Source organism: Diadema antillarum, unplaced genomic scaffold, assembly GCF_040938485.1.
Source record: "Diadema antillarum isolate AM-2024a unplaced genomic scaffold, OU_Dant_1.0 seq00000704_RagTag, whole genome shotgun sequence".
NCBI classification, from domain to species: Eukaryota; Metazoa; Echinodermata; class Echinoidea; order Diadematoida; family Diadematidae; genus Diadema; species Diadema antillarum.
In genome coordinates, this window is record NW_027271609.1 from 966,209 (window position 1) to 1,110,387 (window position 144,179).

Here is a 144,179-nt window from a genome sequence, read left to right on the forward strand (position 1 = left end):
TTCCCCGGAGTGGTGTGTTTATGGGTGATGTCATCATTCCAAAAGTAGCCCCAAAGACGATTTTAAAGGCCTTCTTTAAGCAGCCACAAACCACAGATGAATGTTGCGACACAATTCTTTTGAATGACTGATATCGACCGATACCTTGTTCCACTCACTAGGAAACAGTAACGATGGGAAACACTCATTACATCAGCTGGGACTTATATAGCTCCATTATCACAGCACATCAAATAGGATACTGATTATCTATTTCCACACACTACACTCTCTCTGTAGATGTACTCAATTTGCATACTGCCTCAACTTCTGATTTTGTTTTTGTTTTTGTTTTGCAAAGCATGCCTGCTGCAAAGCATTGTGGGATACTGCCTGTCTGCTTCTGAACTCCAATGCAAGGATGCGTGCCTACGCCAGCAGAGCTGCACAGCTTGGAGCGATACTTCAAACTTCCCTGAGTTGTAAGTCTTGAGAAGCAATAGGGTGCCAGCAAACTTTGGACCGTCCGTGCAATACACTCGTCAGCTCATTGACCTTCATTGACCTCTAACACTCTAATATCCATCTCACCAAGATGTCGGGGAGGGTCCAATATCAAAATCCAGCATTTCCGTCACTGCACTGTCTCAAATTATTTAGCAGAGGAAGCCTCATTGGTACCAATTAGAATAACCTTAAGTCAAGGTCATGACCTCACTTGACCTTGTGTGGTGGTTTGAATCACAAGTACAGGTTAGGAAGGGGATCACAGCTAGATATAAGTAGTCTCATGATACAGCAGTTTCGCAGGAGGATCACTCGGGTTGAGCCTCATGTTTTGAACTGGTTGTAGCCTTCTGCCCCAGTCACTATTACGTCCATCCATATGCGCATACTCTCTGGGGAGGGGGCAACAAGGAAGTAAGTCCTCTCTTTGGTTTTGATACAGAAGGTCAGTGTAGGGTTGGGGCTCTTGTAGGGTCGCAGGTGGTCAAAGTAGACGTCCTGGATGGCCTGGAAATACATCCCGCCCTTTGGCCGTGTCTCGTCACGGTCGCTTGAGTAGTAGAGGAAGGAGCGCTTGGTGCGGGAGAAGACGAACCAGCGCTTGCGCCACGTCTTGATGCGGCCGCCCATCTTGATCATGTAGCCGCGGCACGTGTTCTTCGTCACGTTCACGTGTGGGCAGGTGTCCACGCTGTGACCGGCGGTCTCTATGTGTGCTCGTAGGTCGAAGTCTTCAGATGTGATCGGCAGATACCGTGTCAGAGGTCGTGACTGGACAATGAGAACAAGAATGAAAGATAGCAGTTTATACAGATGACAGGCTGATATATTTTGCTTACAAAATTCTCAACAATCAGTATACTTGCACAGCTGGGTGGCTTCTGGACAGATGAGTTTATAACACATCTATCTGAATCATTTAGTCCTATCACCTTCTTAGACTTTGCTAGGGAAAAATAAAACAGCCTTTTTGAGGGTCCTACAAAATGGCTGGATGTTGCCACATGCCCCACTCATCTGACTTGAATAAAAAACTTACATCAGGCAGGGAAAGACGCAAAGACATTCATTTCATCTTACAGGAGTCTAAGCTTTCACTATCTTGTTTGTTCATGATCAACGAGGGAATCATTCTTGAGGGAAAAGATTGTTTTCTTTTTCTCTTTTAAGAGAAAGCCTCTGTGAAGAAGACTCTTTTGCAGATCATTTGCAAAGTCTTATCTGGAACACAGTGGGGCGTGATGTGCTATTTTGATACAGTTCTATCAACCTAAGACAAGTTGCTGTTAACACCACTTCCCCCTTTAATGGAGACATCCTTCATTACACATTTAGCTCTCAGTGATGACAAGTGTTTCCCTGTGTCACGATGAAGAATCACGTGTGAACATGTTAAAGGGATGATACAGTTTCAGTTGAGATGGGTCTTCAGGTTTCCAAATTTTTTATGATGATTTCTTTTTTTTTTAGATAACGAGAAATATCTTTTGAAATATGAAAGAGCACACCATTCTAAGAGGAATTCAAATATTTTTTGGTGAAAATTTGTTTCGAAATGGTCGAGTTCTCCAAAACAAAGTAACACTAATCGCTTCATTTTTTTTGTTGATATCTCAGCCATTTTAAAACCGATTTTCATCAAATACACTTCGAATTTCTCTTTGAATTGTATGCTCTTTTACATTTTGTAAGGTGATTTCTAAGTATTTCTAAGTAAGTTAAAAGCTGAATCCTCACCTCAACCGATACTATAGCATCCCTTAAAAGGAGCTATCATGCTTTTGCAAAACCTTCCAAGTATTCTGACATTTTCTTCAGTACATTGCAGGGAAAATAATAATAACAATTGACATTTTGTGTAGTGCCTAATGCGCCAGTTTTCCTTTTGAAACCTCAATACAATATGATACATATATGTAACAGATATTTCTCATACTGTAAACGTTGATATTTTCACGAGATTAATTTTTCTCGCTGAGTGGCTCAAAAACATATTAGAGGGTTCTTGAATAAGTGCTGCGCAGTGGTCAAAATATTCAAAATAAGCAGAGAAAATTGTGAAAATGTTTTTGTGGGTTTTAGAATTTGTGCTAGCCAGGAAGTAGCGTGAAATACGCGAAAACTAAAGCGTTCACAGTAGTATCAAATCATCAATTCTTTGCTGTAGCATGACATGGATGTAACAGGCAATCTGTGTTGGGTGACCTTCAGGGCGTAAAGCAGATTTAACTAAAGTCTGCTTGGAACTGGAGCAAGGTCTTTTGAAGTCTCATCTCCATTGTATTCAGAAAGCATGTCCAAAATCTGCTCCTCAGTTTCCCCTTAGGACCTCATTGTCTCATCTCACAACTTTCTTCCCTCAATTACCCCATGAAAGCTAACTGATCTCTACCTTTAAATATGTGTCTATGTGTCTAAAACAGTAAAAAAAAAAAACACAGTCAATATCACAATCAAATTGCCTGAAGATACTAATCCTCTTTGACGAGCACTCCAAAAGTCCAAATTTTTCATCTCATGGTGATAAGTCTTTTCTTCTCTCTCTCAATCTATCTCTCTTCTATCTATCTATCTATCTATCTATCCATCCATCTATCTATCTATCTATCTATCTCTCCGTCTATCTATCTGTCTGTCTACCTATACATTCATCTTGCTATCTTTTTATTTATCTTTCTATCTTTCTTTCTATCTATATATTCATTCATCTATCTTTTTTATCTACTTATGTATTTATCATTCTATCTGCCTCTATCTATCTATCTATCTATCTATCTATCTATCTATCTATCTATCTATCTATCTATCTATCTATCTATAACTTGAGTTATACCTACAATTTAACCTAATCTTGGGTGGGGAACAAAACCAACTTTAACTTGATGCTTTAATACCCTCTGTGAGCATACAACACATCTTTCACGTGCAATTGAAGAAGAACTTGTAAGAATAGCATACACCTGTGCAGTATATCTGTAATGATACAACCTTCAACGCCATCTTGCATTACACATTTCAACGTATGTTGCCAGTATGAGTTCCGTTATTGATTTGCATCCCACAACATATTTCCCTCTTCTTATATATTCCCATATTTCAAGATGTACATAGCAACCAAGATGATATATTTTTCTTTTGGCTATAAAATGGCTACAATTGTCTTGCTATTGTCGCATTGTACCTGCCCTAACATTTACTAATCTATCATTATATTTTTGGGGTCAGTATCTCTGCCAACACATATCCATTTAAATGGGATGGCTAGTAACCAGTCAGTGGGAATCAGTGGGAATGCTGAGGGATGATTGTTCCAATCCTTGTGGGATTCATTTAAGAGTACATTATATATCTACTGTTGTGTGAAAATCATTTGCTTCAGAACGGTCTCATATTCAAGTAATGTGCAGTTTAATGCCCCATCACTGACCAGGCACGCTAACCTGGAAACATTAAACTGCACATTACTTGAATATGAGACCGTTCTGAAGCAAATAATTTTCACACAACAGTAGATATATAATGTACTCTTGAATGAATCCCACAAGGATTGGAACAACCATCCTCCAGCATTCCCACTGATTCCCACTGATCAGTTACTAGCCATCATCTTAAAGTTGATTCATCTTATAAAACGTCAGTGGAAAATGCTTGACTAATACATGTCAGTCTTAACTGTATAACTTTCGCGATGTACGTGACTTTTCCACTTATTCCTTTCTTCATCTACAAGTCATGGTCCCCCAAATTACGCACCATTATTCATAATATCTTTTATCAAGTTGATGAAAATGTACATTGGCTTTGACGATGTCACTTTGGAAGTGATGAATCCTTGAGTCTGCTGTCTCTCTCAGTAATTAGTACGGTGCCTCGTTAGTGAGTCACGACGTTAACCACAAACGTCTTTCCTCTCATCTCCCACCCTTGTTAATATCAGCCTGCTAAATTAACTGCCCTAGATATCTTATCAAAGACAACACCAACAAGGAAAATCTCAAACCCTAAATGTCTACTAACAGGAACAGATTTTTCTCTCCAGTAAGATAGACACTTTTGCATATTCACGCATCATTCATAATCACTAATAATATTGCTACTCATTCTGCCCCTCTTCACATGCTCCTCTTTCTTTCTTCTATTTCTTCTTTTCTTCCTCTTCTTCTTCTTCTCCTCCTCCTTTTTCTACTATTTGGATTTCTCCCAGTCAATCATGGTATCCTTGATGGGTCGTGCAGAAAGGGGGCTGCTGAGTAAGGGAGGCTCAAAGGGGTACCACATTTTGTCTAATGCTCAGAGTAATTGCTACTAGTAGTAGTTTCTTATCAGTATAATCATTAGCATAATCATTGTGATTTTCCTATTCAATTATTTGTCTTCTTCCTCCTCCTAGCAGCAGCAGCAGAAGCAGCAGTAGTAGTAGTATCCTATCAGTAATGTCATTATTGTCATCATTATTACTATGACTGCAATTAAAAAAAGAGACCTACAGAATTTAGATTTCCTTTCCTCTGCTTATGTCAAAAGAAAATGCAAGTTTTACATGTATTTCATCAAATAAATTAGTTGAAAACATGTTTTAAATTTGCTCTCATGCACCAGTAACATCAACTAAAGACTGAAACGACAAATTGCCATCCCTGCTTGCAAGTGAGAAAGACTCGCTTGGTATTCCAGAGGGGGTGTGCGCAGTGGTTGTAGGCACTCACCTGTACACACTTTGCCTTCTCTCTCAGTTTGACTTGCTCCATGACCAGCTCATCCCTCTTGAGAGTTTCCTCCTGCAGCTTTTTCTCCAGCTCTTCTCTCCGGAGGACCTCCTCCTTCAAAGCCTTTTCCTCCAGCTGTTTCAACCTCTCCTGAAAAAAAGATAAAAATGAGAATAAGGATAATAATAATAATAATGATAATGATAATAATAATAATAATAATAATAATAATAATAATAATAATAATAATAATAATAATAATAATAATAATAATAATAATAATAACAATAATAATGATAATGATAATAATAATAATAATAATAATAATAATAATAATAATAATAATAATAATAATAATAACAATAATAACATCATCAACAACAACAAAACACGACAAAACAAAAAAGGGAAATCATGATACAAAATTACCCCAATTGAGAAAAAATGTGCAGTACACATTCTTAAGCCTAATACAAACATCGTTGTGTCAAAGTTCAACCCAGTTTTGTGGCACTGAGCCCCAATGAGCACATCATGAATCATTTCAATCGTAAGGAAGTTGATTGAAACATTACATCAGTTAATACCTATATGGCTGGGCAATTTACATTCATAGCCTTACATGTGTTATTCTTCTATACGCACAGAAGATGAATATCGCTTTTGCAAGGTGATGTGTTTTTCTTTAGTCCCGCCAACATCAACTGCACTGAGATGACTGTACAAACCTTTCAATCGATTACGTTCATTTTCAAGAAGCAAACAAAACCATTCAACAATCAATGCCTTTTGAATAACTCTCACTGGATCAAGTCCCTAAGATCCTATCAAGACTGTATAGAATCATGTCGCTCATGGGATCAAAGGGGTTAAAGGCTGATTCTCTCAAGAGCCATCGTGTTGACTGTCTGGCCCATTGCATCTCTTTACCCGTCACATGAACTTGAGTGTCGGTAATTCACACGTCAGAGTTTTGCCATTCATACCACCAAGCGTATAGATTGTCGGAAATAATTTCCCATTTCCTTCACCAAACACGCATACACTGAACATGCAAAGGCTCTGATGGATATTAAAGAACTTTGTATGTGCAGATACATGCTTTAACAACCCCGACCACATTGTCTATTTAAAGACATGTGTCAAAATTCATCACGTCTAATCAAATGCATACATACATATTTTTATGCACAGGATATCTATTTTAAAGCATAACAAATGTTGAAAACTCAAATACTGTTGACCAATCATAATCCCCACAATACATTTGACAGCCCCTGGGAATTATAGTAGGTGCAATTTTAGTGATATTGGCTCATATCATGATATGTACACATGACAATCTTTGAGACTTTTTGACTGCCTCAAATTTGAATTGACTTTTCCATTGAGTGTTTTTACAACCCCTCCCCCAAAAAGTCATTATAATACATCTATGCAGAAATATGGGAAATAAATGCTACCAGAGTGTTAATACCTTAACACGAAATGTGGCCCCCCCCCAAAAAAAAAAAATCATCCTTCAAATCAAAGACACTAGCTCTCGGAAAGCACTTCCACTACAATACAAAAGAAGGCAAACTTATTTAAATCAATGATTTAATGTCAATTTGTCTTAATTGCAAATGATAGACAAATTGCCCTACACTGACAAAAGCAAACACTGATTATTCAGTGTTTGAGTAGTAGCCATGATTAAAACAACTGAGCATGTGTAGTGTATGTCCATGATTTTGTATCATGGCTCTTACTCAAACACTGAATAATTGGTGTTTATCTGTCACGGGGGCAAATTGTTGATCAGATGCAAGAGGAAGGTACCAAGCTTGTACAGTGGACTCCCATTATAATGAAGTCCTCAGGACCAGCTGTTTTCTTTCGTTATACCGAAATTTTTTTTATAACAGAACAAATAAATAATAAATAATAAAAATACATAGAAAGGATTTTTTTTACTTTGTTGTAACTGGAATTTTGTTATAACCGTGTGCGTTACAACGGGAGTGCACTGTACTTCTTGCTTTTGAGCAAAGAGAAGAATGGTAACTCCCATTGATTAGACAATGATCCGAGCTGACAAATGGCACTTACCTGCTGTTCCAGCAAGGCGAGCTTCTCGGCCTGGGCATCTCGTAGCGCTTTCTCCATCATCAGTAGTTTATCCCTCTCCTCCCGGGACATGTTGACGAAACTGGAAGCGAGAAAACGACAAAGATGTTCGCGAAAAAAATGATTAGAGAAATACTCCTTTTTAAATGCCCCATTTCCCCCCACTGCTCCGTACGATTACACGCTGACAAGTGTGTTTCACTTTCTGCCTGGCCTCTGGTGCTATGTATACATCCGTCCCCATACGCTGTTGTGCAAAAGTGGCAGACTGAGGGATTATGCGGTTGAAATGCTGGAAGTTGTGGCTTCAGAGCTTAATCTCGTTGTAATCCGATTTATTTTTTGGCTTCATGTGCTGCCTGGCTTGTCTCATTTCCATACATTAGAAAGAAAATATCCATTAAAATACAAAGTTGATAAAATGGAGTGGGTACATGACTCCTGGGCTCTAGTTCTGCTTTTCCTAATCGTTATCGTAGTTGTGTAATCACACAAAATTGTCCTGAAAGAAATCTGGGGAAAAATAAGATGTCTGAAGAAATTTAAATCTGAAGGGAGGTGACAAGTGTTGTTCTATCACATGGGCAGTGACCACCTCAAATACAGACATGGGTCTGGAAGCAAGACTACACCTTCACAACATGTTTGCTAAATGTAGTGCAGTCCATCAGCTGATTGATGGCTGACTTCTAGTTTAACAAACATAAAGTAGACAGATATTTTAAGACTATCCCAATTTGGCGATGAAAGAAGTAAAAGAAGTACAACAGTTCTGCTTCATACAATAAAGATAACAAAAAGGAAAAAAAAAAGGAAGACAGTTTCTGCTTGGGCAATCAATGTAGACAGAGCATAGGCATTCACATTTTGCTTTCACCTTGCCCCCAATATCTCTGCCCTTGCAAAATGACTATACCCCAAATCACTAGTTTGTGTGCGATCCTCAAAGTGGCAACTCCATGACCTGGGATGTGTGATTTAAGAAATGTACATGTTTCATTCAACTGAGTTATCTTAATCTATAAACCGTCGCTCTGAAAGACTACAAATAGTTGCTCTGAAGGTGACAAACCAAATACAGTTGAACCTCTCATATCCGGACAAGTCGGGACCGGGGCTCATCCGGATAAGGGATTTGGCCGGATACGGGAGACTCAATGCTTTATACACGTACATATACATACACATGTACTGATGTAGCCCATTGTAGTACCACATGTAGTAATGTGTATGCTGCAACCTTTTCATTGTTACACTCAGTAACAGACCCCAAAATAGAGGTTCATGTTTGCAAGAATGAAATCATTTTCTTTTATAGATTCTTGGGATGATTTACCTAAATAATTATTAAGAAATGTATCAAGTATATGTAATTCATGTGTGTTTGTGTATATAGGAGTTCTCAAGGAGTTGGGAATCCCCCTTTCCTCCCGTAATTATCAAAAAAAAAAAAAAAAAAAATCACGGCGAGATTGCGTCCGTATAATAGAGAGATCCGGATAAAGGGAGGCCGGATAAGAGAGGTTCAACTGTAATGGGAATATTATGTTGCTACAGTGTAGAAAATGAGGAGGACCATTGTTGCAACAGAAAAGAAGAAGACCAAAGAGAATATATGAAATAAATGCACAAACATGACATATGGCATCTTTCTGTTAACCCAGATAGTACACTTCACTCTATATTTGGTTGTTTTGTGAAAATTTCTTGAAAACATCAACAAAAATTCTAAACTCACAAAATGATACCTCTCCCTCGAAAAACACAAACAATTAAACAATAAACAAACAAGTAAACAAACAAATGAACAAACACAAAAAACATCCAGCAAATCTCTTCAGTAGAACAGAAAACATGGTGACAAACATATAATCCAAGGTTAATACACTGGAATTGCTATAATCAGCAATCATTATTATCCCAATAGGAGCCCCACATGACTCACTATACCTGGGGGCTAGCCCACACTCAAACCATGTCACATACAGATCAAGATTAGAGCAGTGATCACCAATAACCTACAAATATTCAAGTTCAACGCACAATGTATGACAAGCTGCCAAGTTTTTTTTGTGTTTTGTTTTGTTTTTGGTCTTTTCAACACTATCTTCCCAACTTAAAGTCCTAGAACTATTTCTAGCATCATAGGTGACAATAAGAATGGTGATTAACAAGTGAGGAATTTTTATTTTTTTCTCCCCAAGTTATACTTACAGAATGCAAACGAAACAGCGGTCGAATTTCATCACGCACAAATGCTTGTACATATTTGAAACGGTGATCTCTACATGTTACCTGGGCAAAAATTGCTGCAAATTAAGAATCCAATCTGCTGGTATTTAAACAGGTTTCTTTTTCTCCTGACTGAGTCTGTAAGAACTTTTAACAAAGTTGGCCATAACAGCAAATTTCCTCCCGTTGGGTATACTCTGCGTGCAAAGATAAATGTTGTCATGCCATACACAGCATGTTTTTTCCCCCTTGTTAATGGCAGTCGGTGAAAAAGCCACAAGGAACAGCAAATGTCTTGTGACTCCAGCCTGCATGTGATAGTAACTTTCCCCTCGCTGTGTTAAAGGAACCGCGATGCTGGGATCAACGGCAGTATGCATGGGGCAATACTGGAGGGGATTAACGGCTGAAATACAGCCTCATCATTAAATTCCTGAATGCGTCGTTAATTTTGACAGTGCAAAGTGAAAGTTACACCTATCTTCAGAGGCGGAAAGAGAAGAAAATAAACAGAGAGAGAGAAATAGACCGTAACTTTCTCACAGTGGCTTTGAATTCTCTTTTCGCCATATGAATTACACTGACAGTGTTGACAAGACGAACTAAAGAATAATGATAACAAAGAGAATAATAAAAACAACGACAAGTATCAAAGCTACACCGGGGTATACAACCATGGATGCAAGATGTCAAAGAACTTTTAAACATGTGACTCACTTTTAGTAGTTTTCAGACATGTTCTAAAGAAAGAAATAATCCATCCTTACTTCAATTACATTGCCATGACCATCAAGGAAAGTCAATGCTGTCACTCCTGTGGCAGCTTGCTCATAAGCACTTCAACCTTTGTGTGCTTTGAGTACTAATTGGCACAGGATATTTAAACTTCATAGGATTGCACACACTGTCCACAGGCCCTAGCATAGTAAGGGTAAAGCGCTACCCTTCGTGGGTATGCAAAATACAATGTACATCTCGACACATAAAGATTTCAGAAATTGCTGAACTTGACTCTCAAGTGTCAAAGCATGAAATATTTCATTACTGAATCGATCATCAACTCGGGTTCGAATGCTATCAATACCAACTGTTGTGCACACTAAGCAGATGAGAAAGATAGTCAGAGGGAGAGATTGTTCATTGTAGCTTGTTGGTGGAGGCACCTTACAAAATTGTGTATGCACTCAAACACTTATATTTCCTTCTCTAACAATGAACATCAAGAAAAATAAGAGAATTCTATGCATTTTCCCCTTAAACAAAAATGCAAAAAGAAAATATTGCCTATACATTAAAAAAAATCCAGCCACAAAATTCCCCACTATGACACCACATTGCAACACTACAGTGAGAGTTTTTGCAAGTTATTGCCAAAAGTCCACAATCTTACAGTCGAGTTATGCTATACCATTCTACAAAAAACAGCGGCACACAATACTGCACAATGCAAACATGAGAATACATTCAATTATTTCTCAGACGCAGATATATCCCACCACTGAGAAAGAGAAAAAGGCAGAGAGACTGCATATATAATACTCACAACACGCTGCGATATATTTGGCTAGACATGCTGCTATAATCCAACACGTAAGCACTGACGATATGCCTGGCTCTTTTAAACTGACGACTCACGCTTCCCAAACTGTCTCTGCGTCTGCATGCGTGGGGGTACAGCTGTACCTCAACTTTATTTTCCTTTTTTATTTACGTCGTCTCGAGGTGCATCACCAAACTCCCCCCCCCCCCCCCATGCCAAAGTTTGAGATAAGAGTGTGAAAACAGACAGAAGGACGCATGATTCAGTTTGCTACTGGAGGGTGTGTAAGTGTGGAGGCTGCTTACAAAAAAAAAAGTGGGGTGGGGGAGTGTCTGGGTGTACTCTAATATAGGGAGAGATTTCTGGATGCCTCAATTTCCTTCTGCAGAAATGTCATCGACAGGAAAGAGGGCAAGGTCTAGCGATGGTAGAGTGTGGAGTGGGGGTGGGGATGGTACCCAGTGGGGAAAAAAAGTGTTTTTAGGGGTGGTAGTAGGGGGGGATATATGGGGGTGGGGAAGGCTACTTTTAAAGAAGGGAAAACAGGTGAAGAGAATTACTAGTAGGTGGGGTAACAGGAAGGCATGACAAGGTGAAGCAATGTTTGTGTGGGGTGGGGGGGGGGGATGGTACCCAGTGGGGAAAAGGGTGTTATATCGTGGTGGTAGTAAGGGAGGGGGAGGATAGGGTAGTGGAGGTTACTTTAAAGGAAGGGAAGACGGGTGTACGGAATTAGGTAAGGTGACATTAAGGAGGGGCAAGATAAATCTATGGTTGCATACAATATAGGGTGGGGGTGGGGCTGTTACCCATTTGGGATAGGGGTGTTTGTAGAGGTAATAGTAGGGGAATGGGGGAGGGGAGGTGGATGGGGGTCGGGAAGATTACTTTCAAAGAAGAGAAAACAAGTGAACAGAATTACATAGGGAGACAGGACAGAGTGACAATGTCTAGTATATGAGGGTTGCTTGTGGGGTGGGGTAGGGATAAGTACCAAGTAGAGAAAGGATACTGCTAGTAGGGGGAGGGGGTAGGATGCAGGTTGGGGATGGGGTGGGGATTGGGGATGGGGGAGATTGCAGGAGGGGAGGAGAGAACAGGTGAATAGAATAAGGAAGAGTGACAGGAAGGAGCGACAAGGTCTAGCGAGCGTTGAGGGTGACGTAAGGTAGGGATGGAGAAAAGCTGCTGGTTAGGTGAGAGGTGGGAATGGGGCTGGAGAGATTACCTTATGGATGGGGAAGGCAGGTGAATATAGCGAGGGAAAGTGGACAGATTGGGGGCTTGCTTAATATCAAGGATAGCCAAATACTGGTAGGAACAGTGACGCTGTCATGATGCCGTAATTCATATGACTACTCACATGATTTCAACATTGGCAGTCGCTAATTTTACATTTCCTCAAAAATAGTACATTCCTCCTCAAACCTGCTAAAGATACACCACAGTAGACTAAGAAAAACTTAAGATATGCCGAACTAACCTCGAAGTGACTTTTTATATACTTTTGGGGTTTTACGTGGTATGAAGCAAAAATAGATGATAATGAATATGATGACGCCATCATATGATTAAGATAAGTAGATTAAGGGACTCATGCATGTAGTATACCTTTATGTAAATAGGCCAACTGAATGGTCATGAGCGTGGTGACACAAGATTTTGTACAGAGTGAAGTGTACCTGCTGAATACAGTAAGAGATTGACATCAGTGAATTCATGCATTTTGGCAAATGTCACGTGATGAGCACTCGACCAATCAGATAGCAAGAATTTGCTTAGGTGTTGAATGAAAATATTTGTATGGCTGTTCAGAGAATTACACAACTCTTCTAACAAGCAAATACTGGATTTCATTGTAATTTTTCTTGATGTGTTGCTTTTGCTTCACTTCCCATATCAAAGTCAACTTCTGATTGAGGGAGCAATCCCTTGAAAGAAATATTGCCACCAAATGATTAGTTACAGCAAAATGAATCTGGTATACATTTCTACTTTGTCTGATATCTTAAGATGCAAAGGTCTCAGTTCCAATATAGCTGCGAAATCTAAACCAGTACAATTCCTAACACGTCTCCTCCAACTAATATCACACAATTTGCATCTTCCGTTTGGCACTGTGCTGAAAGAATTTGATATTCAGGAAACACTCTAACGTCTTTTTGCCAGACCAGATAATATTCCATTTTGTCCTGAACACTAATATATTTTTTCCTGAAGAAAAGCGCCCTCTACAGATGATTTACAGTGGAACTGAGAAAAGCAGACAGCACAGCATACCATGAATGCACAAACAGATGCTGCGATTTCCTCTGCAGTAGAGAGACATAGTTTTACGGATTTCCATCGTAACCCAGAAAGCAAGAAAGGTGGAACCGAGCGGAAGTCGCATGCGTGTCTCCATCGATCCCACTCGGGGGGCAAAACATTGTAAAAGTAGGTCAAAACGATGACCTACATGCGACAAAGGGGGAAATGTAGTTTGGATCCGTTGGAGTCAGAAGCAAAGCTCTCGACGCATCTGGGGAGTCTGGCAGGGGAGCGATTGGTTGGCATTGCCATGGACAAACAGTAAATAGAGATGTTTTGCCAAGCTTTCGGAAGCCGTACCGCAATGGGGTGGCACAAAAATAGTACACTGCGAGGATACATCCTTACATCTATTGCACTGCACTGACCCATCAAAGCCTTCTTTCCCACTAAAGACACAACAGCCAAAAATATACCACAGCATATAAAAAGAGTGGAAGAGAGATATAGAAGCTGACAGACTATATTTCAACATCTCAATTATTTATTGTTAATTGTTCATAAAGTATAGTGAAAAAAAAACAACATTTTATTTGAGTCCTCCTGTGTTGTTCAAATATGATTGTTTGTTTTGGTTGCAAAAGTATTAGAAAATCTTCTTAAATGCCATTCATACCTACTTCTTAAATTGGCAAAATATCATACAATTAAAGTTCCTGTTTCTCTCTGATACCAAAATCTTCTTAAATGCTATTCACAGCTACTCCTTCAATTGGCAATAGGGCCTACATTTCATAAGATTAAAGTTCCTGTTTCAGTCCGAAATTGGCAAATTCATATAGATTTCTCTCAATGTGCCACTTGTAACTGATTTTACCAGTTCCATCTAATTTATTTTTCTGATGCAAGGTAAACATTTAAATTCAGAGGTGTCAAATTAATGACAAGATGATGTGAGAGGCGACATACTATCAGAACTTGGCGATACATATGCAGCATCAAGGGGTACATAGAATGTTATCTTACTGCTGTTTCAACCAGCGCGCAAAGAAAAAACACAGATAGAGACTAACTTAGCTGTACTTACTAGACTGTCTGATAAACACAGATATAATTGCCAAGAAGACAGGATGACAGTGGATAGGCAGAAAAACAAGATAGCGGATATCTGGGAAGAACATATTGAGTGAGACAGGACATTCAGGGAGCTCTGTGTCTATGTGCTTATGTGATGTGCATATATGTGATGGTGTGCAAGTGTGTGCTGTACATATGAATATCATGAAAAAGTGTGTGTGAGTGTGTGTACATACATTGCTTGTATGATTTCCACATTACTGCTTGAAATTCTAATGAAAACTACGCAAAAAAGAGCATGTACAACTTGTACATGTATGTGCGTATTTGTGTTGGTCTGTGCATGTGTTTGTTGTACACGTGTGTACAGAAAAAAGTATGAGAGTAGGAGTGTGTGTGTGTGTGTGTGTATTTGTGTGTGAAGAAGTTTGTACAGGTTGATGTGTGAGGAAGTGAGCATGTGTGTGTGTGTGTGTGTGGGGGGGGGGGTGGTATTGATGGGTAAGGATGGAAATGGGGGGGGGGAGGAGAAAGTTACAGGGGGTGGGAAGGGAAGGTAAACAGAGTGCTTCAGACGGAGGGGGGAAAAAAAAAACACCCAGGCTTTGCCAGCCACTTTGCACCTCCTTCGTTAGCACTCTATCAACAGGATACGTCCATGTCAGAGCGCCCTCGCCTACCAGGCACATGACAGCTTCCTGTGTAGGATTAAAGGCACCGCACAGCTCTGGGATGTCGTACAGTTATTAACATCCCGCACTCAAGGAAGACGTCACATTAGCGAATATCTGGAGCTAGACTCTTAGAGCCATTTCCAACACTGCACCATTGACAAATTCTCTATTCTGTTCACAGACAGCAAGGTATTATGGGGAGTTACTAGAATGCTACCTGACTGACAAAACTTGCACATGTATTTCCCTGAGAACCTTATAATAATGGTATTTGATTACACTGTACCTGCTGAATACAGTAAATAAACAGAGAAAACTGTTATCATTATTGTCTTCCTTAAGTCTGTCAAGTGTTATCAAACTTTTCTAGCACAATGAGCATCATTGTTTGATGGGATGTGTCTCAATATAAGAGGCAATCATTATTTTCATTATATTATTATAGGCATATCCAAGGAGCGCTTTGTGTATGACATTACTGCTATGTCCGGCAAGCAGGCCACAATATGTATATCATGCATTCACCACAATCTTATGCCACACCTTAGTAATTGCGGATCTTGTTACCAAGTCAGATCAGTGTATAGAATCCAATTTGCACATATTTCTTGTTGTTACATCAGACAAGTCTCAGCGGGGCTTGCTGGTTGTTATTAGCAGCCTTCATTACAATGCTAGGCACATGAATACGATTATAATGATTTATATTGGCCAGTTTACTCATGTATTCAAATTTATGAATGTAAGATTTCTTTTTTGGGCCTAGAGAAAAAGCAATACCACTAAACTGTTTCTCATGCATACACTCAAAAACTTGGGGGTTTATAATGTGATGATTCATCTCTCTGATCCAGATCACTTCTTTGACCTTTTACAGAAGAGGACAAAAGCTAGCCACTCAAATGTAAAGGTTGGTTGAAGCCCTTATATCTTTTATGATGAATAAATTCTTTTGAAAGTCTAAAACCACTTCATACCTATCTGTTTCTACATGAATGGGCCCCTCTTTTTCTAAAACACAATGTTAGATTATGCACTTGCTCATTTTCTCTTTCTGCTTTCAAGTGTATGTGTATGTATCTTGTGCCACATTCATTGTTTGTTGGAATTGTTGTATCTGTAAGAATTTATGATAATGGAAAGAAAATTTGATTTGAAATTTGAAAAATGAGATAGTAGTGAGGGTGGGAGAGAGAGGGGTGCGTAAGCTCACCTTCCACTGAAAGTTCGTGAAGGAGTACTGTGACCCGAGCGACCTCCGAAGTCGAGGTGGCCCTCGATGCTCTCGAAGCTGGACACGCTGGTGCAGTCGGAGTAGCCCAGGGAGGTGGGAGACTCCAGTCGATGGGGGTGGTGGAGGGGTGTGTGGGTTGGCGAGCTGATCGAGTTGTGAGGAGAGGTGGAGGCAGGGGAGATGGAGGAGGTGGTGCTGGTTGCCGGGGGTGACTGCAGCATCTCGCGCTGCTTGCGCTCCTCCCACTGCATGCGGGCCTCGTCGCCGGCTTTCTTGCGCATCTCCTGGAGACGCTGCTTCTCCTGTTCGATCAGCTGATCACCTGTGGGAAGGGATATGAAATGAGGAGCAGCGAAAATGATAAGTTTGCGTTAACACCCCAGCAATTACAATTGAAGAGTTTGTTTGCAAAAACCGATAAGTCCATTTTTGAAGATTTTGAAGTACGGTCTCTGTCATAAAGCAAAAAATAATACCTTTAAATGATATATTGGTCACTACATATAAAGGTACATTTTTGAAGTTATGGTCAAAAGAAGCAAAAATTTTCTTATTATTCTCTGTATTTTTCTTGACCTTTAATCGTAAATATCTCCATTTGGCAAATATGGACTTATCAGTTTTGTGAACAAACTCTTCAATTATTCCAATATTTGATCTGATAACGTGAATAAGTGGATGCATGCTAAAATTGAGACTGCATGCAAGCATATATCTACACCATACAAACAATGGTACATCACACACAGACCTGATTTTGCTTTTACATCACTGAAATTACATGTATGAAGAAAAGTTTAAGATATTAACTTTACCCATCCTGGTATACAAGCAAGCATGATTGTATATTTCACGAATAAGACGTACTTAGGGTTATCTGTTACCTTCCCACATTATGAAAATAAAAAAAAAATTATCCATTGATCATTGACACATCTCTTACCATCCTCTTTTTTGAGCATTATTTGCCTATGAAATTCACCTTGAATTATCCAAGCCGTCAATATCACTCCTTCCAAACTTTATCTTTTTTTCCCTCCATCTAACCAAAACTACTATATATTATGTTGACAAGTTCATGCCGAACTCCTCCTCTTTATCCCTGGTGTCTGTCATCCCAACCTTGCCAATATTACTGTTAACTTGACTAGTTTGTTTAAAAGTCATTTTTTTATTTTTCCTTTCACTGTCAAATAACTTTGTCAGTCTGACAAATCCACTCCAAGCTCTGTTTCCCCCCTTCCAACCAGTCATCACTCTTTTCCCTGATGCATTCAAACCTTGCCAACATCACTGTTAGCTTGACTAGTTTGTTCTAAACTCATGTTTCCCCCCCTTCCAACATCCAACCTAGCCAATATAACTTTGCTAGCCTGGCAAATCCACTCCAAACTCTTACTTCTTTCTTCAAACTATCCATCAATCTTTTCCCTGATACATTCCAACCTTGACAACATAACTGTTAGCATGACCAGCTTGTTTTAAACTCATCTTTTTTTTTCTCTTCCATCATCCAACTTAACCAATATAACTTTATCAGCCTGACAAATCCACTTCAAATTTCTTCAAAAAAACAAAAACAACTATCCATCAATCTTTCCTCATCTGTTCTCCATTCAACCCTTAAAAAATCCCTTTTACCTTGCTCTTCCAGTGCAATCTTCCGGTTCCTCTCAATGTCTAGGATGGTGGTCCTGTTTCTTGAGAGGGTGGTGGTAGAGGAGGCGGGTGAGATAGAAGGGGGCGCCTCCCCGTCCACCTTGGGGACAAGGTTGGGGGGCAAAGTACCAGATAATTTCCTCCTGGATAAATACTCGTCGCTGAGTGATAAATCAGGGGAGAGACGCAGACGCCGTTCAGCCATCTCTCTGATCCTTCTCTGTTCGGGCAGAAAAAAATTAAAAGATATGGAATAGAGAAAGAGATGAAAATGTGTAAAAACAATGAGAGTATTTTACTTTATTTAATACATCAGACTTGCATTGTACAATCCCTCTTCTCACCTCCGCAAAAACATACTGCGTAGTATCAATATCCACACAAACAAAAGGATGTTTAAACCTAAAAAGACTGGGCTATTTTGATGCCTCGTAGGACTGGGGGGGGGGGGGGGGGGCTCATTGGGCCCCCCCAAGATCTTGGCCGTTGACCGCATGATCGCAAGGAAAATTGGCATGCGCGTCACCCACAAGGTAATCTACAAAACTGAATAGGTAATTATTTCACAAATATTCAAATTTATTTTTAATGAATTAATCATGCTAATTTATGCATGAATTTAAAAAAATGGCTGTAAATCTGTAATCAAAGGTCCAAAACTGCTGATTTTTGGTTTAGGTACTCTGTGTAAGATTCTTATTGAATGTACATAAAAAAATGGCGGTATCAAATTTTTTTAAATGTATTTTATTGTTTTTAAAAGGTCTTATGTATTTTGTTGTTTTCGACTTTTTGTTTTTTATTGTTTTTTTCAATGGAAATCACCAGCGACACTATTTCGATCATAAACAACATGAAATTAATTGACTTTGATCAGTAAAAGTAAAAATAATGATACATTTATGAATTTGGGTCAGAAACAGAATTTGCATTGGATTTGTACATGAAATCACATTTTTGAGTAATTTCGGGTCTGACATGCACTTACAAAATATTGCGTAACTTCAGAACCGCATACCTAGGCATCGCGAATTTGGTCTCAAAAGTTGCGCAAGACTTAAAAGAAAAAAGTCATAAAATGTCGTGGTGCGAGATTTTTACGTTCCAGATTTATCACAAAAATGTCGAGGGGGGCCCAAAATGTCCCCCAGTCTTTTTAGGGTTAAGGAACACTTGAAGGGTTTGTTTGCAAAAACCGATAAGTCCATTTTTGAAGATATTGAAGTACGATCTCTGTCATAATGTACAAAATAATACCTTTTAAATGATATATTGGTCACTACATATAAAGGAATATTTTTGAAGTTATGGTCAAAAGAAGCAAAAATTTTCTTATTATTCTCTTTATTTTTCTTGACCTTTAATCGCAAATATCTCCATTTGGCAAATATGGACTTATCGGTTTTTGCAAACAAACTCTTCACTTAAATATCTTACACCAAACCCACGAAAAGCACAACAAAAAAGTTTGACACATTCTACACTGTGGTTTTCTTATCCAGCAATGATGGCACTGACACTTTGAAATTTTAAACTATCGAACGGATTGTGCGATATTCCAACCTGTGGAGACCATACACAAAGTGACTGATAGAGGCATAATTGTCATGGTAGGAATTTCGAACATATAAACAGCACGAACCGTCTGCGCTCACTACCGCTTCCAGAAAGCTCTTAATGTTGGTGACCCTTTATACAGAATTTAGAGCGCATCAGGAGCACTTCTGAAGCAACTCTCCGGAGGGGCGTATCTTCAGAGTGCCTCAGGGCCTGACTGTATGTTCATACAGAGTTTGGAGTGCTTTGGGAGTGCTATAAATGCTCTGTATGAATGGGGTACCATACAAATGGAAATTTTCTTTTGAGTAATTTTGCATGCTTGGCCCTGTAAGATGCATTCGGCTTTCTTTTTTTTTTTCAATTCTGCGGAATCAAAATATGAAGCAGTATGACATATAACAACCAACAAAATCTGTGTGCTATCATTTTGCACCAGTTTCATGTCAAGCAACATGCAAACGCAAAAATTTCCACTTTTACATTAGTAGATCACTTGAGGACCCAACCCTTTGTTCATAGAGTTTTGAGCAATTCTGGAGCGCTCCTGGAGCCCTCTAAATGCCCAGTATGAATGGGGTATCACTCTCACTCACCATCTCTGGTGCCTCCTTCTGGTTGGGTAGGATATGTCGGGAGTAGTAGAGCACCAGGTTGTTGTACTGCTTCTCAATGCTCGACAGCATCATCTTTTCCTGTCCAGTCAATTTTTTGGTTTGTTTAAAAAAAAACACACACAAAAAAGTTTGTCAGCATTCAGAAATCATTACTTAAGATATGGGGATTTACAATTGACGTTGATTCTTTCACATTCTTATTATTCTCATCTTTGTTTTTATATAGTTAGGGATGTCGAATACTTGCAGAAAAATGTCTGAATAGATCTGAAACTTATGGAAATAAAAGTCTGCAGTGCATTCAACTATGAACATTTTGATACATTTGAACGGCAGAAAAGTCCGAAAAATGGGTTTTGGGCAGAGTAAAAAGTCTATAATACAAGTAAACTCTAAGCTCTCACATCCCTGTATAAATCCATACAATATCCATCTGAAAAAGAAAATTAGCTAAATGGACAAAGAGAATAACAGAAGAAAACACAAATAATTGATTTCTAGAATTTGCTCTCTTGTTTCAGGGATGTTGCATGGCGGGAATACAATAATTACTTCCTTGTCTATGAAATCTTTATGTTGATAAAAAGAGAAATCATAACTAGACTATGCACAAAGGACTGAAATTATCCTCTGGGAAACGAATACGGTGTTACAGTATGAATGATATTATGCAAAATCTATAACAAATGATAGCACGAATATCATAATCCCATTTTCTTGCTGTTGGCTACTGATATATACTAGTTAGCTATGTTTAATATGCGCTTGAGATGTATTACCTGATATAACAAAGTAAATAAAGCTCATTGGCATTAACCGGTAGCTGCTATGTCAGTAAAGTCTCCAGGAAGTCTCACTGAAGATTTGGGTTGCCAAATTATGAGGGAAATGAGCATTAAATTTGAACAAAATCATTAAATCTTCTCCTCCTGAATGTGCTTACCTTTTCTAGCTGTGCTTTGGCCTCAATCTTTTTCTTTTCGATTGTCTCAGCCTGCTTCTTAGCATCGCTGATGATGTAGTTCATCTGTTTGTTGATGTCTGATACCGTCTCCTGGAAGGAAAAACAAATCTCACCCCATGATGAAACAAGTCTTCTATGATATGAAATCACATAGGCCTAGGTGTCTCTTGTTTTGTATAAGAATACAGAATATATGTAATTTGTCAATCATGTTTTATCAGAATGTAAAGCGCATAGGAAACATTAATTTGTTATTGTGCGCTATAGAAGCCTAATTATCATAATCATTAATTGTTATTGTTATTATCATTATCATCATTATTATCATTATTATTATCATTATTATCAGCATCATTATCATTATTATTTTCAATGATCAGGAGGTGAATAAAATTATGTCTCTGTTATAATCGTCTCATATCAGAACTACACAACTTTGCTTCATTTCTGTAATACATGTAGTTATCGCAAGCTCTCCATTCTCACAAAAACATAAGGACAAATTTAAGGAAGATAATTTAAGAAGAGAATTTAAGGAACATAAGGAAGAGAAATACACTTCTCTTCATTCGATCCCAAGTTGGCCAAACTCTGTGTCGTTGTCACTCATCAGGCCTTCAATCTCTGCCACACTCCTCCCGCCCCGCCCCTTTCCTGCCTTCCCCCCTCTTCTCCCTGGATCCTCCGGCCCCCTTACCTTCGAGTTCATCATGCGTTCCTCCTCCTCGTCCTCCTCCAGCGACAACCTCTTCTCCAGGATCTCCTTCTCCTCCTCGATGCGGGCCTCAATCTCCAGCTGGCGGAACTCGAGGTCCTCAAACTTCTTGCGCTCCGAGTCGAGCTGGATGGACTCGCGCCGGGCCAGGTCTTCCAGCGCCTCCTGCTCGTCGCGGGGCGAGGTCTTGATCTTCTCCTTGAACTCAAAGTGCTGGCGCTCCAAGTCCTGTAATCTCCTTCGGGCCTCCTCCACACGCTGGCGCTCCTGCGGGAGGAAAGATGATGAGGAAGAGACGGTTGTCACCAAATAGCGAGTACATTTGATGCTTGCCGTTTCCACGGGTATCACAAAACAAGACAGACATCATTAAACTTATTGAATTCTTGTATCAAGTTGTTTTTATTGCAACTGACTGACAAACTGCCATACATTGATGTAAATATGCACTAAATTTATCTGTGTTTTAGTAGTAGCCATGAGAAAAAAAAATCATGGGCATGCAAAATCAGGTGGGATTTGAACCAACAATCTCCTGATCGGCAGACAGGTGTCATATCTACTGGACCACCGATATCCCACCAGACAGCCGGTGCTGCTTCCTTTTAGCATGCAGCAGGTAATTCTTAGGCGTGGTTTTATTCAAATTAATTAATTCTTTCATTGCCACAAGCACAGAGCATACATGTGATGGGCTGACTTTAATTTGAATAACTTTAATATCAATGCTCCCACAGGAAATGTGCCAAGATGCAATCAATACTTTTTGTGTTTCCAGTCATTGCAAAACAAGGCAGAAATTATTTGCGATAACAATTTCACCAGCAAGGGTGGCAAGTATAGAACTTAGTTAAATTATATATAAATATTTGTGATTTATTTGCATAAATTCAGAACCAATACTCCCAATGGAAGATATGACAAGGAGAAACATCTTTACATTAAAAGTCAAAATACAAGACACAATTGATGCTTGCTATTTCCACGCCATGCTATTTCAAAGGTCATTGCAACACAAAGCAGAAATCATTTGAGACAGCAATCTCACCAGCGATGATCGCATGTGATAAGACTACTTTGCATCAAATATTTTGTAATACTTTGTACCACGAGCATAATCCAGACACTCCACTGAGTGTGATGAGCCAAAAAAATAAATTGATACGATACACTTCTGGTTTTATCACAATTAAGATGCAATGATTAGTAAACCTCAACAAAAGGAGGGGATGTGTACGCATGTGCATCACAGTTTGTGTGAACTTGCAAGCGGTCATACAACATACGCAGTGTTTATATTTTGTGGTGTTTCTATCACAAGTCAACAGGTAAATTGCAAAATTCACAACTGGGAAAAAGACATCGCTTACTGCAACAGAAATGTAATTTACTTCGTTTCCAACATGGGGAAATTACTGATGTTCTCTCGGAAAGACATAATGCTTATTTCAACTTGCAGAAGACTGGTGAGAAAACTGTGGGGTTTATCTAATAATCTTAAAAAAATAAACTGAAAATGGATGATGGAAGTTCAATTAATGCACAAAATTATGGTATAATGCCAAAAGAGATACATTATAGATATAACCATCTTTGCAGATTTTGAATTAAAGATCCACAGGGTGCTACATAAGCACTTGCCCGATTGCCTGGGGCAAGTGTTTTTGAACAATGCAAACAAATGCTTGCCCAACTTGGGCAAGCAAAAAGTTTTGAAGGCACATTTCTTTTCACTCATTCCCCCAACAAACCCAGAAAGTCAACCATACAGAAGCCCAAAGATAATGGCTGTTCAGTGGTGCAACACATACACTTTATACATGTATATAGGCCTATATCTCATTTCAGCAACTTTCCAACACTTATGTGAAGAAGCCCCAATGCAATGCAATGGCAACTCTTGATCGGACCAAGTTTGCTACTCCATTGTGTTTAAGCGTGTAAATCAATGTGTGCTGTTTATTCAAATGACTGTGTTTTATCAAGCCCTTGCCTAACATATGATTTTCCAAATTATTTCCTTATATTTTGGACTTTCTTTTCGGGCATATAAAATGAATATTCGGGCATGTGTTTCCCAGCAATTGTGAAAATCTGTTTGCCGACCGACCGGGCAAGTGGTAAAATAAAGTTACGTAGCACCCTGAATCCATTGTAATAAGTCAGACCTGACAGAAGAAAGTCTACAGACCAGCTATAAAAGTCAATGAGGTGAGCTGCAGTATGAGGACTCATTTCAGTCCTAGGCTCAATTATCTTCACCTCCTGCTGAGGTTCTGGTATGCACAGGCAAGGCCAGCGGAAAACCAAAGTTAATACCCCATGGCCAGGGTCCTTAAAGACAGCGGTCAAGCAACAGGGTTGCAAGGGATCGTCTGCCATAGCAACCCGCTTAGCTGTGTCTGATGAGAAACGGTCATTTCATGGTCCACATTATTTAACCTTGACCCTCTACTTAGATTTAAACACATCACAATGCCTTTCTCTTTGATTAGAATGCAGACCATTCTATCGGCAGATTAATTGCTATTTTAAAATTTGCCACCAGCTTAAACATCCTTTCACAACCAATATACTTGCAATTAACTCAAAACCCAAAAGAAATTCAATAATATCTGCAATAAAGTCCTTGAGGACATGCCTGAACTGTTTCTCTGCTATTTGAAATGAACAAAATTAACAAATCAATGAACACTAAATCTACAACAAAAATTTGAAATATGACCTGAACAACATTCAAACAAAATCATCTCGGGTTGCAGGGATGACTGTTGGAGTTTTCATATCAACAGGTAGACTTTGTTTGCTTTGTGATTTGGAATATCATCCAAAAAGACAGAATTAAGAATAAAAAGTTTCAGTATTTGAGACTAACAGTCTTTTAAATTTTTATGTGACCTGAATATGGCTAAAAAAACATTACCTGGAGACCCACTTGTCTGCGAGTGCATAATTAACAAGTTATTCGCTTTGATTATATTTTCAGAAGGCATAATTCTGCACTCCTTGCAAACAATTTTTTTGGGATTAGGTTTCTTTTTTTTTTTTAAATATCCATATAGTTATTAGTCTATCAGTCAGCCTGTTTAGCTTTCAATATCTACAACTAACTAGGGGATATCTTCTATCTCTTTCTATCTATTCATGTACCTATATGTGTCTCTGTCTACCTTTTCATCCACCCTCCCCTCTCAATCTAACAATTTGTTAGTAAAGACAAATTTTTCCATATCAACACTACATTAATACATCCGTCCATCTTTTTTTAATCAATATATCTACACATCAATCTACAATGTATATATATCTTATATTTCTATCTCTCTATTTATTCACATATCTATATATATATATATATATTCATCTACCTACTCAACTATCTCCCCAACGACATGAATACAAACATGCATAATCATATCATCCAAAATGAACAGTAAGAAGATGAGAATGTAGAATTCATTCACTTTTCTACAAGTTGACATCAGACAACCCCAAAACCACAGTCTTGACAAAATTAACACATTACCTTCATATTTCTGGAGCCATTCTCACAAGAAGAGTTAGTGTTTGCACTACATCCAACATTCCCTTAACAATCCACCAAATGCCAAGACGTCAAATGATGCAAGTCACGCAAAGGGGCTAGTGCACCTCCACTCACAGTACATGTAAAGAACAAATTCCAAACATTTGTCAAACTCCACAGGAATGCCACTACAAGAAACTCTCCGGGGGAAAAATTAGCGATGCACAACACGAAATCTCTCCCGGGACTGGCACATCGACGTGTTAAGACATTACGCAAGGAACACAGGAGTGCAGACGAGCTTTCATCCGTCCGTCGCTGAAGACGGCGCGACTCACGCGGAGTCGGCTTGGTAATTAGCGACGACGAAATATCTTTGTCTGCCTGATTAGATGAACAGGAACTTGACAACGGATAACGGAGGAAAGATGGGGGAGGGGAAGTTGGGGTGAGCTATTTAATCTCTTAGCCTCCATCAAAAGAGTAGGCAAAGTTTGCAAACTTTACCAGCTCTGCTACCTTAACCTGTTAAAGACCAGTCTTGAGTACACTTTAGATAGGCAGATGTCTATGGGAAACATGTGTTATAGCAAAATCGACTTGTCCTCAATGGCTTTACTGACTAGTCAACATGTTCAGGACATTGTAAGCTCTGGTAATTGTGCATAAGTTAAAGTTATCCCTGCTGGTTTTTATGGAGGAATTATGAGAAAATTTAGGAAATGGGACTCTTTTTAAAATTGAAAAACAATCGTTTGAAACTTTCTTCTCAAAAATCTTCAGGCAGGGGAAAAAGAAATCTTTGTGATGCAAACGGCTATGTGAAAAAATAAAGGGTTGGGGATAAAAAGATGTTTGCAAAACTTTAGGAAACTCTGTAAACAGACCTTATCACTAACATGAATATGCACTTGTGGGACTATTTATATCAACCACATTTTCGTTCTGTCTCCTGATATATTCCTATTCCATAAACAAATAAAAGAACCTCAAAGATATTCATCAATGTGGTATATTGTCTTCCATGATGTTGTTTGCGTAAACTGTTTATCTTGAAGATATCTATAAAACCTTGCAAAGATTCGAGAATATCCTCTTATCGCAAAGGAAATTAAATTTTGACATGGTGAAGTGACATACGATCCAGCTAATGTATCATTTGGAAACATTCCTAGATACAAACCCTCTCTCTCCGCTCGACAGCATCATAGCCAACTTTGTCCTTTGTGCGTTTGAGGGTAGCAACCTGGGCCTCCCTCTCTTGGAGTCGACTCAACTCTGATTTGTGTTCTCCCTCAAGGAGGGCTGCCTCTAACTCCAACTACACAGAGGGGTGGTCAGGACATTCACAAATGAAGGGACAAGATGGTGGGGCAATTATGCATCGAGGGACGGGCAGAGAATATAAATCCAATATGACAGGGTAGCGTTTCGTCACAGGACAAGTGCAGTGACGCAATAGGGGATGAGTAAGAATGCAATGTATACAATATGAAGATGCATGTTTAATCATTGGAATATGTTGTCCATGTACAAACATGCAAATATATGCAAATGCATGCAAATGCATTCAAATATGCACAATTCATGCATATAGGGCATAGTTTGAATGCGGTAGACAGAAAGCACAGTGTTTGAAGTCATGTAGTGAACCAAATGTGAAATTACAACAAAATGAGCATCAAGTCAAAGAATACCACTCAAAATCAATATAATGACAAAACAATCACAACCGAACCAAAAAACACCCAAATTTATGATGTTTGTGATGTTAGCATAGAGTAAAGTAGTTTGCATGTCAATAGGGAAAGAATATATACATCAATCCAGCCAACACATCCACAGATGGACACAATATAGAATATGTGACCCCCACCACAATAAAAATGTATTCAGGGAACACAGGAATTTGTGATATTTGCAGTAAATTGATGATTTTGTATTGGTGTATATTGAGGTAGTAGTATTAAAGACAGGGGAAAAAAGGTACAAAGGAATACAAGAAAAGGGGAAAAGGTCCAAAGCAACCAAGAAATGAAAAAAAAGGAGAAATAACGACGCAAGCATCAAAATTAAATGAAAATGAAATTAGATATGAATGATATCAAAGACATCGGAAATAATTTTGAGATAAAAGTGACAGAAAACATGGAACATTGTACAGAGGATAGCCACATAGAGACAAAAGAAGAATTTTCAGTCCAACACAAAGAGAGAGAGAGAGAGAGAGAAAAAAAAAAAACACATCACACACATTTCCAGGAAATTTACATCAGCGGGAAACAAATGGTCAGTGAACCAAAGGGGAAAAAAAAATTGATTAATTAGTGAGCACCCAGACAGATATAGATGTATCGAAAGATATTGGTGGATGATTCATGGTGACCAATAGCAAGCAAAACAACAACAACAACAACACCATCAAGGAAAAAAGCAAACACAACGGTTGGGAGGGAAAAACGAAAGAGAAGAAAGATTGAAAAGAAAATTAGGCATAAAAATCAATGTCAGGATCAGAAATACAAAAGAGATGAGATAGCGCAAACTGAATTCAAAGTAAATGCAACTGAAAGTCAGAGAAAAGAATTGCTAAAAAAACCCAGAAGAGTAGCATGTAAGTGCAATTGACTGACAGTAAAGTTCTTTGAAAAGGTCAGGCATAACTGAAAAGTAGACAGGTAAAGTGTCAAACACCTTATCTCTGCTTTATGGTGTTATATTCCCCTCAAAGTTAATTCCTGTATATACACTGTCAAATAAAATTATAATATTTATAATGAAATTAGTAAAATGTAATTAATGTCATATCATACATTGTGATGTAATGTTATAAATAATACAGAAAAAAAGTGGAACCCAAGGGTGTAGAACTTGTGTACGGTGTGCCTAGTCCTTCAAGTCTAAGTGATATGTTTGTTCCCTTTTCAACTGTCATATGAATTTGCACCGAGTTATACAAACAAATCTTGAAAGGGAAGGACCAAAGAAGCGATGAAAAAATCATGTACAATTCTGTGAGGCTTCTGTTTAATTATGGCACGAAATATGGCACTTTGAGTATGCATAAATAAATGCATGCACACATGGATGTATAAATTTGATAGTCAATGACAATACAAATCTTTGTGCGTCAGGTTTTAATTCTTGAATGAAAACAGCCTAAATGCCAAATTTCATGAGTAAAAACAATCATCATCAAAACTTTGTGGGGAGTAAAATCTTTCTTGAGATCTGCTCCTTGGACAATGACGCGGATATTAAATGCCACGTGCTCGGATGCAACCGAAAAGTAGGACAGGGCGAGCTCGGTTGATCCCCGGGCCCGCACTGGACATGGGCGTTGCGGTATCAATTTACGATACAGGCAGGACGCGATAATTACGTACCTATGCTATAGGGCAAACTAATGGCAGGCAATTGTTTAAATACTTCATGCATGTATGAGATAGTCCAAATGAGAAGAAAATAGGCTACACCCACTGTACTTTCTCATATATCAGTTCACGATAAAAATAGTAGCACAAGGGTGCACAAGATATGCATTTCAGCTATGCACAACACAGGGAAACCTACAAGCACTTACAATGCACAAGTATAAAATATTTTTTATTTTATTTTACTTTTTTTTGCTAAACTCCACGTCTTCAAATTCATGAAATTCTTCTGTCGAGATGTTTTCATTGCAACTGATTGACAAATTGCCCTACATCGACCTTTTATGATTTGTCAATCAGTTGCAAAACTCCAGTCTGTTGATTTAGGTACAAAAAAAAAAAACTGCCACTATAATACTAACAAAATAGTGAAGAATTTATTAATATATTGCACTTGGACAACTACACAATAAACCTGGACATAATCACTAATTCCACTTGGCTAGCCACTGACTAGTGAAGAAGGGGCTGAAATGTCAATATTAGTTTGTAGGTTCACTTTCTACTAGTCTCATCAACACACACACACCTCATAAGTTATGTTAACTATTCACAGCAAATGTTTTGCGTCATCTCTGAAATAAACAAAAAGTGTTGTCGTTTATTGAAACGGGAACAATATCCCGACAAATTATGTGTTTAAGATGAGAACAAAAATATTGTAGAGCAAGTAACTGAACCCCCAAACATTCAAATATTTTTAAGCCTTTCTTAGAAGATGAATTTTGTGTGCAAAAAACCTAATTCACACACACTCTCTCTTGAACAAAAAGTGTTACTAGTTACTAGTTAGCCAGTCAGTAGCGATTAGTTCATAACTCCAATACATCTGTGTCAAACCTCAGTTGAAAGTTACAGATTACTATTCTTTTTAAAAAAAATATAACTTCAATATGATTAAAATCCAACAGCACATTGAAGCTGCTACACAGTTCAACTTATATCATCCTGACATAGCAGTAAGATCTGCAAATAATTGTGCATCAAAGTACCAAACAAAGCAGGTAAACAATAACCTGTAGGTATCTATCACTGACATTGTGTCATGATTGTCATTAACCACATGGATGTGGTGGTGGTGGTAGGGAGGGGGAGGGGGGTAAGGGGGCGCGGTTCGGGGAAGAAGAAGGACTTTCTGGAGTGTTCGTACCATCTGTCACATGGTTTCATACCAGTAATTAAATTACTCATGATTTTTTACATACAGGAGGAAGACGGAGGATCATTCACCTTTGGATTTCACCCCGACATTTCGCGATCACAAAGCACGAATTGACGTCAAGGACGGTGGGAATACTTCGCAACGAGAGAGAGAAGGGGGACTGTGCGTCTGTAACGCCATTGTTTTTTCGCGACCTCCGCCACTCCCCTCCGAGGTGACAGAGGACAGGAAATAGCCACGCCAATTAGATTTCCCCGCAAGACAAGTAGCACTCAACACCTTTTTCCCTGAAAAAAAAAGGAAGGTGTGCTTGGGGACATATCTTTTCACCCTGTGTGGAGGAGTTTCGGGGATGGCAGCTTTCTCCCTCTCTTGCTTACCCTTTGCAAGCACGTAGATACACCAGATGACTGATATATCAAGATAGGAAATGAGAAATGAACACCTTTCTGACGGTAGAACAAATCTTTTGAGATTGATCGTCGTGGGGGGTCATAGAAAACAAAAAACTGGCTCGATGCATCGTGCGATGACAGCTCTCTGGCCCGTATGAACATCCAACCATATGACCCATGATAGTGTTGAAACATTTGCTCGATGAATTACATCCTCCTTACCCCAAGGCAAAAAAAGAAAGAAAGTAAGAAAGACCAACTCACCTACACAAATATATCAAGGCCCCTAGCCTTTTTGATTAAAAAGCTAAAAAACACTTGCAAAAAAATTTTGCACATCACATTTTGCAATATTATGTTAACTGCATATGAAGAATCTTACAGTCTTAAACATAGAATAACAAGGGCTAAAATCTGATATCTTTCATCCAAATTTAGAATGGTTAGGAAATCTGTTAGGACATGGTTTCCCTTATATACAGCCACGACAAGATGAAATTTGAAAGAAATTTATGATTTATAATTTTTAAATCTATTATAATTTTCAACGAAATAGAACCTGTATCACCAAGTCATAAAAACTTCTGCCTCATGTCGTGTTGTATCGACAGTTTGAAGTCTGAATCACACCGTTCGATTATGTCCCGCGATGGCTTGTGATATGTTTCAACGCAACTCTGAGCAATATTGCACGCTGTTGCTCTCCGTTTCAAGATAGTTACAAAAATCACTGCTGAATCGCGCACATCCTCAGACTGCGCCCCATCTGACAATTTTCTGATGCTGCATCACAAGAAATCGCACAGTGCGAGGCGGGCTTAAGGGCGTGGCTACTAACAGTTAAATAGAATCTTCGATCATCGATATTATGGGAAAAAAAAATATCATAATTTCACCCTTCATCTAAGTTCTTAACTCCTCAAAGTTTCAAGCAATGCAGTTCTACCAGGTGTCTTGGACAGTTTTTTCTTGTAGCACAACATGGGTGAACATCCCCCCCCCCCCGAATTCTGCCCTTCACATGAGAAAAGTTGATCATCATTAATAGAATTACACATCCTTCACTAATATGTAAAATTGATTGCATACGCAAATGGGGAGATCAGTCTGTGCGCTGCAAATTTTAGGGAATTACGAAAATATATGAAGTTGACCAAAAGAACAACACTGTTGCCATGGAAACAACAGAGAAAAAAAAAAAAAACTATGGTGGCAAGTATAGGAAAGAGATGAGGAAGGAGTAAGATGAGTAACTTCCAAAGACTGGCCAGTCCATTATGAGGAGATTGGGCGTGAAACGTCGCAGCTGATTGCAAATACTGACAGATACTTTTTAACCCTGCCCCCCTTAAACTCAAAGAGAGAAAATAAAACAAAAAAGGCAACAAGAAATCGTCCATCTGCCAAGAAAGGGCAATGTAAAGTCACAGCAAAGTAGCTGCCATAAAATTGAGGTGGAGCGAATACGGCCACAGATGTTAGAAAATGAAATGGATGCATTGGGCGAACTTTGAGAGGAAGTCGTGACGTTTTGATATAATACAAAACGGTCCACAAAGAAGCACAGTATATCAGGCATCAGTAAGGTCAGTAATAAGACTTGTACTATGAATTTCCTCTTGAATAGACACTAACATCTGTCACTCATTCAGTATCTGTTCTCCTCCTTTTCTCACCTGTCTATCTGTCTATCTATCTATCTATCTATCTATCTATCTATCTATCTATCTATCAATCTTTCTATCTATCTAACTACAGCATATTCTTTATCTATTTATTCATTTACAGCATATCTATCTATCTATCCATCTATCTATCTATCTATCTATCCATCGATCCATCCATCTATCTATCTATCTATCTATCTATCAATCTTTCTATCTATCTAACTACAGCATATTCTTTATCTATCTATTCATTTACAGCATATCTATATATCTATCTATCTACATGTATCTATCTATCTATCTATCTATCTATCTATCTATCTACACCATATTTATCCATCTACCTATGTGTAACTCTGGGGCAAGGTAGGTGATCATACGGCTATGGTAACAGCAGCCATAGAATGTAGCAAACTTATTACCTAAATCAAAGCTACCAACTCATGACAAACTTTAAAGAAATTGTAAGAAACTCATCTTTTTCCCAAACCATGAATAGAAATGAAGAACATGTGTACATATCCCTATGCATTTTTCTTTAATTCATATGTTAATGATGTGATATAGTTGTACTGTTTAGCATAATTATGTAAATGCATAAAAATGACAATAAAAATATATTAATCTATATGTAAATATATAATACATATACTTGTATAAAGAGACAAAATTATATTGCATATATCTATGTATTTAGGTAGAAATATAGATAATTCTGTATCTCTCTCTATAGCTCTCTATCTCGATCAATCTACTTATATACAGGCCTGTATTTATCCATATCAATCTACAAACCTACTTCTTTCTACTCTATTCTATCATATTCTTTTCTATTCTGTTCTATCTTTATCTCTCTCTCTCATTTTTCTCCCTATATCTCACTCCAACTCTCACATCTCTCAATTCACATATGTTGCTTGCTCAACGCAATAACAATAGCTGATATCACTTCTGGAGAATCTCCAACACTAAAACACTTATCTGCCAGATGAGAACCGACATGAAAGGAAATAGGTTAACGGGGATTAATTAACGGAGGCGAGTGCTGATCTAATATTGCGTCTTACAGGTGTCAAAATGGCGGGGGTGAAATAAAGACATTGCCAAATGGGAGGGAGAAATAGTGAATTTCTGCGGACCGTTTCATGAAACTTTTTGTCAGTGATTTACACTGACAAATGTTAAAAGCTACTGAAATCTTTGCGTCTGATTGGCTGATAGCAAATTTATCGGTGAAAACCTCCGACGAACTCGTTGATGAAACGCCTCCCTGGACAAATCTATTGGAGTCATTTACCTCCTCAAAACTCAAGACCCAGCACAGAAAATAAATATGATACAGTAGCATCTTCAGAAAGTGTTCAAATTCATAACGCCCACAAATGAGTGGAAGAAGAAAAAGGGGGGGGGGGGGGATAACTTGGACTTTGGGATAATCTATACCCCCAACCTCTAGCTTCATCCCCTTGACATCAATTCAGCAAAATGAGGGAAAATGATTCGACATGTGAAATGGGACTTGACCAAAGAATAGAACAGGTGAGGTGGTAAGCAGAGACTTACTGCATGTATATTTCCACTTGTAGGGATTCTTTGTAGCTTGGACACTGCATAGTAATTAACCCTTCCTATGCCAATGAGTCAAATGTGCACAAATTTCACATACATACATATGGAGGGGAAGTTAATGTGGTACGCAGAGGGTTAAACATATCATGTTTAACTTGTCATCTCAGTAGATATACACAATATTGCAAGGGAGATCGTCCATCAATTTTCCACAATATAGGTATTTTTGGAGTATAAAAGTTGTTTCTTGACAGGTAAGACAAGTCAGGAAACAATGAATGTACCATTCCAATACTGTTCCTATTACATACAGCATACTGATGCTGGTGCTAATGCAAACACTATTGTTGTACATATGAAGAGTTTGTTTGCAAAAACCGATAAGTCCATATTTGCCAAATGGAGATATTTGCGATTAAAGGTCAAGAAAAATAAAGAGAATAATAAGAAAATCTTTGCTTCTTTTGACCATAACTTCAAAAATATACCTTTATATGTAGTGACCAATATATCATTTAAAAGGTATTATTTTGTACTTTATGACAGAGAATGTACTTTAAAATCCTCAAAAATGGACTTATCGGTTTTTGCAAACAAACCCTTCATATCAGCACACACTGCAGCAGTCTGCTTGTGGCATTGCAGTGCGTTTTGTGAGGCAAAACATTTGTGCGTCGTACACCACTGTGGAATCAAAGCTGCACTGCTCACTATCAGAACTTTATCCTCCTCGGGACTCTCTACGTCTACATTCCTTCAAGAGTGACTGTCAGTTTCTTTTCCTCTTCTCCCGTAGCCCCAGCAGCTGACCCCTTCACTTACTAATTGCAAACCAACAGCGTGAATATTCAATATATCCAAATTTCATGTACCTCTTTATACCTGAGGACAAATAATGTGCTATCCACTTCACATGTTCCCATCAGATAAAATTTCCTAAGTTGACATCAAGTTTGAACGCAAACTTATTCCCAAAGTCAGGTAAGCCTAGGGGAGACTTTTTTGGTAGTCTGGAACAGCTGTTACAAGGATACATAAATTTGAATAAATCTGAATAAATTTGAATACATCTAAATGAATTTGGATGTATCAAATTGTTAAATTGTTAAACTGCTGGCTTACCGAGAATTTGGAAGAGTCCACACCATGGCTGCAGTAACCCATTCCAAGAGAGAATTTCATGGCAGAAGGGGGGAGAATCCGTGGGCTTTCTCGCTCTCTCTGTCTCTCGTTTTGTTCGGGGTGACAGCGAGAAAAGGAGCGGGAGGGATGAGCGTACAGCTGTACGTCTCCACGGAGGTGTTGGATCGAATGTTACTTGTGGAGGATGTGATTAGTTTAGGGGACGGGTTTGGTGCCGATTCTCGCATTACGAATGGAGAGCGCTCGATTACTCACTCTCGGGGAGGATTTCTAGCGGACGAGACAAGTGCACTCCACAGATTAAAACGATTCTCGTGTGTGCGGCCTGGAAGCAGCAGTTTAACAGATTAAAGTGGCACTACGGATTATTACTAATCACTTTGTGATGTCTGGTAGTCATGTTGACTACCAAAATGTGTGTCTTCAAACACAAATTTTCAATATTCAGCCAAATACTCCAATCGGTATATAGGTTCTCCTTTTTTTCTGCCATAATTAAACTAAAAGAATGGGACACTTATTAAATCCACAGGAAAGGGCAAGAGAGATCTCATATACAAATTTGAATTATCCTTTCATGTTTATTCTTTGTTTTCTGTTCTACTATTGGTCAATTATGTCAATAATTGCAAGACATGGCCATTTCCATAGGAAAACAATGTTTGAGACAGTAAACCCTGGACCCCGATATGAAACATGTCAGAGTTCCCAACCTAAGACTGTGTCAGTCTGCAACTTTAACTCCACATGTCCCTTTTCTGTTGTCCCATCAAAAGAATCATCACAGCCCCCCAAAAGACCTACAAACGCATCCAGGGATCCATTGCAAGTCGGATGTCATGATTAAAATGACATCGCCAACCAGAGGCAGAGGAAATAAAAATAATAATAGTGAGAGATTACAATACAAAGGAAGGGAGAGTGGATCCACCCAGAGGTTTCCTAGATTCAGCGTGATGCGAGCTCTGATTTTGGGCGTGAGCGAATCTGTCCAAACACCAAGGCAGGGCAGAAAACGCAATCTGTCAGCGTGTTCCAGCAGCCGCCGCTGCTTTGGGGTACGAGCCGCCGGACAGAGGGTCGAAAACATGTGGGGGAACATTTCGGGGCTGCTCTCATCTCCAATGCGGCAATGACGGATATAAAAAACAGCCCTACGTGTGAAAATTGTCATCGCGAAGCTGTGTGTACGTCTTTGATGATGCGGCCTTCGTACAAGACCCTCTTGCTGCAGAAATTGCAAGAGAAGCAAGCACAGGAATTTAATGCAAGACAAGAGCTAAACCACAGGAAAGAAGGCAGCCTTTAAAAGAGGCTACTAACAACAAAGGCCTCCCCAAATGCGAATTACCCCTTTCTCAAACAAGATGTCTTCCTCCCCCTTTTTTTCTCTCACATAACAAGCTGGAAATGTCAACTATGAGTTTTTGCCACCTTTTCCATTTGTGCAGAGTGATGGCTATGTTTCTCCCATGACAAAAAATAGATTGATAATTGTGAGCAAGAGGGATTCAATGTCCTCTCCTCTTGTTGCCTTATTTCCATTCCGTCTAGAAAGAATTGAAAACAGTTTCAAAGTCTGCTCGATAAATTTGCAGATTCAACAAGAGCAATCCTCAAAGGAATCACTGATGGGAAATTAGGAAGGAGATGAAGTGTTCGCAGAACAGGATAAAGAAAGGGCATCGGAAATGTGAAATGAGAAAACATAATGGAAGACAGAGAGGTGGGGAAGAGAAAATCCATGATGCCTTGAAATAAGGCTACATATGAGCACAGTTAGGAAGAAAGGAAATATGATGGTCAAAGGTCAAAAAGAAGATGGAGGAAGAAAAGATCATCCCGGAGGACTAGGGGAAAGTGAGAGAGAGAGGCGTATTGGAATAAAATGATGGTAAAAACTGTAAAGCTACAATCTCCTACTATCTACAGCAATCATGAATGCAAGAGGTGTTTTGCTCTGGACCTTAAAGAAGGGGGCAAGGGTAAGATACTGTTCTTGTGTGATTCCAGAATAAATGATAAAATATATTGGAAATAAGTCTGAAATCAGGCTACTACTGTACCTGGAAATAAATACCCCTGGAAGGGAGGGAAGGGGAGGAGGGGGGATTGGGTGGGGTGAAGGGGTGGGCAGGGGATGGATGGGGGGGGGGGGGGGGAGATGGGGGAGGAAGAGGGGGTTAAAAAAAAGAGAAAAAAAAGTGAATTCCCAGTACAGGAGATATCAGAGATGGGCAGGTTGTCCAATCGCACATTCAGATAACCAACAACATTCCCGTAATTAATTAGCCAAGGTTGCACTCGGGCAGAGACAGGAAGCACCGATTTTTCCCACGCGGCGGCGAAACGAACGAGTCACGACAACATCGCAGAAAAATCTCTCAGCTGGGACGCAGCAGTTGGGGCACGATCCTGAGGTGCACCAGGATTTGGAGGGATTTCACTTTTTGAAAAATGTAGCTCTGAATTATCTCACCTTCCTCGTATGTACAGTACACATTTCTTTTTTTCAATCATTACATTTTATAGAGTTGCTGTTTCAGTCAGAACAGGTACTTGAAGCTCTTGGTTCCATGACATTTGCTCTTGCGACAATTGCTCCCGTGAAATATCTGGACGCTATTTAAAGCCAAACATAAATTCTACCCACAAATATAACCCTAACCCTAATCCTAATCTTCACATCAAACAAAACCTAAAACCCTATCATAACCCTTACCCTCACCCTAAGTACTAGGAGACAAAAAGACCAGAGTAATTGTCGCAGGAGCAAATGTGGTGTCATCGGATATCCTATTTTCTTTACATTACTGATAAGACATGATTTCATGTCTACATTTATACTGTATTGTGCATGAATTCTGTTAAATATCTGTGATTTGATGCTATCAATACAGGGCCTTGTTACAAAATGCCAGCTGCAATGTACAGAGGGTTGTACTTTACTATTCTTCTTTGCTATACTTTCTCTCTGCAAATAGTGTTTTCTGTGCCAGATATTTTCTTTCAGACTGGGGCCTTTGTAATATCAAGGTTGGATAGCTTTTGTGAAATAGAACTAGCCTGTCTCCAAGGCTTAGAGCCACTGTTCCAAGTCCAAACATACATTGTGGGTTACTAAATGTCCTTTGAATGGTGTTGCCTGTCTACATCATTAGCCTCAAAAAGAGACTATTTCTGCTCTAGACTTCTCCCCCAATGAATGTTTCCAGAGGCCAGAAATGTGAGAGGGTTGGTCTCCTTCATGATTTCGGTAAAACATATTAAAAATAGCATTCATACAGGGAAACTTGTAAGAGCCTGGGATGTAAGCCCATCTTCTTCTGAACTCAAATGGAGTTTACTCTAAATAAGTATACTACAGGTTAAGAAAATGTCTAATTTTAAATAACCCCTACACTGATGGACAATAGACACGACTTAAGCCATACAAGTTTTCTTTCAAGAAGTTTGATGTGGGTGGCATAAAGTATGGAAATCCCTGATTGCATACCATTACTCCTAATTAAATCCCCAAACCACATAATTCATCACTACGTCAAATGTAAAACGCCTTCCCTGTGGTTCCGTGACACATAACCTCCGAAGGTGGAGTTTCTAGATAATAGTTATGCCCAGTCCCACACATGTGGTTTCGTGTATGATGCCATCGGTACTTGGGTAACCACAAGAGCACTCGTGTATCCCTGGACGGGTGTTAGGTAACTTTTCCCTGGTACTCCCCTAGACGTAAATCGCCACCTGGGCACTTGTACATTTCACCTTGAGGAAATTCCTAGGTCCCAAGGGAAGAAGAACACACTGCGCCTCGCATCTTAAGTCCTTTGATTGCGATGTCTCAGATGTCTCAGACAGCCGGCTGTCTCATATGTTGTGACAGGTTAGGAGCCACCTGTAGCAAGCAGCCAACATGTTCAGCCGTCAGACTCTTGTCTGACAGCTACCCTGGATCCTCACCTGACCTTATCCCCGTGCCTAGCACGGCACGAAACTAGCATGGCAGGGATGTCTGAAACACAGCGCATTGATGTATTGCTATAAGAAGTTGAGTGCTAGATAATGGAGAAAGAAATTAGAGATTACAACAAAGTCAAAGAAGAGTTTTACAAGCACCTCTTGAAATGTCTCGGCGACCTGGATCTCAAGTTCTTCCACCTCCAGCTCAAGTTCGTCCACCCGCTTTATCGACTTCAGTCTCGCCTCTTCCAGTTTCTCCATCGCCTCTGATATATTCTCCATACTCAGCTATTTTTTTTGTTCAATATTTGTTTTATAAAATGAATGTTTGTTCCCCCAGCGACAGGAAAAGCGAAGGGGAGTAGAAAGTTGTCATGCAAGGAACCAACATTGCCGGGCGTCGGGGGGTAACAAATTGCAAGTATCGAGCAGAATGGCAGTAAAGTCAACAGCAGCGTCAATGGCAGGAGAGGGGAGGGTAGAACCGGGGTTGAAGAACATTGGCAGAAGAGTCAGTCGCAGAAGGATGTAAGTTGGGGGAAAAGAAGAGAGGTAAACAAAATCAAAATCATCAAATTGAACACAATGAGAAATGAGGATTACTACAAAATCAAACCAAAATCAAATGAAAATCAAAACCTCATCATTGTTTGGATGTCACACATACGATACCTCTTTGGTTTTTTTCCCCCAATATATATCTTTAAATAATTAGCAGATTAAAGTCATATTTGTATCTTGCATTTCATACATCATTTTTCAATGATGTGTGCAAATCTTAGTCATACATGGAAAAATGAGGGAATACTCGTTTTGATAGATGAAAGTTTGCATAAATCTGAGAACAATGAGAAAAGTAATAAGAATGTCTTAAAAATTTTGCTCCATAGAAGTGGTCATGTGCCAAAAGATCAAACTGATAATGAAATTTATATACAAATTAGAAAACAAACGAATGAACGAGGACACTGTAAACATCGCAAAATGACCATGGAAGAACAGAAAAACAGGTCAAAGATAATCAATGTGTACACAAACCATAACTTCTGAGTAATAAATGAACTAGTGGAAAAGAAACAGCTACCCATACAAATCTGAAGCACTGAAGTCAAGTGTCTTAGACTGAAATTAGGTGATACAAAATTTTGCAACACTACACTAATCTACTTATGTTGTTCTTGGTGACAGCCTGATAAACTGAAGAAGTTGTTGCTAGAAAAGGGAAAATTACAAATGAATGAGAGTTTCACACAGCATAAGTTTTGTCATGTTGGGGAGGGGGAAACTAAAAAATTGATACATGAGATCAGTTTTAATGAGAGAAGATAGGGAATACAAAATTAAATTCTGGTTTGCCAGAGTCTGGTTTTTGCCATTTTTAAAAATGAAAGAGAGTTGAGAAGAAGCAAACATTAGCATACATGCTGACATGCACTGGCAACAAGACAAAACAAGAAACACTTCCTTGGTTTGACCTTAGAGCATCAAGTCACCTGATCGTTCTACCTGTCACGTGATCATGCACAATGCCTCGCCCACTACCTACCACTTCATCCCCGACTTTGATCTCATCGATACCCTCCAGGCTCGACCGACACCTTGGAGGCTTTGGAGGCGGGGATCCCTCCTCCGGAATGCCGTTGACCGATGACGGAGCAGTCTCCTCCCTCGGTGCCTCCGTCACCTCAGCAGGTGCATCAGGATCTTTGAGTTTCTCCAGCCAGACCTTGGGCTTGCCTTCCGCTGTTGGTGTCACGGATGAAGCAGAGATCGTTGACGACTCGGATGCCTCGAGTGCAGGTGAGACCTCTGGCACACACTCCACCTCATCCATGTTGGTCTCCAGTACTGATAGGGCTTTGGAAAAGGAGGGCGTGGTGTCTCCGGTGGAGGTAGGGGTGTGGCGGTCGACAGGCGTCGACGATCCACTCTCGATGGTGCTGTCACTGAGCTCGCTGTCCGAGGGTTTGGGCCCGCTCTTTCCTGTCTTCATCTGCTCCTGGTACTCGGCACAGATGTTGAGGATCTCTTCCATGCGAAGCCGCTCCTGTGTGGCCAGCTCCTGCTCCTTCTTGCGCTGGGCCACGGCTTCCATGTGCTGCTTGCACAACTCCCTTTGCTCCGGATCCTCAAACTCGTTGGGGTCCACGATAAACGTGTGCCTCGGCTCCGCCTCCTGCAGCAGGTGGCTCAGTTCTGGTGGTAGGATGCCTGCGCCGATCTCTGGCGGGGTCTCCACTACTTTCGGTGTCAGGTTGCCATTAATGTTTGTTGCTGGGGAAATCATGTCGGGCATGGCAGCTTGGACTTGATTCTGATTGGGCGACATCAGGGGACTCTGGCCAATGATCTCTGAACTTGCTGAGGATGCTAAGCTCAGACCGGACTGATCGGAACTGGACGATTCCCGCTCAGTCGCGTTGCTTGTTACCGTGGTGAGAGATGTCGAACTGAGGCTTGAGCCGCTCGACGAGCGGTCCACCTGGTCTGACTTCTTGGGTGGCGTTTTATTTGAATACAGACTGCTTTGACCAAGTTTGACCCGACTCGGTGAATGGGGAGGTCCTCTCATCAATTCAAGAGTGCCCCGTGGACTTGTGGTGACACCGACGTGCAGTTTTTTTGACGAACTACTATCTGTATATTTTGTGCCATCCTCAAACTTTGATCTGATGGCGCTTACAGGAGGTTGATAGTCATTTGTTGCGTTTGTGCCATCATTGTCATCGAATTCGTCATCGCAGATGGCAGTTTCGCGCAACTCCAAAGGATTCCCGAAGGGAAACATCGTAGTACTGGAAGCACCCGACACTGTCTCTGCCCACACGTCGGGATTCATGGTGAGACCGGTTATGGGGGCAAACACTGCCTCATCATTTTCCGGTTTCTCCGGCGATTCCGAGAGGGCGTACTTATTGACGTACGTCTCCGACAGAAGGTCGTTGTCAGCGGTAACCTGCCTCATGATCTCCTGGAGTTCTGCTTCTATACTCTCCTCCAGCGGGCTCTTTGGCACTGCATTGTGGTTACTGTTCGTATTGTTCAGTCGTAGGTGTACTGGCTGCCCAGAGGGCGCTGTCATGGCACCGGGAAATGCAACACTGTTGTGGGGAGCGTCATCACCACTGTTCTTGTGGTTGCCATTCTGGGCATCAGTACCGTAAACCGCCCTTGTGTGGCAGCTATTGTCCATGCCATTCTGTCTTCCCGCGAGACCTTTCCTCAGCTGCTTGGCCTCGGACGGGTTGTTGAAGCGAAAGAAACAAGATTTCCCAAAGCACAACATGGCTCCTGGTGGTAAGACCAACATTCAACGATTATTTACAACATGGTAATATTCATCTCACTGGGCATACTTTAACTACAGATTATGTGAAATTGTCTGATTTCTAAAAATGTACTTGATCAAATGAGGGAGACCCCCTACATAAATATAAAAGGTGAGAAGACATCTTTTACTTCTTCTAAATTGACGACTTTCACATGAAGACAATAAATTCAGGTCAATACCATTTATGGAATATTAATTACCAAAAGAAAAGAAACCACACAAGCATTAACATGTGACCTGACTACATTGGAATGTAGTTTGCACATCCAATTGTTCAAAATCACCTTCATAACATGATTGGAGTATTTTAATTAGGAAAGCTAAACCCAGGGATTTTTTGCTCAAATTCATATGATATGCGCTTAGAGCAAAAGCTACTTTTTCAGGTACAAAGATGGTGCATCCAATAACTGCACACCTATTTGTCTACCATTATTGATAACCACAAAGTTTTGTAAGGATTTTATCAACCCTTGATTGGATGAGTGCAGAGTTGATGTATACAAACAACATCAACAAAAAAAAAATACTTCTTTTGACGGTGTAAAACAGAGAGAAAAAAAGAAAAAGATAACTTTCCCATTTTGTACATTACCTTGTGTGAGTTTTGTAGGGCTAGTAATTCTGTCTCCGTCGACACTGCACGGTCCTATGGGGTACAGCACCACAGTGTCGTTCATATTCTCCACACAGCAATGTTCGGGTAGGACATCTTTTCCTGTGATCAAGATATCCTGCTTCACATTAGCCTCTGTCGTGCCCACTCTCGTTTTACCTGGCAGAAATGAGGAGACAGAGATAGAGAACATTGTAGTAATGAGTCTCTTGCTTGCAAAAGATGCAATGTTGCTGCTGGCACCACAAGCTACAACATCACTATCAATCTCAATTTAAACATTGCATTAACTTTGTTATGATGATAATTATTATGATGAATAGTACAGTGCACTCCCATTATAACGAACACAGTTATAACGAAATTCTGGATACAACGAAGTAATAATTCAGGCAACAACATCATCCACTCTATGTATTTTTGTTTATTTTTCGGTTATAACAAAATCTCGATGTAATGAAAAAAAACTGTCGGTCCCAAGGACTTGGTTATTACGGGAGTCCACAGTATTTATAGTACCATATATTACATGTACAACACTCAAAGGCCAAATATCAAATTCAATATTACCATTAACTTCACCATCACCATCAATCTGAACATCAACATCATCAACTTCGATATTACCACACCTTTAACAGGGCTCTAAAAAAATTTAAAATTCTGCTTGCCCTGCTGGGCAAGTGGATCATACATTTGCTTGCCCAGCAGCAAGAACAACTTGCCTGAATCTTCTATTGATTTTTCTTTATTTTTTAGATGATTTCTGTTTCAGTGAGTATGTTGCATTAACATCATTTTTATATTTTCATTGTACAAATTACCACTTGCCCGAATGGGCAAGTGAGTTTGACATTTGCTTGCCCGCCCATGATTTTTATGTGCCCTGGGCAAGTGGGCAAGTGTGTTTGTTGCTATAATGTATGTATGCTATGACGTTTCTCACTGAGGCAGACATGTGTTGGCTTGTTTGATTCTTTTTTCTTTCGCACTGATGATCAAACTAATGTTTAAGGATGTCATGTTTATTGTAGTCATTTCTACTCTTAATGCTTCAGGTGGGTTTATATGCTAAAAACAACACTGTAAGCTCTCACAAGGAGATGGATTTAGTTTTTTAAGTCTTCAATGATCCAATCAGATTCACCCTCCTACCGTTCTCACTTATTCATTCTCAAACTTCAGGGGGGAAAACGGCGAAATGTGACGCTGCAGCGCAAGGCCACGTTGTTCAGCCGGCTGGGAATGCTAAGCGACACTATTTGAGGAATCTGACGGCGCTGCACATGACGGTACGTCAGGAAATCGAGGGTTCAAACGCGGCTTTGCCAGGGGTGCCGACATCAGGAGTCAGAAGGTGATACCCCAATCAAGACCGGGGCAAAATGAGGGGATTGTTTGGCGGACAATCATGTGAAAACGCTTCAAAACTGGCTACACTGCAATTTGTTTGTTTGTTTGTTTTTTCCTTTTTGTTGAAAAGATGAAGCACTCTCAGGTAAAAACTTTCTGATGTGGGTAAATTTATTATCCCTTGAAAGCCATTGAGACAGGAATTGTATTGAGGTCAAATCAGCTAGGAGACTGTCATATTTTTTTTTTCTAATTTCCCTAGAATGCTGCAGCTTTCCTCAATGTCCTTCATGATGCGATAAAGCATCTGAAGTTGGAATGACTGCAAATTGGATCCATTCATGTGATTACTTAACGAATCAGCATTGCACTCTACAATGCATCACTTGTCAGTACGTGACTTTCTGTGATACTGTACAATGTGAGCACATATGTCTCCTCTAAAGAACATTTTTTTCGTTCTATGATAACAAAATACAGCACTGAATATACATAGCAAATATATATATACATATATACATCTGTCATTTTAGTAGCATACATAACCGCACTGCTAGATTATAGTTTTCATACCATGCTTGCACAATCATTTTTTTTAAATATTTGCAATGTGAACAAGATATTCATTTGCTGCAATTCAACAAACAAATGAACAAACAAACAAACAAACAAATGGAAACAGGGATGACTCAATAAAATCAAAATCAAGAAGAGTAAACTGTGGGAAAATTTTGAGAGGGACACAAAAGCAGAATAGAGGAGAAAGAAGAGTGAAAACAATGATAAATGTCAAAATACTTGTAAAGGGAAACAAGACAGCCGACACTAATGAAGGAATGAAAAATGGAAGAATAAATGAAGGAAGGAAACCAAGAATATCTGAGTGAGAAAAATGATTTTATCAGGGGATGGTGATTACAAGACAGAATGCCGAGATGGAGTGACTCCTATGTATTTCTACAAGCTTGGTGACTTTGCCATACAAATATTGTGGCAGACTTCCTCTTGGTAACATTTCATTCCAGGAAGTTTGCGCATGTCCTGGATTTGAGTAAAAATCAGAGATGTGAATCGGGACAATTCAGACTGGAATCTCTGAAATGATAAACATTTATGAGTCATGTCCTGTTTCAAAAACCAAATATGCTGAATAGGAAGGAAAGGAATTCAATCAGGAGATACAAACTGTACATTTGTAGCTTTGTTCCTGCAGCAATGATAAATTGTAAGTTGGAACATGGTGTGTGAGTTTGTGATCCTTACATATCCTTCTTAATCGAGGTTATTGATACAGAACATCTAGCCATTATCATCTACTGAAAATTGAGGGCAATTGTGAGAGTATTATTGTATATGAACACTGGAAGCCATGGACAAATACAACACTTGACTTGTTAAAGTGTAAAAGAAAAGTAGTTACAAAATGAATTTTCCCTTTCAAGTGCCAAACTGTGAATGAATGCTCTGCAGACATCTTGTGTCAATATCAACATCGCTAAAATTTTATATATAATGTTGCGACTGATGATGACGCATGCTAATCTACATCCTTCATGACTCATTACGGGACACAACCATTGCTGGAGTTGACATTCAATAACCCTTCATGCACCCAGGCGTTCAGCTTCAACTTGCTAAGATTTTTCATCACTTTTTGTGATCCATCCAGACTTGACATAGCTGTAAAGTTAGCAAGCCAACTCAAGTGTAGCAATGTACCTCAGTTAACTTTTGCTGAGCAATGTGTATCACGGAAAGTTGACAATTATTTTCGTGTTCACACATAAGAATTACTGTAAAAAGAGGAATGTTCGCGCGCATTTTAATTTCGTGAATTTCGCGAGAGCCAAGATTTGCAAAATTAAAATGCATGCGAAAGTTCTTATCTACACTATATGCACTGAGTGTTAGAGGCAACTCGCAAAAATTTCATGCCACGAAAAAGGCCATTGGCTCCAATTTGGGAAAATTTCATGCCGCGAAAATATTGTTTTACAGTAATTTTTTTTTTGCACTGCACTGCACTGCGCACTGCACTGCACAAATCAATTAAAAAAACAAACAAACACATTTTTAGTAAGAGTGAACAGGACCATTGAATGATGGTAGATATATCCATACAGGTCTAGGCCTATAGAACTCGAAGTGCAGAGTTCATGTCTTTCCCAATGCATAAGTCCTTGGTGCAGACCTTTAAAGGACAAGTTCACCTTCATAAACATAAGGATTGAGAGAATGTAGCAATATTAGTAGAGCACATCATTGAAAGTTTGAGGAAAATCAGACATACCGTTCAAAAGTTATGAATTTTTGAAGTTTTTGTGCAGTACCCGCTGGATGAGAAGACTACTGCAGTGTATGAATAACTTAGATGTCACATGCGTACAACAATATAAGGAAAATATAAAGAGAATTTCACAAAATTCCATCTTTTGAAAAAAGTACACATTCCCCTGACTCGTTACAGATAAATGTTATGGGTAATATTATTCCCCTTGCCTTTAGAAAGAGGCAAGTCAATTGTTCTTTTATTATGCGAAAAAAAGTGAAAATATGTTGAATTTTCTTTTATATTTTCTTTATACTGTTGTACGCATATGATTCACAAGCTGTAGTAGTCTCCTCATCCAGCGGTTCCAACACAAAAATTTAAAAAATTCATAACTTTTGCATCGATTGTCCAATTTTCCTCAAACTTTCACTGATGTGTTCTACTAATATTGTTGCATTTTCTCAATCCTTATGTTTATGAAGGTGAACTTGTCCTTTAATCTACTTTGTCCCTTTCTACTCAAGGTATAAATCTAGGTGCCTGGCGGGCAATACTTGGGCAAAATAATGTCAGGATGCACAGGGAGAACAGTGGTTACAATCTAGGGGCTCCCCTGGGTAAAAAGTCATACAGAGTATGTAATAGGATCGATAAACGTGAGTTGTTGTATGTAATCACAGTTACTGTGAGTATGCGCCTCACCATGATTTGTATATGAGTATTTAACATCACCATGATTTGCATGTATGGGGAAAGTTCCATGTACTCGGGGGGGGGGGGGGGAAGGAAGGAAAATGGAGCAAGGACATAGAAACGTACATCTAGAACTTGTCACCATGCATATGTTCATCATTCACAATGACCTAAATTTTGTCTTGGGGAAATTTGTTCCCCTCCTTACATCAAACTTGTTGGTCAAGTTGCTCTGACAACTCAGAAGAGAGAGAGAGAGAGAGAGAGAGAGAGAGAGACAGAGAGAGAGAGAGAGAGAGAGAGAGAGAGAGAGAAAGAGAGAGAGAGAGAGAGATTCTGCAAGTCATACTCAGGAGCAATGATAAATGCATATTCCAATTTTCTGTGTTATCTTTATCTCCTGCTCCCAGGAGTAACATGTTTTATTCTTTTTTAGATTTTATTTCATCATCATTATTATTTTTTTTCTACCCAGACCATGAGTGTGCGAGCCAAATCATGCATGTTTTACAGATGATCTGTTTGATACAGACAGCAGTAAAAAGATCATAAGAAATAAACTTTGCAGTATACACAACACAAAATGGAGGCATTGTTTGAAATGGCAAAATCTTGTAGTCTTCGTACAAATGCTGATTATCAGTATATTATTATTTTTTAAAGACATTCATCATTAGCCTTAAATCCAGACTTCTTTATTAACATCTTTTGCATCAAAGAATCATCCAAGGGCCCAATATTCAACAGCTCTCCAAATTTCTTAAATCTGCTTACATCATAAATTTGCCAAAATTTGGCATTTAATCTACCAAATATGTACACTCCTGTTTTATTAAAAATGGTCATCAGACGACTCACAGTCCTTTAAAATCATATTTTCATTTTTCATATCTCTTTTTTTTTTTTGCAAAGTCATTCATCCCTTTCTTGCCATCTTCCTCCAGTTTTTAAATGAGCTCAAAAGTTTTAATGAACAGATGGAGGCAGACTGAAGAAGAAGAAAAAAAGAAAAGGAAGAGGAACCTCCCGTAGCTAATTGAAATCGTAACAGTACAGCCGCGTCGGAGAGGACATACACACCACTTATCTGGCGACACATTTTCCGTGAGATAGAGAAAGAGAGAGAGAGAGAGAGATCCCCCCCATACTGGTCTACCCTCTACTTAGTGCAGAGTCACTCACCGGGAGTTATTCACCAGCATAAGAAAGTTCTTGACAGCTTCAGGCATTTTAGAGTCTCATGTAACTTCATTTTGAATGTACCCAAATGTTCACGACAGTTGAAAAAAAAAAATCAAACAAACAACAAACAAACAAAAAACACATTTCATTAAAAAAGGTAAAGAAATTCAGTCTGTAAACAATGGATATTGGCATCCTTTATGTCCTCATTGTGAGATATGAGTACATTCTGACCTGCAACCAAAAACTAAGTTCGGCGATTTCTTTGCAATTTATTCAGTTAATCATCTTTGCCAAAATTCATGAGCTAAGATCACCTCTTATGACACTTTGATACTAACAATTTTTATGACAAATACAGTAATGTACTGTACACATGGTGTACTTAACATTGTTTTTCTTTTTGTGAATTTCACCACATGAAAACATATTTACGAAATCAAAAACTCACGGTAATATTGCCTAACATAACACAAATGCCCTGTAAACCATATGTGACCCGCTCAACAAAAGCATCCGAAAGGTGGGGGAGGTTGATTTTCTGTAAATGACATGGTATCATTCCCATACTTTTTCACTTTAATTACCTCTGCCAAGGGAGGAGGTAATGTTTTCTTTACCATTAGTTTGTTTGTTAGTTAGTTAGTTAGTTAGTTAGTTCGTTCGTTAGTTTGTCCGTGTGCAAAATACCTCAAAAAGTAGTCAACGGATTGGAATGAAACTTGCAGGAAAGGTTGAGAATGACACAAGTAACAAACAATTAACTATTGGTAGTGATCCGAGAATTTTTGGGGAATTTATGAAGGATTTTTGATATTTTGGCAGGTAGGGTCAATGAACTTGGGAGTCCAGGCTGCGCGTATTTGAGGTTTGCACGCGCGCACTAAAGTGTGTGCTCTAGTTTCTGCTAGGGTGAAGCGCGCCATGCAGCTGAGGGTTTATGACGTAACAAAGGCTTCTATGTTGGGAAATCGGGCGGCTCTCAGCACACACAATGCTATATAAGTACGTATGGGTGAAAATCACTGATATCTCTATGGAAGAACAAGATCAGTGGTGGAAATGAGCTGCATGCTTGGCGGAGGTCTGCGCTCTCAGAGTGCTTCTCTAGTTTCATATAAAACACTACTCATAAAAGTACTTGGTTGAGGAGATATCAATGATTTTATTAGAGCATGTCGAGTGGTTCAGGAAATCAGCGTTTGGAGGAAACCGCCTTCAAAGTTTTCCTAACAACACAATCGTGATCAACGGGAGGCAAGACAGCTTTCACCTCTTGACAATAGAAGGTATGCTCATATCAACCTCAGCGATATTCATACAAACTTTATAGCGCCAGTGGTCTACGCATAACCAATCAGTAACCAGGATGCACGCACTGACCTATAAGATTACTCCCTCGTTGCTAGGGGCAGAGTCTATGTGTGGCGCTAAATCCGAATCTTCGGACACGCTTCTGTTCCGTTGAAAGTCGGAAAATCATGTCCGAGAAAAATGCTAATATCTTGCCTTTCCTTCGATCATTTAGCTTCAAACTTTCAGGAGATGATAGAAGAAACATTAAACTACAAAATTATGCCAAAAACAGAGCTTTGATGGTTTTTTGCCCGATTTTGATGATGATCTGACTTCAGACTCGATTTTCTTGGCTCAGCCATCAGCGACTTTTGGATCCTTTAGTTGTGGCGGGTCGCATATCTTCTAAAAAGTTGGAGATTTTTTAAATTGCTAACTTTTCCCTTTCTTATGCTGTCAATGTGGAAACCCATTGAGGACAGGCTGATTTTGCTACAACAAGCATTTCCCCATAGGGGCTCGTTCTCAACGGGTTAATCGAGAATTCAACCACTTGTGAAAACAAGTCGCAGTTCGCAAAATATCATACTCATGAAGATACAGAATATGTCGGCATGAGATCTTGTCTCTTGCGCTTTGTAAATAAGTTCTAATCTAACATTTGCTCCTGTGACAATTGCTGCAGTCTTATTCTCTCCAAGGAGTTAGGATTAGGGTTAGGGTTGTGATAGGGTATAAGGTTTAATTTGATGTGAGGATTAGGATTAGGGTATTAAAGAGTTATGCTTGTAGGTAGAATTTATGTTTGGCTTAGGCCTCAGTGTGCAGATATTTCATGGGAGCAATTGTTGCAGGAGCAAATGTCATGGAACACCCATAAAGTTAATGGCAAACATAGAGTTGCCATCCAATAGCACAATAGAATCAAATTGTGGTGTAAGAACATACTCCATACTGCCTCGTCTGTATGAACAAAGACAAACCCATCGAGGATGGTTCCTGAGTATACTCAATTAAGTGTCTATAATGGGAAATGCAAGTTGTAGCAAAATCAGCCCATCCTCAATGGGTTAAAACTTTGATCAAACTTTCAAGGATGTTGACCACTTCATACATCGTAAGAAATCCGTCTGTTGTGGTCAGCTTGGTCATGTGCCTACCCTTAGCAAGTCAAAAATTATCAATTATGCAGATAAATAGTTACGCTCAGCTGTATGTATGTAGCAACTAACAACAAAACTGCTGAATTTGAGCATACATCAGCATGCAAAAGTTCTCAAATATATGCTAATACTGAAAACAGCCTTACCTTTCTTTCACTTTTCGGCTTCGGGAGAATCACTGAAAGCTTCCTACATGCTAAACCTTCCACAACTTTTCTCTGCACTTTTCACCTGCTTAATGTTGCCCACGAACTGATGAACTTCACTTTAATGAGTGTATCTATCTAAAAATGTTTGTCAGAAATCTTGTTCCCTAAAAATAGCCGGTGGTGACATAGGGGGGATCTGGAAGTGACGGCGTAAATGCGTAACGGGCCTCTCTCGCACGCGTCTGCGCTGAAAAGTCGCGGTGCCAAACAACAGGGGGAAGAATCGGTGATGCGTGAGGAGATAAATAGGGAGGAATTCAGCTATCAACAGGAGTTTTAACGCACATGTTGTCCCCGAGTCTGACTTCACCATGTGTCATCGCATCAGAAAGAGAATAGTTGACGCAAACGACTATGTCATAAAAAAGTTAGGGGAGATGGCCCCTTGAAGTTCGTCTCTTAGTCTTCCTTCCAGACTAAAAATTAGTGCTGGGCTTTTCTTCATTTCAAGATCATCCGACTGCACGAGTGCATATTGTTTGATGTCCATTCACTCTTGCAAATGTACATGAAGATCACCTTTCTTCAAACAGACCACAGATTCTCAAGGTATGTTCAGGACAGTGGGAAAAAAGGTTGGGTTTGGAATTATAGACTACCAAATCCTTATACAGGTCCTTTGTTGTACTGTCATGTACTTCTATTTGTTTTGAGCTCTTTTGGAGATGCGCTTTCTTGACCCCACGCTCTATAAATTAGTCATTGTAACTTACAACAAAGAGCTGTGGAATAACACTTCTGGTGAAAAAAGTGTGAAATGTGTATTCTAATTACGTTATAAAATTCTCATCATTAATTCTTGGGATTTGCACTCTCAAATGGCAGACCAAAAAAGTAAAAGAACAACATAAAACCCACTGGGTAGATTTCAGACACCTTGCAAATTTGGTGGTGTGTGTGGATAACAATCTGAATATCACTGGTTATTGCTATTTTACATACAGCATTTGTGACTTACAACAAAGAGCTGTGGAATAACACTTCTGGTGAAAAAAGTGTGAAATGTGTATTCTAATTACGTTATAAAATTCTCATCATTAATTCTTGGGATTTGCACTCTCAAATGGCAGACCAAAAAAGTAAAAGAACAACATAAAACCCACTGGGTAGATTTCAGACACCTTGCAAATTTGGTGGTGTGTGTGGATAACAATCTGAATATCACTGGTTATTGCTATTTTACATACAGCATTTGTGTTTGAAATTTTATATGGTCACTATAGAAGCACAAAATGCCTGTATTAAAGCAAGCTATCATAAAACTGATGGCTTTGAGTCCCCTCCAGAGGACGAGGCAATAGGGATAGTGACATACTCTTTTGGTATATCTAAGGGCACAACCATTGCTGCTGGTGGACTTGAACCCCAGACCTTGCGATTCGAGATTCTGTGGTCTTAGCCACTGTAGCTACATTGACTAAGTACCATACAAAGAGAGTCTATGATGCTCATAGGTATTCTGCTATAGAGTGAAATTTGTGAAAATTACTTAATCTTTCAATACCAATGACATACAGTAAGTCTTATAATACAAACACAAATATGAGTATTCTACTATAACACGAGCATGGCTTTATTGCCTTTCACAAACATTTACAAGGAGTAAATATCATAACCTACATAAAAACATAAACAAAAGAAAAACAAAAGGTCAGTGGAATGAAACATATGAGTTCTGTTGTGAGGAAGCAGGGCCTTGTACAATGTCTGTCATAAGATTACCCGTCACAAAGATTTGACGTCACTGTATGTGGCGCCAACCTATCAGGTATCGGGATTCATCTTTGCTCACAAAATTATACTCTATGTTTCATGGAACAGCTGACAGTGAGATGTGTTGATCTATCATAAATAACCAGATTAAAAAAGGTGCACCTGCTTTTTGGTACGAGTGCAAGATGCGAGGATAAGAAATATCTAGAGAACCTACGATTGAGATCGAGCCTATGGAAGTATTGGTTTCCCCATACACAACTGGCTTGATGAACAGGGAGAGCACATTCTTATCATCTCGAGAGTTTGCACAAAGTTTCCTAAAGCTGCTGCGACATTTGTTCACTTTTATCAGCTGCTCACTAGAATCCTAGTTTTTGTCTCTATCAAAAGTTTGTGTTCATTTATGCTGCAAGACTAGAGAGAGAAGGAAAGAGAGAGACAGAGACAGACAGACAGACAGACAGACAGACAGGGAGAAAGAGAGGGAATACCTATTCTACCGAGACAGAATAATTATGATATCTTGCAACTTGACTGATTTATCACTCAGGTGAACCAATCCTGCTCTTCATTTTCATCTTAAAAGTCGAACTCACACTTCATAGATGTTCCTGGTCTCTGTGTCTTATGAAGCGCTTGGCACTTTTCCTTTCTAAAAACTTATAAATTGTCCTGCATAAGTCATTTTTTGCTATGTCAGGCAAATCTCAGGTGGGCTTATTATAGTTTCTACATGTAACCTTTCTTGAGGAAGTATATTGGAAATAAACAATGAATTGCACAACTTTTGCTTATTGGATTGATATAAGAAGTGTATAGGAGACTGTATGTTTATTCCAAAGAGTATAACGATGGCCCCAAACAAGCTACCTATTTAGATACTTCAGGAAAATTATTTCAGAGACTCTAACCCCAGGAATCTTTGAATGGGAGATTCTCCCGCCTGGACGCCCCTAGCAAACTGGAGACTCTCATATCATGAACATTAAGCCAATGAGGATGAGTCCCGAGTACACTCGGGCAAGCGTCTGTGGGAAATGCATGTTGTAGCTAAATCAAACCGTCCTCATTGGCCTGAATTCACGAAGGTGGTACAATCTTGTCCATGGTTTAAACCACAGACAAAGACCGTAGTTCTTTTATGGGGCGCCAAGTGTCGCATGGCCTATTTCTTTACGAAATAAGTCATTTCGTCATTCGTTAACGAAACGTCATTTCATTGAAGAAATAGGCCATGCGGTCACACTTGGCACCCCATAAAAACTAGTCTTTGTCCATGGTTTAAACCATGGACAAAGATTGTACCACCTTCGTGAATTCGGGCCAATTGATGGGTTGACATTACATTATGTGCGCAAAGCCCACATCATGAGTATGAAGCTAGGCATCCCCTGTGGCCAGGATCCACAGAGCCGGATTATTAAAAGGGTCCTGGAAGCTCTAGGCTTTAATGCTCTCTTATGCTATCTAAGCTTTATTTTTTTAACATCATATATGACAAAAGGAAACTTGGGTGGGAGAAGGCTGACTTTTAAGGGCGAGAAAAAATAAATCTTTATGTGAGAGACACACAGCTGGAGAGGGAGATATTCAAACTTAAGAGAGAGAGAGAGATGGAAATTTTGCAGAAATGGCATCAAATCAGGAGATCTTCTGCCCAAAGTGGGAGTGTTAGAGTCTCTGTGATTCCCATTTGGAGCCAAGTTCATTCCCTCTCTCTCTGAAGAATAATATTAACAAGAACAAGAACAAGAACAACAACACCAACGGCAGCAGCAACAACAACAACAATAATAACAACAAAGAAAGTTCATGACATGATGCAGCTACTCCAACATAAGGCTTCGGAGTAACTTTGATGCCATTGCCAGTAAAAACAAGTATGCTATTTAGCTCTGGTGAGACAATTTCACAGTAATTCTACAAATGATAGATGATCAGATACATGTATTAAGAAGAAAAACTTGAGCACTGACATGACAGCTTACCTCTTTTTATTCCAGGTCGCTATACCATTACCAAGGACACTACTGTCTCAATCGTGTATAATCCAAATAATTTCAATATGATCTTGCGGGCGTACCACTCACCGTAATACGCTGCATCTCCTCACAAAGAATTCTCATCAATAAAAACATCAGAACGGAGCTGCAGAAATTGTGTGTTTCTCAGGACCCCAACTCTGTTCTTGTGTCGGCTGCACAATATTTTTCTATTAACGCAGACCCACTTGTTTACTCATGCCTTGTAAGCATTCTCGCCTCCCCCCGAAAATCATGACTCTGCACCAATAAACGAACACATCCCGCAAACTCATACCGCCAGGCTGATGGTGCCCTGTTTTGTTGTTTTTGTGCACGCTTTGATACAAAATAAGGGTGATTGTCTCAAGATCGTCGCCCGCGAAAAAAACAGCATGCAGATGGCTTCCTATAGCAGGAAGTGAGCCGCGAACTTTTAGGTCTTGTGCAGCTTTCTAGCATATTCTCTTTTCTTCCTTGCCCCCTCCCCTTCTGTCGAAGATTCTTTTTTTTTGGACATTAATTGAGTAGGACAGCCTGCTGTGTCACATCTTGTGCAATATCTATCACTAATTACAAAGCGTTGCGAACAGCAACCATGGTGGGCTGGTTATTACACTCGCGGCAATTAAGGCAGCCAGGATTGAAGATTTGGTGCAGTTATAATACCGTTCATCCTGTGGAAATAATAATCCTCTACAACCTTAATTGTCAGACAAGTCTTGTATATGTGTGTAAGTGTGTGTGTGTGTGTTTGAACCTATGTGTAACAGACATAAAATGCTAGTCTTTACTTACAGACAGGAATCATAGGCCATTCTAACAAAAGGAGTTCTGTGGGAGAGTTTTTGCATCCAAATGATATTTTGAATTTATTGACAAGCCTAGCACTTTGCTAAATAAATTTGAAAAATCAAAAGAACTTTGCTAAGCTGAAAAATGAGGTTGAAATAGGTGAACACATACACAAAAATGCAACGGTTTTGAAAATTTGGTATTTGGTAAACTGATTCCATGTGGTGGAACACAACTGGGCATGAAAAATATTGAACGACAAATCTCCCTATAAAAGATTTCCACTACTGTGTATTTGAAGCAATTCATAATCATTTCCAACATCATTGCATTCCTCCAAAGTTTTATTTTTACAAACAGCCTCAAGTATCTCGTTTTAAAGTTTGAAAGCAGTTTATCCTGACACATAGGTGCCTATAGTATTTGCTTGAAAATCTTTAGCATAATTATCATTATCATTACTGCTACTATCATCATCGTCATCAGCAGCATATCATCATTATGATCACTATTATTTGGGTTCAAATGCCTTGATAAATTCAAATTGGGAAATACCATACAAAAGTATTGCATGGGCAACCTCCCAGAGTTGTGCAAAACTTGTCCCTAAAGAGAAAGTGGCCTGAATATGCAGACTAGTACAAAACAGATGTCTTTATCTCAAATGAATGGTTGATACTACAGACAGGTACAATGGGTGATTCAAGGGGGTTTGGCTCTCTCTATTAGTTTGTCAACAATCCCAATCAATGGACAAACATTATGTAATCATACAAAACAGGGAGGCATGGCAAGGATAGTCTTGGTATCCTCAGACTCTCTTCATAAATGGTTTACAATAAATGTGACGAAACCATGGGTCATAGTAAAGGCTGAATTTTCAGACTAACTTAAGCCTTCCTTTCTCAAATAAAAAAGTTGAAACGGGCACAGGTTGTTGATATATGTGTGCTCAAATTATGCAATGTATCACATGAAGACTTGAACACCAAAAATACCTTTCGACATTGACTGAGTGATGATTCAGATTTGTATCATCTTGTTTGTACGAAACAAAACCAAATACCATATCGCTGTCATTTTATCAAATATGATTATCAATCATTGATTATCAATTATGATCAAACGATCTTACACTATGGTTGTAGCTCACAATTTCTCCTCTATGTAATCAACTACTTCTACCAATGTTGCTGCTTTCAATCAATCCACATTTCTCTTTGGGTTTTGGTTTCCTTTAAAAAGTCACTCATCAAGAAAATTCCATGATGCCAAAATAATAAATGGAGAATAGATGTTATTATGGAAGGCTATAGATCTTTGGTCAGATGTCATCACTGTATTTTCAAAATTCTGACAGGTAGCAAACAAACAACTTCATCTAATCAACCTGTAAATTGCCAAATTGTCATTTTGATATCAAATCAGCACTCCAGCAAACAAATGTAGTGAGTGTGAAAACACAGATTTCACTCATCGCGAAAATCGCAGCCAAATCCTCAATTTCTCTTGCACCACTGAAACCCCCTGGCCAAAGAGAACCATCTAAACAGGAAAATATAAACATTAAGCGTGTGCAGAAATCAGCTTCGTCAATCCCGGAAATACAGGAAATCAATATACTCTGCCCTCTTGGCACAGAAGAAAAAGGAAGTAATGTTGGCATTCACTTTGCTATTGACTGCTACCATACACTGGTGAAGCCACAATTGCTAACGTCATTTACACGTATGTCTAAAAAATCTGCAACGTGCCAGTAATTTGTGAGAATCAGTTCCATAGTCGCATGCTATCAACAATAATATATTGAAGATGAAACTGCTATTTTGGAAAGTGTTTATTCAACAACCGAACTGAATTAGCCTTTTAGCAATTTTTTATCAAGGTTCCATCCTCTAAAATACTTTTTGGAGTGACTAAAAAACTTCAAGTCATTGCAGCAGTTTAGAAATAACTTTAGATGCATTGTCTGTAAATAGCAACTTAGTTTTGTATATAATTCTGATAGTACTTCACTCTTTTCTTTCTCTACACTGTTTCGTTTGTGTACCATTTGTATTCTAATTCTATATATTTTGTACCCCTATTTGAAGTTGTGAAAGTCGTATATTTACTTTGGGGCCTTTTTTCATAGGGCTTTAGGCTTTAATTGGTCCCCCACAATGAACATATTCATGTCAGGACTTATTCATATCATGACTGTAATAATTGTTTTTTTTTAATATGAAAATTGAATGAAATTAAATGAACTTAAATGAATATTGGATATATCTGATAAGAACTTCTATTTCATTTTCACAGAATTACAAACAGGTTTGTTAATTTCTATCAATATTATGGCAAATAGGTGCCCTGACAGCTCCTAGAAGTCACTTCATTGGTACTTACTAACACAAAAAAGCCTTATTTATGTCATACTTAGGAGAACAAACAAACAAACAAATAGAGACAAGTGTCTAACATTGCAAAGATGTTATGTTTGATTGAGAGTAAGAATAGCCCCTTTTTGATATTCCAGGATGCTATAATGATACTTCATATAGTAGCATGGACCCTATTGTCTTATGTAAGAGAAGAATTATTATTATAATGGTTAATGCTCAGTTTCATAATTTTTTGAATTTGGGAGTTTCTTTATGGGCATGACCTTCAAGGAAAGAAGCATTTGCAGAATGTTATCATATTTCAGCTGGCTAAATGCTGCTTTATTTGCCCTACAGTGTCCATAGTGGTAACAGAGCAAGATTGACTAGGTATTGGGATGCGAAAGGGGTGATGGATTCCGTGTAGAGGAGGAAGATGACCCACCAAGAATCCACTGGTAGAGCGTGTCAGCTGCAATTTCTTCTCTCAGCGGGATACGATGCGGGAACGCCTCGTATCCTCAGCAGAGCGTCTTGTGCTCTGCGGGATGGCAATTTCATTCTTATTCTTCTATCTTTTTTTTTTTTTTTTGGGGGGGGGGGGGAGGATCTAGAGATACCCTGTACATTTTTCACACACATCAATCCCCTAAATGCTGACTCCGATATATCATAGATCAATTTCTTGCAGAAGTTTATTGTTAGTTCATAGGTATCTACTAGCATGTCCAAAATATTTTTGGTTTACTGCTCAAGTTGTACAAGCCATGGTAAACATCAGCCTTGTACCATTTGTAACACAAGTCTTTGGGGCTGCAATCAACAATGTTATTACATTGCTTTTGGTCGATAATTTAGCAACTATAATCCCTAGTGTATCATTTCTAACTTAATTGTTTGGGCCTGCGAGCAACAATATCATTACTTTTGGTCAATAATGTAGCAAACTACCATCATTCCCAGTAACTGCTATCACTGCTCAGTCATTATTGCACAACAAGCATTTGATGTCCAGTGGAGTGTGCTGGTGTTTCTTCTTATTTCATGTCAAAACAGGAAATTTACAACAGATTAGTATGTAGGTCAGTAGGAAACTTGTGAGGCTTTGACATAATGTCGCCGTCTCGTGAAAAAAAAATATGTGCAAATTCATGACCTGGTAGTATAGGGATACTGTAAAAGCGGATATTTTCGTGCAAGTAATGTTTTGCACTGTGCCGGGTAAGATGAGTTTCACGTGTTTTCAATTACGCGGAATCAAGACATCAACCACTGGAACATATAGCAAGTAAAAATATTTGTGTGCTTTTATTTTTGCACTAGTTGTTGGTTGCACGAAATGCGTGAAAATTTCGTCATCGTGAAAAATTCCACTTTAACAGTACCCTGCAATGGGAAGGCTGGCCCAACTCGGATATATTCAAGAATCCCCGAAACGAATTGTGTACGGCTTTATCATGCACTCATCTCTGTGTGAGTACACTCGCAGCCAAAGAACCTCAAATTGAGTCGAACATTACCGACCAGCGTATGCTTCGATGCACATATTCGCTGATATGCAATTCAATTCTAGCAGGCCTGCACTAACTGTGGTTTGGGAATGTACCCAGATGGGCAGCGAATGTAGATTGAATCAACATTCTCGCTAGGGTCTTTAACCCATTAATGATGGCCTGATTTTGCTACAACACACATTTCCCATAGACACCTGCCAGAGTATACTCAGGACTCATCCTCAATGGGTTAACATTCCAAAACTTTCTTGTCATAGGTCTGCCTGTGATGACACCTGTAGCATTTTCTTTGCTTGGTGTTTATATTCTATCTGAAGAAAAATTTGATCACGGCATGGATTTGAACTTAAAGAGATGGTACAGTTTTGGTTGAGATCGGGCTTCAGGTCTCCAACTTTTTAGCGAGATAATGAGAAAAATCTTATGAAATATACTTCTAAGAGGAATTTAAAGTTTATTCGATGAAAAGTGGTTTTGAAATGGCTCAGATATCCAAAACAAAGCAATTCTAATAAAAGGTGGGACCCAACTTAGGACTGCTATGTTTAACTTTTCTTTTGGATATCTCTGCCATTTCAAAACCAATTTTCATCAAATAAACTTTGAATTCCTTTTATAATTGTATGTTCTTTAATATTTCATGAGTGTTTTTTTAAGTATCGTGCAAAAAGTTAAAAGCTGAATCCTCATCTCAACCAATAATACACCACACCTTTAAAGACTGTACATTGCTGATAAACAGTCAAGCTCATATGCACCACATACAGAGCGAGCTATATTGATTCAGAAAATCTTAAGCAGTACTGCAGGATTAATTCCAGGAAATACATACTCTTTCACCTATCAGGTAGACCACTAGGGATACAAAGAGAAGAATCTTGCATTTACTTTCCATCGAGTCTTGTAAATCTTATCTATGAAATTGAAACCTTGACGGAAGTGTCCCAGGATCCAACCTAGGTGTGAATATTCACAACTCAAAACTGAGAGAGGAAATAATCAAAACTAATGCCTTCCTCTTAAGCTGATTTTTTTCCCCATGAAAAATAGAAGAGCTGTCACTTGTAAATGCAGTGATATAGGCAACATCTGTGAGCAAATTTGAGTGATGCAGATGTTATACCAAGAAACTTACATGATGAGTTACAGTGGACTCCCGTTATAACGAAGTCCTCGGTACCGGCAATTTTCTTTTGTTATATCGAAATTTCGCTTTAACCGAACTAATAAACAATATCAAAGAAAACATATAGAGAGGATAACGTTGCAGCCTGAATTTCTATTTCATTGTAGCCTGAATTTCTATTTCGTTGTAACCGGAATTTCGTTATAACCATGCATGTTCGTTATAACGGGAGTGCACTGTATACTTATCAAAGGCATGATACTATGGTATATATTTCATGGTGTTTTTGTACATTTTCCCTTAATAAAAAATACAACAAAAAAAATCAAATTTATAAGACTCTGGAGAAATTCAACAGAAATATTCACCTTCTGGCAGAGGTAGGAGAGTCACTGCCGTGCTGATTCGGCTTCCTCCCAGACTGACCAGGTGAGGGCGCTCTGACTGGACCTTGAGCGCCCGTCCTGTCTCTGACAGCTCCAGGGACCCATCCTGAATTATTGGTAGGGGAAAGGGAACAAGAGGGTCGTGAGTGCAGCAATGATAATATATTCAGAAGTGTCAGTATGTATATGAAGAGCTTGTTCGCAAAAACCGATAAGTCCATTTTTGAAGATTTTGAAGTACGGTCTCTGTCATAAAGTACAAAATAATACCTTTTAAATGATATATTGGTCAATACATATAAAGGTACATTTTTGAAGTTATGGTCAAAAGAAGCAAAAATTTTCTTATTATTCTCTTTATTTTTCTTGACCTTTAATCGCAAATATCTCCATTTGGCAAATATGGACTTATCGGTTTTTGCGAACAAACCCTTCATATGTTGTATGTCTGTGTGACTACCGGTACTGTAAAACATGATATATTCGCGGCATTAAATTTTTGCGAATTGGAGCCGACAGCCCTTTTCGTGGCATGAAATTTTCGCGAATTGCCACTGGTGTTCAATGCATGCAGTGTAGACAAAAACTTTCGCGTGCATTTTAATTTCGCGAATTTTGGCGCTCGCGAAATTCGCGAAATTAAAATGCACGCGAAATTTTCTCGTTTTACAGTATATTCTTCAATCAATCTTTCTACCGACTATCCATCTGTCTACAAGTATATGGGTGAGAATTTTGAACGATGTACAATTGCCAATTTTCGTACCTTATGACATTCTTTCCCTTAGAACACGCCAGGATGATCTAAGAAACCAGATTTTTTCATGCCATCTCAAAGATTGGTAAATTTCCTTTCAGGAAATATATGGTTTGGTTGATTTTTGCCTGATATTTTTCATTTCACAAGGACTTAAAGCGTAAAAATACGGTAAAAACGCTATTTTCACAATAATTTTTGTTTTTTAAACTAATGATATGTATTTTTAATGGTACGTGGCATCTAATATCTGACCATGTTCTGGATCTGACATATCATGGGTATGTACCACAAAATTATAAGAACTTTATGAGCACGTATAAAATTACAGAGAACAATTGAAATATCAAAGTCCTACACAGACGAACGTCCGTGATGCTTTTATTTCTATCGCTGCTGCAAATTCTACTTTGTTGTCCCAACTGTAACGTATACGAAAATTTGGTGTTCCACCTAATGAACATATCCTGCAAAAATTGTACGTCTGCTGGCTGTACATGGGACGTAATATTCTTCTATGCAAAATTATACTCAGTTTTCGTCACGGACGTGCTTCCGTTATTTTCTAATAAAGATCGTAGCCCATGAAACGTTATTGGCGATATTGTTCTGAGTCGTAATCAACTAAGATCTAGCAACACGATAATATGTTTGTTTTGACTTTCTGTCCATCCTTTGTCAAATAGGAACCGAAATTATATTTTTAGACGAACCTCCGAGAAAAAAAGAACGTCCGTGATGATTAAAACGTTTTCGAGTGGGACACCATCTTGCTTTGATGGCGAAGGTGCATTTTACCTTTGGCTCTCTAGCCGAGGAGCTGCGTGTCATTTTTGGAGCGGACTGAGGTTCGTCCGCAGTTTTTGGACCATGCAATTCACCAAAAACCAAGCAAATAATTAATATTTTCTCTGAAAATTCACCTCCTGATCCCCCTCTGAGCAATACATATGTTGTAAGGATGTCAAATTTCTTATAATTTGCATTGACAATACCTTTTCAAATTTTTGAAAGAGTTAGGAAGGCTAGGTACAGTATCCGTCACAATAAAGTTTCACTTCTAACGTTAGCTAACGGAGATTATCGTTAGCTAACGTTAGCTAACGGAGCCGCCGGGAAGTCAGCTAACGTTAGCTATCGATAACTAACGTTAGCTGACTAACGTTAGCTATCGATAGCTAACGTTAGCTATCGATATCAACTAACGTTTGCTCATAATGTAGGAGTAGTGAGGGCTAACGTTAGATGGAGAATTTCGTCTGTTCGGAGTTTTATTTTACTGTTCAGTATTACGGTCCTCCTCCGAGCTCCGGAGATCGAGACACACGGAAGGCCGACATAATTTACAACGCTGCGTAGCGGGATGCACCACTGTCCCTACACTGACTATACGGACGTGATAGATCGGCAAAATTAATCTTATTACATTGTATGTATTATCTCATAAACACATCGGCAATCACGCTCACCGACTGTTCGAAAAAGCGAAGATTTGGGTGTAGTTTTCATGGAAAACACAGCTACCAGCTCGCACTCGTCGACACTGTTTGCAAACTCACCATGCATACAGATACAGTACAATAAATCGTACACTCAACGATCTATCTTGACAGTGAAATGTTCATAATGTATAACGTGTTGAGTGCAGGAAATCCCCTTCCCACATACTTCCACCTACCTGTACCAAGTACTAGCTCTGCCAACAGCATGTGTGTGTCGTGTAGTCACGCGCACGTGCGGCGCTTCTGAACTAGTAACTGATTACGGGCGAATCGGTTTCCGTGCTAGAGCATCCCACCTGTTGTACAATGTACTTAGCCTTCAGTTTGTATCATTATGTAATTTGGAGGGGGTTCCGTGAAGCCAGACGTACCAGTGATGCCCACGGAAAATATCCCCAACGATAATAATACTGATACAATGTCAATGTATTTCGGTAGCCCAGCGACCTCCGTGATATAAAGTAGCGTTCCGTGTACTGAAAAACATTATCAACGTTTGTATAGGACTAATTTTTTTCCCATAATCTGTTATTGATTCCATATTCAAAACAATTTCACAACAAATCAAATCACATGTATTACAAAATCCACGATTTAGCATGACATAATTATAATGAAATCAAACCAAGCTGTACTTTCAGCAGAAACAGTACATTCGTAAAGAATGTACAATGCACCAGAGAAAGAAAACATCACACACTGCTTACTTACTTTCGTTAAAATCAAATCGAACTGTACTTTCAGCATGACAGTACAATGTTAGGCCTAATGTTAGAACTAATGTGAGGCCTAACCGATACTTGGGGTGAAAAGCGGCGGTTCGCCGGGCAGACCGATCGAGTGTATCGCCATTTTATTAGGTGATCCGAGTATTTAATTTTTTTTTTTGGACATTTCCCTGTCTTTTTTTTTATTTCGATGTCGTTTCCGATCTTCATTGTGAGATCGGCAAGCATTTATGTTTAGCTAAGGCATTTTTTCTCTCTCTCTCTGCTGAGAAGATATCGAAGGGTGGATTAGCGTCGGTCCCGTAATTTTGAAATGAATTCTATACCTCTCAATGTGCACCAACACTTTATTTTTTTCTCTCTTTACGATCGCCAAGCTATTAAAAGTGTTTATACTGAGTATTTACAGGACATTATTTGCAGGTTTTCCGAAGAAATATAATTATAACAGTATGACATTTATTTATGCGCGCGGGTACCGGGTGTAACTTGACAGTAAACGTGCCTAGCATGTTCAATACGCTGTTAATCTTGCAGTTTATTTATATGCTACGGTAGAATGACTGAATATTATAAAGACTCACTTTTAATTGCAAATAGTTATGTTTATACCTATACCGAGAAAAAAAACCCCTTCATTTTCCTTTTTCTATTAAACAGTAAACGGCATGTATGAAATACAAAAACCAAATCAGCTAACGTTAGAGAGACAAAACTACATGTCTACCGGGTAGCCAGCGAGTTTTTCTCTGTGTAGGCCGAATTCAGTGGGTTTTATTCTGCAATTGCATTCGCTACGAGGTTTTGGTATCATACATTAAAGTAGAAAAATAACAAAATTCAAATGTTGATAGTTGAAAAATATTTCATTATGCATGCTACATGCAATTGACACGCTTCATCGTGCTTGAGACTGGAGAATACGGTTGTGTATTTTCGATTCTATAAGTTCCGTGCACATCGCGTTCGATACGCGGATGAAGTGCAAAGATTGTGAACATTGGTCTTAGATTGATATTTGTACTTACTTATAACTCCACACGTTCAAACCTTCATCGACATAATGATTCATTATAGCATCACTTTAATTTCATTTTGTCTTCTTCTCTTAAACTCAGTTAATGGCAATGCCATGTAAGAAAAGCAAAAACTAACGTTAGCTAACGTTAGCTAACGTTATTCTCTACTCTCAGGCAGTTCTGCACTAACGTTAGCAAACGTTAATTTTGATACTGAAGCATGTCAATTCGTTCTAGAGCATATACATAATGAAATATTCTTACAAGTATCAACATTCGCATTTTGCGATTTTGTCTACTTCTATGCATGATACCAAAACATTTTGAAGCAAATGTAATTGCAGAATACAGACCATTGATACCAAAGAGAAAATTCGCTGGGTATCCGGTAGAGACGTGCAGTTCTGGTCCCACTAATCTAACGTTAGCTATCTAACGTTAGCCATTGTGGTTTTTGTTTTTCATACATGCAATTAACTGTTTAAGAGAAAAGGCAAAATGAAATTAAAGGGATCGTAATATTCTCTTAATGAACGTTTGAACGTGAGTAATTTATATTTGTGTACAAAATTAATATAAGACCAAAGTTCACAATCTTTACGCTTCATCTTCGTGTCCAACACGATATTCACGGAACCTCGCAAAAATTATGGCAACTCAATCCGTATTCTCTACTCTCAAGCACTAACGTTAGCTAATGTTAACGTTATACTGAAGCGTGCCAACTTGTTCTATGAGAGCATGCAAAATGAAATATTTTTACAAGTACCAAAATTGGCATTTTGCGATTTTTGTTTACTTTTATGCATGCTGTTATAGAACAAGTTGACACGCATCAGTATAGCGTTAACATTAGCTAACGTTAGTGCTTGAGAGTAGTATACGAGGTGAGTTGCCATTATTTTTGCGAGGTTCCATGAATATCGTGTTGGACACGAAAATGAAGCGTAAAGATTGTGAACTTTGGTCTTATATTTGTACACACATAATCAGCATCCCTTTTAATTTCATATTGCCTTTTCTCCTAAACATAGAAAAACGTATGATAAACAAAAACCACAATAGCTAACGTTATAGCTATAAACGTTAGATTAGTGAGACAGAACTGCATGCACGTCTACCGGGTACCCAGCGAATTTTCTCTGTGTTATCAATGGTCTGTATTCTGTAACTACATTCGCTTCACAAGATTTTTGTATCATGCATAAAAGTAGACAAAACAAGATTTCGTGAATATCGTGTTGAATACGAGATGAAGCGTAAAGATTGTGAACTTTGGTCTGATTTTTGTATGCACATGTAACCAACACACGTTTAGCATCACTTTAATTTCCTTTGGCCTTTTATAGTTAATGGCATGTATAAAAAAAACAACAACATTAGCTAACGTTAGCTAACGTTAAAGAGACAGAACTGCATTGTCTGTACCGGGTATACAGCGAGTCTTGTTGTTATATTGGTTTTATTCTGCAATTACATTCGCTTTACGAGGTTTTGGTTTAAGGCATAAAAGTAGACAAAATCGCAAAATGCCAACGATGATACTTGTAAAAATCATTTTGTTACTGTGCATGCTCAGAAGAAGTTGACACGCTTCAATGTTATAGGGATATGACATGAGAGAATACGGGGTCTGTTGCCGTTATAATTTTTGCGAGGTCTCGTCAATACGCTGTATCATGCTGGTTACGAAGATGAAGAGTAAACATTGTGGTTTTTTGGTCTGGAGTATACCATATTAAAAAAAAAAACAACTTAGACACGTTCAAAAGTTCATTCACACTAACAGAATTATATATTAGCATCACTTTCATTTTATTACGCCTTTTTTTTTTTCCTAAGCATAATGACATGTATGGAAAACAAAAACCACAATAGATAACGTTTGTAGCTAACGTTAAAGTAGAGAGACAGAACTGAGTGTCTGTCCCGGTTACAGGTTGTTTCGGCAAATTTAAAAGAAGGTTAATAAGGACATGCTTACCGAAACGTTGAGATAGAGAAGGTTCTATTCAGGACCAATCTCCTATCCACGAAAGAATTCAAGGCGTCCCTTGAAACCATCCGCCTGTAAAAGATTAAGACCTCATTGTCTCCGATCACGCAATGATGATGCCACTTCGAGATGCACGATGAAGACAATTTGAATCGCGGCGATCGTTTGTTGACGAACAATAAAAACCTCGGCAAGCGGGAGGGGCAACGAACAAAGGATTGTCTTAATGACTTGCTATAGAGCTTCTCAATGGCAGGAAGAGAGTGTGACAATGGATGCCACCTGTTACGATCCAGGGATGATGAACATGGGATGTAAGTTTTTAGAACGTATATATGCTTATAGTATATAGCAAAGTGAGATACACATTATAGAGAGAATGAAACGTTACCGTTTTTATCGGTAATCGGTAATGATAGACATCATTGAGACTACAGTCATGTTGATATATATATATATATATATATATATATATATATATATAATGAGCAAATATTTTCACTCGGATGTTTTATATATATATATTCATAATTAATCTTGCGTGGTCTAATATGAATACTCTTCAGTTTAGAAAACCAAGAGAAAGTTACAATGTATTAAGACAGTCATAAGTAAGTTGGCGCATCGACACGTAAACCTTTTCAGCTTATTATAGATGTTGGTGACACAACATTTGCTCCTGCAACAGTTGCGCCGGATTATGTTAAGACTGTGAGGGCTTTAGATTTAATTTTGATATGATGATTTGGACTTGGGTTAGGGTTATATAATGTTTGTAGGTAGAATTTTGATTGGAATAGTCTAAGATATTTCATGGGAATTAATGATAACAGTAGGCCTAATAAAATATACTGAGATGGATTTTCATCTTTATCTGTTGAATAACGCGAGCGTGAGCGAACAGATTACAATTTACAACGAGTATAATTTCTGTCTGTCCATAGTTCATTTCCAGAAATGAGGTATCAAGTCCTGTAACCCATACCTATACAATTGTACTTTCGAAGCAAAATCTAGTTCGTATAGTTGTCAAGGACCTGTGTGAGGAATGTGCTTTCAATCCGTCTTTTGTCGTGTGTTTTTGACGAAAATGCTAAACCATTATTGTTGATCGGGCGATGCGAGAAAATTCTCCTTTGAAACCGGCAGGCTTTTGTTGTTGTTTTTGTTTCTTGTATACAAGGACTTTGGTTTTGTTTCTGTTAAAGTCCGAACGTAATTAGCTGGCCCAGTTGATGCAGGGATACTTTACCAGCTATATGTGACTCTTTTGAAATCGGCAGACCTTTAATCAATGTGCAAGATTTAGCGTCTTCTTTTAATGGAAATCCAAGGAGGTAGGCCTTTATCACGGCTCGCAACTAAGATTTTTGACTTTGGATGATCTTGGTACGCGATATCAGCGTTGATTGACAAGGAAAGACACCTTTGAATCTCGCCTAATCATGCCATTACATGCAGTAATTAAATGAATTACAAGAAAGGCAATACGGAAATACATTGTACATTTAAGTTTGATTTCTGCTGTGCTTGTTCATTTAAAAAGTAATTGAACATCACGACAAACTACATGTAAATGTTTATGAATTTAAGAAAAGACATGAAGACAATACAACTTTGCCAAACTAATATTGAAACTACCTCCCTGTTTTGACATTCCGCGCGCCTTATATACTCGCTGATGAACATGTCTAAAAGCGTCGTCCCCCCCCCTTGAATATCACGAAAAGATTTAGAGTTTCATCGTTTATCACACGCACAACATTGATGGTTCAATCTCGTGTTGTTGCAAGCGTTGCGGAGATGAAGCGAAGAAATGCGTTATCACAGTCATAATGTACATTACACTGCATATTTTTGTTATACCTATCATGATGAAGAAAGAAGATTGCACTGTTATTTATTGACCCACCCCCCCCCCCACACACACTCACACATCCACATTGTTTACACGTTACCCCATTTAACGTTTTACATTTTAAAGACATGGCCACCTCTGCTATATTGTCTATGCTGTTTATAACTCTGACCAGCTGATGTGGCGAGACTGTCTTTGCAGAGCAATAATTCTGATGCGGCGAGACTACGAACAGTAGACGCGAGCGAAGCATCCTGAGCCACTTTCACTGTTCGTACTTCGTAGTCTCGCCGCATCAGACGTGTGGCTCAGCAAAGATAAGTCTCGCCGTATTAGATGTACATAGCGTAGCAGCAAATAATAGCTGCATCCTCCGCCTATAATATAGGCCACTTCTCGTTGAGTTTACTAGTACTACACAGGCGCAACGTGTGGAAAAAAAAAATAATCATCGTACGAACGACGGATGATGCACATCCGCAAAAGTAGTAATTGTCTGAACAAAAAGAATTTTCTGCGCTCCAAAAAGACATTTCAGAGTCGAAAGAGTCATAACTCCCTGCATTAACTGGGCCAACTAATTACGTTCGGACGTTAAAAGAAACAAAAACAAAAGCCCTTGCACAAAAAAGGTCTGCCGATTTCAAAGGAGAATTTTCACGCATCGCTTCAACATCGGACAATGGTCCAGCATAGACAAAAAACAGCAGAAGTCGGACTGAAAGAGACATCCTCACACAGGTCGTTGACAACTAGATTTTGCTTCGAAAGTAAGGCATGAGTTACATGACTTGATAGCTCATTTCTGGATTATGAAGAGACAGAAATTATACTAGCTTAAGTAACTGCAATTCGTTTACCAACGCTCGCGTGATTTAACAGATACGAAATATCCATTCACCATCTGATTATTTGCTACGTCTCCACTTAAAAAAAGTATACAACATGTACATTGAGGTATATTCTGTATATTAAAGTTAGAAAGGTTTACTGTCGACGCGGAAACTTACTTTTAACTGTCTTACTTTCAATCTTCTTTATATTTACCATTTCAAAACTTAAAGTAAACTCACCCACGTATAAGGCGTAGATGCTCCAAACACATTACGACATAATTTATGCCAAAGTACGCTTTCATCTTTCACGAGAGCTTTTGTGTAAGCGAATGCAAAACTTTTTGGGGCGGGGTTGTTTTCAATTGTTTGCTATAGTCATGCGTTATTTTCAGGCTGTTTCATTTTTCAATTTCATGGATTTTAAACATCGTTTTCTTTAAGTATTCCAGTTCTCTCCCCCGCCCTCCACCTCACTGAAATCAGAAAGTCTACCATAAATCTGATCGATAAATACAACGTGGCATTTAGCGATCATGGTTATGGCAGATCACGGTTATGGCATACTCGATTAAGTACACTATAATAATCGACTGATATTTCGACTATGAGCCAAAAGAAAGGCTCTAAAAGTAAAATCATTATGTTGCTTAAAATTGTGATTTTTGCAATGATTCTTTTAACTCAACTCACTTAGCTAATTCTTGGATCGACATTTCCAGGCTAATTACACGCTGTATCAGAACTCCAGTGCGTGCGTTCTTTCGTCTGGCACCTGATGGTCCGGCACCTGCTTTTGTGAAAAAAATTTTCACAAGGGTTGGGGGAGGGGTGTCAAGTTTCTTCTATCTGAAGAGACCGCATACAATCTCTTTGCGTTTTCCCCTTATTCTTTGGTTCTTTGTGTTGTGTTTGTGTGCTTCTTTTTGTTGGGTTGTTTGTATTTTCTTTTGATCATTCATGGGAGGGGAAAGAAGAGTAAAAGAGGGAGAAATGAAATAAGTATGCCACGTATGTTGTACACCAGCATCACAATCATCACCATCACTTCGATCCTTAGCCTTTTTTCATTCAGAAACACGACCACCATCATCACTCGAGAAACACACCGAAGCAAACAAATCACGTAACAAAGTACCAAGAACCTTCCCGACAACAACACAAACGCTACAAAGATCAAGCTGGATAAAACTTCGTTCAAAGTATTTTGTTAGGGCTAACGATCCACTGTATACACAAACGTATTCTGAGGACTAGTCTGAGCTAACGTTAACCCGAGTGATTGTACTACGCTACTATTATTACGTTACATAATAATAGGGTTATATTTATAGGTTTGTGAATTTATAATTACAGTATTTATGATAGTGTAACACCGAGGATCGTGAACTGATTTAGCGAGATATTGCCGATTTTTTTTTCTTTCCGATTATTCATGATCTTGAATATTCAACGTGAAATCGGAAAATCCTTTTTTTTACTTATTTTTTTCTTTGCGAATGCATATTAGAAGTTCCCCTTTTTGACTAAATATAGGCCTAGTCTTCATCGCTAAAGCGTTTTATTGACAATACTTAATGAACAATGATAAAAAGAAGTGCTTTGTCCAATATACTCATTAAAAAAAAAAAAAAAAACGTTTCTGCGAGCTCGCTGATATCTGACACAGGGTAACCAACAAACTTCCGTTAGCTAACGTTAGATGCAGGAGAGGGATAGAAATTTCTCAGAGTGTACATCTAATGAGCTTTAGGTGGCTGTACATAATGTGAGAGAGAGAGAGAGAGCGTGTCTATAAAGAATTATACAGACTAACGATAGCTAACGTTAGCTAACGTTACGACTCACGCTCCATTGTAGTTACACAAGACACAATTCTTTGCGAATTCATTAAAAAATATATATTTTTGACTGAATATAGGCCTAGCTTTCATCACTTATGCGTTTACTGACACTAATTATTGGACTGAAAAGAGAGGGTTGGTCTGTCCTGTTCAATACTGTCTCCTCAATTCTGCCGTTAGCTAGTAATTTAATATTCATTGTTATCTGACAAAAGGTAGGGACGGGAGAAAGGAAAGATATTTCTCTGCAATGCACACCAAATGAGATTTGTGGATGGATGTGTGTGGGTATGTGTGTGTGTGTGTGTGTGTTTGAGCGTGGTTAAAATATGTAATGTATATAAAAAAAACAACAACCAAATAACGTTTGTAAAGCTGTAGTTGAATAGGACTAAAGCTAACGTCAGCCCAAGTAATTGCATCATAGGAATAAAAAGATCCGTCTGTCCGGAGTCTTCTTTTCTTTATTTATCCATTAATTCTTTCTATTTTTTCATTTATTATAATTATTATTTTATTTATCTTTTTACTCTATTGCTCTCACCTCCCTGGGTCAAGGTACACACACCTGCACTACAGGTTGCCACGCGGGCCCAGCAGTGCCATGCGCCGCGTGCTACTCAATTGCGCAATGAAATCTCAGCTCACAGACTGATCGACATCAACACGTGTTCGCTACCAGTTATTGTATGCAGAGACATTAATGTGCTGTGGCGTGGTATTGTGTCCATACTCAACTCGCGAGCTCGCTATATAAAACGCACGGTACACAGCTATCCAACGAAGAAGTCTAACGTTAATGTTAGGAAGGCCGAATGTACTAACAGTTACAGCTACACAGTCGAATGCAGTGACATAGTAACAGTAAGAACGTGAATGAGAAGGCATCAATCAGACTGCCTGTAACAGTGTACGCTGTATTGCCTGTAACGTTAGGAATGATACGAGGCACGATCATGCTCGCAGCTCGATCCATGCACCACAGGAGCGTTAATTTACATGATAAACTGTCCACTAGCAAAGTTACGCTCAATCGAGCGAGCACTACGAATTCCCGATGCCTTCAGGACCGAGATATCGAGTGAGCTTATCGAAGATTAATTGTATTTCTTATAGTTATGCATGATGCAACGTAGGTCTGAGATTTTACGAGACCTAGATCTAGTGCAGTATCTGGAAGAAGTTACCTCTGTGACGCGACCTGCAGGTGGTGGAAGCGTGCGGCACCGCCGCCGCGCTTCCGAGTTTTCCGTTCCGAAAGCAAAGAAGAAAAAATCACGATCGCGAATTCGCTTTTCGGAACCGAGAAAACTCTAACGTTAGTACTCGAGTCCGGTGCACGAGTTTCCATCGAGCCAACACACAAACGAGTTAGCTGCCAGCTAGCTAACGTTAGCTGGCATCTAACGTTAGCTGCCAGCTTGGCAGCTAACGTTAGCTACAGTATCGATAGCTAACGTTAGGTATCGATCGCTAACGTTAGCTTTCGTTAGCTAACGTTAGCCAGGACAATTTTCACGACACCAACGTTAGGTGAAACGTTAGGTGAAACTTTATTGTGACAGATACTGTACTCTCTGTCGATTAGTTATCCGTCCTGGAACATGACCCTAGTAGTCGAACGAACGTCCGTGACAACTCCAGCGAACGTCCGTGACGTATGCAATCCCTCCGATAGGGATAACTTGTCCCGAAAGTGTCCTGTATTCTTTAAAACTTTTGGCTCCAATAGCGACAAATAAAGTTTTACAAAGTAAACAATGAGTTTAGAGCAGTAGTTTCAGAATTTTTAAGGCGTTATGGGATCATGATGAACAAACAGTTGAAAATTTACTCACAATTTTTCGCTTGTTTTCCCTCTAATTATACAAAAACAGCTAAACACTGAAAACAAAGTTATAGGAAAATGGAATTTTGCGTAATCTGTAATTTCTGTGCATTTAAATTTCTTTCTAATGAGGTTCTGGAGACAATTTGTACTGTTACAGGTTCTGAAAGTTTCGCTCACGGACGTTCTTTCAGAGAAAGGAAATTTCTGACAATTAGAAATATATCACTGCACATAAGATTAATGTTAGTTGAAAATATTACCAAATCACCGAGCCGCTCATACCCGAAAGTGAATAGCGTTCAGCACTCAATTTACCTGTAATAACAAACGGAAAACGTTTTTTTCACGGATGTTCGTTGGTTGAATAAGTCAATGGATTACATAGTAGGAGAAAGAGGATCAGTGCCACTTTTTAGTGACAGGTGCTCTAAGTGTTTATCTTTTGAGTATGGTAGCTGCCGTCTCAAACAGAACACATCCAGTTTTGGTCTCCATAACGGACGTTCGCTGTAATTGTCATGATATTAAATGCCTTAATTCATTCTTATTTTTCTCTTCATGACGATTTTTCTCTCATTCCCTCAATAGCCTGAACATGCTGCGACCAAACAGAAAACAAAAACAAAACAAAACAAACCAAAACAAATCCGACAAGTGTTACGCAATCACATTCAGGATAATGACGGAAGAAGTCTGTAATGGGCATGTGTTGAATAAGAAACGAAAAAGTTTCAAAAGGACGTGGAAGCAGTTGAATGAAAATGACTGAGAAAGAGAGAAGGGATCGAGCTCCAACACACAGAGAAAAGAATTGTCAGTGCACTCCCGTTAAACCGAATTCCTCTGGAGAAGTTTTTGTTTGTTTATGTTTTTTGTTCATCGAAATGCCGTCACAAGTGAACAAAAATAATGCAGTATACAATAATTGTCTGATGAAAACACACAAATCCTCAGCTTATCATCATATGGTGTTGTTTTATACTCATCAATGAAAAGCAATATTCATTTGTAATTTTTTCCAAGATTTTTTTTTTTCATTTTACATTTAAGAGACAGAGAGATCGTCAATTTGTTTGTGCTTTTGTGCTTACTTTGAAAACACATGTTAAAAAAAGTAATGATTAAGAATAGGTTTAAGGTTGCACTTTGATACGTTCGCTCTTCCAAAGATTCGTTACTCCGATGTCCAAAGATTTGTTATTCCGAAATGAAAAAAAAAATTGTAGTTAATTCAGGAGGTTTGTTATTAGAAATGTTCTTCGCAAAATAGATATTAAGGATCGTTATTTTTAGGTCCGTTCTTCTAAAAGTGGAATGGGCCTGATATTCGTTTAGGTGAAAACGGTTATTATGAGGTTTTGAAATTGGGGGATTTTAGTTGTTAACTTGTTTCTCCACATTTGGATAAGCGAACATGATTTTTCATGTTCCAATTAATAAACCTTTCGGTAAACCTTCGAAGATTCCTATCATTTACCGAATAAAAAAGCTTCATAATTATACGAACTCTATCAATTTTCGTATTGACAAACTGTATGAATAACGAGCCTCCGAAATGACGCGCTACAAAAGATTTGTTATAACAAACCATATTGTATAATATTGAAGTCACAAACATCCATCCAAGTTATATGAACTTGTGTCTTGTTATGACGAAACTTCGCAGTATCGAACCTATTATCATTTCTGACTAATATAATAACACAAATTCTCCTCGGTAACAGTGTGTAACACAGGGAGCAAACGCAGAGGGATTTCTTCCCAACGTATACGTTTGCCTTCCCCAGCTAAACTTCGTATTTCTATAACGGAGCACATTTCTTTTGTTTTTCTGTTAATTCTTTGTCATATTTAGCCAGGACCATGTTCGTTATAAGCAAATTTTGCATTGTAGACTTTAGATAATTAAACAAATTTAGGACTTGAATCTTTACTTCGTGATAACAGAATTTTGATAAATTTATTCGTTCTTAAGGATGGACTACGTCACTGAGATTACACGGACGTTTGTATACGTTCATTTACGAGAGATGGAAAAATTGTTTTCTTTGATTCCTCAATATGAGAAGATAAACAAGCTTTTACAATTGAGAATATTGGTAATATCTATTCAGGATTTTGGAGAGGAGTTTGTTCTCGACATGAAATTGCTGTTTGTTGTGAGTAGAATGCGTTTCCAACTCAAGAGAGCTGCATTGTTCAATATCCTGTTTGTTCCGAACGTCCGTGAGCTACATGCGAACCTCCGTGATGAAAACTATGCTATGTTTGTTGGGTTATAGAGACTGCCCAGATGAGATACATCTTAAAAAGGTATGTTATTATTTGGGAGTGAGGATTAAAGTATGGGATAGTGAAATAAGAGGGGAAAATATTGAGTTTCTGTAAAATGCGCGTAAAGCGGAGAAAGTGTTTAGCGGAAGAGCAATATTTCCACAGAAATGACGAATTTAGTTAAATCATTAGTTGTCTACCATTACGTACAGTTTAAGAGTACAAGCTTAATATTCTGCAAGCACGTACACATGTCCCTTAAGATATTTCGTTAGGATTTTAAACTGAATCAGATCTTTGGAAACTATGTTAAATGGTATTCAAATGTATGTGCAGTACTATTCCTCACGGACGTTCGCTGCTCTGGACATGGTAAACTTCAGTGGTGAATAAAAACTTGTTCCTCTGGGAAAATCCTAGTATAATTGGGTTCATATTAAAGCTTGAGTTATACTCTTTCAGGTAAGATGAATGATTTGGAGAATTTCCTACTTTTTAAATTTTGCCTTGTTTTGGCTCAATTGTACATCGTTCAAAATTCTGACCCATATACACATTGTGTCTATGCTGTGTGTGTGTGCATGTATCTATATCTTTCTATAAATCTATCTACCTACATGTATCTTTCAATCTATCTACAAGCATTATGATGAGTTCGAATGCAAAAACAGATAATACTTATGCTATTTTCAAATTTTTCCAAGCAAGGTCATTACCAAGTGGAGAAAAATTAAAAACTTTGAATGATGTTGCACTTGTTACATACCAAGAATATTTCTGAAGTTGTAATAAAAATTACCACATATATTTTCATTGTTTTCTCTTTTTTGGCAGCTTTAATCTCAAATATTCCAAGTTGATAAGAACTAACATATATTATCCATTTTTGCATTTAAACTCTTCATGACATACATGACTTATCAATACATTTTTAAGTAGATCTCTTGGTTTTCTTGATATGAATCTCCTTTGTGCTCTGTCTGAAGCTATCTTCAAGTTTACCTCCACCTACATGGATCTAGAAAGGCATACTGCTGCCGAGATGAAAAATCCTGCTAAAATTTGGGCAAGATATACTACCGCCCTCATAACAGATGCACCGGCTAATACTTGATTTAAGAAATCTTTTCCATTCAATATCATTATTTCTGGATGGAACATGTCAATGCAAAGCACAAATTCATTCTCCTTTTTTGTTTTATTTGAATACAATATTCATTTCAAATTCCCTCTGCAGAATATACTTGATGTAAACATAAATAGCATAACTTGACCAACAATCCAAAACACATTAAAATTAATCCATTGAACAAAAATAAATTAATCCATTGAACAAAAATAAAGTTAACACAATACCAAACATATGGTAAACTTAAGAATAAGCATACAACTGCGATCTCTGCTGCCTATAAAACTTGCTTTTAGTCATTACTCACGCAGTTGAGATGACAGTAACAAATTTGGCAAAGCGAATACGCAAAGCCATGACATTGTTCATTGATGGCCTTGGATAATTTTTGCCGGCTCCTCTGTTTAATTGCCAGCCCATTGACTCTGCACTCTTTGAGTTTGATCTTGGCAATGGAGCAGCCAAAATACCTTTTAAGTCTGATTAGCCTGTCGGGGAAACCCGCTGCATTAGCATTCATTATTCACAGGGAATCACTGCGGTGAATCAGACAGTGCGGTTTACCCATGGAGAGGCGTGGCCCTCTGGTTTATGTCTGAGGGCCCAGAACAGGAGGTACCAGGGTTCAAAGCTCACCAGACAGATCTGACAGGTCCACTCATAGCCGTTCTACTTTTCAAATGTCACAGCTGTTTTTATATCAACTTCTATTTTCTTCTTTTACACAAATAAAGAGTTTGAATTAAAAAAAACAGATAAACATCATTAAAAAAAAATCAAATTAGGTTCATTATGAAAAGAGAAAATGAAACCTTTTCAATAATACTGCACTCATTACATATCAATAAATATTTTGGAAGATAATATTAAAATTATTGTGTATATTATGATTATTTTCTTTGTTTTCTAGTACATTCAATTTCAAATGTCTCACTCAAATTGATGAAAATGGGATGTATCATTTCATTTTCCATTCAAACTCTTAAAATATATAATCTCAGAGAAAAGACTTATAGAGATATAATATTACAACAGAAATGATACGTTGTAGACAACAGCTTAAGATTCTTGTTTCAAAAAATAATTTTGTTGTTGATGGCGTTGACAAGGCTGATTCATCCTGGCTATGGTCTTGTGCTGCTGAAATTATCTTACACAATTTTCAAGATTTACCAAACTCTATTTGATTTTGTTAAATGGCAAGAGCATTATTTCATTTCATTGTTTTCACTTTTATATATTTTCATATTTCTCCAAAAAAAAAAATACATCAGATATAACAAATACAATGATACATGATATCCAGCTTGGATATGCAATAAAATAATACTAAAATATAGAACATGGCGGTCAATCTATGAATACTTGAATCTTAGTGATGGTGCTCGAGAAATAGAATAAAAACTACCTGTAAAAGCATGCTTGCTAAGCAAACGTTGACCACAATGACCACAAATTTCAATCATGATTTGCAGATGATGGCCGAGAATAACTTTAAAAGTGATTGCCAGAGAGTGGCCCTGCGTACATTGTCCCATCTACTTCTGAAAAGGTCAACTTGAAAATTGGGTAGGAGATGCACTTCACAGAGCTTAGATTGTTGCCAAGTTTTGTCCAAAGTCTACCGAGCTAATCTGAGACCTTGGAGGACGAGTGCGTAAGCACATGTTGCAAGGTGAGTGCGTATGACTCATAAGGCTTCTTGCAGTAACCACGACCGGTATATTATATATCTATGCAGGATCTTTCATCTAAACACTCGCGCTGTCTAATCATGCAGCAGCGAGTGTCGCCCCTCGGTGATAAGGACCGGAAGTACCTGTGCTCTCTGCCGCTGCAACTGGTAGTAACGTCAGCGGCAGCAGCGGCATACGCGCAAAAATGTGAAACTCTTTAGACACACAATACACTCACTGGAGGGGTGGCCTGGAAATGGCTGTTACAACTGGGTAGTTCACAGAGAGGTCACACCAAACGTCAAGTTCAAGGAAAACAGAGGGTACATGGAAGCAAACATGGGCAAGTCAAATCCTATGACTCCAGGTTACACTCCCCGAGGGGTAATGACTGTATCACTGAAGCTTAAAGGGAAAGTCCACCCTGATATCTTAAAAAAAAAAAAATTATTGCTTCGTATGAAAGCAGAAAAACTGACGAAGTTGATCAATGAACATTTTCAGGGAAAAAAATAGGACACATCTAAAAAGTTATGATTTTTACAAATTTAAGGAAGAAGACAAATCGGCATCTGTGTAATCTATGTGTTGAGTGCCACTCCATTTCATTTGTTAAATCTTTTTTAAATTTTTTATTGCTTTGTATGAAAGCAGAAAAATTGACGAAGTTGATCAATGAACATTTTCGGGAAAAAAAATAGGACACATCTAAAAAGTTATGATTTTTACAAATTTAAGGAAGAAGACAAATCGGCATCTGTGTAATCTATGTGTTGAGTGCCACTCCATTTCATTTGTTAAATCTTTTTTAAATTCTTTATTGCTTTGTATGAAAGCAGAAAAACTGACGAAGTTGATCAATGAACATTTTCGGGAAAAAAAATAGGACACATCTAAAAAGTTATGATTTGTACAAATTTAAGGAATAAGACAAATTGGCATCTGCGTAATCTATGTGTTGAGTGCCACTCCATTTCATTTGTACACAACAACAGTTTGCATTTTTTTTTCCAGACATGTTCTTGGTTTGAAATAAGAACAAGAGACCCGCGGGTCTAGCGCTCACCTGAGTATCGCAAGTTCACCTTTCACGCAGTCACTAATCTAAATTATTCACAGCTCTACCAAAATTTGACCAGGCATTCTGAAGTAGAAGATGAAAATGTACAATAAGGGCCCAAATTTTTAAAGATTCCTTAATTTGGGGAATTGGGGGCCCCCTGGGGCCCTCTGGGTGGGGCATGGTGCCCATTTTGATAAATTGAGATCCTGACCCCCTAAGGATGCTACCTGCCAAGTTTGACGAAAATCTATCATGAGGTTTTCAGGAAGAAGATGACAATGTACGATTCAGGCCCTCATTTGGACCTTCCTAACCACCCCCCCCCCCCCCCCACCCCTGCCCCCAAGAGGGGAACCCCTGGATCTCCTATGAACAAACTCGAAACCACAGTCATTAATGTACTCACTCATAGTATTATCTTAGCTGTATAACTTCTGATTCTAGAGAAAATTTTTAACGATTCCTTCATTTGGGGGGTTTGGGTCCCCCTGGGGGCCCCCTGGGTGGGACATGGTGCCCATTTTAACAAATTGAGATCCTAACCCCTTAGGGATGCTACCTGCCAAGTTTGGTGAAAATGGGTCATGGGGTTCTAAAAAAGAAGATAAAAATGTACAATTTAGGCCCCATTAGGACCCCTCCTCACCTCCCTCCCCTGGGTCCCAAGGGGGGCACCCCTGATTCTGCCATGAACAAACTTGAAACTGCAGTCATCAATGTACTAACTCATAGTATTAACTTAGCTCCATCACTTCTGGTTCTAGAGAAGAAGATTTTTAAAGATTCCTTAATTTTGGGGGATTTGGGCACCCTGGGGGTCCCCTGGGGGCCCCCTGGGTGGGGCATGGTGCCCATTTTAACAAATTGAGTTCCTAACCCCCTAGGGATGCTACCTGCCAAGTTTGGTGAAAATGGGTCATGGGGTTCTCAAGAAGAAGATGAAAATGTACAATTTAGGCCCTATTAGAACCCCTCCCCACCCCCCTCCCCTGGGTCCCAAGGGGGGCATCCCTGATTCTGCCATGAACAAACTTGAAACTACAGTCATCAATGAACTAACTCATAGTATTAACTTAGCTCTATCACTTCTGGTTCTAGAGAAGAAGATTTTTAAAGATTCCTTAATTTTGGGGGGTTTGGGCCCCCCTGGGGGCCCCCTGGGTGGGTCATGGTGCCCATTTTAACAAATTGAGTTCCTAACCCCCTAGGGATGCTACCTGCCAAGTTTGATGAAAATCGGTCCTGGGGTTTTCAAGAAGAAGATGAAAATGTAAAAAGTTTACGCACGACGCACGACGGACGACGGACGACGGACGACGGACGACGGACGACGGACGACGGACGACGCACGACGCACGACGGACGCCGGACGAAGGGCGATCGCAATAGCTCACTTGAGCCTTTGGCTCAGGTGAGCTAATAACCTTCAAGCAACATATAGAATAACATATTTTGCATGTGTGATCCACTCATAATTTGCTAGAAGTTGCAACAAATTTGACAGTAATATCTTGATGGCTAGATGAGGAGTGAAGGGGTTGGGAAAAGGGAGGGAATTAAGGGGTAGCTAACAGCTAAACAACCTTGTGGAGGAAAATATGCACAGCCTGCATCTTGGAGCAGACATAAAATGGGGTTAGCTCTGGCACCTGCCCTTTTGGATGGGCAGGTTTGGGGTTCAACGCTCACCTGAATGATTTTTTGGGTCCGTTTGAGGCTGTCCTCCCAGTTGTTACTCATCCTGAGTTCATTGAGTTCCTCATGGGTCAACACATGGTCTGTTACTATCAGTTCACTTGTTTGCATATTCTGCAGAGGAAAAAAAATCCACACAGTATACAAGTACAATTAATATTTCATAAAACAAATAATGCATACTTCCTGGAACACACACTGACTAAACTTTACACCTGGCAGACGTAAGCCTAACAGCATTTTTAACACACCACATATCTTCAGCCATTAAATCCGCACTAAGTTTGTTTCCCAGACTAAAATATGATAAAAGGGTGGTGGGGAACATGGGCTATTTCATGCATGAAAGACCAATTCAATTACACAATATGAAAATGCAATGAACAGCCTACATTGCATCGCCTAAAATTCAAACATATATTTACTTGCGAGACAAAGCACAATTGGCTCATTGCAGTGCATAATATTTCTAGATATGGGCCACCTTGCAAAGGTGAATCTCTTTGTAAGCTCTTATTCAGATCAAAAGTTCCCATCCATGCATGAATACTGCTTTGTATTGGGGTATAGGATAAACTTCTGTGTAAACAATTCAAGGCTGAAAAACAGTTACAAATGGCATTGACATTATGGTATTCATACAGCTGTACAAGTTCAAAACATAAGCCTCTTCATCCTCCCCCCCCCCCCCACCACAAAACACACACACACACACACACACAAACAAACAAAACAAACTTGATAACAACAAATAGGCCCTAAAGAGTAAAAGAGGCAGAAAATAACAATCAAAGAAGAGAGATAAAGAAAATAAAAAAAATATGAGAACACAGAAAAAGTACATGTAGCCACTAGAGTAAACACATAATTGAAAGGGGAAGGACAGAAAAAAATATTTTGCGAGCACATTATCAGTCAAACATACAGATAAACACCAATTTGAAATATAATTGAAAGAGAGAGAGAGAGAGAGAGAGAGGGAGAGAGAGAGAGAGAGAGGGAGAATCATTCTGTGAATACATCATCAGACAAACAGGAAGAAAATTACTTTAATGAAACTTGATCAAGGAAAAAGAGACAGAGAAAGAGGGACAAATATATGAGTTTGGTTGAAAAAACATGATAACCTTGGATATAAGCAAACATGAACAGGGTAAGATCAATTTACTCTAACAAGGTCAAACCCTGCTGTGTTTCCCTATACATGTTTCCCTTTAAAAAGAAGCAAAACATGGACTAAGTACAACCACTGACACACTATACCTTTATTTCACGGAAACATGCTTTGTGGCAATTCTCCAAAGGACATGAATGGTATTAATCATGCGTTCGTACTCTGTGATCTGGATGTGTGTTGTTGATTTCTTCACGTTTTTTGACAGGGGAACACCAATTTCAATGCACACTTTTGTTGCATCAGGATCTATTATAGGGCTTTTTACACTTGTGTTTTTTAACCCCGGACTTTCTCTGACCCAGGACTATCGTTGGTCCCGTACCAATTTTTTCAGCTTTTTACACTCGCCAATTAGTCCCGTACTATCTCTTGTCCGGGGCTAAGGAGAAAACTGACCTTTTTACACTCGTATTTCTTAGCCCCGGACTTTCCAAACCACATGAATATTCATAATTACGCTGTGTACTGTACACGTACACGCACGCACCGGCAGCACTTGATTACCTCGTTTCTGATTGGTCAGTGAGGGTCGGACTTCGTCTCCGTCGCTTAGCCCAGGATTATTTTTTCGTTCTGTTTACACTCACTTGCTTGGCACCGCAATTGCGGTGCTAGCACCGCAATTTCGGTGCTAACCCCTGCTATTTTGCAGGCCCAGATAGTACCGTACTATCGGTGGGGCTAGCCCACTTTGGCAAAAACAAGTGTAAACAGAAAGTGGGCTAAGGATAGTCCCGTACCAACGGTGGGGCTAAGGCCCCCCCTTAGCCCCACCGTTGGTCCGGGGCTAAGCAAAAATTTACAAGTGTAAAAAGCCCTTATGTAGCATAATTATGGTAGCCGAACTATGCAAAATGGAGGTCTACCCTCAGAATTGTCATTGCTATTACAATCTTCTTTTTTAAAAAAAATGAAATTCATGATGAGAGTGAGCTTCTTTTCACATGGGTGGAGAAACATATTGCTAATGCTGAATTACAATTACGCTAATTAGAAGTATCTATCATCCGTACACACAACTGAGGAATTAATTTGGTGATTTCTGCAATTTTGAATTTCAGAGCAAGGAGAGGAGGTGTGGATTCCTTCTGGTAACTGCAAAGCACGATATTTTTGTGGCATTATTATTATTATTATTATTATTATTATTATTATTATTATTATTTTTTTTTTTTTTTTTTGGGGGGGGGGGGAATTAGAGCCAGCAGTATATTTTTTAAGGCTTGAAATTTTTGTAAACTAGCTGCCACTGGCATTCAAATGTATTTAGTGTAGATAAGGACTTTCATGTGCATTTTAATTTAGCGATTCTTGGCTCTTGTAAAATTTGCAAAATCAAAATGAACACACGCACTTCTGGCTTTACAGTAGGCCTACCCATCAATCACTCTTGAACAGAGCTAGCAACACCATACAGAGACTCCAACTCTCCCGTTTTCGACAGGAGATCTCCCGCCGAAAACCCATTTTTGCAAAATCTCCCGTTCTCCCGCTTGAGATTTAATTTCTCCCGTCCTGGCTCTGTGTCTCCCGTTGGAAAGGATTTCTTACTTATTGCTATTGTATGTGGACAAAATAAGCCTTAGACAGCACCAGAGAGCATCTAGAACCATAGGAACTTGGCGCTTCGCACACATCAAGTTGAAGTCTCCCGTTTGCTAGGGGTTTCAGGCGGGAGAATCTCCAGATCAGAAGGTGCTTTGGGTTGGAGTCTCTGCACCATACGATTGGTAAATCTGAATTTCTCCTTTTGCTGTTTGGCCAGATTCACTTCTAGTAGACTCCAACTTTACTGATAGCGATCTCGGTTCTTGTGTTTATTCTTTCTTTCATGAAGAGGAAGATAAAAGGCACTCTGATACACATTGCATTAAAATCTAGTGATACTAAAAAATCAAGCTCACGCCTTCATCCCGTGAATGGATCACATCTAGGCGTACAACAACCACACACATTGTAATACTATTTGACTTCACTATTCCGCAGTTCATCTGATTTGACTCTGTTCTGATGTAAAGGTCAACTTGAAGATAGTGTGGAACTGTTTTTTAGACAAACTTCCAAACATCTCATGATCCTGTGTCCAGGAAGGAACTATTGCATAATTCTGGCCAATCCATTTGGGTCCCTGGTTCAAGTCACGAAGCGGGATTGGAAACTATGGGAACTTTTTAACGACGACGATGACGACCTGGTCTCGGGGCCTCCACAGAAGTGGGTCTTATCAATATCCTTCCATGAGAGTCAACCAACATAGCAGCCCCCTATGTGCAAATGTGTACAGGATGTCTAGAGGGCTTTTTACACTTGTAAATTTTTGCTTAGCCCCGGACTATCGGTGGGGCTAAGGGGGGGCCTTAGCCCCACCGTTGGTACGGGACTATCCTTAGCCCACTTTCTGTTTACACTCGTTTTTGCCAAAGTGGGCTAGCCCCACCGATAGTACGGTACTATCTGGCCCTGCAAAATAGCAGGGGTTAGCACCGCAATTGCGGTGCCAAGCAAGTGAGTGTAAACAGAACGAAAAAATAATCCTGGGCTAAGCGACGGAGACGAAGTCTGACCCTCACTGACCAATCAGAAACGAGGCAATCAAGTGCTGCCGTTGCGTGCGTGGACGTGTACAGTACACAGCGTAATTATGAATATTCATGTGGTTTGGAAAGTCCGGGGCTAAGAAATACGAGTGTAAAAAGGTCAGTTTTCTCCTTAGCCCCGGACAAGAGATAGTACGGGACTAATTGGCCAGTGTAAAAAGCTGAAAAAATTGGTACGGGACTAACGATAGTCCTGGGTCAGAGAAAGTCCGGGGTTAAGAAACACAAGTGTAAAAAGCCCTTAGGACAAACAAACCTCTTGGTGCATGTTAACTTTTAATGACTCATTGAGTACACATATTACAGTATACACCTATACCAGGCCAGGGGTCCTTTTCATGAAGTCATCACATAAAAGTCTTTACAGAAATCTCAGAATGGACAAAGTCACTCATATGCCGCTATGAAAAGAAGTAAAATCCATTTCATTAAAGGTAGGGAATCCCATTTGCATGCATTAAATGAAGAGTTGTATAAATACAGTGGCATGTTGAAGAGAGTATCATTTTAGAAACTCCCATAAAGTATTGAAAGTGGAAGGTAACATTTAGTACATTTTTATTGACCGTTAGATTTTGAATTGAATTTTTTTCGGGGCTCACCGTAAATTCCAGTACATTACTACATAGGCTACCTTTGCAGACCCATGCACTGCATGTGTGTCCATCATGTATATTTTGTGAAGAAAGTTCAACAAAACTTACAAACATTTCTATATACATTCTTGCCACACACTCGATATGTTATTACATCAGCTCTTATACTTTTAGATTTGTGTTTATAGATAAAAAAATACAGAAGACTGCAACAAAAAGGCTTAAGTGTGGCTGACACACAGAACTACTGAGTAGCTGAGTTTTGTGCATTATTCAAATTGTAGATAACTGTTGACTTCCAAATTTCTCAGCAGTGGCCTAAACAAGTCCCCTGAGGTTCATATTTAATGTTTTGCTGCATTTTGGGAGGTCTGTAAAAGGTATTCCCTACCTTTAAGTCTCTAGTCTTGTGTGTCTCATGAGCAAAAAAGTCTCTAATAAGATGTTATGAAATGGACCCCAGGTTCTACAAAGCCACCTGAAAAAAAAAAATTGTACAGCTAGATCTGGAATCAGCATGATACCTTAAATCATTTGCAGTACCCCTTCATACTAGGTGGTCCAGGAGATGATGTTGAAATTGGCATTGAAACTGAAATTCTACATCAAAAGCTCTCGAGAGATGAATACACTTAGTGAGATTTATACTAAATATACTAAATATGCACATTTGGACCAAGTTTGAACAAACCTTCCCTAATGTTTGCATTTTTCAATGACTATACAACTACAATTGTGTAACAAGAATACCGCACAAAAGAGCAAATCTTTTGAGTGCCAAATTTGCTACACTTGATATGTCCTTTACGCAGGACTATAAAATTGAACCATCAGTGATCATTTTACTAAATATGGTAATATTTACGGTTTTCATAAATATCTTGATAGTGTCAGCAAAATTCTCAAAACTTATAGTTTACTGCAGTGTTTATATATATATTTCTTTTTTACATGCATTTGAGCATAATTATACAACTCAGTCAACAAATTTTGATATCTGGATCAATCTTCTATAATGTATAACAGTGTCTGCTTCGGTATTTTCGAGTGACTGTCTGAATTGAACGACTCTGTGTGTGTGTGTGTGTGTGTGTGTGTGTGTGTGTGTGTGTGAAGTCATCAGGACGGCCTTTACTGGTCTGGACGTACATCCACCTGTTGCCATGGCTATGGTGGTTGCTAAGCAACACATGCATGCCCTGCTATCCATCCGCGGCAGTACTGCTACCGTCAACGCCGGAAGCGAGGGAATCCTTATCAATTACTCTAATCGGGATTGGTTTGGACTTTTGATTTCCTCCTAAACTCTCTCTTATTCTTTGCTCTTCTTATTTTTACAGCATTGATATCAACGACACGACCATGACTAGTATGTATAGGTGGACGACATTTCATTTGCGTTTCAACTCAATTAGCAGTATTCATCTGCCTGTGCTTGCTCTGATAAGCCCACTCATTCAAATTCCCCTCCCATTACTACCCATATTTGGACTTTGTTCTAATCCATGATGTTGCCGACAGGCAAACTGCAATTTGCTTTTGCAGGACAGGTGATGAATGTAAAAAACTATCAAATTACACAACTTTACAGAAATAAACCTCTGTATTAATTTTTTTTTTTTCTGTAATCATCTACGTAAACACTAAGATATAATCAAAATTAAGCCTGACAATGGAGTCCCTGGGAAATATGTATATCAAAAAAAAGGTGAATTTACATGCACCGAAATCAAGTTTTTGAAATCAAATTTTTGCAATGCAGTGCAAAAACTGTGGACTGTTTTTTGTAACCCAAGAATGCAATTTGCAACATTAGATTCGCACACTCGCACACAGTCCGGAGAATCTATCACTTCATTTGAAGCCAGAGGATTTGTTTTTTTCTTCATGCAAAAAACAACATCTCTTGTGTGTAAATGTGGCTGCCATAAGCTGTTTCCCCAGCATATAACAATGGCTCAAGCACTGACATTCAAATGTATCAAACTTCTTTAGTCATTGAATGATTTTGCACATTTCTATTCAAGCAAGCTGTTGCTTTAAAGGTCCTGTTTACCTTTGGGAGCAGTGATTTAAAAAATGTTCAAGATATCACATTTGATGCAAATGTGTAATTCTGTTGTATCACAAAATATCCTATCATATAACATTTTTGCCATAAAGCCTAAAATATAAGGAAATATCAGTATTTTTCTCTTTATAAACCGTAACTGTAAACGGTTTAGTCTGGAAACATTTTTATTATAACTATTGTTCACATTTTGTGTATTTAACAATACTTTACATCGATTATATGGATTCAAATTTTTATAGTGGTTGTTTCTATCCCTAACTCACATTTTAGAACTATTTTAAAGCACTAATGCTGGGTTTTTGTTTCTTCTGCAAATGGTAAACTATGCCTTGAAAGTTTACAATTCCAATTCAACTGAAGTTTCTCTGAGGGGGATGCGATAATGGAGATTAAAATCACAGTCTCCTATTGACAAAGTCATGTCATTCTGTCCCCTTTATTACTCACTACCTCGTAATCACGATGGAAAATAGAATTAATGTGTGCAGACACACTGTCTCATGCACAGGCAGTGACCTAAGTCGTGTCAATCGCCACAGGCTCGAAATTTGGTACATGAACGAACGATTGTGCTGAGAAATGGCCCCCTTGGTGAGTGTGTGTTTGTGTGTTTGTGTGTGTGTGAGTGAGTCCTTTTGAGTGTTTATTTGTCTGTGTGTGTGTGTGTGGGGGGGGGGGGGGAGTAGCAGGTTTTACTGATAATGCCATGATGACTTTGTAATGTATAACAGTCCTCAGGGGGAAAAAAAGAAACACATTTGTGAATACATTATCAAACTGGCCTCTTTCAAAGGTCAATTTGATTAAAAATAAATGTCAATTTGATTGAACACACACATACACACACACACACACACACACACAAACAAAACAAACAAACAAAAAACATAAATAACTCTAGAAATATGCGGCAAGTTCTGTAAGGCCATGCCAAGTTCAATCTGATTTCCTGCTAAAATGTGTAGGTATCAGGAAGGTAAATGGGAGTACACTTTACTTGATGTTTGTTAGCAGGATGGAGTTTTAAGTATTTTCTTTCATTCCTTTGAAGTCAATTTCAGGCTGTCACACTGATATCTTTTAATCATCTTTGGATATGGAAGGATCTCAAAGCCATTGAGGACGAATCCCGAGTATACTCGGGCACATGTCTATGAGAAATGCGTGTTGTAGCACAATCAGTCCATCCTCAACGGGTTAAATTAATCAAATAGAGTTACAGTGTGATCATGAAGCAAATGTTGCTATGTGCACAGCATAACTTCTTTCAAGTTACTTTATTCAACAAACTCTATACCTACAGGGGGGAATATGTTGCAGAGGTTTATTTTCACAAACCTAACAACTCGCCAAAATATTACCCTCCAGTTATGCAAGTCCTAAATATGACAGCTATAAATGTATGATAGACAACAACATGGGCAGGCAGCAGCTGCACACAGCTGCCTAGCGTACTATGTATGTGCACATGCAAACCTATGATTGTATATCTTGGTCGCACGCAATCAGTGTGATACTTGCATACCCGATTGCGAATTCAACCGCCTGCGATAGTATCTGACAACTCCTGATTCTCTTAATTAATATCATACCCACAAAAATAATCTGCCATAAATATGGTATACTGGGAAATGAGGATAAGTATGATGATCTTTAATGCAACATGTCACTTCTGAGTGACGCAAAGTAATCCTCTTTCATATCGCCACCCCCAAAACACCTTTGGAGCCAAAAAATTGTGTTTGTATCACCAATTGACAAGATCTGACACCGCAACGAAAGGACACAATCTGGAAAAATGATAAAAGTCAGGACTTGAAAGGCTGCCAAGGAACTATTTTCCCCCCATTCTCAATCTCTCTGTCTCCCTGTAATGAAATGTTTTGTTCATTGTATCTTGTACGTCCATCCGTGCCAAGAACATTCAACTCAGGGGGTGGCATGACTATGATATAAAACACAAATGTGTCGTCTGGGGTGACAATCATCGGCTTGGCAAATAATAAATGTGAGCACAGGTATGGACTCTGAAAATATGGCACCCTTATGACATGGCATATGGCACCTTAAAAGTGCTAATTTTGTTTGGAAAAGTACCAAAATATTTATGGCAAAAAATACTATTTTTTCCCCTAATCCTAAACTAGCATCACTGAATTCATTTGTTCAGAAAAAAACCAACAACTTTGACCAAAGATCAAAGTTTTGATAATCCTGTACCATCAGAATTATTTCTTTAAAACAACAAAAAAAAAAAACAAAAAAAAAACAAGCACACAAAAACTTCCATTGTCACTAGTCTTATAATACGGAATGCAATATTTTGATTCAGAACCGTAATACAAACTGTGGAGATTTCTGTACTATTGCTTTCTATGCTTTGTTAAAAATTTTTATCTACTTTCTTGTTCATACGATACAGATTGATGGGAATTTGCACAAAGTCCACTCATCACTCAGAGAGTTCAATATTTGCTGTCATTGCCACTGGTAGCTAGTTTTATGAGGGCAGCAGGCCTTGTCCAATACACACATATATAAACATACATCTTCTTCTTCTTCTTGCTTGTGGTCTGTCTGTCTGATCTGTCATCTTGAGTCTTATGCAGTGAAGGCTGCGTCCCTCAGCCAGGACCTGGCAGCGGGGGTGAGGCTACGGAGGGCAGTCCATCCTCCCGCCAGGCGATGGATGGTGCAGTCCTCTACCAGGTGATCTGCTGTCTGTATTTCCCCGCAGTCGCATCTGTCTGTCTCTGACAGTTTCCACTGGTGCAGGCATGCTTGGAAGCGCCCGACTCCAGTGCGGAGTCGATTAAGGCGACACCAGTCCTTTCGTGGGAGGTCGCAGCCAGAGGGATGAGATGTAAGTGGCAGCATGTTAGTGAGTCTGCCTGCAGGCTGTTGCTCCTTCCATTTGTTTGTGAGCCAGGCCTTCCGACTGAAGTTCCTGTTCTCTGAGGAGAGGGCTTGTGCAGTCCTGATAAAAGGCTTCCTGCTTTTGAGGCGCTGTCTAGGGAGGTCAGCGTGCATCTTGGTGTGGAGGGGATGGTGTTCTTCCGTGTCAGCCTTCAGTGCTGCCTGTCTTGTAGCGGCTTCTCTTCTGAGGTGATGGGGTGGAATGCCTGCTAGCACAGGGAGCTGATGGGTGGGGGTTGGTTTCAGGCAGCCTGTGATGGTGCGGAGAGCAGAGTTGAGTTGGGAGTCCACTCTCTTGGTATGGCAGCTACGCCCCCAGGCAGAGACACAGTATTCCGCTGGAGCGTAGACAAGGGCGAGGGCGGTGGAGCGGAGGGTGGTAAAATCGGCTCCCCAGTCATGGCCGCATAGTCTGCGTAGAAGGCACACTCTGGCAGATGCTTTCCCAGCTACATTCAGTGCATGGTGACGGAAGGTGAGTGAGCGGTCGAGTTTCACTCCGAGGTAGGTAGGAGTAGCACAGAATGGAAGATCAGTTCCTTGAAGTTTGACATGGAGTTGGCGGTCTGCTTCCTTGTTGTTCAGGTGAAACACAGAAGAGATGGTCTTTTGTGCATTAAGTTTTAGCCGCCATTGGTGGTAGTAGGTCTGCAGAGTCTGCATATCTTGGGTGAGGGTGTGTTCAGCTTCTTCAAAGGAGTTTGATGTGGAGAGAATAGCCAGGTCATCAGCGTAGGCGTATTTGGAGCTGCTGATGTGGGGGATATCTGCTGTGTACAGGTTGAAGAGTGCCGGTGCAAGAACCGAGCCTTGGGGGACGCCGTTCTTGAGGGTCCTTGTTCTACTGGATGCGCCGTCAATGATTACTTTGAAGCAGCGGTCTGAAATGATGTTTGTGATAGCTTGGACCATCTGTCTGTCTTGTAGTGCTTGATGGAGCTTGAGGGTAAGTCCTCGATGCCAGACTGTGTCGTAGGCAGATGAGAGGTCAATGAATACAGCTCCACATTTCTTCCTGTCCTCGAAGGCAGCTTCGATTTGGTTGGTTGCTGCAAGCACTTGGTCTTCAGTGCTACGCCCTTTCCTGAAGCCTGCTTGTTCCTCTGGTAGGAAATGCTCAAGGATAGGCTCTATCCTGTTTAGAATGAGTCGTTCGAACAGTTTCAGGGGCACCGACAGAAGTGAGATGGGGCGGTAGCTCTTAGGGTCATTTCTGGGTTTGTTCGGCTTTAGAATGGCTACAACAGTGGCCTTCTTCCACAGCAGGGGGACTTTGGCATCAGAGAGGCATCGTGACATGAAGTGTCTGAGCCAGTCATTAAGGCGAGGGCCAGTGTGTAACAGTTGTTCTGGGTGGATGTTGTCAGGGCCAGGGGCTTTCCCATGCTTGAGAGTGCCTAGTCCTTGTTTCATTTCGGAGATGGTGAAGGCTGCTGTGAGACCGCGATCAGCAGATGGGCTGTTTCTCATTTCTTTCAGTTTGTTGTTGACATCGCGGGAGAAGTCCTTGTCAGGGAAAGGGTATCTTCCGTTGTTGATGAGAGTACGTGCTATTGCATCTGGCGTGATGGGGCAGGTCTTTTTCTTGGTTGTCCTCCCAGTGAGTCTGTTGATTAGTTGCCAAGCTTTCCGGCTTGAGTGCGTGAAGTCGATGCTCTCACAGGCTTCCCGCCAGCGTGCCTTCCGCGTATCGTCAAGGTGGGACTTCAGCTGGGCTGCCACCTCTGCGGCATGTTCAGCATTTGGGGAGTTTTGGAGAGTCTTGTGGAGCCGTTCACACTCCTCGTCCCATCCTGGGATGTACTCTTTCCGACAGCCTCGTGGGATGGTTGCTTTTGATGAAGCACTGACTGCCTGGAGGAAGGCACTATAAGCCTTGTTGATGTCCGTGGTCCATGGGCAGGGAAGATTGGCTGCTAGGTTATCTGTCTCTTCCCTATAGATGTTCCAGTTTGCCTTGCGGAAGTTTAAACATACATCATATGTACAGATCAGGGATCTCGCCAACGTATATCACCCTTGTCGGTGCCGACAAGCGTGCGGTTTGAAGAAACAATTGCCGACAATGGTAAAACTTGCCGACAAGGGTAACACCACGCGTGAACTTGCCGACAAGGGGTGACTTGCTTGACGAGCTAAGTTCGGACCAATTTCTCGCCTTTTTTAGTCTTTATTATCTGGCTAGAAAAGAAGCTAGATGTTGAAAGGAGCAGCAGTTTACAAATACCAGCGCAAAAAAAGTTATCCACGCAATCACCGCACCGATCACAACAACGCGGCTCAACAGAGCGACGTGCTAGCTGATACACACCACATCACACACTTGCTCACTCACATGCGCTCTGATTTGGGATCCACGCACACATCCACAAAGGAGGTTCACATCCCTAGTTAATTGCACCCAGCCGGCCAGACAGCCGCCTGCATGTACAACGGTACAGTGTATTGTGAGAGGGAAAGAGAGGACGGAAAGAGAGGGTCGGAGGCCGAAGGAGGCTGAGGAAGGCTGACACGTGCTCGCTTGTTGTCACGCTTGTTGTCGGGTTACGCAAAAACAAACGATATGAAATGTCCGCCAAAGGTTGTATTTTTTTTTTTTTGGCTGCTTTGGTTTGTTTGTTAGTTTGTCTGCCTGTCTGTCTCTCTATTCGCAAAATAAGTCAAAATTTGGGAACAGATAAGGATAAAATTTTCAGGAACAGTTGGTTGGTAAAATGGCGCAAGGAACAGATGATTAAATTTTGATAGTGAGCAGGATTTATAATACCACCGGAATTCACCGCCAGGATCCAGGATTTTTAGACTTTGTTTCGTATATTTGAAAGGATTCGTATCAATTCTTTAGGAAGCTGGCCATCGGCAATGACGCAAAATGAGATGCGTTCAAAGCATTGCCGCAGAGAGAAAATTAACTCCATCTTTCATTTAAAAAAAAAAGAAAAGAAAAAAGAACTTATGATGGAGTAAGCGAATGCAAATTGTTATTTTGGTTTTGGTAGTTTCAGTGTTTTTTTTTTTTTTTTTTTTTTTTAAATCTAAAAAGCCATGCGTTCCATTTTATTCTTTTCAATTTCCATGGATTTGTAAACGTCATTCGTGAATATTCCATTTTCCTTTTCCGGGCCGAAATTTATAGTAATTCTGTCATGATGGTCTTTCAAGTTCAACGTACGTAATGCTCCACGTGCTTCTGGCTTGGTTTGTTAAAAGGTGGGTTAGGGGGCCTTCATGGGCAGAAAATAAATGATGATCATTCATCAATGTTCCCAGTTGGTTTACATGCTATGTACACGCTGTTTACGACCACTGAAGCAAGGTGGCAGTACGCGCGGCATTCCTCTATCTGACACCTGGCTTTCGTGGAAATTTCGTGGAAATTTCCACAAGCCATGATATCAAGTTCCCCCACTGCTTGTGGTCGTGTTTTTTTTTTTAATTCTTCATTACGAACATCAATTTGTTAAACTTGAAAAGTGTAGATAATTTGCGTCGAGGATGTGTTTCTTTTTTTTTTCACTGCAGCATCGGTAACATTTTGTTTTGTTCATCGTCCGTGCATGGCAGGGGTTCATGGGAGGAGAACGATAGGAATGACTGGGGAGAAAATAAACTGAAAGAAGGAAGCATCTTTTGAGCGAGCTGGGCTTTGTTTTTCTCTACACCAGCATCAGTTATCACCACCAAGGTTCACTTTTTTTTTCGTTACTCCGACAGATTGATGATAAAATGATGCTAGATTCTTTATTCTGAAGGTTCGTTAATCCAAAAATGATTAAGAAAAAAATGTCCGTTCATTTCACAACGAAATCAGTTTTGTTATTTCGAACGTTCTGCCAGTGAAATTTCGGAATAAAACGACGGCACAAAACAGCGTGTTTTCGTTCTCTAAGGGTCTGTTATTCCGACAGAAATAGTAATGATAAAATAATAAATTGTAGATTCTTTATTCTGAAGGTTCGTTAACCGAAAATCAAATAAAGAAATATGTCCGTAAATTTCAAAACGAAATCAGTGCGTCATTTCGAACGTTTTGCCAGTGAAATTTTGGAATAAAACGACTGCCCAAAAACAGTTGCAGTTTTCTTACTCTGAGGGTTTGTTACTCCGACAGATTAATGATTAAATAATGCTAGATTCCTTATTCTGAGGGTTCGTTAATCAAAAAATGATTAAGAAAAAATGTCCGTTCATTTCACAACGAAATCAGTTTTGTTATTTCGAACGTTTATGTCAGTGAAATTTCGGAATAAAACGACGGCACAAAACAGCGTGTTTTCGTACTCTAAGGGTCTGTTATTCCGACAGAAGTAGTAATGATAAGGATAATAAATTGTAGATTCTTTATTCTGAAGGTTCGTTAACCGAAGATTGAATAAAGAAAGATGTCCGTAAATTTCAAAACAAAATCAGTGTGTCATTTCGAACGTTTTGCCATCCACCGCAGTGAAATTTGGAATAAAACAATTACTGCCCAAAAACAGTTGCAGTTTTCTTACTCTGAGGGTTCGTTACTCCGACAGATTAATGATAAAATAATGCTAGATTCCTTATTCTGAAGGTTCGTTAATCCAAATATGATTTTAAAAAATGTCCGTTCATTTCACAACGAAATCAGTTTTGTTATTTCGAACGTTTATGTCAGTGAAATTCCAGAACAAAACGACGGCCCCATAACGGTTACTGTTTTCTTTTACTCTGAAGGTACGTTACTGCGAAAGAATAACGATAAAATACTTAAGATTCTTTATTCTGAACGATCGTTAATCGGAAAACGATAAAGAAGAAATGAAAACGGTTACAGTTTTCTTACCCCGAGGGTTCGTTACTCCGAAAGAATAATGGCAAAATAATACTCTACATTCTTAATTTTGAATGATCGTTAATAGAAAAATGATAAAGGAGAAAATATTCGTTTATATCCAAACGAAATCAATTTTGTTATTTCGAATGTTCTGCCAGTATAATTTCGGAATACAACGGCCCCAAAACGGTGTTTTCGTATACTGAAGGTTTGTTATTCCGAAACAGTAACGATGATAGATGATAGATTCCTTTCTGAAGGTTCGTTGATCGGAAAATAATAAAGAAAAAATGCTTGTTAATCTTCGAACGAAATCAGTTTTATTTTGAACATTCATCTGTAGCACCGACCTTTGGTGTTGTTGTTGTTTTCGATTACAAACCTTTGAAGTACTCAGTAATGAATCGTTTCATTTTATGATTAAACAAACCTTCGGAATAATGACCATCATTACATTTTTGTATGATATCTCTTTGATGTCACGGCCAAACTACCGCAGTATACCCAGAAAGGAAAGTGCAACGATGTCCCGAAACTAAGTTCTCGATCGCTTCTCGCGCATCTGCATGCAGTAAGCCTACCACGTGGTCGAGCAGACGGCGAGAAAGCAACACGGCGCGCGTTGTTGCGATGCAGAGACGGCTAATTATTGCAACGGTGAAACAGGAAAGGCCTAAAAGAAATCGGAACCTTCACCATCGGCACCTACTTCTCTTTCATTTATTATTTAGGAACTGCCGCTAACAAAAGGTATGGAGTTTCTGCATTGTTTCTGTGAGAATATGCCCCTCACAACGTTCATTACATCTCCGTGAAAATGTCGCATTTAGTGGCATTTTAGCGGCGATTTATCTGTGTTGTATTGAGCATTAGCGAAGGCTTCCGTACCCACCCCCAGAACAGCGCGCATAAATGCCGACAAGCGTGAAGAAATTCCTGGCGAGAACCCTGCAGATGAATAGATATGTAGGGAGATAGGTAGATAGACAAACATATGGAATATATGGACAAACTGCGTCAATACCTTGGCATAGACACAGCATTAACTGGCTGCCCTGTACCACCTAAATTCAATTCATGGCACTGCTTCAATAAGAATACTGTGAACACGATACAGGTATCTTATACCTCTCAAGTTCTTGAAACTATAACGATATGAATATATTTCTTGAGATGCCATGCTTTATGTGGTATCCCTACAAGACCAAAATATATTTTCATAGCTTCTCACATAAAATGCTGATATTACTTTGATGAATTTATTAAACCACGTAAGACTCATGATACTTTTTCTATGTTTTTGCTATCAAGGAATCAAAATATTGCTCTTGAATCCATATTCCCCGTGTAAAAGCTTTTCTCAGGAAACAATATTTACACACAATTTTTATTTGAGTGTTTTTTTTAAAACAAGATATGTAAAGGGCAAAATAAACATCTAGCACTACCTATGAACAGTTAAAGAGTGAACAATATCTAAACAGAGATATTATTCACTTATTCTATGGATAGTTGGTATGGGAGGTGACAAGAAATAAAATTATTCACCCGTTGAGGATGGACTGATTTTGCTACAACACGCCATTTCCCATAGAAGCCTGCCCGAGTATACTCAGGACTCGTCCTCAACGGACTAAACTCAAAAGAAAAGAACACTATAAGATAGATGAAAGTGATGTAGGAACAAAAACAAAACATAGAATTAAAGTAAAGAGAAAAAAAAATCAATGGCATACTAAACATACAAAAAGAAAGGGAGAGCAAAGAGAGAATTCTGAGAATGTGGACAGATTAACCAGAGAAAAATCAAAGGATCACAAAAGTGTGACTCAAACGTGATAAGGATATGGGTAAGGGGGAGATTACTAAAATAGGTTACAGAAGCATGAACCAGACTTCACTCAGCATAATGCTTATCTTGCTACATTAGTCACACATTTGATCACAGCCTGTATTTAGTATGCAGGGATTTTTGGGGAAAATGATATTTCTGGAGAGGTGGGATAGCAACATTATCAAAGCTGTTTGCTTTTTATGAAAGAAAGAAGGTGAACAAGGTCAAGGTCATATGATGATTTGTGTAGCGAGATGCCATCGGTGGGGTACGAGATTAAAGAGGTGGCTGCTAAAATCCATCACCCTAATCCACATGAGTGTGCATGTGTGTGTTGTGTGTGTGTGTGTGTGTGGGGGGGGGGGGGGAGGTAGGATGTTAGTCCTATACTGTTTTTTTTTTCAGATGCATGTGTCTAGTTTAACCCTGATGTTCCTACTAACAACCTGTTTGTTTGTATACAATGCTTAAATAGTGATTTGAAATAATGGCAGAGAGAAGATTAATGAAGGACTATTAAAGGCCCAAATCAGTCATAATGATGAATTATTCAAGGTAATACCTCTCTTATTATATTTTTAACAAATTATTATTATTATTATTATCATTATTGTTATTATTATTATTATAATTATCATCATCATCATCATTGTTATTATAATTTTAGGATGGGGGTCACTGTTGACATTACAAATCATCAGCAACATTCCTGCTCCCTTTATTTCCATGGACCATATCTTTTATAGGTTTTTTTTTTTTTAAGTTTTAAGACAGTTTATAGAACTCACATGAAAAGAAGCTGGAGGTACCCACACGGTATACTTGGTCGTGTTGGCCGATGGCTCACAGTCATTCATATTGTACATTCTGCTCTGTAGAACATCCATGTTGGCAGATGTATGACAGATATATTCCCTTCTCTCTGAAGTTTATTGAGGTTTAAATTGCCCATTCACTCAAGGGGCAATTACCGCTCATTTCCAAAAGTGAAGCATATGTGTAGATGCACATCTGAAGAGCAGATTCCATACTTGTGAAATTTACATCGTCAATAAAATTACAAATTCCTCTGGAGAAATGTGACTCATCGTATTCCTCTAGAGTTCCTTGCATGTATTCCGAGTAAATTCCTTTACACTGCCGATTCATAGCGCCCTACTGTTACACAACCTCCTTGCCAAAAGTTTGTCCTTTTCCATCAAATATCCAAGTGATTGTGTGGATTTTCCCTTTAATAAGTGAGGGGAGACTGGCCTTCTATGCTTTCACAACAAACTTCTGCTGCTGACAATGAAACAGGACTTGATGATCATGCACATATAGTCCCTTTTAAAAGAGATGAAACTGCTGTAAAAATAGAGCAATCTCACTTGGCAAAATCTCTGTGTTTTAACAAAAACACATGATGGTGTTTCTCCCTCCGGACTTTGGCTATATTCACTCACTAGAAATAGTATTCCGTACTAATTATGGAATATTGCAGATGAATCAAATGATGCTGCATGAAAAATAGATGCACGGATTGACTTCCGCTTCAAGGAAACGACTGTCTACAAAGAAAAGTGAATTCTTCTTATTCAACGTGACAAGTTTCAAGAAAAAGAAGCACTGGGACTCGGTTCAAGCCAACACATTGGCTGTTCACAGTCCCAGCTGAAAACATAACAGGGTTCGTTCACAGTGGGGGCATCCATCCACAACACTGTCAATTTGGCTCGTGGAATCTGTGTGACAACCAAATGCTTCTTTTCAAACCAAACTCTCCTGGAGAACCCTTACAATCCAACAAATAGGTGAGAAAAAGAAGCTTGAAAGTCCTTCCAATGCCTGGACTACCAGTGTAATGTCTCACATTTTGTTTCTCGAAACGGTAGCTGTTGGTTAAGTTGCTGGTGGGTGCAAAACCTCGTTAATCTTCCTTTACTTGGCCTTCAGGTCTGCTACCAGTGTGTTCACTACCTTGATCTAGTTTACTTCTATGGCAGCCACCAAAACAACTTTGTAACTCCACAAGGAAGAGAAATGTTTACAAGGATCCAGTTTGTAAATAAATCACACAAAGTAAACAAACAAACAAACAAACACGTTGATAGCTTAAGCTATCTACGACGTGCACCCCTTGTTGCCAATGACTTTCCATTCCGAGTTAATTCCCGGCCCTCTCCGCGGACCCTGCAAACACTACTTCAGCCTCCTCCCGGTGTGAGTTCGCTATCGACCTTACGCATCTCCCGTTGCTACTCCCAATTTCGCCAGCCGAAGTTGAAACGCAGCGAGTCACGGCCGCCGCGCTCTTGTGGGAATGGCCACCGGAGAGTTCTCTGCTAACCAGGCCTTCTCAATCTCACTCGTTTCCCTCCTCCCCCGAACCCCCCTCCCCTAACCGAAGAGGGTCAACAGAAATCAAGAGTCTGCCTGTGAGTAAAGGCTCCCGTGTCCACTTCCCTTGGCCTGAGCGAGCCTGGATGAAAACGAGGTCGCATGGAAGTTGCGGTTTGCCCGAATTTTTATGGATCACAGGCATTCAAATGCTAACTGTAAGTTCCCACAAGGCAAAACAAATGCTACATCTGGACCAACAATGAGTAGAAACTGCTTTGCGTGATAATGAGAAAGAGAGGGAGCAAGAACTGTGTGTGTGTGTTTGGGGGGAGTAGGGGATGGAGGAGTAATCATGCCTCATAGTCAGTCAAAGTCCCTATACACAAACTTATGTGCCAGTTTTCGTCATTTTTTTTTTTTTTTTAATGGGCTAGCCGGTTGGTTGGCAGAGAGTCGTGACAATCGGTCGGTTTGGTTAATACAGGAAGCTCATCATCTTACTCAAGACTTTGACCACGCACCTGTTGCGCAGACTGATCGGTGACGAACAGGCGATTTTGGTTTTACGGCAGTGTCTATGAATAGTAGTTGCCTACCTTCAAGACAGCAAATATTAAGATGGGACATGAATGAAACTGAAAATAAGCACCATCATGCTTTGCAATTACTCTCATTCTTATGCACACTGTAAAGTCACTACAAATCAAAACGGGCATTAACCATAGACAACTTTGAGAGCGAGTACTGTATGGTTTCTAAGGACCACTCTTTCTGTGCCTGGGATTTCAGACAGTGTGTACAATGTTCTGTTTTCTGTGCCAATTGACACTATTGAGGGCCAGATTTTTGGAAGGATACATGATTGAATGGAAACCTGAAACACACAGAAGCAAAATACTTAGATGAGTAACCCAAAATCTGCAGAGAGTATGATTGTATATAGGACTGAGAAAATTTGACGAATTATAGGAAATAGTTTTGGCTTTCCTCTAAAGTTGAAAGGAAAAGTACAGAGTTAAGACCTTAAATTAGCAGTGTAACATTTTTCTTTTTTAAAAATCTTTTCTTTGGGGGTGGGGCAATAGAAGAATATGGTTTCTATTGACAAGCAATTTGTTTTAATATTTTCCTTCTGTCACACATATCACTTACATTGACAAAATCTAGGCTGACATTCATCAGCCAAAGAAGTGTAATCTAGATCATTAGATGCAAAAAACCCCTTGTAAAACTTGCCAATTTAATCCTGTGATACAGCAGGAGATTTTCAGAAATTTGTCTTTGAAAAAATGCTAAGGTATCGCCTGTCTTCTATAACATCCCAGAAAGGGGGGGGGGGGGGGGGGGATGGGGGGAGACTTATCTAAACATGAAGGACAGTGTCTTATGGAGTCTGTAAATGTAGACTATGCATGTGAAAGCCCAGAAAACTGACAACCCCCCTTCCACCCACTATTGGTGCTTCTATACTGTTGGACAATTAATAGGCAGCTCGTAATCTACAATAAACAGGTGGTGATTGCAAATTTCACATCGACTCATTCAATCATTCCAAGAAAAACCGGAATAATGAAACTCCGCAAGAAGAGACGCTTGCCAAAATTTGGAAATCTGTTGTTACTACCACCTAGAAGCACTGACACAGGGTCATATCATCATCCGCACCTTAATTAAATCTCGTCCCCCTCCTCTTAATTGACTTTGGCTTCACAGATGGCCGTAAGGGCATTCACATCTGCAGTGGAAAATGACAGGATTTCAAATACCACTACATTTCAGCAGGGTGTTTCGTTGCCCACGATCCGAAAATTGGTCATCTTGATTTTCTTTGGAAACCTATCTCAAAGACTGATGTATGTACAAATATCTCCTCAATTCACAAATCATTTAACAAGAGATATGACCTCCTTCCTCTCAACTTCTGCAAGGAAGATTAAAAAATGATAAATGAATTACAGATGCCCAACACAATAAATCAAACTTGTGGTTGACAATTCCTAGCTCTTCATCCTTGATGGAATAAAAAAATGTTCCTTTGTGGAAGCTGTCTCTTTGAAGATATCTCCCTCTCTTCATTTCATCACCTTTTTCTCACCTTTTCGACATATCATATTTGTATTTAACTTTTTGTGTAACCATGGGCAACGCTCTTGTGGGAGATTTCCGAAAATAGACATTGGTTGACGAAATTCCGATCCTCAGACCCCGATGAGCTAATGAGCCTTGGGTGGCATATCAGGAAATGAATAATCTAGGGGGAGGAGAGGTTTTTTTTTCTCTTTTTTTTCCCTCTCCTGATACCCATGTGATATAACACCATCATCACTGCTTTCATGTGGGCCTATACATTTCTCGAAAAAAGAACAGTGAATTCTAAATGTTTTGAGAGAAGGCACTAAACCTTCTAGAACATCCTTCATCTTAACATATACTGTATATATGCTGTCTACGCCAAACTATCCCTGATCACAATACTAAATGAATCGGGACTTGTAGAATGACTTTGCAAGCGTTTAATTTATGATTCAAAACTGTCAAGAGACGGAAAGAGAAATATATACTATGCCTTTCATGAAGCAACATTAATTAGCAACTTTTTTTACCCCGAGAGATGACAAAAAACAAACAAACAAACAAAACCGAAAACTTACTTTAAATGCATGGAAATATTAACTGCGATTCCAACATGAATGTGAAGTGTATATGTAGGCCTATATGAACTGGGCCCCGTTTTATCAAAAGATAAATTTGATTTTAAATTTCCTTATCACAAAGGCTGCCATAGACTTACAGTTGAAATCAACTATATAATCAATAAAACAGGGCCCTGGTATGCAAAACACGAACAGTTTCTGTGATAACACAGCTTAGTAGACATTGTAAATCTTGGTGCAACTATTGTGTGAATGGACGCTCACACTTCCGTATTTCTTCAACAACTGCTGTACTCCATGATCGTGAGATATGACGCTCGTGAAGAATCTAGATTGACAAAAAAAAAACACACTAAAAAAAAAACCAATAGACTCCCTGAATAAATGACCCAAACTGTATCAAAGAGCAAGGCCAGGCAAAGAAATATTTTCTTGATTAATCCTTGTCTGAATATGATACTTATTAACCCACTGAAGACAAGGTGATTTTGCCATAACATGCATTTCCCACAAATACCTCTCTGACTATATTCGGGACTGGTTTTCGATGGGTTAATATCAGAGAGCAGGCAAATATATCTGTTGGGACTTGCTACAAATCCAGATCGGAAATGAGACTTGCCCCCAACAGACAATACTCATTAGACAAGAGCTTAGGATATCATCTCAGTAGGGCACAGAGAAGACAGACAGCCCGCCAGACAAACAATGGAGAAGCGCAGACGTCCACAACCCAAAAGGGTCAGACTCACATCCTGAATGGTCAAGACGACCGGCTCCATAACTTCCATGGACGAGTCTGCCTCAGAGGCAACTCTCCTATAACTTCCTTTCCAGCTCAACAATGCAATACAGTGGACCCTCACCATAATAAAACTTTGTGTAGTTTGGGACCATTGTGATCACTTGAGTACATGCAATAAGTGTATATACCAGCTTTTAAAGGTACTGTTTACCATTGGAGCAGTGATTTATGAATGTTTGAGACATCACATTTGATGAATATGTGTAGGTGAGTTGTATCAGTATCACAAAACATCCTACCATACCCATTTCGTAATAAAGCCTAAAATATAAGGAAATATCACTATTTTTCCCACTAAACCATAACTGTAGACGGTTTAGTCTAGAAAATTGTTTATTATAACTATTATTCATGTTTTGTATATTTACAAATATTGATTTTACTGATTCAAATTTTTACATTGGTTGTTTCTATCCCTAACTCACATTCTAGAACTATTATGAAGCACTAAAGCTGGGTTTTTCTTTCATCTGCAAGTGGTAAACAATATGTCTTTAACATATGAAACTCTGGGGGCAAAAAGTACTTCATCAATAAAGATGTATGCTATCAGTATTCTTTATAACAAGGGTCTACTTGACTTCAGTCCTCTGACCAGGAACAGCAATAAGCTAAAAGTGCCTGTTTTTAACCTTTGTTCAAAGGTTCAACACTGTGGGACAAATGGAGTTCCGTGTCATGCATTGAAACTCCAATGACACGCACTGAGGGAAAATCCATTAATATAGTCTAACACTGCGTTGGCCAATTTCTATCCCTAACTCACATTCTAGAACTATTATGAAGCACTAAAGCTGGGTTTTTCTTTCATCTGCAAGTGGTAAACAATATGTCTTTAATATATGAAACTCTGGGGGCAAAAAGTACTTCATCAATAAAGATGTATGCTATCAGTATTCTTTATAACAAGGGTCTACTTGACTTCAGTCCTCTGACCAGGAACAACAATAAGCTAAAAGTGCCTGTTTTTAACCTTTGTTCACAGGTTCAACACTGTGGGACAAATGGAGTTCCGTGTTGTGCATTGAAACTCCAATGACACGCACTGAGGGAAAATCCATTAATATAGTCTAACACTGCATTGGCCAATTGCAAGCATTTCATTGTATTCCATTCTATTTGCTAAAGGGAGAGAACACACGCTTGCACATACATGAAAGTCTCGTTATCAATTATTGTCTGCAACCACGAATCTGTGAAAACGTCCTATTTACAAGGCTAATAACAGAACAATGACATTCAACCTTGGACCAAACCTCAAATCTTTGCACTACACATTGACAGGTAGTGCAACTGACATTCTGATAAAAAGGATACCAGTCCCGGTCCCCAGTCCCCGGGGAGGGGGGGGGGGGGAACCACCCAACGTTGAACTTGATTTGACTGTCGGATCCTATTTGTTCTTGGTCTAGCCAACTTCACTAGACTGTACATCCACGTAAGACCACATTTAGTAGTATTGAGCATTCTATATTTTTGGAAAGATGATCTATTTGGATTCGTGTGAAAGATGTAATAAAAAACGAAATGTAGCATTTTGCCAAAATGAGTGCATTGTAATTATTGCTAAGCATTTGGTCTCTCCAAAGAACTTCAATTCAGTTGGAATGCTGTATAAACATCACCTCTTTTACTCAAAACCACATATAGATTAAATTATCAAAGCACGATCATCATGTTTTTATCTTTATCATGAAATTGTGGTTGCATTGCAATAACAGACAAATGATGACTTTTATGGGAAGCAGATAGTTGCTTAATTATAGACCAAAACCATATTTTTATCATACATTTGTGCATAAATACCACAGGGAAAGTAGTGAGAACATTCCCTCGGGCTAATTTGCCAGTCTTTACCAATTTCACTATTCAGACAAAATATTCAAAACTTTGAACTTTTAAGACTCTCCTTTTCTTGATGAAAACATCTAGCATTTGGTTTGTTTGATTTTGAAATGTTAATTAAAGTTTAACTTAACTTAAACATAGCAGGGGAAATTGCACTTTGAATATTAACAAAAATTCATATTAATTCTCCGCCTTTTCTCAAAAACAAAAGCTTAATACTCATAGACAAAAATAAGGAGATGGCAGTTGGCTAGTAGCCAAGTATTTTGATGGATTTTTCATCTGCTCATAATTCAGACGTTATTTTTCTTTAAGGCTCGATAGAAAAAAAATTGTAACTTAATTCTCTGTTCCCATTTCAAGTCACAGCTGTAATAAATAGCCTGATGACATGAGCAAAGGAGGGTGACCATCAGTCCCACACATTGCTTTTCGTGTCAGTCACCACCTTCCTCCCTAGCGCTACCAGGTACAGTTGGCATCTCTCCAGTGGGGGAAGGAGAAGGGTCAAATGACTGCAAAGCCCTCTGCACATATTAGTAAGGTTCACACTATGTTTGCAATCTTCAAAGTTTTAAACTTCGATGATCAGCTTGTAGTTTTAAATGATGATGCGCATCCACAAGATACCTAATTTTTAAGATTAAACTTTCGAGGAGAGCCCTATACTCAGATAGAAATGGAAGAAATGCATGCATACTGGTACATGCAGCACTAGCAATTCACCCTGTCATGTGCAATGATACAGTTCGTAGTGTACAACACGCACTGGAGGTTGACCTGGAAGCTAGGGGGATGTGGTTCACAGAGAGGTCACCCTTCGAGTTCATCGATTATAATGCCAGCATCACTTTTCACTATGAGTGGGGACCCTTAAGAAATCCCTTGTAGTTCTTTATCATCAACTAAACTTTAAGAATGCTACCTTTTGACTGTGTCTACATGGGGCTAAACTACAAGATAATTATCAAAGTTTTAAACTTCAAGCTCATCTTTAAGATCAGGAACGTTGTGTGAACATAACTATTACAAGCCATTCCTCATTACTCCCTGCCCTACACCCAGAGACTCCAACCCCAAGCACCTTCTGATCTGGAGATTCTCCCGCCTGAAACCCCTAGCAAACGGGAGACTCCAACTTGATGTGCGCAAAGTTCCTTGTGGCCGGGGTCCAGCTCTAGGGTTCTAGATGTTATCTTGTGCTATCTAAGGGTTGTTTTTCAACATACAATGACACTAAGTAAGAAATAATTTCAAGCGGGAGACATCTAATCTCGCGCAGGAGAACAGGAGATTTTGCAAAAATGGGCTTTCGGGGGGAGGTCTCCCGTCGAAAGCGGGAGAGTTGGAGTCTCTGTATACCAGGGAGGTGACCTCCCCGCCTATACTCCGCACTGCATACATGCAGCTTGTAGCGGGAGAAGCAGAAACCATAGAAGTAACACAGAAAACTGAATAAAGAAACCATAGAACTTATTGGGTAGCACGCTGAGTTGCTATTTATATTGTAGGAGTTGTTGGTGTGTATAGGGGTTGGGGAGGTAAGGTTTCAAATAGATGTGGACTATCACTTAAATACACAACTCCCAGTCAGCCTGTCATGTAAATATAACTACTCACACATAGCAATGATGTACCAAAGTGTAGAAGACTTCACCAAATAAATGCTGGGTAACAGAATTGATGGAATAAAATGTTACTTTAAATATCTAACTTTCCTCTCAATATGTGCAATATCTTTCTGACCATAGAAAACCTGGGACTTTTCTTTTTACTAATTTCAGTTATTTTAGCACAAAACAAAGTTCAGTAAATACACGATTCATTTCAGAATTAAAGGTTACCTGAAAGTTTTAATTTCACATTCCAAACTGTGGGGAAAAACTATGACCCACAGCATTCGACACATGATTCTGATTCTGATGCTAGAGACAAAACTTCACAGGAATCGAGAGGGGATGCAACAGAAAGCTGGGTCGGCACCTTCGGGCCATGACTCGAAAGTTCGCTCACAGCGGCACATGGTGACCTTTTCTCTCTCCCCCTGCACCTTGGGAGTAACGCCCCGTCCATCCTGCCTTGAGGAGACAAGTTCACACCAGCTGTTCCTCTGCTCTTCTCGCGGGAGGGCGTGACTGTGGGACGGTAGATCGGGTCGGGCATACGAGCACAAAGAAGGCATAACTCCTCGAAAACATGTGTTGGAATGAATTTCCTACTTCTGCACTGCTCCTTGATGATATTAAAAAAAAAAGGTTTCATGCTGTGCTGGGAACCTAGAGTGCATTCAATGACTCACTCAGTTATTACTGCCTCTTTACTCACCGTGTTTTCTGACATGCCGCAACAGATTTTTGCTGCTCCCCGGGTCTTTGTCTGCCTTGTGTGGATGGTGTTACTTTTAAATGATCCCAACACACAGGCTCATCTAGATATGCTCCCCCCCCCCCCCCATCCATGGCATTTTATTGACCTTGAACATCTTCCATTGCTGAAAGAAAACAGAAGCTTTGGATCAATAGAAAATCTCTTTTGTTTAAGGTCTTCGGTCAAGGGTGGTCCCTGATTTGAATAAACAAATTGATGTGTAAATATAATAATGGTAATGAAATAGCTAGATTTCTAGGTCAAACATCTACAGCATATAAACCTAAATTCGGTTTGGGCAAGGTTTTCTTTTTTTAATGTTTTGGTGTGTGTGAGAGAAAAAAAATAACCTTTTCATCGCAAGAAAGGACTTTGCGACATATGTATGATGAAATGAAAGCAAAAATTCCCCAACACTAATAAAACAATGTACCAAAATAGTGACACTATTCTGTTTTCATAAAATGACTAATCAAAAAAAAAAAGATTCAACTTCCGTAGCAAGACCAATTACAGTTGTATCAGACCTGAAAAACATGAGTTGTTATACATCATATCAGCACACACACATATGTATGTAGGCCCTATACATAGAAAGAGAGAGAAAGAGAGAGAGATAGATAGATATATAAATAGAGTTTTGACAGACAGTACATCTTTGCATATTACAAGACAAATATAAACCTAACAGTTCAAAGTACCATGTAGAGGTCCACTTGTGAATGCCACTTGTTGCAAGCTCCAAGCTCATTTCCTCTTTGGTTGCTAGATTCCTATTTGTCGGAAGCTAGCTTAGTAAAAACAAAAGCAGCAGCTCACAGCTCCGACACCAGGAAACTGACGCAGCAACCATTGTGCAGTCAGTTTGGATGAAAATACTACATGGCTTTCATATACCCATTCACCAATATCAAAGAAATATGAAAAAATTCCATACGCTGTCATAAGATCATCATTGTCTTTAAATTAGAAAGACATATGTGAATGTACCATGACCTTTGGGAAATTAAATATTAAGGTAAGTAGTGCTCAATGAACCTAGAAACTGAAAACACATGATCATAGTCTGTGCATATATTTGGATAGGCCTATATTGTATAATGTTTATATTTCCACATATTGGCATCAACACTTTGATAGTCCTGAGAAAAATAGTTCATGCATTTCAGCCGACAAGTTATTTGTTCAGCCATTTCCAACCAAAGCCTTGAAAGATGGGGAGGCTTTCAAAAATTTGGCGAAAAAGAAAATAATAATAGTTACGTTCACACTAAGTTGCCAAACTTGAAGTTTAGGTCGAAAACTTAACTATCGATGATTAGCTCCACTTATGAATTCGCGCGGCGGGTCCATACACGCACCTAAACTATAAGAGACAACTTACGAGCAAATCCCACTCGATGATAATACTGGAAGTGTCTTTGCTAGATGACCTTATGCCCATACAAAATAGCGCAGCTGGAGGTTGACTCGGATGGAAACGAGAAGTGAGGTTCACGCTAACTCACAAGTTCACTGATTATTGTATCCACACGGAGTGAAACTATGAGTGGGGACCCCCGTTGCTCGTGGAGAGAGCGTACACCCTAAGATGTCTCATGGTTCTAATCATCGGGTAAACTTTAAGTTTGCCAACTTTCGAGTGCGCCCACACGGTGCTAAACTACAAGCTAATCTTGAGAGTTAACTCTTGAGAGTTAAATTTTTGACCTAAACTTAAAGTTTAGGAACAGCGTGTGAACCTAACTACTTTATTTCATAAATGTTTGATCTAATGTGAGATCCCGTTCATGCAGGCGCAGTCAGGTCATTAGCTCTCACTCCTCTTATTCATAAAATAAGGATCAAACTTCAAACAGGTAAGTTCTCGTTTAATCCTTTTAACAATAACTTGTGTACTTACAGACACAAGAGAGAGAAAGGGATGATGACCTTAGTCTCTATAAATGGGACCATTGGTTCCCCCGCACAGTCTCATATCAAGGACCACAAGGGTAGAACATGATGAATGAGTCATATATTGGAATGCAACTGAGACTTTTTCAGTTTCTGAAAGCAAAACTAAGAGGGCAGTTTTGTGCCTTTGCACCCATGACAAAAGCCATCCATAGGAGTCAGTGTCAATTAGCATCTAGGGGTATATCAACTGACCTTATTAAGAAGAGCAAAACTTAAAATCATGATTTGGGAGAGCTAATATCAGTGAAGTTGCTATTGATAGTAACAGAGTAACTTTGATTGAATTTGATTTCAGCATTTTTGAAATGGGGAAAAAAGAGAGATAACTTTAATATTTTGATGCATACGAAAAAAAAAAATTATGCAAAATATGATCCTACTAAATTATAACAGCGTAAATCAATAACTTTGTGTAGCACAACAATGAGGCTCATGCAGCCAAAGTGGTAAGCAGCAAGAGAATCAACCAATCCAGTTGTGACCATATCTTTACCATGGCAAATGCAATCACTGACGCTTTAGAATTACACACAAACCTCATCCCGAAACTTGGGTTTCTTGTGAATCTCTACTTTCTTTCATTCTGTAATCACCTGCCAACTAGTAAAGATATTGCAAAAGACATAACGGAAGGGCTGCCATGCTTCCGTACAACTACTGTAGGAGCAAAAACAGAAGCACACTAAAACAGCATCTCTGAGGCAATGAAGAAAAAAGAATGGTTGAAATAATGCATACAACCAAAGCTACGTATCATTTCAGTAAAATCTTATTTCCAATTGAACAGCATATTTTCTCCTACTGGATGAAAAAAAGTAAATGTAATGAAAATGATGAAAATATACCACTTGACAGCTCTGCTAAGGTATACAAAGACATATAAAGACGGTTGACATGACAACTACAAAAACACAAAACCCCACCAAATCCCTGCATGCCATCAAAGGCTCTAAAAATCATTTCAGTAATGTCTAGATCTAGTTTTTGAGAAATCCGTTCAACTTTGGCCTATCACTTTTTAGTTATACAAAATCCCATGAACAGGGTATACACCTTGGTACAGCCTGGCAAAGTTGTGAAATCATGTTACCATGTGTACCTGCCAAAATGCACTAAAAAAAGAAAAAATGACAGCAGGAATTTGGGTTAGTGGGACTAAAGTGGGCGTACTTTTATCACTCGTATTTATGTCAGCAATTTGACAGTCAATGTTTTGAGTCATAGGTCATTTTATATGACATTAAATGAGAAGCTGAATTATGCAGTCCTTATTGATGACAAGAGTGCAAGCATCCATAATGCATAATTTTGTCACTACATTTGAGAGTTAGAGATGATGTTTAGAGTTAAATGAGAAAAATAGCTTATAGTTTCCATCATTCTGCTACTTCGCCAGCATCTTCCAATGGTATGGAAACATATAGTGTAATCTCATATGATGTCTAATGTTTCTTATCATTTTTAATATGTCACACAGACAAAATTTTCATTTCATTTCATTTCATTTCATTTCATTTCACTGATACTCTTCATGGGCTGTGAATTCCATCACTTCTCTTTTTTTAAAATATATGATTCCACTTTGGACATACCTGGTACATGGAAATTATTCTTCAATACACAACATCCACAACAAAGATCAGTTCTGATTACAAACATATTTGATTACTGTATACCTACCATATTTTCTTTTCTTCTCTTTTTCTTAAAGTTAACCACAGGACAGGTGATGATAAATTCTATACAAGAGAAGTCAATGCCATATAAAGACTGTAGGCATACGGGGAGTTCTTGTTGGGATGTCATGTTTGTTAACTCACTGACAATCAGAATAACTGATGGAATTTTCTGATTTAGCTCCACTCTCGAATTTATTGTGTCACTTTCGCTGATATCGACTCAGCGAAAACCTTCACTACGGAGAAAATGTATATTCTCACTGAACTTGTTGATTGGACAAATCATTACAACCAAGTATTACCAATAAGAGTACATGTAGTTCCCTATCTCCATCATTCTGCATTCTAGTCTCAAGAAAACTCTATGGGAAGATCCCTCTCACAAGCGGACCCCACAAAAGAGACAGAAAAAAAAAATGAAGAAATCAACCATATAAATTTCCGTTGCACCTGTCTTGTATTATAAAGAGAGCAATACAAACCTCCAACAATAAGGTAGCAGAGACTAAACGAGCAGTCTATCACTCAGACCAGACTGAATCAAACCAACAATTTTTGGTAGGTAAATAATTGATCCTCCTCCGGAAGAGGAAATCAGAGTACAACATCTGTGCCCGAAAGATTATAGATGTTTATATATCTCTCTCATAAAGTTGGATGGCAAAAAGCATCACTTGGCTTCAGGCAATTTTGTTAAAGCTTTTGTTTGTGCGTGTGTGTGTGTGTGTGTGTGTGTGTGAGAGTAAAGGGGTCCAGGTTTACTTGTGTATCATTTGTTAATTCTAGTTGTTGTTGTTGTTGTTTTTTTCGTCCTGCAATGGATCTTTGTTCATTGTTTGTTAATTCTATTTTCTTTTATTCAAATCCTGTAATGGACCCATGTTCCATCCTAACCATTCGCATATGTTGGTTGACACAGCTGTTCTTTTCCACCCAGAGTACAAAGGGATGGAAGTTCAAGTTTTATGCGGGTATGATACAGTTGATGAGGGAGAGAGAGAAAAAAAAAAAACCCTCTATTATTCCTTCAGAGATCCTCGCTGTATGAATGGAAAGTGTATGAAGATGCCACTCAAAGCACTCATTTCACTTGCTGATATCTTAAAAAATTGGACATGTGAAGAAACCAGTGGAGCTACAACCCTCCAATGGTCTGTACAAAGTGACTTAAACTAAGGCTACATTTATCTAAAAATTTTCTGAGGCAGAATCACGATCCTAAACGTGTTTGAGGCATTTTCAGGGGTTAGATAAACGCAACCGTGTTTTCAAACACGTTTAGAAACGCCATTTTGAAACGCCTTTCAATGGGCATTTTGAAACACGTTTTATTTGAAACCACGATCGCCATTCTGTGAGTAGATAAACCCAATGCCGTTTTGAAACGCGTTTATATCTCAAGGTCAAATCCCAGCTGTTTCCGGTTGTGCTCTCTAACCATTATTTGTGTGTGACTGATGAGGCATGTTTGGTGGTATGCAGTTGACCTTTACTTCCCGGGTCAAACGGCGCAAAGCAGCTGTGCAGTGACACCACTTGAATCGCGATTGTATGATGGTTAGATAAATGCGGCACCCTGAGAATCGCGTTTCAAACCACGTTTGGAAACACCATTCCAAACGCTTTTTGAAACGTGATTGTATGATGGTTAGATAAATGCGGCACCCTGAGAATCGCGTTTCAAACGTTTGGAAACAACATTCCAAACGCATTTTGAAACGTGATTCTCCCTCTCAAGTTAGATAAACGCAGCCAAAATAAGGTCACAATATCACTTGTGCCTTGATTACGCAGATTTTCTGGCAATATTTTACAGAATATTTCTGTGCTCACGCTTGTCTCCGCATTGAAAAAAAAAATCTTAGTACAGCTTTTAGGATCCTGACTCAGGGTGTATTTCAAATCTAAAAATGTCCTCGGGCAGATTCATGATCCTAAACGTGTTTGAGGCATTTTAGTGTGATGATAAAATAACCACAACTGTGTTTTCAAACGCGTTTAGAAACATCAATTTGAAATGCCAAATGTTCAAAGGGCATGTTCTGAAACACATCTGAGACCATGATCACCTTTCTGCAAGTAGAAAAGCGCAATGCAATTTTGAAACGTGTTTATATCTCTTTATAGCTGCCAAGGTCAACCTGCAGTATACAACTGTCATATACGAAAAAGTGCGCGCCTCAGTTGACGTCTACTTCCCGGGTCGATTGTGCAAGGGAGTTCCACAGTGACAACACTCGATCGTGATGATAGATGATTAGATAAACCTGGCACAACAAGAATCGCCATTAGAAACTTATTTGAAATGTGATTCTCTCTGTCGAGTAGATAAAAGCAGCCTCAGAATTATGTTGCGTTTCTTTATGAGTGCGAACGGCCAAAAAGCAAGGGAGACTTTAAACACATAATTATAGTCACACCGAAGTCAATCACAGTTTGCAAGTCTGTCTGTCTGCATTCACACTGGATTCAGTTTTACGATGCACTTGGCTGAGCTTGACCAGAATCAGAGCCACTGGGTAATAAACACATAAAAACAGCTTTATCGCATCTCATAATCCCAAACAGGAGAACCAATGTGACAGACATGGCGAAATAAAATCATTCAGTAGCATGCCTTGTGTTATCGTACTGTTGACTCAGTACGCAAAAAATAGCATGTTATTAGCTTCATGAGCAAATCTGAATGCTTGTCTAACGTTTTGGTCGTCTCGCCCACTCATCAAATAAAAGGAAATTGATCGCTGCACATTTCACGACCCGTCAGGCGGACAGGGCACTCGATATTGCAGATTTGGCACATTCTATTTTCTATTTTGAGATGACATTTAGTGGGAAATGCATCCACTTCAGAGAAGATGTCCCTCCCTACCTCAAACTGGATGTTACTAAAAGAAACCCAAGCAAAACAAAGCGGTTACAGTTTGTTATTCCGAAGGTTCGTTATTCTGAAAGTTCGTTAATCCAAAAACGAAATAAAGTTTGTTATTCTGAAGGTTCATTAATTCGAAAATGAAATAAAGTTGGTTATTCTGAAAGTTCGTTAATCCGAAAATAAGATAAGGCTCGTTATTCCGAAGGTTCATTACGAACCCTATGTCATTTTTGGATCAACAAACCTTTGGAATAACGAACCCTATTTCATTTTTGGATTAACGAACCTCTAAGTATAAGGAATTTGTGGTTTCGGATTAACAAACCTTCGGAATAATGAACCTTCAAAATGACGAACAGCATCCAACAAAACAAGGGATAAGAAGTTCATGGTAGGACTGTGGATGCATGTGTAAGACTGAAACAGTGCAAAAAAAAAAAAAAATTGCCACCGTGCCACAATTATCTACAAAGTTCTAATCAGTGTCAAGTACTGACATTAATGAATGGCTACCACATCAACATGCATGCAGTGACAGTTTCTACACGAGTGGAAATTGTAAAGTAGGAAGGCATTAAACTTGTAGACCCTGAGTAGCACTAACACCCTTTAATGCTTCTGAGCTAGCAATTGAATCATCGTGAGCTCTGCAGTTCCAATGTGACTACTGTACTATTAACAAGCAGAGCTGTTGTAACCACTGTAGTTACTTAATATTCACCATAGATGTTCATAAACAAAAGTGAATAAAAATATGTAGGGCTAGGCAATCAGCAATGAAGATTAAAGAAAGTTCTAGGAATTTTCCTCTTTTTTTTCCTGCGCAGAGTGCAAATTACAGAGCAGAGGTAAGCTGCACTTTATTTAAACTACATAAAAATCATTAAACTCTCATACTAATCCAAGTGCTAAATGCACTCATGAAAGCAAGACACTTAAACAAGAAATCAATCCAGCAATAAATTCCGTATGGTTGCCTTCAACAGAACATTTCCTACACTGTTTCAGTCAGTGTTTCTGTTGTTTTTGCAGCAAAACTTTTGTATGTTCAATTGCTATGTACTTTGCTACAGTTCACTGGAACACCAGACTCCAAGGTTTACAATGTCACAAGTTTGCTTGTCTACGTTCTAAACTTTTTAAACTTTTGAAGCAAATCTTCCTTGCAGTCTCCCTGAGATTTATTACACCTCCACATAATAAAAACTGCTCAGGAAGATTATACAGTGTCTCTGCAGTAACATGATAAAGAGTATGAATTCACCGAGAGGACATGTTATGGTATAAAGGTTGTGCAGAGATTTTTAACATTTAAAATAATGAAACCAACGATGTAATGACAGGTGCGGTATAAAACAGAGGAATGGTGGAATAGGGTCTGCATGAAATACATGAGACTACTACTCTCGGCGTAGGTCGTGGGGGTTATCAAGATAAATGTGTGGGATGGAATGTGACAATCTACATCAGATTGTTACTAACACAAAAGACAACAACAACAAATGAAAATGTATGGAAAAGGGAGGTTCACATCCATCCATTGTTGAACAACGTAGTAAACAACTATTTGTCTTTTTTTAAGATATGAAAAAGTAGTTTTCCTATAGGCCTACTAGTTTATAAATGCATTGGGGGCATTCATTACCAATGTACATTCTATTCCTCCTTTGCCCATATCCACTGAATCCAGTCAGAAATATTGGAACACTCAAATCTTCAAAAAATGGCAAAAAGAGTTACAGACCCAGCAGCACGAGATACCATATACAGTGGGAAGGCTTGCCCCGACTTGGATTGTATTCGAGAATCTCAGTGACAAACTGTGTACAGCTTTATTACTGATCTCCCTGTAGTGTAAGCACACAGACAGCCAAAGAATTCTGACTAGAGTCGACAATTACTGATGAACATATGCATCGAAGAACATTTTCGCTGAGGAGCAAATTTTGCATTAGCAGGCTGTGCCAGTTGTGGTTTTTGAATGCGGGGCTTATGCATACCCTGAAAACTGAATCAATTGTGCTAACCTTCCCACCACACAGTCTTCCTAAACTACTGGTCCTTTAATTTCTTGGCTCTTGAGCTATTGCACACTACATAACTAACTGTCACGCTAGATGACACTTTCCCAGGATACGGAATGCACAACTGAAACTACCATGATACTTGACATACAATGCATGTTGCAGCATCTATGGTTGACATGATCGCTTAATTGTTTAGGAGGACACTGGCAATGTCTTGCACAGTAGGCCTGTATGTTGGGTTGGATGTAAAGACTTCATAAATGACTGAGAGAAAGAGAGGAAAACCAGACAAAGAAAAAGTCAAGTATATTATAAATCACATGAAAATGACGCTGTATTCATTATAGGAGCCTATTCATAAAGTAGGTATACATTAATAAAAGGAAAAAATGGAAATAACAGAGTATCGGCTTTAGTGGAAGATTTTTTTTGTTTTTGTGAATTGCTGTTTTGTTTTCATTGGCTTTATTTGCTGAGAAGGGTAATAAATAAATGCCAGTGAATCTTCAAAACTACGCAGAAGTACAGGCTCTTCCAATGTTGACTATGTATGATAATTGTAGAAGAACCATGTCGCTCCTACACTGTATGTTGGTCATGTGATGATGATGCCAGTTTAACCCAGTGAGAAAGAGTCCCGAGTATACTTGGGCAAACGTCTAGATGGGAAATGTGTGTTGTAGCAAAATCAAACCATCTCAACGGGTTAAAACAGCTCCTCTGTTGCTGGCTGCATACAAAATATCGCCAACTTTTAATTCAAGTTTTAAACAACAGAGACACTCTCTTTCTCTTCGCTAAGTTCAACATAAAAAGTGTAAATGGATGACAATATTGTCAGTTTACATCATTAGTGTGACATAATAATACTTCTAAGATTGTAAGAGGCATAACAATGAGAGCTTTTGGATACACTATTTGTACTGTATATGAACCAAAAGGGTGTACTTCGAGACAGACAGTCAAAAATTATCCCATTTTGCTTCTAAAAAACAAAGTTACAATGATTTAAAAACATACAACCATCTTACTGCTTGTGTCTCCTGTGTGAAATTTTGCCTTTCAGATTTACTGCTCTTGTTGTTGCCAAAAATCTCTGTTTTTCGTATAGGCCTATTTTGAACTTTCCCTTTAAATTCACATAGCTGATCAAAGAGGTAAAGAGACATTTCTATTGCACAGTGTTGTTTGGAGGAATGAGAAAAACATACAGCACTGGTCTATCAGCGGACAAACAGCTCTTTGGGGGACTGCAAATTGGCACCGTCAAAACAGCCCGGCGTCAAAATCTGTCACCGGGCAAACTCTGCGATCTGCTCTTACCTCAATATCATCCTCACCGGCACTCCACCGGTACCATTTGGATGCAGTCTAAAACCAGAGGAAGTTGACCTGTAGTGAGAGGGCAAAGCCCCCCAAGCTCACAAAAAACACTCTATGATTCTACATGCGGAGAGCTAGAAAACAATTTGGCTTACCTCCGATCCAGATCGTTGATGGTAAAGTGGTATAATCCAAGAATATGAAACCCAAGAGTGTTTACAATTACATCCACTGAGAAAGTTCCAAATGTTCTGAGTGTGAGACTGTGCGTAAGAGTGTGCGAGAGATACTGGCCTGGCTCCACAGTTCACCTTCTGATATTCCTTGTTGGGTCTCTCTACAGAAAGTGAAGATCTGACACAGGTCTACGATACTGTTGCCACCAATGGCAATGTCCACATGTTTGCAGCAATCTCAATCGAACCCTCCAACACGATAATGAGTTAATAGACGTCGAGAGAAAATAGGTACACAGGTGCACAATACTACCAACAACCCCACTGTCGCACTCCACTAGCTACCGTCTTTTCCCCATCACAGATGGGTGACTCCATTCACAAGGTATTTCATAGCCGCCTCCGCTGTGACCAAGTTCCAACAACCCACGACTTCTTCTTCCAACTGTCCCCACCAACCACGCAAGAGCGATACAGCACTCTCAGAGAAAGGCAGATGACAAAGAGAAAAAAAACAGGATCCCAAACTTCTGAATTCACGGGACTTGAGGGAGATCAGCGAAAGAAAAGAAATCCCTTTTGTTGTGGTAGATGGAGTTCTGTAAGTGTTTTTTGTCAGAAAAAGTAGGGAATAAAAGGGAGACGGAGAGCAACAGCGACACGCTACACCGGTCCTGGTATAGATGCAGACTTTTGTCTAACTCAAGCCGTAAACAGCACGTCGCATCACTACACACACTTACACACATGCACTCACAAATGGCAGATAACCCCCATTCACCGCTGCAGGTTGATATAGACCTGTACAGCGTGTGTGTGTTTTGAGGTGGGCAAAAAACTTTGACCGACTTTTTTTCTGGTCTCAACTGGGTTTCAACCCCTACTCACTCTTTAGTCTAGATGTGCAGACTCTCTTATGATAATAGTTTGTAGGATTACAATGTACAATCATAAACTACTGTACAAGGAATGGAAACTTTGCATCAATTAGAATGCATTACAGAGGATGGAGAAATACTCTTGAATCTAGATTTAATCAAACTGAATGTCACATGTGAATAATGAAATGACTGATCAACAGTGTTTACATGTAAGCATGGCAGAAAACGTATGCACACTTTTTTTTTTATAGGCTTATATAGCATCTTTTCTCTTAATAATCAATACAAGATAAAAGTATCATCTGGAAATTTATTTGATATAATGTTGCTTTTCCGATGTGATACTTCTATGAATGTTACTATAATATGCTCCATGTCAATAAATACCTTATTGCCTGATTCTTTGAAATTGTCAAATTGTTATAATTCTTTATTTGGTAAAATGTGATAATCAAGATGATAACAGTAGTAGTAATGATAATAATGATAATAATAATAGTAGTAGTAATAATAATAACAATAATCATCATCATCATCATCATCACCATCATCATCACCATAATGATAATAATAGCACTGATAATTGTAATGACAGTAATGATAATAATTACGGTGTATAATTGTAATTATGATTGTTTTAACTATTACTGCCGAAACTATACTACCACCACTTGTACTAGCTACTAATAACAATAGAAAAATGATAAAGGCCTGATAATTTGAGTAATGATAATAAGCCTGGAAACAAAAGAAATCACAATTTTGATAAAAGTAACATACTGAATTATTCAAATAGAAGAATATTCCAACAAACAGTAAACAGAAATAAAGGAAATGTTGGCTGAAGGAGAACGACCTGAACAGAACAGGACTTCGACAATCATCTTTTTCAAAATAAAGATACGTCTGGTGAAGAATAGTCTGCGTAATGTTGTCTTGGCCAATAAATTTGCCCTTATAAATGTATTGTTGGCAGCAGGTTTATATAGGGCCTACAATGTCAACAGCAAGTTAGTATGGTATGGGTTTAGGTGAAGGAGATTTACCACATTCTGTGGCAAGGGGTCTCCTTGTCTAGACTAATCATGCTTTTGATTTTTGAGGTATGCAACAGCTGACGTTTCTCCTGTGTACATCTCAGCATGAATTTATCTCCTGCTTGGAGATTTCACATTCAATAAGTCAATGTCAATACAGTGTGAACTCACTGTTGACCAAACACACAAACCAAAATGGACATGTTTGCACAGGCTGTACACACAAACACCCACATACTGAGGCATGTTCACATTTGGCCTTCTCAAGGGTCACTCGCAGTTTAAAGGTGCCCTTAGCCTTTCCCCCCCTTTTTTTTTTTGCAAGCGCAGGATTTACTTTCAAACAGAGGTAAATTGTATCAAAGCTATCAACTTATTAATGAAAAATCATGTTGCAAACATGAAACTATGGTTGTAATGGTGTGTTTCCTATGGTTTAAGCACCACATAGAACTCAGCTGATATCACTCAGTGTTATTTCAACTATAAGGAAAGGCACTGTAAACCTTAGCATTTCCAATTTCACGATAACAAAATGAGAATTTCTATTACCAAATTCCACCAGGACATTAATGGATTAAATATTTACAGGAAACCAAAACCCAAATACAAAGTTGGAATGAGTGAAAGTTAGCAATATTAGTAGAATATATCATTTAAAGTTTGAAAAAAAATTGTACGTACAGTCAATTCAAAAGTTATGAATTTTTAAAGTTTCAGTGCAGTCACTGCTGGATAAGGAGACTACTACAGTTCATGATGTCATTGTGGACAACGATATAAAGAAAATATATGGAGAATTCCACAAAATTTATTTTTAATGGAAAGCATGCATTCTGTCAACATGCTACTGACACATGTTAAGGGTATTATTATTCTCTATGCTTTCTGAAAGAGGTAAATTAAGTGCTCTTTCATAATACTAGAGAAGTGAAAATATGTCGAATTTTCTTTGTATTTTCTTTATATTGTTGTCCATGATGACGTCATGGACTGTAGTAGTCTCCTTGTCCAGCGGTGCCATAGTCTCCTTGTCCAGCAATGATGGCACCGAAACTGTAAAAATTCATAGATCAAATTCATCAATTCATTGATTCATTTTAATATCAAAATTTGAACGGAATGTCCGATTTTCTTCAAACTTTCACTGATGAGTTCAACTAATATAGTGTACTGTTGCTTTCACTCCATACACATTTATATTTGGGCTTTGGTTTCCTTCAAGCTAAAAAAAGCCTCTTAATACAACTATACTTCAACCTGCCTCTTTTTGCGTATATCTGGTCATCACTTCTAAGGACTGCCAGCGTGAATGTACCAGCCACATGCCATTGGACACAAAATGACTGGTCAACATTATTAGCTTCCCTTTCACAGTTTAACATACAGGTATAATGTTACAGAAATAAACTATCACAAATTGATTACACTGCAGATTTGTCAGGAAATCCTTGCTTCGTTTCCTGTATGAAGTGTGGATACACTGGCTATTAAATGTTTCAATAGTTGATTGTTCGTAAGTTATTATAGACTGATATAAATTCTTCTCATTCATCCAGTCTAAGTACAAGATTATATAGTTATTTGAATAAAAAACATTTTATTCCCTTGTTGCGACATTTCACCAATTATCAATTGGCTTCTTTGGGCAATTGAAACTCCCATTGATGGAAAGACCTTTATACAATGTGTCCCAGAAAAAAACGAAAAACCCAGTTTCATTGCATCCTTTTTTCTTTCATAATCATAAATCAGCTTAATAAGATGTATGTGAATGGAAAGATATGCTTCTCTTCTTTATTTTGATGCATATTATATTCAAACTAATGTTCATTATTCATGCATGACTGGTGTAGAACAAATGATTGCAACTTAGAGTGAGTTTTTGAGACTTTTACCATTATCTTTTTGAGAAACACAGTTCTTAACTAAAATATCCAAACTTTCCTCGTTTGTATGAGACCTTTATATGCATAAAATATGAATGATTCCTGTGAGCTAATGCACACTGGAACACTGCTTCAATTTGTCTTACACATGGGACTGGGCCGTTCGCAGGATTCCAAATCATCTTTCTCGCTCTGGACAAGGTCCAGTTTGTATTTGCTCTGCACAATCTCCCACTATAATCAATGAGAGCTTCAATTGCCCAAAGAAGCAAATTGATAATTGGCAAAACATTGTCACAATTGAGCTCATTTCCATTAAAAAAAAAATTCAAATAATTATACAACTTATCATATTGCTGAAGTCATTTAAAATCTTGGCTCTTTCTCCTGGTGATGGTATTACGAGTGCAAATGTGGAATGCTGGATATGTATCAAATTGTTGATTTCATAGGAAATCTTGACCTCAACCATTAATTTCCCTGAGCACTTATGACAGCACAAGAGATGTACATCCTATGACTCATTTGAATGAAAATTCACAATGTTATGACGCAATCAAAGAATTTCTGTATTAATTCAAGACAAGCTGACTCACAAAAGCAGAACAATTATTTACACCTGTTAAAGGGGCTCACAGTGACTATGACGAGTATGAACACAACACACATGTTTTTTCCCCCAGCTCTATGTTCATAACCATACAGGGAACCAGCATAAGCCAGTCTGTTTTGTTGTAGCCAACTTGCCTGTGGAATAATCTTGAAGGCTGAAAAATGCCTGCTTATCTCATCAAAGAGAGTGCAGTCTAGCAAGAAATGACCAAAGTAACCATAGAACAAAAAAGACAAAAAAAAAAAAAAAAAATAGAAGACTATGAATCAGAAATTATGCTTTCCAGTAATAAGTCATCATGAATATTAGTCTCAATTTTCAGACACTCTGCTCATTATTTTTGTATTTTTTCTTTATTTTTTTATTATTATCTTTTTGCTGCTTGATAAACTCTTTCATGACTCCTGTATGGTGGCTGCAAGTATGATTATGATTACACTTCTGGCAGACTTGTGTGATCAAGCCCCATGAATTTCAACCCGTTGAGAATGAGTCCCAAGTATACTTGGGCAAGTGTCTATGGGAAATGGGTGTTGTAGCAAAATCAGCCCATCCTCAATGGGTTAATAGGCCTCATCTCCTCTCATGTTGAGTGAATGTTTGGAGGAATGAACCCTGTTAAGAGGTTTATAGGAATTCTATCCCTTTTACATGAGCATTGGATGTAAAATCTTACACTCGGCAGGATAATATCTATCAGAAATCTGACACCGAGAGTCTAGAAGTCAAAGACTAACCACAGGCGACTCCGGCCTGAACTTCGTCCCCTTCAAGTGCCGGGGATGGAAGTCACCGTCATTGCTGGAAATCTTTCTGCGGTTTGACGCAGCAGGTTGGTATGGCTCTCACGCCAGGGGAGTCGGGGAATTTACATTATGCAAACGTCACTTATTTTTATATCATTTATTATTTTCTTATAATTTTCTTTCTCTATTTTCTCCCCCCCCCCTCCTTTGTGATGTCATTTTGAGTCTCCTTTCCAGTACAGCAATAAGGAAGGACAGACAGGATTGGTTCTCTAAACCCAGGAGAGTGCAGATAATTGACTAATATGAGATAATAATCCTTGCATATTAGACTTGAAGTAAGCAAGGTAACTGTGTAATTGGATGCAGAATGCATCAAGAGATAAGATTTTAAAGAATGTCTCAACTTCTGTTTTTCTTTTTCTTTTGCTTACAAAAGAGTATTTTGAGAGAAACTCCCTACGCAGATTGCCCTACATGGTTTATATTGATCATTTTGCTCTCTCACAATGTTGATCCAGTAGACAAATGAACATTTAACAAATCTCCAGAAAACTTTGGCAAACAGAAAGTCAATAACAAACACAAGTATGGATATGTGGGACCAATTAAAGTACAAGTTTGTCTATGCGATATTCCTTGGTGTAGAGTGTATTCAAGTCAGAAGACGGCGTGGAATCTTTTGATCTACAGTCCTTTCAGAACTTGGTATTCCCTTGCTTGAATGAAAGGCCAAAATCTCATTAGGCTCGCAGATCTCGAAAGTGCATGATATTCCCAAATCATACTGGCTTTTTACAACAAACATTGGAATTTTGTCACGAACAAAATAAAAGGGGCACGTCATTGCACACAAGAAAAACTAGCAACATTCATTTTAATGTGGTAATGCACCAGGCCATTTTTTTTTTTCCCAAGGAGACGTGCAAATGGCTGCATATTACTGAAAACGAGTACATTTATGGAAATAATACCTCACATTAACCCATATGGCCTATTCATAAATTTCACAAAATTATCTGTGTAATGTCTGTTTATGGCAGACTCCAGTTTCTTGTTTGTTTTTTTCTTTTAATGTAGTGAAAAAAGCGGCTGAAAACTAAACTGCTTATCCAGCAGTGGCGAGCCAATGGAGTTTTGTTGTTGTTGTTGTTGTCTTGATTGCTTGGAAAAGACATACAGAACATCATGCAGAAAGGGTCGTAATTTACTGCTGCAAATGGTAGACGGGGACAAGATAATTGAATTTCTCCATGGATACCACTAACGAGGTCGCAGAAAACCAAATCAAGATGTCACGAAGGGAAAGTTTCCAAAAACCTTTGTTCGACTGCTTGTGGTACAGATGTACTTCATTTCCCATTCGTCTGCCTTCAATCAAGCATCGATTGTAGCATGAAGGTTTCTTGACCAATAAGAAGGTAGTTTCTGCTCAGTATCTGTCTGCTTAACTTCCTCTCTTCTTCTTCTTCTCTATCTCCATCTCTTTCTATCTCTCTCCATCTTTTTTCATCTCTTATCTCTCTCTCCCTCCATCTCTTCCTCCCTCTATCATCTATATCTCTCTCTATCTTCATATCTCTGTCTCTCCCCCTCCATCTCTCCCTATATCTGTTTCTCTCACTTTATCTACCTATATGTATTATTTCCATCTGTTTGTCTGTTTCTCTTTCTCTCCTTTTCTGTGAAATTGTATATACCTTTTTTTTTCTATCTCTACTTTCTACACTGTGGTCTCTGTCTGATGTCATCTCTCCTATGTAAATTTCTACAATCATCAAATCTATCTTTTATCTCTTATTCTCTTGCTCTATCTCTCACTTTCTCTACATTATCAAATAAGGAAAAAATCAGATTAAAAAAAAGACACATGATTATCTACACAGTGAACACGAGTTTGAGTAGATATATGAAATGACATGTAGAGTAATAAAAACACTGCATGCTTATATTAATTACTGTGATGTCACAGAAGAAATTATTGCTCTTTATCAGTTTTCATTCATGAATTAAATCCATCTTTCCCAAACAAATTCTCATTTTGTTACTTTCATCAAAATTTTTAATAAGAATTTAGTCCAAAATAGAGATCTACTTGTGCCTGTCCACACATTATAACAATTATTATCATTTTTTGTTTTGTTTTGCGAATTATGCCAAGTTCTGAATATTCTATATCTAATCTCTGGTTACTAAAATAGAACAACATGAGCAAAACTGCCAGACAGCAGCCAGACAGCAAAACAGCTATGACTCAACCTGGCTACATACTCGCATCATTATGTCATTCACAAAACAACAAACAGAACCTGCACGACTTCATTCACAAAAATGCTCCCTTGCAATACAACTTTACAGATTTCATGACAACATGCACTTTTTTCTTTTTCGCTCTGTCTCTCTCTGTCTCTCTCTCTTTTCTTAATCATGAAGACAGAAATACAACCAACTAGACAGTGGGATGACAGCTCTACAGAGGTGACTCACCTTGCCTAAATATCCATTTCATTATGTCACTCGCAAAACAACAAACATAACCCTCGGACTCTGCCAAAAGAATGCTTCCTAGCAATCAGGCTCTTCACAGTTGGTGTAAATATGCCCCCCTTTTCCTCTTCTTCTTAATCTTGTTCTTCTTCTATTATCATGCAGATATAAATATATCCTTCTTTTGCTAAATCACTAAGCTGAAGACATATTTGTTCTCTGAGTCACAGTGAATGGATCACCCCCTACCGATTATCTGCGCAAAATCTGCACAGATTCTTTTTGTCCTTCGAAATTCCCTAGAAATCCTGGAGGTGAAGAGGTTAGCAGTGCAACCCAGTTTGACTCATACCTGTCAACTTCATTGTAGGAGTGTTTTTCCTCAATGAGCGATGATGACTTCAAGTCCGATTATGGTACACACTTGTTCCCTGCTGGTTTTCTCTTCTTTTCTCCCATTTTTCCCTTTTTTCCATCTTTCTCTCATTCCATCTAACTCATCTTCATTAGTGCTTTCTAAACAATTCAATTTTTGCTTGGTGTTTTCCCAATCTACTTTGCATCTATATCTTCAGTGGTTGTCCTACACATCTCTTCTCTTTCTTGTTTCTTCTCATTTTCCAGGAATTTTAGTCACAATCAAAATGTCATCCATCCAATTCTACTCGTCAACATTTTATCATGCAGTTTTAAATTTTGTGACTGTAAGTCTACTTCATGTCTGTTTTGTGAAAGAAAAATTCCTAGAAAATAACAGTAGTACTGATTTATTTTGAGCCTCCTTTTTTCTTCATATAATTTTAAACATACACCCTATAATATTATTATTATTTTTTTAAGAAGATAAAAACTTGAGTGATTCGTGACTAGTTTATGCTTTGGTCATTGTTAGACCATGGAGCCAGTTATAGTAGCTCCATGGATAGACATGCCCAGATTCTTACACACATCATAATCCGGATATCAATAGCTACGTTCACACGCAGTTGCCAAACTTGAAGTTTAGATCAAAAACTTAACTATCGATGATTAGCTCCACTCATGAATTCATGACGCGGGTCCACACACGCACCTAAACTTTAAGTTACAACTTATGAGAGAATCCCATTCGATGATTACACCGGAAGTGCAGAGTCTTTGCTAGATGACCTCATGCCCATACAAAATAGCGCAGCTGGAGGTTGACCCAGATGCGAACTAGAAGTGAGGTTCACGCTAATTCATAAGCTCATTGATAATTGTGTTCAAACAGAGCGAAACTATGAGTGGGGATCCCCGTGGCTCATGGAGAGAGCGTAAACCCTAAGATGTTTTGTAGTTTTAATCATCGACTAAACTTGAAGATTGCTAACTTTCGAGTGCGTCAACACGGTGCTAAACTACAAGCTAATCATCGAGAGTTAAGTTTTTCGACCTAAACTTAAAGTTTAGGAACAGCGTGTGAACCTAACTTATAGTTCTCATGTCTGGACGGGCTTTGCATGTCCACTGCATCATCACATCCTCATCAGATGATCAGGAATTACGTTCTGTCAAGTGTACATGATCAATTTCAGTCTGTGAAATACAAACTGGCTGGAGTGTGATAAGGAATTCTTCTTTAGGTGCGATTCCTATCCAAGAGCAAGTTGATTGTGAAGTGATATTAGGCGTTTTCACATCAGCTCGATAAAAATTCCAAGCTCGAGATACAGAGACTCCAACTCTCCCGTTTTCGACGGGAGATCTCCCGCCGAAAACCCATTTTTGCAAAATCTCCCGTTCTCCCGCTTGAGATTTAATTTCTCCCGCCCTGGCTCTTTGTCTCCCGTTGGAAAGGATTTCTTACTTATTTCTATAGTATCTTGAAAAAAAAATAAGCCTCAGATAGCACCAGAGAGCATCTAATACCCTATGAACTTCGCGCTTCGCACACATCAACTTTGAGTCTCCCGTTTGCTAGATGTTTCAGGAGGGAGAATCTCCAGATCAGAAGGTGTTTTGGGGTGGAGTCTCTGGTGATATTTTTCGCAGAAAATAGTCAGCAAAATAGCGCGCTATTTCGAAACATCGGGCTGATGTGAAAACGCCTATTGTCAAGACCTCACATACAATGTAATTTGTATACATGTTTGGAGCTTGTGACACTAATTCTTGAAATGTTTGGAACTTATTAAAGTACTATAATTTACATGTATTCTCATTTCTGACTCTGATGAAACACATCATGCCATTCTTCATGTTTTCTTGTATTCTATACTTTAAAACCATTCTGATAATGAAGCAGAACCATACTTTACAATAAACATACATTCAGGTGCTAGCATACAAACAATCACGTCTTCAATTACCAGGTCCTCTATCAGTACATTATGTTAGTAGTGTTGCTTCCAGGTTTTGGTCTATCTCTCCACTTTTTTTTTTGGACTAATCCTACAAGTGTATCAAGGTTTAGCTCCTTGGATATAAACAGGAATAGAATAATAGCCTAAGTTCCAGTCTGCCCTAATTGCCTATAAATAGGATGGGCTTGGTGATAAGAATAATAAAAAGCCTCCAGCCTGGGGTCAAAGCTAATTTGAATTGTACGTGGTCATCATCTTCTTGAAGTAAAAAGGGGAAAAAAGAGGAAAGAGTAAGAAGAATCAGCCTGATGAAATGTTCCTACTGTCCAGGTGAACTGACCTCCTGATAGGTATGGCTGGCATGTAGCAAACCATTGATCTCTTCCAGATGGTGAGTGTAGATTACAAGGCATGCCCCCAACCCATCACTAGATTAATTGACAGGTGGAGACATTCACCTACAGGGCATTGACCTTAGCAGGTCACCAGGTTTAGACTGTGGGTTAGTTTATAGTTTCAGACCCAACTCAAACCCTCATAGCACTAGTGACTTGGCTTATGATGCAGACATTTCTATCATTATGAAAACGAAGTCCTATACTCTAGCCATGATGGAAGTTCTGATTACAATTACCCTCAACATCATCATTGTTCTTATCAACATTATTATCATTATCATTATCCTCATCAACACGGTATACTGTTACTATCATCATCATCATGATATCATAATCCTCACATACTTGTCATCATCAATCGATATCATCACCATCATCATCACCATCATCATCATCACCATCATCATCATCATCTCCAGGCAAGATATTTACTGGCATCCCAGCACAGTGCATTTTAATCAGGATGTTTGTCTGATTTAGCTTTGCCAGATTTTCTCTCATCTACCCTCTCCTGTTCTACTGTTTTTTCCTTTTTGCTCCAGAACATTACATAATCATCACACTTTCTGAACAGTAAGTGGGATGAAGTGCTTTTCAAGATAGCTTACAGAAGTTGTGATGGACTTGTTTCTAGTGAGTGGGCAACATGACATGATAATAGCCCAGGATCCAACAAGTGCAATAACCGACTATCAAAATGGACATCCCGATTCTCGACAAAAACTGTGCAGTGTGACCGTCGGTGATTTGATACTCTCAATGACCAATTACGCAGGTGAGAGGTAATTATATCCTAACGGGGGAAGTCACAAAACCCTGTTTAGTCTGGGCTTTGTCTGTCCTTGGGGTTATTGTTCAATAACCCATTGTTAACTCTGCCTCATGCACAGTTCTGTTCAGCAAGTTAATGTGATATCATTGTCTTCACGTATCATTTATCAGCATGTGATCTATATCTCCTTTCACCAAATAGAAGGACTACTATGGCTACTAAGAGCACTCATTAACCATGTGATGGAGAAGGAGGTCTAAATGAAAGACAAAGGTTATTCAAAGTTGTATTAAATGCAACTTACTTGGATTTCTAATGGTTTATCTATTAGGAATGACAACATGAAATAAATTATATGTCTTATTCATTGATGAAATACTGTCAAAAATATATATATTTTGATTTTCACATACAGGGAGTTGGAAGAGAAATACAGCCAACTACCATATCTACTACATGTAGATCATTCCATCTGTACCTGTCAATCAAAAAACACATTTTTGGGGGCATTTATGTTGATTATTTTTGTTGGCTCTGAACTATACGTGCATATATGTGTTTAATAAAGGAAGGAAAATATGCTTGAATAAAATTGACTTCTTTGGTGAAAGTAAAGTAAACATGTTTCTTTTAACAAAAGTATTGCAATGTTTCATGAATTGCGTAGTTCTAGAAGAATTTCAATAATTCCATAATTTCAAGGGAGGAGGGGGGAGGGCATTTGATTTCAAATGTGGCTTGTGTATTCTTGCTGCCAGTGATCTAACATACGCAGGAGGACAACTTACAAACTGAGGTCATAATCATTTCACACCTGTATCTTTCTTAGGAAAGTTTGTTGTCAGTATGAAGTCAGACAACAGTAATAGGCCGTGTCCCGCTGCTCTGCTATTTTGTGATTTGTCTCCAGCCATTTCGCTATATTGATGTCTGTCTCATCCACTTCCTTCTCATTCTGCCCCCAATGATTTTAATCCTTCTCTTTATTTTCATTTCTCATCTCGAAACCAGGAAGTAATTGGGTGTGACATAAATGTACTTTTGTTTTTCCAGATACCACACTAGTGTCACATGAGACATGTGCTTTGTGTGATAAGAACACACTGAGAATAGCCATCATTTATGCACATTTCTGAAAGACAAAGGCAACAATGTTGTGGCCTGTTCACAAATCAGAAATTAAAGGTTTTTGAAAGTTATCAAATCTTTTTAATGCTCTGCAAAAACGACTGATTTTCCTGTGTGGACACGTACAAGAAAATCACTGACGCTCATGATATGCATTATTGTGCAAAAATCTGTCCAGATTGACCTTTTTTTTCCTTCAAATATTCTCACGATAATTTGTCCTGTGAGGCATGTGTGAATAGCAGGTGAAGAAACCATGTTTTTTTTTAAAATCCCATAAGGCTGTTTCCACAAAACAATTCTATTTGTAGATGAGTGAACAGAGAATGAAACACGAAAATAAGCAAAATAAAAGTACAAATTGTAGGACAAATAAGCAACAAGAGAAATATACACACATATGGACAGACAGATTGCACGAGATAAAATAAAATGACAGACATCAAGATTAGTTGAGATAGAAGAATAATATTATAGTGTTTGAAGTACAGGAAGGAAAGAACATTCATTGTCTTGCTGTGAAGTAAAAGAGTAGTTCTAGGAGTTTAAAGGGAAATTCCAGATGACTATAATTATTTCACATCATGTAGTATATAACATCGAAAGTGCCATGTATAGATTTGTGGAATTTATTGTGGTCTTTTAGCACATAAGCCAACACTCTCGAAAACCCACGATGAAGAAACGGACTAGAAACTAACTTGGTTTATTGCTGAAGGAAATAAGCAAAATGTGACCATAAACTCAACGTATAAGTCATGACTCAACTCAAGGATCCAATTCTTCATGTAGGACGATATCTTCATGAATAGTCCAGACCTCACCCACCCAAAACAGAAGGACTTCTTGGGGTTAATGGCTTTGACCTCAGGGAAGGTCAAAGGTCAACTGGGACTGGTAGACTGGAAGCTGAGCGGGGAGGGAAATGACTCATAGTTCTGGAATGACAATAGGGTGATTCCCCCTTGGGCAAAATCTGGCAGCTGGAGCTGGCCTGGCTTAGTTTGATTGGCCATTTGGGCGATGGATTTACTGGTAGGCAAACTCAAGCAGACACCTCCCGCCCTAAAAACATGATTTATTTGCTCCTTTGGAGAATATGAAATATAAGGAAATATGGACTGGAAGATAGATATTTGGCATATGCATAGCCTCTCTTCAAGGCTAAGGGTTTTTTTCCATCATTTTTTTTTCTTCAAAGCCTACTGTGATTCATGCCAGCCAAGGGAAAAAACAAATCTGATCTGTCTGGCGAACTTTCATGAATTGCCACAGGCATTCAGAGCATTATGGGAACAAAACCTTTCGCATGCATTTTTCTTTCACGAATCTTCGCTCCTCGCGATATTCACAAAAGTTTAATGCACACAAAAAATGCCTACTTTTACGGTAATGTTGCAATGACTACACATGTAAAGCAAAAAAAAAAAAAAAAAAGAGAGAGAGAGAGAAAGGCTTGAAGAATAAGATCCACATCAATTGTGCATTTGTGTGTAGATGATTATATACTCCACTAATCATACGAAACAATTACTGGATGCAATTGTCATGAGACCATTGCTGTCTGTATCTGCGGCTTTCCAGATCTTCTCCCCGAATCTCATTCCGGAGGGGCGATTACTCAACCCCTTTATTTTGAGATTCGGGAGGCCAAAAATAGCCCTGGCACTGCTCATCGAGGAAGTCATTAATTTGGGAATCACCACAATTATGGCATTCTTCATAACCACATGACCTCAATCCTATCTTGGTGGAAAAAGTTTCCATCAAGATTTTGGGAACCGTCAATGTAAATACTCCTCTTTATGCCTTACATTTTGATTGTGAGCATCTTTAGAAATCAGAACTTGTAGAAAGGACAATTTTGCAAATGATTAAAAAGCATGATTGATAAACAAAAGTGAATTAGAAAGTCTGATCTCACTTCAAAACAAGAGTCAGCAATTTTAACAAAAAGTTGACGTCACACACATTATAAAGCTTTGCATTATACATGTATATTACATAACCATGGGAAAGAAAGCATCACAACGAACAACTGTCATAACTCAAATATGATTTAAGGTGGGGAACAGAAATTCCAGTCTACATACGCTGATAACATTTTTTTTCTTTTTTTTTTCAGATTGAAGTCCTCCATCAAATAGCTTGGAAAGTTAAAGCCAGGAAGCATGAACACAAAGGCTCATAAACCTTTTCGTGTTTCAAAGCATTGACACAAATTTCAGCCAATACAGCACTCAGTACACCCCTGCAAAGTACAATCACTCTACGAAAAAGAAGTAAAAGGAGGAAGGGGAAAAAAATCCCTTCATTATACTTGTCACCAGTGGGTCCCATGTTTACCCCAACCCAATCAACAGGGTGAGTCATCCTTTCCTCTCCTGATACCCTCTTTCATAACCCTTCTGGATAGATACCGGTATAACCCCCTCCTCACCACCCCTACTCCACACCCCTAGAAATCCCTCATGTGACCTACTTTACCTCTTCTTTAACCCGTCGAGGACAGACTGATTTTACTACAACATGCATTTCCCATAGATCCTTGCCCGTGTATTCTCGGGACTCATCCTCAACGGGTTAAACTTCCTATGGGCAAGTCAACAAATTCTGATTTTGATTGCAAAATGAACAAGGAAAAGTAGAAATTACGCGGTGCGTAATATATGTCCCCGCCGGAAGTAGCATTTAGTAGCAAAATGTACAATATAGGTAAAAAGATGAAGGTCAAAGGTCAAAGGTCAAAATTCTATGTAGAAGTTTTGAAGCCCTCACCTAGTGCCATCACATAAAGCAAACGGAATCGAAATCGGGTTAGAAATGGCGAAGGAGTAGCATTTTGTAGCCAATGTACAATATAGGTAAAAAAATCAAGGTCAAAGGTCAAAGAAGTCAAAGGTCAAAATTCTGTGTAGAAGTTTTGAAGCTCTCACCTAGTGCCATCACTTAAAGCAAACGGAATTGAAATCGGGTTACAAATGGCAAAGGAGTAGCATTTTGTAGCAAAATGTACAACATAGGTCAAAAATCAAGGTCAAAGGTCAAAGAAGTCAAAGGTCAAAATTCTGTGTAGAAGTTTTGAAGCCCTCACCTAGTGCCATCACATAAAGCAAACGGAATCAAAATCGGGTTAGAAATGGCGAAGGAGTAGCATTTTGTAGGCAATGTACAATATAGGTCAAAAATCAAGGTCAAAGGTCAAAGAAGTCAAAGGTCAAAATTCTGTGTAGAAGTTTTGAAGCCCTCACCTAGTGCCATCACTTAAAGCAAACGGAATTGAAATCGGGTTACAAATGGCAAAGGAGTAGCATTTTGTAGCAAAATGTACAATATAGGTCAAAAATCAAGGTCAAAGGTCAAAGAAGTCAAAGGTCAAAATTCTGTGTAGAAGTTTTGAAGCCCTCACCTAGTGCCATCACATAAAGCAAACGGAATCAAAATCGGGTTAGAAATGGCGAAGGAGTAGCATTTTGTAGGCAATGTACAATATAGGTCAAAAATCAAGGTCAAAGGTCAAAGAAGTAAAAGGTCAAAATTCTGTGTAGAAGTTTTGAAGCCCTCACCTAGTGCCATCACATAAAGCAAACAGAATCAAAATCGGGTTAGAAATGGCGAAGGAGTAGCATTTTGTAGGCAATGTACAATATAGGTCAAAAATCAAGGTCAAAGGTCAAAGAAGTCAAAGGTCAAAATTCTGTGTAGAAGTTTTGAAGCCCTCACCTAGTGCCATCATATAAAGCAAACGGAATCAAAATCGGGTTAGAAATGGCGAAGGAGTAGCATTTTGAAGCAAAATGTACAATATAGGTCAAAGGTCAAGGTCAAAGGTCACAATTGAAATTCTGTATAGAAGTTTCAAAGCTCCCATGTAGTGCTATCATATAAAGCAAACAGAATCAAAATCGGGTGAGAAATGGCGAAGGAGTAGCATTTTGAACATTTTGATCACACACGGACGCACACACGGACGGACACACGGACGCACGGACGCACGGACGCACGGACGCACGGACGGACACACACACGTACGGAGCCCGTTTCATAGTCCCCTGCTCGAACTCGTTCGGCGGGGACAATTAACTCCATTCTTGTTACTGTGACATATTTGCAACTACAACTGTTGAAAAAAAACCCCAAAGAAAATAATAAAGAAATGTGGGATATTCTAACTCAGGTTTTCAAGAACATTCCTTGTTTTGTAACAAGTGAGGTACCATTGGAAAGGTTTATTTTGCTTTATCTGATGATGGACTTACTTTAAAATGTTTACAAATAGCACTTAAACTATTTTGTGGTCTCACTCTTCAAATATATCCTTCTACTTCTATACCTATGTGGGCATTAGGGCAAGGGCAACATGCTGTTAACAAACAGATGCCCATTCAAAATTACTATCCCAACTGCACATGTTCGTGCAGAGCAAGCTAGTTTGTGGAACCTTGCTACGTTATAAACTGCCCTGGGTAGTAATGCATATGATTGACCACTATGCCTCCTGTCAATTATTCTGTACCTCTTAATGTTGCAAGCAGACAAGTGTTCTACTTAATTCTTTATGTACCCAGGTACTTGGCTTAACTTGTCAAACTTTTTCAATGGCATTTCGTTAATCCCTCCAAGCATGACCTAGATGTCAAGTTAGCAAAGCATACTCAGATGTTGTAGCAATGTGCCTCAGTCAAAACAGAAGGTTGTGGTGAGACAATAGGGATTAGGGGGATTAAGTAATCTCTTTTCAATGGCAATTAGTTTCTATACATCTGTGCCAAATGGCAAACAAAGCATGGTATTAAAGGGTTTATAATGGGTAATACTCTGATTTTATCATTACCAATCTAATAGTACTGTCTCTATTGTCGTAATGGCATCAATACAGTATGTCAAAGGCTATAGTAAAGCACAGAGCTTCATGAGGAAAAGCAGGGCTAAATTCTTTTCCCTTTTTTCCCATATATTAAACAGTACTTATATCTTGAAATGAGGTTTCACCCTTCGCTCAGCAGTTATAACAAGCCACATGACATTCCAAGAGCCTACAAAGTTTCAACATGGGTAAGATTTGACTGCTTTGACCAATAGATGGCGCTATGTACCCTAACTACCTTAAGTCCTCACAGCCCTGTGAAGTTCACCAAAATGTTGCTGAACTTTTTTGTGCACAACTTAGAATGATGTTATGATAATCAAGAATGGACAAATTAGGAGAGAACACTGATTCCAAATGAGACCATCATAGCCAGGTGCTGGTTTATCAACTTAATGAAATTAATCAATGTCACCAGGTATTTCTGTAATGTTAAGTTTTTATAAGTAAGCAGCAAAATATCCTGAAGCGATTTGCAGAATACCATTTGAGATTTGAAAAAAAATCCCCTTTTTGTGCTTCAGAGATTTAACTGTAGCATGAACATGTACATGTATGTGTTGTAAGAACATTTGAAAACAAGTATGATTTGGGAAAACTGTTAAGAATATGAGTTTATGCAGCTTGTTGGGAAATACACTTGCTAAGGAACAATCAGTCATTAAATGTGGAATGCTCTTCTGGAGTAAAAGGGTGCATTTATCAACTCACTTCTGGTGTAGAATTAAAGGGCATGGGTAGTAACTGATCAGTGGGAATCACTGGGAATGCTGGGGGATGATTGTTCCAATCCTTGCGGGTTTTATTTAAAGTGATTGTACAGTTATGGTTGAGACATAATTTCAGGTTTCTAACAATTTTTGGTGAGATAATGAGAAACCTCTTATAAAATGTGAAAGAGCATGTAATTCTATGAGGAATTCAATGTTTATTTGATGAAAATTGGTTTTGAAATGGCTGACATATCAAAAAAGAGCGATTCTAATAAAGTGTGGGACCCACACTTTATTACGATCGCTTTGTTTTACTTTGTTTTTTGATGTTTCAGTCATTCCAAACCCGATCTTCGTCAAATAAACTTTGAATTCCTCTTAAAATGGTATGTTCTGTACTATATCATAAGTGTTTTCTTGGTATCTCGCAAAAAGTTAAAAACCCAATTCTCATCTCCACCAAAATTGTACTATCCCTTTAAGAGTACATTATATATCTATTGTTGTTGTGAAAATTATTTGCTTCAGAATGGTCTCATATTCAAGTGATGTGCAGTTTAATGTTTCCAGGTTAGCATGCTTGTACAGTGACGGGGCGATCGTTAAAGGTCCAGTTTACCTTTGGGAGCAGTGATTAAAAACAAGGCAATCGCCAAATTGTGTCTCGCCCATTCACGTACAAGGAATTAATATTTTTTATAACTCCCAGAAGTTAATTGACCTGCTTATGACCTTTGACCTTGTGGTGACCTTCAACACCCTAAGGGACATTTACCATCCAAGTTTGGTCACAAACGGACAAAGGGATCAAAAGTACTGAGCCATAATCGAAACGCGCCAAAAAAACTTAACACTGAGCCCTAAAAATTTGTTGACCCCTTTCTGTGACATTTGACCTTGTGATGACCTTTAAATCCCCAAGGGACATCTACCGTCCAAGTTTGGTCACAAATGGACATAGGGATCAAAAGTTATGAGCCACAATCAAAACGCGCCCTAAAAACATTACATTGGGCGCTAAAAGTTTGCTGACCCCTGTCTGTGACCTTTGACCTTGTGACGACCTTCACCTCCCCAAGGGACATCTTTCATCCAAGTTTGGTCACAAACGGATGAAGGGATCAAAAGTTATGAGCCATAAACGAAATGCGCCCTAAAAACTTACATTGGGCCCTAAAAGTTCGTTGACCCCTGTCTGTAACCTTTGACCTTGTGGTTACCTTCAACTTCCCAAGAGACATCTACCATCACCCAAGTTTGATTGCCATTGTAGCAACATGTGCTGAGTTACGTGTGAGTCTTGCAAGTAAACTTTAACGTATGACCTCAAATGACCTTTGACCTTATCATGTGACCTCTTACGGCACCATAACATGAAGGTACCCCCAGTGCATCCATCACCCAAGTTTGATTGCCATTGTAGCAACATGTGTCGAGTTACGTATGATAAGAGAGTCTTGCAAGTTAACTTTAACATATGACCTCAAATGACCTTTGACCTTATCCTGTGACCTCTAACGGCACCATAACATGCAGGTACCCCCAGTGCATCTATGACCCAAGTTAGGTTGTAATCCAAGCAACTTATGTGAAGTTATTTGTCAAAAAGAGAGTCTTGCAGGTAAACTTTAACATAGAAAAGAGAGTCTTGGACATACTCTTTAATATATGACCTCAAAATGACCTTTGACATCATCACATGACCTCTGACAACACCATAACATGAAGATACCCCTAGTGCTTCTACCACCCAAGTGTGGCTGCCATTGCTGTAACAGTTGCCAAGTTATGCATCATAAGAGAGTCTTGCAGGTAAACTTTAACATTTGTGACGGATGACGGACGGACGACGGACGGACGACGGACGGACGCCATTTGGATCCCTTAGTCTCGCCTTCACCTCCGGTGGGCGAGAGAAAAACTTAAAGATATCACATTTGATGCATTTGTGTAGGTCTGTTGTATCACAAGACATCCTGCTATAATACATTTTCACAATAAAGAGTAAAATATAAGGAGATATTAGTATTTTTCTTATAAACCATAACTGTAGACAGTTTAGTCTGGAAACATTTTTATCATAACCATTGTTCACATTTTGTGTATTCAACAACACTTAACATCAATCATACGGATTCAAATTTTTACAGTGGTTGTTTCTATCCCTAACTCACATTTTAGAACTATTTCAAGGCATTATTGCTGGTTTTTGTTTCATCTGCAAATGGTAAATTATGCCTTTAATGTTCCACCTATCATTAATGTGGAAGGCTCTTCTGGAGTAAAATGGTGCGTTTATCAACTCACTTCTGGTGTAGAATTAAAGTTTCCAAACAACTGAGCCCTTCTGAGCACTATGTTTTACCTTAAAAGAGAAGAGAAGAGAAAAGAAGGGAGAGAGAGATGAGAGAGAGAGAGAGATGAGAGAGGGAGAGAGATGAGAGAGGGAGATGGATACATCTAGGCCGAGATAGATGGAGAGAGAGATAGGGTGAGAGAAACTTTGAGAGACTTTGAAGGATTGTTAAAGTTATAGGTACGTGGGAGACATCACTGCTATGAATCAGCCAGCAAGTGCCATAGCCAATCAATTTTCAGCATGGCCGATTAATAACAAGGACAAAAAAAAAAAAATGGAAATTGGCCTTCAAAAATCAGAATGAAATCAGAGTTGCAATTGAGTGACTGAATCTACTTACAAAAGGCTTATTAGTCACGATGGTTTTACAGTCATGTGATGTTTTTTAGAAGATTCCATGTCACCATGGAATGGACCTTAGCCAGCCTTGAGTATCTCTTACAATTCAGATCATATGTAATGATGAACGATAAAGCAAACGAGATTGTATTGTGTCAGCAAGTAACTCCTGTATTTTTTTCTCCCATTTTTCAATCCTTTTTATAACATTCTCATAAACTTCAGTGTCATGGCACAGTCTCGGTAATAATGCAATATGTTGGTATAAAAATCATCAGAAAGTCCCCCCCCCCAAAAAAAAAAAAAAAAAAAAAAAAAAACCCACACCACACAATAAACAGAATTGTGAGCTAATGACATCATTGCCTCATAAATTTGCAACATTACATGTCATTGCGAGTATTTCACTATTTTGTAGAAACACCTATAGAAATTTCCCTTTCCATAATGATCATAATATTCTTGTGTGCAATATTAGCAATGAACGCTTTCATCATTGTTAGAACTTTTTTTGATTAATGTCAACTTTTAAAAGCATGAAAAGGTGTTCCCCTTTAAAATTACACTCAAAGAATCATTGTGTAATGTATGCACATGCACAAACAAAAATACAGACACATGGTCAAAGAAACAGAAATGCAAACACATACGTAAACACAGACACAAAAGCACACATAGACACAGAAACAAACACACCTAAACAGACACAAACACACAGACACTGACACAAACTTAGACACAAACGCATTTACAGACACACAAACAGACACATAAACACAGACACACGTATACACACTCCCACATCCACTGGGCATGACTAAGAGGCAGGACGTCCCCACCCCCTAACCCCCACCCCACCCCCAGGGAGCCACGTGAGATGTAGTGTGCATGAGGCAGATTCCGTTGCCTGTGCGAAGACAGATGCCCCCGCGCCTATAGGGGGGCTATTCCACGGTAACAAACAAACAGTCGCGCCAAACAAAAACATGTGACCGAATACAGCCGCCTCCGGGACGGGCATCCCGTACGTCTGTATGATTAACTTTCACTCCTTCCTCAATATTTTCTCTTTTTTTTCTCATTCTCAAACTGACCACTCTGCCTTGACATGATTTTAGAGGATTTAAATTTAACCTCAACCTAATTGAACGAACTCACTAAAGGCTAGCACAGACAGCTGATAAATTGCAGTAGGCAGATCAAAATTTTTTGCCAGACTTGTCGAAGTTGATACCCTCTTTGACAACTTGGCTGGTAATGGGACTACAGTTTATATCATGATTCTTACACTGTTATTTCCCCTTAATTGTATATGAAGAGTTTGTTTGCAAAAACCGATTAGTCCATATTTGCCAAATGGAGATATTTGCGATTAAAGGTCAAGAAAAATAAAGAGAATAATAAGAACATTTTTGCTTCTTTTGACCATAACTTCAAAAATATACCTTTATATGTAGTGACCAATATATCATTTAAAAGGTATCTTTTTGTAATTTATGACAGAGATCGTACTTCAGAATCTTCAAAAATGGACTTATTAGTTTTTGCAAACAAACCCTTCATATACATCTTAAAGCGAACAGGTGAATTTTGTACAGAATATTTTAATCATGGATATTTACATCAATATTCTATAACTTTGGTCATAGAAAGAAAACAAATCAAGTGCAAAAAAAATATACATGAATAAAAAAAAAGTTTTCGAACTAGTCTGGCAAGTTTTGGAGACAGCAGTTACTGTAAAAGTGGATATTTTCGTGCTTGGTCGGGTAAGATGGATTTCACATTTTTTTTTTTTTTTTTACTTCCACGGAATCAGGGCATTACCTACCGGAACATATGGCATGCAAAAATATTTGCGTGTTTTTATTTGGGTGCTAGCATCTGGCAGCGTGAAGTACGCGAAAATTTCAACACCGCAAAAATTTCCACATTTACAGTACTCCTTCTTGAAAAGAATATATACAAGATACTGTATGAACCATGTATATTTTTCGAATCAGGAGTGATAGAACTTTTATGAGTGCTTTAATCTGCAGTGGATAACAGGAATGAAAAGATATCCTTCCTACACCACTTATTGCTAGCTGAAATTCTGGTCCCAAAGTATCTCCATTAGCCTAAATTTTTATCTGCACTGTTTACATTACCCTGATAAAAAGAATAATGAAAATTATCTGAAAAAAAATCTCTAAAAAGTGAAAGTAAAAAACAAAGAAAGAAAACTGTCATCAGCCTTCAACCCCTAAAGCATTGTACATTTTCACCTACTAGAGAGACTATGTATAAGGCCAAGTAAAAAAAGAAAGTAGTTTCTCGTCCGGGTTTTTTGAGCAAGGCGATGAGGGAGGTCCTTACTATTTGATATCTTACTATTTTTTCAAGGATCGTCAAAATGAAAGTAATATGTGTTTCTCGTCCGGTAATTCTGAGAAAGGTAACGAGAGAGGGCTTTACAATTTCCTATATTCAATTTATGAAATGAAACATCACTCTGGTAGCTGTGTTATGAGACCAGGTCCCAAGTGTACGTCTTGCCTGCACTCTGTGCATTTTCAAACAAATAGATATATGTGCCATACTTGAAATGAAACTTCATGCATGCAGAAATACATTTGCTTTTTCTTTCCACTACAGATGTCAAGGGAAAATGACCATCTTAATACTTTTCTGATACCAGTGTACTTGCAATTCTGATGTATTGTGCTATTAATTGAAACAGGTGTAAAACATGTCTTTCAACAAATGTACGACTGAAATAAATTCCATGATATTCAAAACACTAGATTTATTTATTGGTGTTTGTGACTTTTTGTGTCCACACAGCTGGTATGTATATCTGCAGTTCTTCACAGTACAATTGTAGCACATTCAACTGGAAACTGGCTTGTACAATTGCAGATGGATGTCAAAATGATACTGATATGGCATTCTAGCATTAAACGTTTAAAGATGTTTCTTCATGTTCTAAAAAGACATTTGATAATCACTCATTATTTGGATGATGAATGATTGTATAACAGTACACACTACAGATGATACCACTCACGGCTGTGTCCGTGAATTTACATCGTGAAGAAAAGTATCCCGCAGAAATACGAGACAAACCAGAATCCGTGGAAAAGTTATTTATTTTGTAGATACACCCATTTAATAATTCTACATTTGCTGGAAAAGCGCATTCATTTTCTCTGCAAAATAGAATGTATCGCCGTGACAGACCAGGGGATGGGGACCCTGGACAGCTACAAAACACGCACACTTTGCCGATATACGGTGCGGCACGGCCACTGCACTGGCACCAGGGAGGTGTGGACCTCCCTGCTGGCACCGTACCTTCCGACACTGCACACACATGCACATAGTCACAATGACATGAAAATGTATACAAACTCGATACCGTACAATCCTCACAAGCATTTGTACAGTACAATTCATCCGCTTAAAATATCAGAAACGGGGAAAAATACGAACAACGCGCGAAATATGCGTGGAATAACAGCGATTGTTCGCAAAAATGTTGCCGCTATCGCGTTCACGACGTACCGAGTGCGCTGTACATCACAGCCCAGTAGGCCGGCCCGCCGCGCCGCCCATCCAACTACAGTGCAGTTCGACTGCTTTGTGGGTCATTCCTTCTTGCCGATCGGCCGAGCTCGCAGTGTGAAATGCATGCGTTATTACATACGCACTACACACAGAAGCTACAGCTGTACTACAGTCTCTACAGCTAAGTAGAGGACGCAAGGCGTAAAAATTAGAAATGAGACGTCACGATTGGTAGGTGAATTGTCGATCTTTTTTTTTCGGCGGCCGAAAAAATAGTAAATATCAAAAAAGTCGATGCGGCAACTGAAAATCGATGCGGGCGGGGAGCGGGCTGGGACGAGAATTATGAATTTCTTGGTATTTTCAGCGCCATTTTGAAAATAGTAAATAGTAAAAAAATCGATGCGGCGGCCAAAATCGATGCGCGCGAGGACGAGAAACTGGTTTCTTTTTTTACTTGGCCTAATATTCAATAAAAACATGTTCAATGTGTCTCTCCTTTTTAAAATTCTTGCTGAGCTTAGATAATTTGTCAAATACTGCAGTCTGTCTATGTGATGCTGCTAGAAGTCAAGGAAAATTATCAGCAAATGGTGACCACAGATACAGTGAAAGGGAAAAACATCAGGCCAAAAAAGAGAAAGAAAAAAAAAAGAAATGCAAAGGTGCATAGATGATGGAGAAATACCCCAGAACCACAAGAACATGTGATATGCCTGGTGAAAGAAACGATTTTGCAATACAATCAGGGGAAAAACAAGAGTGCTGAAGGGCAAAACACAACTGCACTGTAATTTCCTTTTGTCCTTGCAAATTCAGGCTCAATTCTTGCCAACATGACAGGTAGCTGGTGGGGAATACAGACATATTGACAAGTGACTCTAAACTGCTCAGTGTTCTGGACCACAAGACTACGTCATGACTACCACTTACTAGCTAAAAAAACCCTAAACGATCAGTTTGTAGCAGAGGCCTATAGCAAACTTGCTGTTGTCATCTTTATAAATATGATGTTCTCAGGCATTCACAGAATTTCCAAAGTTCTCTATTACTGCTAAACAATTCACAGGTGTAACCCATCAAGTCCCCCCCCCCCCCCCCCAAAAAAAAAAAGGAAAAGAAAAGAAAGAAAAACACCTCTGCCTTTTTGCTGTGTATCTTTAAGTCATAATTTCAATTATTCATCATAAAATAAGTTTTTGTTTTTTTCATCAGGAAGTACAAAAATTCCATTATGCAGGCAGGCCATTTGTTTTTCAAATATAATTGATTATATAATTAGCAAAATTTTCAAATGCCTCTTAAATTGCTAAATTGACATCTTATTCTTACATTGGCAATACATCTTAGAAGATTAAAGTTCCTGTCTCTCTATTTCAAACTTGCCCTATTTTTTGGTGGGGGGGGGGGGGAGTAAATTTCTTTTCGATTTTTGAGTACACATTTAGTGTGATTTTAACCACTGCTATGTAATCTCTCTTCAACATAGGCTATGCAGAGGCTTTTTTGTTTGATTTCTCAGATTACTGGAGCAAAATTCCTCCACTGCTTCATGGGTATTATAATTGACAAATGCTGTACTAAGTTTTGAGTGTGAATGAACCCGCTTAGGTGACTTAGCTTCAGCGAGAGGAGAAGAGGATCTCCAAGTGTGGGTTGGGCCATCCAGACCCCAAGGGCTGAAGAAATGGATCCCTTACTTCTTCCTTACTCATCGTCACATACCACATCATTTCCCCAGCTCCCATCCTTGTTCTTCCTCCCCTCCTCCTCATTCCCACATTCCTTCTCTCCATCAATTTTCATCCATCTCTCCCAACCAATCAACAAATTTATCAACCAATCTGGCCATCTAGTATTTTATCTAGGCCTACCTTTCTCTTCAATGTTCATATATCTCTAGCTATGTATCCACCTATTTCTTTATATATATATATATATATATATATATATATATACATACATTTATTTATTTATTCATTTATTTATCAATCTATTCATTTATTTATTTATTCATTCATTTATCCATCTATCTATTTATCTCTATTTATCTATCTTTCTTTCTTTCCAGCAATCCATCTTTCTCCATCTCCAGTGGAAGAAATTCTCCTTTGATTTCTTCCTCACAACATCAATTTACAGCATCACGGAGGTCTCTTTCAAGTTTTGATTGATTCCATTGAGACTATAACATGCCATGCAATCAGCAAGTATGTAGGACTCAAGACTATTTATCATGCCATGCAGATGGGGAAAATGAAATAGGATGACTCACAGCATAAATATGCTATATCTAAAAGACCTGTTGTCATGTTCAATACAATAAATTTCAATCATTTTGCCTACCAGGAAATAGCAAGATACCAAATGAACCCAACCAAAATAAAAGAGAAAAGGAAGAAATGAAAGAAAGCAATACCTTTTTTCTACTGCCAAGCACTGTAAGCATACTAATAAAATCTCAATATTCTGATACTACTTACCTGGGGTGGTATTTTGAAATCCTTCCTAGGAAGAAATGTCTTCCTAAGTCCGGATTTTTTCCTAAGTGGTATTCTGAAAATCTTCCTAAGTTTCTTCTTGAGTGTCTTCCTAACTTTTTTCCTAAACTTAGGAAGATATGCAAATGAGGATGAGATATGAAAATTTCTGACTAAGGAAGAAGACAGTATTCTAGAATGCATGTAGGAAAGAATTTTAGGGAGATAGTTAGGAAAGCCCCACCCCTGTCCTAAGAACTTTGTTAAGATACAGCAAGCTGCAAAACATCATGATAGGCGCTTGTCATTCACTACGCGCAACATGTACTTTGATGCGCGAAATCAGGGGTCGCACTTAACTTCTTTTTTTTTTTTTTTAACTAGCCAGGCGGACTACTTAGAATCAATTCTGACACTGAAGCAATATTTTGGCTAGCCAGATGGACTAGTAACTTCAGAATTTTATGATTTTTCGCTAGTCCGATGTGATTTTGGGTGGCCAATGGCCAGCGGACCATTGCCAATTTCGAACCCTGGAAATGGGCATGAGAAAGGGGACATGGCGCGCACACGTGTATTTGACCCTACGTCATAATAATACGCGATTGTCATTGATTGGTTCCTTATGATACGGCATTTTGTATTGGCTT

The 144,179-nt window shown here is 38.8% G+C and overlaps 1 protein-coding gene across 1 annotated transcript; it reads right to left on the bottom strand.

Annotated features, from left to right (window-relative positions):
- Positions 1-217: 217 nt before the first annotated feature.
- On the bottom strand, positions 218-81,028 carry LOC139737780 (pleckstrin homology-like domain family B member 1). Its single transcript, XM_071648455.1, has 14 exons — positions 80,912-81,028; positions 60,695-60,818; positions 42,603-42,782; positions 40,223-41,967; positions 38,833-38,964; positions 26,530-26,667; positions 21,803-22,087; positions 21,085-21,195; positions 20,121-20,219; positions 17,950-18,187; positions 16,288-16,630; positions 7,284-7,383; positions 5,193-5,342; positions 218-1,257 (listed from the first exon to the last, which is right to left on the bottom strand). The coding sequence occupies exons 1-14, from the start codon at positions 81,026-81,028 to the stop codon at positions 811-813; spliced, it is 4,209 nt and encodes a 1,402-aa protein (XP_071504556.1). The 3' UTR covers positions 218-810.
- Between the last annotated feature and the right edge of the window lie 63,151 nt (positions 81,029-144,179).

Coding starts and splice junctions, on each gene's coding strand:
- LOC139737780 (XM_071648455.1), bottom strand. CDS start 81,028: ATGCAAACAAGTGAACTGATAGTAACAGACCATGTGTTGACCCATGAG. Junction 21,196..21,802: donor AACGCATGATGAACTCGAAG/GTAAGGGGGCCG, acceptor TTTTCCTTCCAG/GAGACGGTATCAGACATCAA. Junction 18,188..20,120: donor AGAAGGAGGCACCAGAGATG/GTGAGTGAGAGT, acceptor CTGCCCGAACAG/AGAAGGATCAGAGAGATGGC.